This window comes from Epinephelus fuscoguttatus, linkage group LG12, assembly GCF_011397635.1.
Source record: "Epinephelus fuscoguttatus linkage group LG12, E.fuscoguttatus.final_Chr_v1".
NCBI classification, from domain to species: domain Eukaryota; kingdom Metazoa; phylum Chordata; class Actinopteri; order Perciformes; family Serranidae; genus Epinephelus; species Epinephelus fuscoguttatus.
Genome location: NC_064763.1, coordinates 12,312,579 through 12,456,757, shown reverse-complemented (window position 1 = coordinate 12,456,757; position 144,179 = coordinate 12,312,579). Strand labels below are relative to the sequence as shown.

Sequence of the window (144,179 nt, the reverse complement as noted above, 5' to 3'; positions counted from 1 at the left end):
TTTTCACTAATTCTGCTTTCTGAAATAGTGCCCAGGAGTCTCATTAAACATTGTGTATGCCGTAACGAGGCTTGAAAGAGGCGTATGCCACTTCCTGCACAAAAGCTGCGATCTATAGAAACCTTGACCCGTGCTTACAGACATTTTGGAGATGGGACATTGGCGACACAGATGGTGAGGTGGAAGCCTGATTGTAGAAATTTTTGACTTTTGTCCGTACATACAATTACAGCATGGATCCTATGCATAGATTTGTAAATGAGACCCATGGTGAAGTCGTCAGAGATGTTCACACCCTGGAACTTAGTAGTCCTGACCCTCTCCACTGTGCAGCCGTTTATGGACAGCAAGAGTGATCATACGCCATCCTCCTAAAAGTCCACCACTATCTCTTCTGTTTAACGATCATCAATTATCAAAACAGTTGCCAATTAATTTTCTGTCAGATGATTAATCTGTGAATTGTATCAGCTCTAAATGAAAGTAGTTACACCTGTCCCGATGTTTGCTGTGAGAAGAGGTGTGTAATTTTAATGTCGGTCTGTCTCCACAGGGTGTCTGTCAGCGTACGTCCTCACCTCTGAAAACTGGGACGCAGTGGGGCATGCATCCGTGTGGAACGAGAGGAGCGGGGCTGTAACTGGGCAAAACAGCGAGGAGTCGGCGTGCGTTTTCTACCGACACAAGGACAACCCATCAGTGAGTGACACACTGAGCAGAGCAGCGTGTGTTTGTGCTGTTTGATTAATGCCTCAGAAAGCACCTGTTGTAAACTTCAATAATAATCGTTCAGTTTAATGAGTTTGCTCCTGATCGTCTATGTAAATTGTTTGTTTATTTCCTTGTGTAATTCGAGCGCATCGTAATGGCTGTACACAGTTTATTGTGAAGCTACAAACAGACGACACATTAAAGCAAGCCTGAATTAATTGGAGCATCATAAGGAATGCAGATGCTTCTGATGACAATAAGAATTAATCATAGAAACAGTAATAGTTTGTTGAAGCACTTTATATAATACATGAATCCTCTCACATCATGTTGTAATGAAGCTGTTTCAAGAATAAAATGAAACCTCACTTCAGTTACAGAAGTTGAAAAAGTAGTCTGTGACACCCAGAATTAATGAGTTGTAATCTGCCGTCTCCTCCACAAACTGTCAGGACACAGAGTTATAACCGACCAGTCTGGTGTGTGTGGAGGTGTGTGTGGTTATTTTCTATCAGCCTGGTGTCATTTGCACGTGATTTAATCAAGATAAACATAGTTAACGGCTGTGTGTGAAGCGTCAGATTTATCACACATTCCTGTTCTGCTGCCTTCAGACAGCTGCAGGGTTTTAATGAGCGGAAGGAGAAGATTTTCATTCAGTGTGAAGCAGCTGTGAACAACACATACTGCAACACCTGTCAGCTATTAATGTACAGATCACTGATGGACTCAAATTCCCATTATCATAACCTCAATGTTTAATGATGATTTAAAAGCATCTATAGGTTGGAGAGTGTGTGTCTCTGTGTATTTTGTGTATTTTTACCCAACCCTAAGCACCTTGTTGAATCTAACAAGTCAAGAAATTCCTGAAAAATGTATTAGTAAAATTAGAAAAACTATTTTTCTACTGCCTGAGAGAATTTTTGGAAAAGTTTTGAACATACATTATTTCTGCCACTTTAAAATGACAGCTCCATTTTGATAAATGCCTTTTTCCTGGACTCCTCTCTCCTCGTGTCTCTTTTCTGCCTCCTCTGCTTGCATCTCGGGAAGGACTAAGAAGCAAGGAGAGGAGGAGAGGAAAGGAATCAAGGAAGTACAAACTGTGAAATGAGAACATTTTCATGTGTTAGTTTTCACTTTTTAATTTGTCATCCATCTGTATTATCAGTCTTTTCTGTCTTTAAGTGACACCTGTATGTTTCACACAAAGTTAAGCATGTGTTTAATCTATGACAGTTGCGTAAAATATCTCTTGTGTTTCTTTCTTTGAAGGTTTTGGTTTGCCAGGTGACTTGCTACATAGCTGAGGACCAGCTTTTCCAGTGGACAGAAAAGGTACGTTTATACAGCAGAACCATGTCGATGGCTCTGTGATGAAATTGGGTTGTTATGCAGAGAAATTCAGGGCATTTTTCGGGGTGATCACAGTGGTGAAGGTGATGTTGTGTATCTCTGTCTCTCGTAGGTGTTTGACTGTCTGCAGCACAGACAGCTGAATGTGACGGTGCTGTCAGACAGCTCTGTGGCTGAGTACAAGACAGCAGACTATGTGTGCAGTAGCTCTGCTCCCTTCCTGCGCTCTCTCCACACCAGTGCCTTCAGTGGTCAGCCTGTCTGCAGGTCACTGGAGCAACCCAACATAGTTACTGGACTTCCAGCTGCAGGTATTTTCCACACTTCAAATTTCTGTGTTTCAGGCGTCTGAAAACTCACATTAGCCCCTTAAACACTGCCTGTTCACGGCAGGAACATTGTGCTGTTATGCCACCTCCCTGTTCTATAAGACACGATCCCGGAGTGGAGGGACAGAGTTGTCTCACCTTTAAGCTGCCACGTGAGGTAGTAACAGTGCTGAAACGTTGTCTGTATAAACAAGACAGCTGGAAGGATGGTATCATGGGCTTGATGGGTATGACGTTTTGACGTGCTATGTGCGCGATCCACCATGGGTGATTAAAAAAGCAGCTGTTAGCAGTTGGCAGCTAACTCAAAGAAGAAGAAGAACAGCAGCTGAAAATATCTGCAAATTGGGAAAAACAAGGATTATTATTCAACAACTGTCGCCTTGCTGTTCTGTATAAAAAGTACAAGTGCGGAATGAGGGGAGTGTTGTCTCACCTTTAAGGCAGCATAGGAGATAGTAACAGCACCGAAACAAGATTTGTATAAACGGGACAGCTGGCAGGATGGCATCATGGACGGCACAGTTATAACATTTTGATGACATGTTATGCGTGCAACCCACTGCAGGAAATTTTGAAAAGTAGTTGATAGCAGTTAGCAGCTAACTCAAAGCAGAGAAACACCAACTGTAAATGTCCGCAAACTGGGAAAACAATGAGGTCCAGGAGCTCTTTACCCTCTGAGCAGAGGACGAGATCAACCTCCATATAACAGAGACGGTAAATGTTCGTAATTGTCATGTTAATGCCATTGTTACTGTTCATGAAGCGCTGCTGACATGTATGTTATGTCACACAAGAGGCCGACACTGTTGTGTTACATGCCATGCCTCTTTTGCTTCTGTGATGCTGGCATGCTGTCTAAAATCACACATTAGAGCAACATGATGCTGCCGTTGTTTGGTTCTGTGTAAAAATGCAAAGGCAGCATAAAGGAGGGACTTTTTAGCGTCTCTATAGTGCCTTCTCTGTGTAAAAAGGATTATTAATTGGGATCCATCGGCCAGGCTTTTCCTTTTATATTCATTCATTCATTTTCCGTACCTGCTTATCCTGGTCCATTGGGTGAGAGGCAGGGTTCACCCTGGACAGGTCACCAGACTATCACAGGGCTGACACATAGAGACAGACAACCATTCACACTCACATTCACACCTACAAACAATTTAGAGTCACCAATTAACCTGCATGTCTTAGGACTGTGGGAGGAAGCTGGAGCACCTGGAGGAAACCCACACTGACACGGAAAAAACATGCAGGGCCTTTACAAAACCAGACTGTACCCACTCCCACTCTGTCTCAGAGTGTCACTCCATTTGTAGTCACCTTCACAGCTTAATGAAGCTCCCTACATTCAGGTGTAGAGTATAAACACAGCAGCAAGCCTTGGGACACACTTTGCCACTCTGAGAAAGAAAAAGGAGCTGTCGTAACCATGGAGAAAAGTAATAATACTCCCATTATTTGAACTCCCATTTAAAGTTCTTTATTTGTATTTGTATCACATTTATTTGATTCCTGCTGCTGTTTACCAGAATTTTGGTAGTGCATATTATCCTTTTGCCGGTCAAATAAATACATTAATTGATAAATAAGCAACTAAATTAATAAACAAACAAATAAATAATACATAAAGGGGTATAGGGCTGCAACGATTAGTCGACTAATCGATGACTACTCAACTATTAAAATAACTGGTGACTATTTTAGTAGTCGACTAATCTGTTTGAGTCACTTTTCCTTGAAAAGAACTATAAAAGTACCCCAAAATACTCTTATTGCAGCTTCTTACGTTCAAATATTGGCAGCTTTACTCACTCTCCCATGACGGTGAATTAAAAACTCTTTGGCTTGAGTATGAAACAAGACATTAGATGACATCATTTTTGGGTTTGGTGGAGACAGACCGACATTTTTCAACATTTTGACACAATTTTTGATAAAATTATTAGTCGACTAATCGAAACAGTCGACAGATTAGTTGACAATGAAAATAATTGTTAGTTGCAGCTCTAAAGGAGTATAAAATGTATCCCCGGGATGTACTTGTGACATTTCTTGTATTTTACTTTCTTGAACATATTCTTGTTTTTCACTCTGATGTTTTTAAGCTGCTCATTTTGCAACAGTTCGAGTTACACTTTACTGTAAAGAAAACATGACTACTGTTTTATAGAGACCAGAGGTGTATATTTGATCCTCAACGTAGCCTTACATTGACAACATCTTTACGACAACATTAAATGTCTGTCTTAGTTTGTACAGTTTACATTTCTCAGGGTATTCGCTTGGAACTTGATTTGTACGGAGCCTCTTCCATGACAAACACGGTTTTGCATTGCACATGGTCAGTAAGTCGGCATCGGTGCAGGCCTGTGTTGGAGGGTTTTATAATTCTCTTCCAGTCCTCACTGGTTGGTTTGGGACTGCTCTTAATGTGGTGGACACGTGGAAACAGAGTGCAAGTGGATAGAGCTCGAAAAGCCTGCAAACTATACACAGAAGGGCCCTGGACAGCCAGTGGATTTGAACCCAGAATCCTCTTGCTGTGAGGCGGCAGTGCCATGACTGCACCACTGTGATTCCTTGAAAAGTCATGGTAACGTTTTGAGAGTTTGTAGGAACCCTGTTGATAGTAGGGCAGAGTCTGTGCATGATAGAGAGGGGATGTGTTCTGTGGCTGGTTTAAAATGCAGTCTGAAAGAATGTGTGTCCTCCAATAACGTCTGCCAGGAAAATAGAAACTTAATTTTCACCAAGGTTATTAGGCGTGATCTAAAGTACACACCGGCACAGACTGTTGATACTTATGCCAACATGGAGCAAGTTGACAGAAGACTCTGTAGGCTTCATCTTTTCAGTATACACATGGAGCAAAAGTATGACACTGCAGACCTCACTGTGATCACTGCTCACTGTTGATAGTAGGGCAGAGTCTGTGCATTATAGAGAGGGGATGTGTTCTGTGGCTTGTTTAAAATGCAGTCTGAAAGAATGTGTGTCCTCCAATAACGTCTGCCAGGAAAGTAGAAACTTAATTTTCACCGAGGTTATTAGGCGTGATCTAAAGTACACACCGGTACAGACTGTTGATACTTATGCCAACATAGAGCAAGTTGACAGAAGACTCTGTAGGCTTCATCTTTTCAGTATACACATGGAGCAAAAGTATGACACTGCAGACCTCACTGTGATCACTGCTCACTATGAATTTATGAGCTAAAATGCTGCAGTTGCAGAGCAGACATCCTGAAAGTGACATAATGTCACCTGGATGTAAATGGCAGAGTGTAAACACACAGCAGGATATTGGGGGCACCTGTTAACCCCTTGTGTGGACTATAAATCCAGCTTTGGCCGGGTTTGATTCTCTACTTTGCTCAATTGTCCTTGAGCGAGACACTGAATCCCAAATTGCTCCTGGTGTGTGTCTGTGGGGGGAAAAGTCTCTTTGGACAGAAGCATCTGCCAACTGAATGAAATGTAGTGCCATTAGTGGTCCTCTCCACTCTCTGAGCTCACACAGTCCTTTATCCTGATTTGGTCATTTTGGTGCTGGTGCACTTACAGATACTCAAAGTCCTCAGCCGTTCTGATTCATATTCTGGTCGTTGGATAACCTTGCATTCTTCTTCTTTTATGCTGTTTCATCAGTACTGAACCACTGCGAGGTCCACCGCATCGCCACTGTTGTTTACCAGTGTTACAGTGATGTCATCGGCCCTGACTCTGTCACCATGGAGACCTTCAAGCCTGCACTTACAAACCTTGGCAAGTCCATACAGGTGAGCTGCTTTTCTTTTTATATTTAAAGGTCAGAGAACAACTAAAATGTATCTGAAGTCTTTCCATGTTCTCCTCATTGTTAACACTTTGATCTCCTGTTTTCTCTCTCTGTCCCCTCAGTTCGACATGTCTCCGAGCACAGACGTCCTTCGCAAATTTGTCAGAACCACCAACATTCAGAGCAACCTTTATATCTGAAAATGACCATGTGGCACACTCAGTACGCTTACATGCACAGTGAAGTGGAGCTACAGTTACAGCTCAACTAGGCCATTTAACTGGACTACTGTCCTTGTCCCAGTATACAAGCACGGGAGGGGAATCCATTTATTGACTGAAGTATGTCCGACTCCTCTACGATAGGTGGAGATATGTCCCTTTTGAGCTTGTTAGTATTGGACCATTTTCCAGTTGACCTATTACGTCACAGACCGAATAATGGACGAACAAGTTAGCTATGGTTAGCTAGCGGCTAACTGGTTTTGGTCTGTCCAGAAAGTCACAGCTCTGGATGTAGATTGCACCATGTTGTTACCAGCTTCTTCTTCTCTTATGCATTTAATGCCTTCAACTTCTGGGTCAAAGCCCGGGGCAGAAAATGTGGAGCATGCTCAGAGTGCCTCAGCCAGTTTGGGTCTGATTGACTGTATACATGCAGGAGGAATTAAACTCCCAATCACATTATATTGGTGTGTTAATCCGACTTTGCGAAATTCAATTTAGTACTATTTAAGTCGGACTAACATGTTAACATTTATTTTAAAAGTCTGGTTTTAGTCGGACTGACACAAAAAAAATCAATTTTCTCTAGTGTCATGTCAACGTACTGACTGTGCAGTGTAATGTAATTCTATTTTCCTTTGGTAAAATACTGTCATTTTTTAATAAAGAAATTAAGTAAGTAAAGCCTTTGTTTGAATGTTAGTAGTTTAATGTATTACTTAATTAGGGCCCAAGCACAAAAGTGCCAGGGCCCAACATTCTGCCAGGAACCTACTGTTGTTCAATAGAGGGTTTTTTTTCTCCTCCACAGTATGCCATGTTGTTTCTACAGTAGCCCAGAATGGGCAGCGAGTATGTCAATCGTAGGATGGGGAAGGAATGGCCCACCTTAAGGTGGGCCATTCACCGTTGTGAGCATTTAAAATTGTCCAGGGGTGTGTTCGCTGCAGTTACACCTCCCAGAGTTGGCAGCGGGGTTTCTATGAAGTGCTATAAAGTTTGGCTGATTTGGGGCGTTGGTGGCTTAGTGGTAGAGCAGGCGCCCCATGTACAAGGCTGTCGCCGCAGCGGCCCAGGTTCGACTCCAGCCTGTGGCCCTTTGCTGCATGTCACTCCCTCTCTCTCTCCCCCCTTCACGCTCATCTGTCCTATCGATTAAAGGCTTAAAAATGCCCCAAAAAATATCTTTAAAAAAAAAAAAGTTTGGCTGATTAACAACACACATCAAACACACATTAAACATACATTAAACATGGCTTAATAGAGACAATTTCAAACACAAGTACACAAATCAGCTTCACTATAACTCGCAGCATTCACAGACAAACACTTGTCTTTATCTGGACACATTTTCCCCACAAATACAACATGCTAATGTTATTAGCACAAACCTATGGCATTTTACATTGTATAAATTAGCCTAGCAGCTAGTGAACTTTTCCTCTATGCATATTTCAGCCAGGGACAACAGCAACATTTAACAAAGGTAATGTTACAAAATTCTGCTTCATTACAACTCACAAGGTTCACTGACAAAACACCTGTCTTATACCAAACGTGTTTTCCATACAAATACAACATGCTAACGTTATTAGCACAAGCCTATGGCATTTTACATTGTATAAATTAGCCTAGCGACAAGCGGAGATTTCCTCTGCTCATATGAAGCCAGGATAAATCACACACACGATTTAAAATGTTATTTTCCTGGAGGCTTTATTGTCTTTTCAATTTATTGTTTCTTACCTGTAAATTTAAATCTTTGTTTCCACTGAGGGAAATGGTTTCAGCTTACAAAAACAGACAGGAGGTCTGCGTCGCTGCGACATGTAGTTACATTTCTGGGGAGGTGCATGTCAGGCTACGGTGTTGGGTACAGCGCCTTAGGTACTGCGTTGATATGACGCAGAAGTATAAATCCTGAATTACTCTGCCTCTGAGTGGCTTACTCTGACATTCTTACTCTAACCTTAACCAGTCCTCCTCTTGCCTGAACCTAACCAGTCCAACCAACAAAGGCAACGATGGCTGGCAAGTCATAGGGAGACTAGGGTAGGTGGTTCCTTCACCATCCTAGGATTTGCAAAATTGTGAACGGGCAAACACTCACACTTCCTGTCATTAACCGTAGTTGTCCTACACATTTGGCACACAGGCGAAGTTTCAGATCTGCGACCTTATTGCTAGATGCCACTAAATCCTAAACACTGGACCTCCAAGTTTCCGTCACACTATTATCTCTGTCACATTAATCCTTTTACAATGACCCACATGCAGAACATCCCGCCCCTGGTGTTACACTGAAGTTCCCTGATAGCGTCGGTGATATTCAGGAGGCATTTCATCACTTTATATTTTAGCTTTCTCCCACTGATCTCCAGTCAGCTGTGCATATAGTGATGGTATTGTGGCAGCAGTGAATCCAGAGCAGCACAGTGAGGCTGAAACAATGCAATGTGACATTGAAGAGCAGCTCAGAGCCTGAGAGAACACAACAATTTGTCTCATCCTATCCAGCTGACTCTGAGGGGTTTATCCGTCTTTTGAGTCTTCACCAGTTCACTGCTGCTTATGAGAGGAGTATTTAATATTATAATCTGAGCAGTGCTGCAGTGTAGAAATACTCTGTTACAAGTAAAAGTAATGCATCCATGTATATAAAATATTTGCATCAAAATATACATTTTGCACCAAAAGGGAAATAAATCTTTTGCAAAATCTCCCTTTTTCAGATGTTTATTATATTATTGAATTATAATGATGTAAAGCTGCATTAATGTGTGCAACACTTTAATGCTGCAGCTGGTAAATTTGGAGCTTTTTTCTTTAATTTCTCTTTTTTAAATACCATATATACTGCCTGGTAGCATGTGCATTTTATAAAGGGATCAGTAAATTCAAACTGTTATCCAGTTATCATAATTTATGAAATGATTCAATTTTGTATTCTTATCCTAAATAAAGTAAGTTGTTAGATAAATGTAGTGGAGTCTAAAGTTCAATATTTTACTCTCTAGTGAAGTAGAAATATAACAGGAAATGGAACTTATACTTAAGTACAGTACTTGAGTAAATGTCCTTAGTTAATTTCCGGTGTTATTGGGATAATTGATAACTCTACCTGCTGTTGTCAGATTCAGAATTAGAATTATAAATACTTTTTTGATCTCCAGGGACAAATCGTTATTTGTTGCAGTCGCTCAGATGTAAATTGCAGGGAATTATAGAAAAATATATAAAAAATATGAAGTATGTAAAAATATAAAAATGAAATATGCTACAATGTTAACACCAGTATGTAAAATATTTAAAAGTATAATGTGCTGAGTGTTAAGTGTAAAATGTATAAAAAATATGTGCTTAATACTACATTAAAGTGTATAAAGCTTGTGTGTAAAGTTAGAAATATAAAAAATAATAATAATGCATTTTATTTATAGGCGCCTTTCAAAGCACTCAAGGACACCTTACAAGACACAGCTACAAAAAAAAAAATCATAAAATCAAACAATTCCATAATATACAATAAAAGTTAATAAAACGACTGGACAAAATTTGTAATTATAAATAGTAGGTATAAAATCATCAGTATATGTGTAATGCTACATACATCACAATATATACATAAGTACAAATAATAATAAGAAATATATTAGAAAAAAAAAATAAAAAAATATATATATATATATATATATATATATATATATATATATATAATGGTAATAATTATAACATTTTTTTTATTTTATCTTATTTCATTTTATTCTTTTCTTTTTTCTTTGTTATGTTATGTTATGTTATGTTATTCCTCCTCCTGTCCAGATGGGGACATCACTGCGCCAGTGAGCTGTTTGTGAAACGCCGGAAACTAAAAGAAGATTAAATGAGCGAAACTCAAACAAACCTGTTGGTGTTCAGCAACTGTTCACAAACGTTAGCGGGTCATTTCTTTGTTTTATTGTTCAAACATTAAGCGAATATCGTGCGTTATACAGTCCTTAAAACCACCATATTGTTACGTAAATATCAATCTATAACGAGGCCCACTGAACACGAACAAAGTATTTAAAAAAGCAGTGAGATAGCATCCTAGCTAACGAGGCTAACGTCACTAATGAGTGCCACCCGGCGGATGACAGCGACAAGCTGCAGGTGTAAAGCTTCAGTCAGCCGGACGAAGGAGCCCCCAGCCCCCAGAGGAGCCAACAAGGTGCTGGCTGAGAGGAACCCGGCGGTGGTGGCGGTGGGAGCCTGGGTGGAGGGCGGACAAGACTTCCTGGAGCACCCGTCTGTGAGTTTTAATGCTAATGACCAAAGCTAGCTTCGGCTCTGTTGCCAGGCTCTTTAGAAACCGTCACTGGTGGTGACCAAACAACCAGCAGGGTTAACAAAGTCATGTTTTACTATAGTCAACGTTGGTGGAAGAAATATTCAGATCTTTAACTTCAGTAGAAGTAGTAGGAATACCACAGTTTAAAAATACTGTTACCTGTTCTCTAAAGTATTGGCATCAAAACCAAGTTTAAGTGTTAAGTTTAAAGCACTCATTATGCAGAATAGTCCATTTCAATATCATATATATTATAGTACTGTATAATTATTGACGCATTAATGTGTTCATTACTTAAATGTTGGAGCAGGTAAAGGTGGAGCCTGTTTCAGTTACTTTATATACTGCTGTGTAGCGTACAATTCATTAGTTGATTTATATTTTGTCTTAATAATCTAAAACTTTGAATTGCTTTCAAAATGTAGTAAACCCATTATATTTAACACATTAGGGTGGTATCTGTATCATTCTCAAGTTCAGGTCCTCCATCAGAGGCCTGGGAGTTTGAAGGTTCTGCCCAGTATCTTAGCTCTTCCTAGGACTGCACACTTCAGATGTTCTCCGCCCTTGCCCATGTATGACTTGTTCCAGTAGCCCATTTGTCATCAGATTGCCCTGGTTCCCTAGCAAAGGATGCAGACCTTGTTGACCCGGGCAACATCCTAACTCTATCAGGACTGTAATCGCTCTTTCCTGAGGTAGGCATGTATAGCATTAGGAGTCTTGCCTGAGGACCCTTACTGGATGATGTGCGCCCAGGCCGGGATTAAAACCTCGTCCTCCCATGTGAGACTGTACACTAAGCGTAGTGAGGGGGGCTGAGGACTGGTGAGCGTCAGAGCCACTGTCTGGGAATATATCCAGAACATGGCCGCCAAAGATGTGCTGCTAAGTGAATACCTCAGGCAGCAGAAGAGGACGAACCAACATAGAAGGACAAGCCCCTGCATGATATGTACCACCGACAGATTGAAGAAGTGGCCAACATCAAGAAATCCTACCAGTGGCTAGAAAAGGCTGGACTGAAGGACAGCACAGAGGCACTAATCATGGCGGCACGGGATCAGGCACTTGGTACAAGATCAGTAGAAGCAGGGGTCTACCACAGTAGACAGGACCATCAGCACATAACAGCAGGGTGTAAGATGCAGGCAGGAAGAGCGTACATGGAACACCGTAACCAAGTGGCTGGCGTAGCGTACAGGAACATTTGCACTGAGAATGGGCTGGAACTTCCAAGGTCACAATGGAAGACACCTCCTAAGGTGGTTGAGAATGACCGAGCTAAGATCCTGAGGGACTTCCAGATCCAGACTAATGAACCGGTGATGGCTAGCAAACCAGACATTATGTTGATCGACAAACAACAGAATAAGGCAGTGGTGATAGATGACAGCAACATCATGAAGAAGGAACATGAGAAGCTCGAAAATACCAAGGGCTGAAAGAGGAGCTGGAAAAGATGTGGGGAGTAAAGGCAACAGTGGTGCCGGTGGTGATTGGAGCACTCAGGGCTGCGACCCCCAAACTGGGAGAGTGGCTCCAGCACACTCAAGGTATAGCATTTGATGTTTCTGTCCAGAAGAGTGCAGTCCTAGGAACAGCTGAGATACTGGCAGTAAATATCAGATTGATAGTAAATAAGTACATGCATTTTGATAGCTCTAGTCTCTGAAACCTCAAAAAGGAGTAATGTGTCACAGGTGAAAATGCTGGCAGCTTTGATGGGCTGATTCTGCAAGAGTCACATGAATTCAGTGTCCTGATTTTTTCCAGAGTTATCCAAATACTCACCCATGTCTTTGCTCAGGCTCTGGCTTTGCTAACCGAGGAGATCCAGGCAGAGAAGAGGAGGGAGAATGAAGAGAGCCTCCGACGATTTCAGGATGAAGTACGCCATCGTGTGGCACAGCAGGCTCAAGTCAGCAAGAAGAGATGGCAGCCTCAGACGGACTCAGTGGTAAAGATAACATTACTATGACTGACAGTGAAGTACTAATGGGGTGTTTTTTAATTAATTGGTTAAACATTTAGTCTGTAAAGTGTCAGAAAAATATCATCATTTTTCATTTCATTGAATGGCTTCATTCCACCAGCAGTGGACAGTTTGGGGACCTTAGATTTACAATGATGTAAAACAAAGAATCGGAGCAAATCAACCTCTACATGGAGACAGTGAAGCATGACTGAGCCATCGGCTCGCCCATTCTGCTGTGTTCCCTGTCTGATTGACCTCTTCATTGTAAAATGCTGTGTTTATGTCCAGATGAAACCTGACAGGAGAACCCCACAACAGCAGTATCAGGGCTGGACCCAGCATGTGTCTGATGGTGAGACACTGATGTCTGCAGGAGGAGTTGCACAACAGCGAGTGACAGAGAGGAGCTCTCAGGAGGTGAGAGGGCATCATATTATTATTATATAACTGAAGTTTTAGCAAATTAATCTCAGCTTTTGTTAGTGTTTTGATGAGTGCTTCTTCCAGAAAACTTTGAAGTAAATGTTTCAAAGGATTCATTTGGTTCACCACAGTCACACCATAACACAAACAAACTCACTGTTGGAGGCAGTGGTAGACCAGCAGCTCCTGTTTTTGTCACTGGAGTCTAGAGGCTTTAACAAGAACACAAAACTGAACTGAAGCCGTTGATGGTGACACTGCAGGAAAGGTAAAGCATTAAAAAAAAAAGCCCAGTTTCCACCAAACCCTTTCAGTACAGTACCTTTGGAACCAACAGTAACCCTTCAGACATGGTACCTAGACCCTCAGTCTGTTTAGTGTTTCCACCACAGACAGTCCTCTTAAATGTGGGCGGGGTTGTTGTCACTCACTGCTCCGTCCAGCACTCGCTGTATTTCCTCATCAGCGGTGACACAGATGGAAGTCTGCACCTGGTTTATCGTCCACAGAACGAGGCTGCATGCAGACATTTTCAGAAGAAATTAGAACAGGCTGCAGTGAGAGTCTCTCTCCATGGGATATTTAAAAATAGCAGCTTTGTACATTTAGTCCTTCTCAGGCAAGCTCAGGGGTTTAGTGTTGCTGTAGCCCACAGGAACGATGCTACACAACACTTTTTTTCTCCAAGTTAAGTTTAGATTATATGCAGTTCACATGATCCAGTTGAAATGATTATATATTTTTAAAGTCTTGAAGATCCACTCATTACTAGAAGTGTCTGTCATCCAAGAGAGACAATACAAAATTAAAGTAATGCTCAAAGTTGGTCAAAGGTGTGTTGATGGATTCACGTCGTCAACAAGTTAACGTTCCACCTTAAAAGTTGCCGGCAGTCGGCCCAGTGAATGAAGTTATTTTTTCTTAGACTCCAGCTGCTGTGAGAGGCAGCAAAACATCCTTTCATTTTATAGTTAAAGTTTACTAATAAAACTTTCCACAGTTTGAACTAGTGTTGTCATGATACCAAAATCTTTGTTTCGGCACCAATACCAATATGAATTTCGATTATTTTGCGATACTCTTCGGTACTTTTCCTAAGGAAAAGTCCTTTTGGATACAAACCTTTAGAACTATAGATAGTAGGGGTGTAACGGTACCAAAAAAGATCATGGTTCGGTAAGTACCTCAGTACGGACGTCACGGTTTGGTAACTCAAATGTTCCACCAAGTTTGTGTTGTCTTGTGTTGTCTCCCATTGCAAGGCAGACTTTCTCTTGTCTTTTTTCATGTGCGCCAGCTGTGAATGTTGATACAGGTGTTGTCATACACACCACTTGCGCAATCTATGCTCCAATAGGAACAAGAAAGGCGTTTGTGTGCATAATTGAGTAAAATAAATTAACTAAATTAATGAATTGAATCAGTTTCAAAGTACCGGTATTTTCTGAATGCAGTATAGTACCATTTGGAATACTCCAGTACCGCGGTACTATTTTAGTACCAGTATACCGTGCAACACTAGTGTGAACCGTGGTTACATGAGCCTCAAAACCAGACACAACTCAGCCCTGAGCAGAGTGACCGTCCTCTACTGACCAATCAGACTGCAGGGCTCACAACTCCATCTTTTAGTACCAGATCTGTGTGCTAGGTACCCCAACAGAGGGGGGACCAAACATGGGGACAGTAAGGAACGGTTCTGTTGGTACCATCCACAACTTTTCACTGTGGAAATGGGAAAAATGCATACTGAACTGTACTGAATCGTAGCGTACTGCTTGGTGGAAACTGGGCTTAAAATATTCTAAATATATTGTACACTTAAACTAATATAGATCTTCTCAGATAGAACCTTTTTAAGGTGGCTTACATTGGTTTTGCTGCTACCCCTCCACAGCAGTAGATCACGTATATCGGACTCCAGCTTGCTTCTCCAAACTGGGGGTGTATGACTGACATCTACTCTATGTGACATACTGACTGTGGACAAGTACCTCATACAACCCGATTTCAAAGAATCCCTATTACCCCTTTTAAAGATGTATTTGAGATGAGTCAGAAACAGTGTCCTTATTTCATATTTTGTCCACCAGAGAGCACTTGTGAGTATTTCAGCTGTATCATGTCTTGCTCAGTACATGTGTTGGTCACAGTTCTTAAACGGATTCAAATTTATTGCTGCTTTGAACTTTCTTTTTATTATAATTCTTTTTTTTAAATTAGTTTATAAAAACAATATAAATATACATGAATAAAATGCGCAACCAGATCAACATAAAGACCTTTTGAGCGTTAAAAAAAGTAAGTAAAATACACAAGTAAAATTGAATAAATGAATGAAAAATGGTAAAATAAAATAAGAATAGAAAATAAGTAGATGCAAAAGATATCTTAAAGAAATGGAACAAAAAAATGAGCCGTTAAAAATGTGTCAGAGTTTGTGAAATATGAAGAATAAAGTTTCCAATAATGATGAATGATGAATAAACATTTACTGCGGTCTAAATGGAGTCATTTTAGTTACAGAACTTTCTTCTACTTCTCAGAAATCTTTCAAGAAATGTAGAAATCATTGTGAAATCACAGATTAGTAAAACAAAGCATTACCCAGGAAAATGACGAATGAATGTGTTCTGTAAACAGAGATATTGGTTCAAAACAAACAAACAGAGACACTTTAATGTGTTTCTTATGCTTATTCACACATAATCAGGTCTATCTGAGACATACACTATCAATTTTGTCCAGTTCTCTATAAAACTTTCCCTCTGGGTTCTCAAACTAAAAGTCATTCTCTACATTACATAAATATTAAACATACCAAGTCGATCCGTTCGTCAACACGAGGAATTTATTTTCTCAGCCATGTCTTAATGAGGGATTACTTACCCGCCACCAATAATATTCTTAGCAGATATTTGTCTAAGATCTTTTGAACTTTCAAAATCGATATTGGCATTGGCCTCAAAACCCCAGTATTTGTCAGGCTCTTGTGTTTACAGAGGAAGGTCAAAGTCAGCTCAGGGACCCGGCAGACTTTTATCTTCTATCGTCCCTTTGTCGTGTTCATGTCTGTGGTCCTTTTTCTAAAAATCAGCAGTGTGTGTTGTTTTTGGCAGGTGGGATGATTGCATTGTTTCCTTGTGTGAGTGATAGAATAATGTGACAGTGATTAATCTGGACGATGATTTATTTCCATTGTTTTCCAGTCTAGTGGGGGCATGAGGCAGGTCAGACTCAGACTGGCCGCCTGTCGGATGATCTCGCACGGGGAAATGAATTCAGATCTTCCTGGAGGCGAATGGAACATCTCTCCCAGCACACATGTGAGCGTCTGTGTCTCACACTCGTTCCTCTTTTTAAATAACACATTGTTCCTATACGTGTGTGTATTCATGCACAGCCAGCGTGTAATATCACTTCTCTGCACCCAACAGAGAGCCGGATCTCATGTGCTGAGAGCAGAGCAGGAGGAGGAGGATGTTCAGGAGGAAGAAGAAGAAGAAGAGGAGGAAGAGGAGGATCATTATCTCTTTACCAGTCAACACGAATGTCCCCTTGTTCAGCAGAAGGTTAATGATTACCCATGATGCAGCAGTGGCACCTTTCATTTTGGTTCAGTCTGTGTGCCATGCTAATGGCTTCCTAATTGCAAAGCGTTTTTTATAAACTCATCTGGGATGCATGACATGTAGACGTTCACCAACACAGGCTTTAATGCTGATGTTTTTATGCCTCTGTGCCGGTGAGATCTGTGGCTGGAGGCAGAGTCCTGTATGGGTCCATTTTTTAAAAACCCATTAGCTCACCTGGTAGAGCAGACGCCCCATGTGCAAAAGCCCTGTCCTTGCTGCAGTGGCGGTGGGCTCGATTCCAACCACCCGGCCCCCTGCTGCATGTCAGCCCCATTCTCTGTCCCCCCTTTCACGCTAATAATCTGTCCTATCGATTAAAGGCTAGAAAGTCCTAAAAGATATATAAAAAAGATAAGTAAAATAAAAAAACCCACACTCATTTATACCCCTAAAGCTCGGTACCAGACCCGACCCATTACCTGTCATCATGTCTAAGTCAAAGCTGCAACCGCCTGCACCCGTGATTAAACCCCCCCCAGGCTCCAGCCTCTCACATTAAGCTGGTTCTCCGTTCTTGAATTGGACGTCTTTTTGACTGGATGGTGAAAACATTCAATCACTGCCAGGTTAGGAAACATTTTAGCATGCTCCTTCCACCACCATCAAACCTCCAAAGGATCCTCCTTGGGTGTCTTGAACTCCATGTAGGCTGCCACCTCATCCTCGGGCTGCAAAGTTTCATGGCTGGAGTCCTCCACGTCGGTGACCAGTGTGACCACGGGGTCAAAGGTTACACTTGTGTCATTGACTTTCAAAATTAAAGGAACTGTGGGTTGATAATAGTGATTTAGATGTTAAAATATTACATACATACTGCACATCTTTTTACTTTGTTTTATTCTGGGAAGAAAAAAAATATATATATATATATATATATATATATATATATATATATATATATATATATATATATATATATATATATATATATATGCTCCTGTCACACAGCATTTGTACCTGCGGGTACCCGACACGGTTCAGGACTCTGGCCAGAGGCATTATGTCTTCAGGTTGTGTGTACGTATGTCAGTCCTGTTCTTGGGAATGTGATATCTCAAGAGCACCTTGAGGGAATTTTTTTCAGATTTGACACAAACGTCCACCTAGACTCAACAATGAACTTATCAGATTTTGGTGATCAAAAGTCACTCTGACCTCACAAAACATGTTTTTTTTGCTGTAACTCAAGAAGTTGATTCTGACAAAATTTCACACAAATGTCTAACAGGATAAAATGATGAAGTGATGACATTAGCTATCCAAAAGGTCAAAGGTCGGCTTCACTCTGACATGATATTTTTTTTTCTGTCCATTATTTAACATCATATCTCAGGAAAAGAAAGGAGAGACACTTGATCAGATAATGAATAAATGATACAAATCTTGAAACTGTGCTAATTGTGTAGATCATCTGTGCTGCTGGGAGGAAGATGTGTGTGAAGTATGTTTTCACAGACATGCATGGAAACTGTAACTACAACTTGACTGGTTCGTGGAGGCGTACAGACACGAGGCTGTAATTCCAGTTCTTCTTTTTTTCACTTGCTCAGTTGGACAAGTGTGTCAGAAATAATGACCTTTTGTGGTCTCACTTTGCCACTTGTTGACAACCACCTTTTTGGAAACACATAAAACCTTCAGAGTTCAGCGGTGGGATATCTACCGACAAATTTTGTGTAGTACAAAAGAAAACGTGACCGTCTCTTAAGCTTGTGTTAACCACAGACCTTATTTCAGGCGTCTGACACCCAGAGGTGCACAAATGCTAACTCATTTTTCAGTTCTAGTACTCATCCCTGCATCCCTGCATGAATCTGTTAGTTCCCACTCAAGGCGTACAACTTAAACTTTACATAAAGGCTCAATAATTTCCTGAAACAGCTGGCAGTGTAGTTGTATTTCACGGTATACACAGTGAAGGACATTTTTCAGCCTTGGGTTGGATGTTTTACAGAATATTTACAGCAGCAGGACAGTGCACGTTGGATTTACCCGAAATAAACTATAGTGTGTGCCTTTGTAGAATGAACATGTCACAGTGCAACAGTCCCGTGCTCACTTATGTGTTTGGATGGAGCTCCAAGGCACAGAGAGGAATATGTTAGACAATACTTCTTTGTCGAGTTCTTTAATGGGATTTGTTGACAATAAGGGAATTATAGAATATCACCAAACATCTTCCATAACATCTGTATTGAAAAAGTGGTGAGCTTGAAGATATATAAAACATATATTGTTAGATAAAACTCTGTTCTGTCTGTGTTTCAGGTGAGCGGACCTGTGTCGTGGGATGCTGACAAATCACAGCCTGATCCTGATTTCAAGTCCAGCCTCCGAGTCTCACAGGCCCTGTGGCCTCTGACTAACCAAGAGGAACTGAAAAGACAGGTAGACACAATCAGACGTGTATGAAGCTTTGACTCTACGTGTACCAACCCTGCCCTGTCAGACCAGATGTTACAGACAGCACGTCTCTCTCTGCAGCGTCAGTCTCAGTTCCTGATGCACCGCCGTCTGTACATGAACATGGAGAGAGAGCAAGTGAAGGAGAACAAGCAGAACAGGAAACACCTGAAGAGGACAGCAAGGTGACAAGACCGCAGTATTTTCTCCGGCATCATTTGAATGATTGATGTCTTTAGAGCATCAAACAATCTGTAGCTTTTAAAGATGGCTGTTAAATGTTTCTGTGAATGAGTTCAAGTCATTTATAACATGCAACAGTAATGACAAGTATTCACAACTGAAAAAAAATTATAACATTGCCATATTTTACAAAAATATGGCTGAATACTTTGCTTCTGTATTCAACATTCAGAATAATTAAGAGATTAACATATGAGTGTAAATTACATGTGATTCCTAAGCCTTGGTCTCAGTGAAACTCTCCTCTCAACTGTCCCTGTCGTCACTGAAGGATCAAAGCGGAGAAAGAACAGAGCCGTCTGGAGGAAGAGAGAAAGCTGGAGAGAGTTCGGCAGCTGGCGGAGGCCCGACAGAAGCTGGAGGAGAGAGAGCTGCTGATTCTGGAGCGGCTGAAGCTGGAGGAGGAGGAGAGAGTGGTGGAGCTGCAGAGGAGGAGGATGAGAAGAGAGGAAAAAGGGAAAGTAGCTGTGAGGTAATTAGTGATGATCCAGCTGACAAAATTAACGGGGAACTCCCTGATTTTACATATTGAAGTCTGTTTACTTGACTCGGAGTGTACTACTGCAGAAGTGAAAAATGTTGTATAAAGCCTCTCTGGGTGAAGTTTGATGAATTGACTCAAATATGTCACGTGAGTCTGTATCAGCTGGAGCTGAAGACTACAAGTTTAAAAGTGAGAAAAAAATCTGGGGGTGTAGAGTTAGAAAGAAGTGAGCTGACCAGACTTCTGTAGCTGCTCCTCATCAAGGCTACATGATCTGCTACATGCGTAACACAATTCCCGGGAGTGAGAGCTGTTGGTGGTTAAGGTGCATCGTGGGTAATGTAGACACCAGCTTTTGTCAAGGAAGAAGGTTGTGTTGAATTAAAAGGACTACGAGTGTGTCTCAAATTCTCAAATCGCATACTTCTGTCAGTACACTTCAGTGTAGTACACTTTGTACACTACGTACTAGTTGCGTGGTGCACTAATTTCAACAGATAACTGGTAGTTCTAGTTCCATGAGCTCTTTGTGACACTACAGAGGATAAACACACGTAGTTCAGTACAGCGATCTGTGGACAACCTGGACTAAATGCACACTAAACTACACATGCACCCTAAAATATGTGACTACCTTCCTCAATCTGGAGCTGCTCTGATGAACATGCTGACTGTCGCTCTTGGCAGGTACATTGAGGCTCTGAGAGCTCAGATGAAAGAGCGACTGTCTCAGGAGAAGCTGGAGCCGCCTCCTCTCTGCTGCTGTGCGTCCTCGTTCTGGGACTCTCACCCCGACACCTGTGCTAACAACTGTGTCTTCCATAACAATCCCAGAGGTACTCGCTGTACACACCTGCCTCACACACTGCCACTGAGCTTCAGAGGAACTATACATGAAATCAGTCAAAACACTGACAGTTATTTGTCTTCTTCACAGCGTACGCCAAGGCGTTACATTCAACACTGTTGAGTTTGGAGGTACAGTAAACGAAGATGATGATGAAGTAGACTCCTTGCTGTCCAACATTTTGGGTAATACGGATGAGAAGATTGATGTGTGTCAAATCAGACGGAGGTGTTTGCCATCTGGCACCAAGAAATAAACATTACATGTACGTAAGGTTTGAAGAAAATCTAAAATGTAAACCTAAACTTTATCTGGTTTGATGTGGATGACTGTGATATCAGGTTGGTTGCTGTCTGGCACAGAGAGAGGTCCAGGATGTGTTTAGCCTCCAGGCTGAAATATCTCAACAAATATGGATGTATATTTTCTACAAGCACCCATGTTTTCCACAAGATGAATCCAACTGACTTTTATGATCCCTGACTTTTCATCTAGTGCTACCACAGGACCCAGTATATGTGATGGATTGGGGCAATATTTTGTACAGACATTTATGGCTCCAAGATGATGTATCCTGAAGACTTTGGTGATACCTGGCGGTGCCATCATGAGGTCATAATTTCACTTTTTACCTGTAAAACTAATGACTACAGATACTTAAAGAATCTCTCACATTAACTTTAAGATAAATGCAGACGGTTTCACCAACATTCCTGCTTTAGTCACATTAAACATACATTTCTTTATGCTGATTTAAACTTGTCTACTGGTTGGAGAGTGATTAATTAAAATTGTTTGATTACATTTTTTTTGAAACTGTATATTATTTTACAATAATACACAAAATATACAAACTTTTATACACACAAAAGTATAATAATAATATCAATGTACAGCATAAAATTAATAAAGAAAAAGCAAAAAGAAGGGGGATTAGAATAAAATCTATAAAGGAAAGATTAGGAAAAAAGGGCAGAGATGGATGTCATCTTAATAAACCCTTATCAGAGAATTTCATAGAATTAAAATAGGCTATGAAAGATTGCCAAATTTTGTTTTTTAATAGAATTTAATTTTCTCTCAGTCCAGGCCCTTCATTATATCATTAGATTTGAATGTGTCGGTGCAGCTCTCTTTTCCAGTTAGAAAAGATCCATATTCGTGCTAGAAGGCTGACAAATGACACCATGATGTGCTCCACACTGATCTTTACTATGTTTGGGTCTATAACTCCTAAAAAAACAACCATCAGAGGATCTGAGTCAGTAGGTTTTGTATAATTCTCAGTAATGTCTGAGAAATTATGCTCCAGTAGTTTAATATCCTTGGGCAACTCCAGAACATATGAGCCAATGATGCTGTTGCAGGTCCACAGTGTTCACATGAAGGATCGACTTTTGGAAATATTCTACTGAGTTTTTGTTTATTTACATTTTAAAGGAATATGTCACCCATAAAAGCTCATGGCATGTTACCTTGACGCCATGAAGAACACTTTGTTTTTCCCTCACACCTCCATGGTGAACAAAGAATCCAGAGTCAGAGAAAATTGATGATTAATTGAAGTCATAGGGGCCTAAGTTCAAAATCAGCAAAACTATATCACAATGTTCTGTTTACAAACTTTCATACAACTATATAATCCATATTTTAGTTTATTTGTAGCTCAGGTAGTAGAGCAGCTTGTCCACTAGTCAGAAGAACGGTGGTTTGATCCCTGGCTCCTCCAGTCTGCATGTTGAAGTATCCCTGGACAAGATACTGAACCCCAAATTGCTCCCGATGGCTGCTCCATCGGTGTGTGAATTGTTACTGAGTAGCAGGTGGCACCATGTGTGGTAGCCTCGGCCACCAGTGTATGAATGTGTGTGAATTGCAGTGCAAGTGCAGTCCATTTACCATCTAGCTGTATGCACTGTACTTCTCAAACTCATGCATTTTTGCTAAAACCTTAATATTTTAAACACTTACACATGAACAGTCTCGTGCATGAGTGGGATGAGAAGCACTGAGTTTAAACCCAGGCATCAGGTGCTTCTCGTCTGTACAAGAGACTGCTCATGTGTAAGTGTTTTAGTCGTTGGGTTTTAGCAATAGTGGATTTGTTTGGGAAGCACTTAAAAACAAAGTTGTCTTTGAGTTTAAGCATAACATGGGGTGAGTAATTAGTTTACAAATGATGATTTTGTGGGGTTCGTTTTCCTTTAAGCAGTATTTTGTCATTGCTTTGCATTTGCTCCGAGTATTTTGTCTGCTGTCAGATTGGAGCAGCAGCATGCTGACGTTGTGCCAGAAACACACGTGGTTCTTAGATGTCAATTCTCAGCATGAAGACTGGATTGTTAAATGTATTTAAAATTTTATAAAACCTCACAGGAATTTACTTTTAGTTTATTTATTGATAATTAAGAAACAACAATCAGCTTTATTGGCCAAGTGTGTGTGCACATGCATGGAATCCAACTCCAGATTTGTGCTGCTCTCCATGCACATACATAGAATGGACATACAGCTCAAACAAGGACAACGGAGCTGAACAAGATGAACCTCAACAGCTGTCTACTATAAATATTGTTGTGCAGAAATATGCAGGCCTGTGTAATCTCCACAAAGCTATGATGGTTAAATCATCAGTACAAACCTGAGAATGTGCTTTTTGAGGATTGGCTGTTGGTTGTAAGGGATTTTAAAGAATCTACAGGTCACGTCAACATTCTTTAACTCTTTCATCTTTTTAATTAGATGTCACTTGAATTCATTCTTTATAGGAACAGAAGCCATATACCCTTTTAATATTTAATCAGTAGCAGTAATTGAAACTGTAGATATCAGCAACTGCTTTTTGACCAGTGAGAATTCCAAGCCAACTGATTCATAATGTAATTTTGACTAGCAGCATTTTTAATTAAAGAGATGTACAGTTTATTTCTCACTTGTCAAAAAGTTAATTCTTGATATCATCAGATAATTTCTGACTTGTGGGAATGTTTATTATAGTTATCTGTAACTTAATTAAAACTATTCAACCTTTACTGTTGACTTGTGTTCAAACTTAATTACAGACATACACAGTTGTAACACGTTATAATTCCAAGTTGGCAAATCCACAGTGTCATTTTGACTCATAGCAAGTGAGTAATGAACAAAACATTAAAACCACTGACAGGTGACATGAACAACATTGATCATCTTGTTACAGTGCAATGTTCTTTTGGGAAACCGTTCTGACATTCATGTGGTTGCCACCCCCACCCCACCCCCATTGGCGGCACCACTCCCCAGTAGCTGTAGCCCCCCAGCAGGACAATGCACCACGCCACACCACAAAAACTGCTCAGGAGTGGTCTGAGGAACGTGCCAAAGAGCTCAAGGCGTTGACCTGGCCTTCAAATTCCTTGGATCCCGATGTGATCAAACATCTGTGGGACGTGCTGTTACCCCACCTCACAACCCACAGGACCCAAAAGATCTGAAGCCAAGGCGTTGGTGCCAGACACTATAGGACACCCCCCAGAGATCCTGTATTCATGCCTCAGGTCCAAGGAGGACACACTGTGGATCGGGGGTACCTCTGGGGTACCAGCTTGTCCCTCAGATGTTTGATCAGATTGTGATCTGGGGTATTTGAAGGCCAGGTCAACACCTTGATTCCTGAGCAGTTTTTGTGGTGTGGCATGGTGCATTGTCCTGCTGGGGGGGCACTGCCATCCATAAGTGCAATTGCCATAAGAGGGTACTTGGTCTGCGACGGTGTTTGGGTGGTGGAGCATGTCAAGTAGCATCCACATGAATGCCAGGACCCAAGGTTTCCCAATGTAATATTGCACTGTAACAAGATGATCAATGTTGTTCATGTCACCTGTCAGTGGTTTTAATGTTTTGGCTGATCGGTGTATATCGCTGTTATTACTTTCACTTTGTACTGTGTACTGTTATTGCAGCTGTAGATATCATTACTCACTTGCTATTAATCAAAATGACACTATGGATGTGCCAACTTGGAATTATAACACATCAAAACTGCGTATGTTTGTAATTAAGTTTGAACAGAAGTCAGTAGTAAAGGTTGAATAGTTTTAATTCGAGAGAGAGACACGTTTTTATTTTATTTTATTTTTATTTATTTTATTTTGTTATTTCATTTTGTTATTTGATTTAATTGAATTTTTTGTCATTTCATTATTTTATTGTATTGTATTTTATTTTATGTTATTTTATTTTGTTTTTTTAATATAATTTCTTTGTTATTTTGTTATTTCATTCTATTGTATCATATTTTATTTTAATTTAATTTATTGTATTTGATTTCATTTGACGTTATTTCCTTGTTATCTTATTTAATTTTATGTTATTTTATTTTGTTTAATTTTATGTTATGCAATTTTATTTTGTGTCATTTTGTTATTTCATGCTATTTTATTTTATCGTTTTTTATTTTATTTCATTTTATTTTAGATTTCATTTGAGACACTTGCATTATGTTTTCTAATCAAACACCATCAAGTTAATCATGTTGCGACCGGCCCTCTCTGAATAACAGCCGCTTCCACCTCAGCAGCTTCCTGTTTGACGTCAGAGCAAGCGATCACGTGGCCGACGGGAGGCTCCGTCTGGAAAATCTAATGGAATAACAAATCACGGCTAATAATAATCTGTGTTTTTAATAATACCGGCCGCCTGTTTGTACCGGTTTGTGTGTAAGAGGTGTCCCGGGGAGGCTGGCTCTGTGGACCCGCAGGATATAAACTGTGAGCGGCTCAGTATGGAGCCCTGCTGGACGTTAACGGACTCCATCTGCACCCACCGGGCTGTTCCGCTGCTGCTTTATTATTTTAGTTAGCAGCTGGTTTCTGATGTGAACCGGTGGCTTTATCTGACCAGGTTTAAAAGCTCCGTTGTGTCTTAACGTGAGGTAGTCTAAACCCAATGTTTTGTCCCGGGATAGCGACTCTTTGACACGCTTTCTGTGGTTACAACCCCGTTATACAACTGAAGTTATTCCGCCTCAAACAGTCCAGGACCAGCAGTGACTCCAGCAGACTCCGGGGACATGCCTGGGATCTGACTGTTTCAGTGTTAAAGTTTGACACAGTGTTCATCGAAACATGAAGTCGTCTCTGGCTCCCGGGATCCGGCTCATCACCGCCTTCTCTAGAGATAGCTGGTAAGTTTCCATCGTCGTCCATTCCCATTGTTCTCCAGACTTAATAACATCCTCAGCACAACCACAGCTCTACATGTGTTCCTGTTATCTCCTCTGCTGTCAATGATTGTCTTAACCTCATCAATAAACACACACACTCGATCTGTACTGGGCTCACTAATTCCGGTGATTCACTTTATAATGGCCTCTTTTTCTATATCTTACTGCCTGTTACACACTCATTACCACTGCGTGTGTTCAGTGGGATGTGTGCACAGGGTACATTTTGGCTCGGATGTGAGAATCAAGTGTTAGACCAAAGGCTTCCTGCCCTGTCGACACAGATTTGACCTTTAATGAATCAATACAGTCCTGGACAAATGAAGAATTTAAGGAATGTGAAGCATCTCATATGACTTAACACTGTTAATTATTTATTTATTTTTGCTGATATGGGCAGTTTTGCAGTTTAGTAAGAAAGTTACATCCCACCAGAAGAAAAAAGACCTAAATAAAAAAATGAGAAAAAGTAGGACTAATTACATCCAGATAATTATTCTGTATCTTCTAAGTATGACTTACTATAGTCAGAATAATGAGACAGGGTCATAATTATAAGATAATCTGAGCAGGACTGCAACTAATAATTTCTTTCTTTTAGGGATCGACTGATATGTTTTTTTCACAGCCAATGCCGATACATATTAACAGAGATAGCGATAGCCGATATTTACAACCAATACACGTCTGCTGTAAAAATCCCAGTTGACAGAGAATAAAAAAAAAAAAAAACACTGACAAAGCACTGTAATGGTAAGGACTGAACAGTAGCAGGCTATTATAACAGCACTCATAAAAACGGTAACTGAGGAAACGCTATCATGAGTAAGAAAACACCATAGGCAGTATAAAAACTCAGAATAAAGAACGAAATTTTAGATCTTTCAATAAAGAGGTTAAGTAGATAAGTTAAAAATAAATAAATGAGTAACAAAGTTGAAGAAAATGCCAGCTAAATAAAAACAGATTAATAAAAATTATTAAATAAATACACAATAATCATAAATACAAAATTTAAAAAAGAAAATGAAAAACAGTAAAAAATAATAAAATAAAATAAAGAAGAGCTCAATTAAAAGCGAGGCTAAAAAAGGTAGGTCTTGAGTTTGCTTTTAAGAGCCTAGAGTGGTACGTGCAGGCAGTGAGAAGCACGCCAGGGGCAAAACAGCGCAACTAAGGAAAACAAAACTGTATATCGGCATATCAGTGGAAAAAAATCACTGATATTGATAACCCTAAAAACTCATAATATCGGCCCCAATAATTGGCCAGGCTGATTATCTGTCGACCCCTACTTTCTATATCTTACTACCTGTGACAAACTCATCACCGCTGCCTGTTTTCATTGGGATGTGTGCACCAGGCACATTTGGGTTCTGATGTGAGAATCAAGAGCTACACCGAACTCCATTAAAAAAAAAAGGCATTTCTGAGCTAACTGCCTTGGTGACACACATTTGACCTTTAACGAATCAATGCAGTAGTGGACAAATGAAGAATTCAAGGAACTTGGAAAAATACTATTGTCACCCTATTTTAATAACATCTCAGTTTCTAAAATCACTTCACGGTGAGGGGATTTTATATTACCTTTTTTGCTGATTTTGCATCAATCAAGACCCCCGACAGTTCAGTGAGAAAGTTCATTCCCACCAGGAAGAAGAGATAAATTAATGAGAAATTAAAAAATAGGACTAATTAAGTCCAAATAATCACTTTGTATCTTGTATCAATGTCATATTAAGTCAGAACAATAAGACAGAATCAGGAGCCACACCAAACTCCATTCAGAAAGTTGTCATTTCTGGGCTACCTGCCTTGTTGACACAGATTTGACCTTTAACGAAACAATAACGGTCATTGACTTAGGAAGAATTTAAGGAATTTGGAAAAAGACTAGGGTCACCCTACTTTACGAGTATCTCTGTTCCTAATATCACTTTACACTGTGAGGATAATTCGTCACTTTATTTATTTAGGCCACGCCAAAATTTTAGGGTCATAATTGTGAGACATTTTGAGCAGGACTGCATCTAATAACTAGTTTCAGTGTCAGTAAATGTTTAGAACTGAAAAATGGTTGTCATATTTTCCCAGAGGCCAAAGGGGAATGTCTTCAAATAGCATTTTTCGTGAGAGCAACAGTCCCGTATCCAAATATTTTTTTATTTACTATAATGTAAGACAGGAAAAAAACATAAAATCCACACATTTGAGACGCTGAAACCTACAAATAACTGACTGTGAAGATTATTATTGTTTCTTTAACATGAGCACCTGACTTACTGTCGTACCTGCGCTCTGACACATTTACCAACTTGTTATTCATTTCTCAGTATTTACAGCAGCCTGTTACAGCAACATACTTTAAAAGCTTCCGAGTAATGAACGGTGCGTGTTAATTGAAACTCGTCTGTCACAGTGCCACGCCAGGTTTGTAGTGTACATGATGAAAACACAACAGAGATCTGAACATGGCTGACGCTGTGTGGACTCACTGCACATCCAACCTGTCTGTTAGGTACACCTGTGCAATCTAATGCAAACAAACAGCCCGGCAGTAAATCCTGTCTGTGTGGAGTTTGTAATGTTCATAAGAGAAGTGAGGTGGAGTAAAAGTACTTCTCCTTCTGAAATGTAGTTCAGCTGAAGTATAAAGTCATAATAACATGTCAGTACTCAAGTGAAGTATCTCAAAATCAGACAGAAGTTTGTTACTTGTGAATGTACTTAGTTACTTTCCACCACTGGTGTCACATATATCCAAACTTGATGTTTTTAAATAGTTTATATGCATTAAAAATAATATTTACTTGACTGATATTTGATTTCCATCAATAAGAAGTTTTGTTGAGGTTTTAAGCATATTAAGATTTCTCATTTTTGTTTTCTTACAGTCATTTTTATTTATGTCAAAGTTGGTGAGTTGGTGTGATTCATTTAAAGATTGACAAGCAAAAATCTTTTTTATTTGTTGTTCTGTTTTTGCAACACACAAATAAAGAAGATTCTTAAGGGCCAGTATTTTAATTAGTTACACCGTCATTATAACTGCCTCTTGTCTTATCAGAAAGAATTTGACTACCAAATCTTTCTATCTCTCTGTTGCAGGTATCGCGGTTTCATTCTTTTCCTCACCTTCCTCTTCTACACAGCCTACCATCTGTCACGGAAACCTATCAGCATTGTTAAGGTAACCAGGGACAACCCCATTTCTTTTTGTCACAGTTTTTGCAGGCACTTGTCAAGTTTGGGTCAAATGCTGCCTGTAAATTATGATCTCTGGAGCTCCTTCATACGAGTTAGTATCACAATAGTATCACACTGAGTGTGCTTTACATTCCCTCTAATTATTCTGTACCTGTTTTTAAACTGTCTGATATCTATACTTTGTTTGATTTCTTCACCCAACATGGGGAATCTTAGCTTCAAGTCTTCCCCTCTCCTCATTAAACAACACAACAGGATTAAAAAGGGGAACAATGAACATATAAAAACATCTAAATATCTTCTACAGAAAGTTAGAGAAAATCTTAGCACCCACCCAAGCCATTGCTCTCCGTCTCTCACAGTTTGATTAAAAGATTGAAAGCGCATATTCCTGAAGTAAAGGTAGAGTAACCACAGAGGTGAGAGAACTAAACAATTGCTTTCTTTTATTTAATGTTTATTTGTATAGGGACAAGTATGTTGCATATGTAAATGCCACACACCACAGCATATAAAGATACAAAAGTCGAGCTACAGATAGTCCAATTTTAGTCAGACTAAGCTGTTTACATGCATTTAAAAGTCCGGTTTCAGTCGGACTAAGCCAGTAATTTGAATTTCTCAAGCTGCATGTAAACGTACTGTCTGAAGTAGCTGTCCGTTAGTCACTCACTCTACAGTGGGAAACAGCACTTAAAAATGAAGCTCTGTGCTGGAAATTCACTGTACTTAAAAATAAAGAATGTTTTTTAAAAACTAAATGTGTTTGCAAGTCACTTGCGGTCCATTCAGAATGGACCTGCAACACACTTTTGGAGCGTGACTCACTAGTTGGGAACCAGTGCTTTAGATAATTTGATCAAAAACAATGGATGGATGGATCGATAGATAGATAGATAGATAGATAGAATTTATTTATTTAACCTTTAATGTAACCAGACAAACCTGGCCCAGACAGGCAGCAGCATCAGTTCAGACAGCATAGAACAAAAATACAGAATAAAAATATACAGCTCTAAAACAAACAACACAAAACACTCAATGACATTACTACTATTACTTTAAACAGAGCCAGCCGACCCAAGCATACAGGATACAGTGATGTGTAATAATACTAATATCTAAACATTTGTGGTGCTGAGAGTTAAGGCCGAGTGGTTTCACCTTTTTCCTTCCATGTGTTTCTGTCTGATTCTCAGAGTGAGCTGCACAGAAACTGTTCCTCAGTCATTCGACCAGCAGACTTAAACATTACCAATAATGAGACGTGGTGTGACTGGGCACCTTTTGGTAAGTAAATATCACACAACAAACACAACACTGGCACTTACAGATCATTTAATGTCGACAAAACAGAAATGAACACATTACAGCTGAAAGGTCAAAGACTGTCTGTGCTTAGTATTGGTCGCTGAGAGTAAAAGTTGTGAACCTCAACATGTAGGCACGATATGGATATTAAGGTACAGGTTCTGTTCTCCCATCATCACAAGGTTAATTTAGCAGTGTGAGTCCCTGGCTCAGTCACGCATTTCAACAAACACAAGTGGTTGTGTTGGTGGGTGGGAAGCTGTCGAGGGCTCTTGATGCTGCACAACTCTTACTAGTTGATATAACGTGCAGAATTCTGATGAGGAGTGGGATAGGATTTGTAAGAACGTTAAAACAGTGTCGAAGACCGTGAGGGTACGCCTCATTCAATTTAAGATTGGGCATCGCTTCTACTGGACTCACTCCAGATTGTTTTCCACTTGAGCCAAGAGACACGCCAAACTGCTGGTGATGCAAGTCCAAGAACAGTCACCTAATTCATGTTTTATGGTTCTGTTCAAGAATTTTGGGCCAGGATATATGATAACCTCTGTGAGATTTCAGAGACACAAATTTCGCTCAGCCCCAAATGACTTGTTACGCCTCCATGCTGGTGATTGCCGTGGCTGAAGACATAATGTTTTCAGGTTGTTTGTCCATCCCTGCGTCATCTGTCCATCCCATTCTTACGAACGTGATATCTCAAGAATGCCATGAAGGAGTTTGGCACAAACGTTGACTTGGATGCAGCAGTGAACTGATTTGTTTTGGTGGTCGAAGGTCAAGGTCACTGTGACCTCGTCCATCTCATTTTTTTGAACGCAATATCTCACCCTGAGGGAATTTCTTTAAATTTTGACACAAACATCCACTTTTTGAGTCAAGGATGAACTGATTAGACTTTGGTGGTTGATGGTCAAAGGTCACTCTTACCTCACAAGACATGTTTTTGGCCATAATGCAAGAATTGGTATGGTACATATGGTAATTATCTCATAATTTCACACAAATGTCTAACAGGATAAAATAATGAAGTGGTGACATTTTATACCCAAAAGGTCAAAGGTCAACTTCACTGTGACATCATAATGTTTTGCAAAAACACTTTTCTGGTCATTGTTTAGAGTCATATCTCAGGAACAGAAGGGGAGACATTTGGTCAGATACTGAATTGGTGACTCTAATCTTGAAACTTAGCTGATTGTATAGCTCTTCTGAGCTGCCAGGTTGACACTGTGTGTGAAGCATCCATGTTTTTACCGACATGGATAGAAACTGGAACTGCAACTTGACTGGCTCACAGAGGCATAAAACAGCAAGGCGTAATTCTAGATTTAAGTGATGGATTAGTGTTAATGGGAAGAGACAAACACATTGCAAGTCTGGGCAAAACTAATGTTATGATAGGCAGACAGATTCTTCTGAATCTGAGGGTGCCCTCAGTTCGAGGATGAGCTGTTGAGGTGGCAGCAAACGATGTCCTATAAACTGCTGGGGCAAATACTGGCGTGCCTGACATGGGCTACACTCTGTGGGATTTGTATGTTTGTCTGTGCATTGACAAAAATATGTATTTGTTATGTACTTCCTTGTTTTGCATATGATGGAGTGTATTTTTGTTGACAACTAGGCCAATTGTGTATGTGGTGATGATGAGTTTAGGGTGGGGGGTTCATTTATATTTTGTGATGCATAATGTCATGTACTTTGTCTATAATTATTTAAAGAAAAACATCCATAATTCTAAACGATGACATAGAGGAAGCTAACTGATTAATCTGTCGTCTCTCCAGACCAGGACAACTACCAGACTCTGTTTGGGGTCTTGGATAACTCCTTCCTGGTTGCCTACGCCATCGGCATGTTTTTCAGGTTTGTATGTTCTGTTGCCTGCAGATTTGGCTATGTTTTGTCTCTGAATGTGTGTATGTGTGTGTCATGTTGAGTCATAATCATGTCTTGTGTTCACAGTGGGATATTTGGCGAGCGCCTGCCTCTTCGGTACTACCTGAGTTTTGGGATGCTGACAAGCGGATTGTTCACATGTCTTTTTGGCCTCGGTTACTACTGGGGCATCCACTCATTAGGGTACTATGCCTTCATCCAGGTAAAGACACACTATCACTAGGGCCCCTTTTACACATGCAGATAGTATAGGGTCCTGTGTGAATGGGAGCAGGGATCAATATTCAGGGAAATCTATACGACCAATTTTCAACCTCATGACCTGGTAACATTTCAGAAAAAATTCTGGTACAACTGTGTTGTGAATGAAAGCAGTAACATTGCAGGACAAGCACCTAAAGGCTTACACTCCATTTGATGAAAGACACTTGTACGTGGAGCGAGCGAACCAATCACAAGACTTGTGACTTGTCACAAGACAAGTCTGATGACATGTTTGAATCACATGAAGCAAATGTGTGTTTTCTGCTTTAAGTAGATAACAAAAAACATCACTTGTCTCACCATCTTGTTGAATATTAAATGCATTACAAGAACACTGCCACCTGGAGTTGACAGTGGTTCAGTGAATGTCTGCTGTCAGTCAGCCTGGTGAAGGCAATTCGGCTGACCACTGCTGATGACAGACGGCTGCCTCTGTGGACAAAAACTCCAAATGCAGGTTGGAGTTGGTGTAGGTATAAAAGAAGTATCTCCACAGTGACGTCACACTTTGCACCACATTGCACAACAAAATATGACGTTGTCCGTGACGTCCTGAACGAAAAGTTTCGGGCAACACTGTTTTCTCACGGAAATACATAATTTCTGTTGAGACTTTCATTAAGAGTGTCAAGTGCTCTACCACAGATCAAGTTTTATGGCGGTTTGTTCATAGACACATATGAATTATTCACATGTGTAAGTAAAGAGTTATAGATTAAGAAATGCACATTTTTATATTTCTCTGCAGACCTGTTCATATCACTGGGTTTAAAAACATTGATAGTGTAAACAAAACTCAATTTAGGGCTGTACCCAACTCAGAATAAGGAAAGAATTATTAGACTATATGAAGCTGTCGTGTAAAAGCTGTTCCCTTATTGGAGGGGGCATTGTGTATAGCTGATGATTCTTCTCTGTTTATTTATTTTCTTTCTGAAGCTACTGTAAGTATTGGTTTTTAACTGTAACTGACAGATCATCTATTTCTTCCAATTATTAGTGTTTTGAGAGAGGGGGAGGTAAAATAAGATTGTTTTCTTTCCCTGCTCCTCTTCGGTCGTGCAATGTGCATTAGGGTTGCTGTGATCGTGAATCTGATTGCTGTGCATGGACATAAGCGGAACAAAAAAAAGAAAGAAGAATCAGTTTCGCTTTTGGGTGGGTTTTTTTTACATATAAAGGTTTAAATTTTGAACAGGGCCCAGCTGGACATTTAGTGTGACAGTGGCATTCATTTAATATAGTAAACAAGCTAACGGCACTAACGATGGTTCGGTAATGTGCAACAACATTTTTTTGCCCACACCAGATATCAAAGAAAAGCCAGAGACAGTGTCATATTAAATATCTGTGAGCTGTAAATTCCCCACTTCTAAGCAGAACAGAGACGATAATGTTTCCTCGCAGCCTTATGGTGCAAAGTTTCTCTTCCTCTGTGCCGCTGTATCACGTTCACAGCTGTCAGTATCAAAGAGCAGCATCTATGCCAAGAACACTCACTCTGCAACAAAATCTGGGGACCAAAACATCTCCAGAAACACACTGCAAAAAAACCAAAAGACTGCTTAACTTGAAACAGTTGACTGAGGGGTCTCCGACTGATGATTTGAATTGACTCTCAAAGGGCAGCTCTAACTCAGTGATCATCAGAAGAAACTAAAGGTTGTTGATTATTTGTTGCTTTCTTTTGGAGTTTAATTCGGTACATGTACTGGTTTTGGCACATCTAGCTTAGCATAAAGACTAGAAGCAGGGGAAACAGCCAGCCTGGCTCTGTCCAACACCTCTAAAACTTACTTTTATCTTGTTTGTTTGAGCCGCACACAAACAGAAACGTAAAAACAACAGTTTGTGGTTTCAGGGGAAGTTACTTGGTAGCTGGGCAGCATGTACAGCTTCACAGTTTTTGTACTATCATGCCTCAGCAGAGACCAACAGCTGTGCTCACTGACCATATCTGGTAAGCCACACCATAGCTGGAGATGCTGCACAGAAGTTCTGCCTGACTGGATAAGCTAAAGTTTGTCACAAATTAACTACAGCACATAATTTCCCTTAAAGCTGTTTTAAAATTGTTGTTTTTCTGTTTCTGTTTGTGCATGGATCCTTCTGAAAGAGAGCAAATATTTCCCCAAAAACCTGCTGAACTAAAACTAGTCCTTTAAACACTGTTAGTTTGTGTGCATCCTTCTGCCCTCCCGTCTTTGTTAAAGTTTGAAATGTACCTTCAAACCTTTTACAGAATCATAAAGCTTTGAGCAGCTCTAACCAACCTCTCGTCCAGTTTCCGAGGCAGAACTACAAAATCACATTAGGAGAGAAAGAGGGAAGCACAAAGATAAGATGTTATTGCTGACTCGTTCATCTACACCAACACACTCACACAGCCAGGTTTCATTAGTCGCTGAACTCTGTAGTAAATGTGCGTTGGTTCCTCATTGCCTCAGTGCATGTGAAGGCACTTGTCAGAAGAGATGTGTTTCACTTCAGTCTTTTTCAGAAGTCCCTTTGGCCAATAATAACCCCACACACACCCTGCATGATCAGATTTTAGCTGTATAAGAGTTGGTTTACCTCAGAAACAAGTGAAGACACCAGTTTTGGACACAAGCTATTTTCCCTTTCCGTGTTTTAAGGCTGCAGCCTTTATTATATAGATTTTTTTGCCAGTTTACTCACTTAGTCTCTAAAATGTTGGAAAACTGTGAAAGATGCAGATGAGAGTTGTTTATCTTATCCAAAAACTAAATGTATTGACTGGAAACAGAGATTTTTATGACGACAAAAACCACTTAGATTCTTTCTTTCTTTCAGATTTTTGAAGTTTTTTTTCTGTAGATCAATTTCAGTGCTGTTAAAGCTGCACTTGACTGATCCAAAAGTCTGCTGTAACGGTGCATGTGCACTTTAGTAAGTTAGAATCTACTCTGTAATGTAATTGTGAAGTGTCAGATGAGACTCACACCATCACATGACCGTCTCCGGGAGTCACATTCCCAACCCATAGGAAACTATAATTAGAATTGGTACTCATGCTATAAATATTAAATCAACGTTATACTCATTTAAATTAAAATGAGATTATGAGGTGTAAAACAGTCCTCTTTGAAATAATAGAGCTCAAAATACAATACATAAATCCTGAAAAGGAGATTTCTTAAAGACGGAAGTTGCATTATGTTTATTGTACTGATTAATAATCCTTTTACCCCATTACAGGTGTGATCACTGTGAGCTCTGTGGGTGGGTACACACCTTATTTATCATATGTTCCATTTGAAAAAGCAGAGATCTCACAGTGGCTCAGTCAGGCTTTCCTCACACACACATCACATGACTCACAGCTGCATCATATGACTGCAGGAGTGTGTCTGGGCTTGTGTTGGTTTGGTGTGGGAATGTTAAGGTGTAGGAATGGTGTACTCACTGGTCTCCTCTCAGTCTCCTCATTATGTAGAGTTCGCAGGGTCGTACCAGACTTAAGAGGCTTTAATGCATTAAGTTAACACCGGCTGTTTGCTTCATTCTGCAGGTCATGAACGGGCTGATGCAGACCACCGGTTGGCCAGCAGTGGTGGCTTGTGTCGGCAACTGGTTCGGAAAGGGGAAGTGAGTACTGAGCGATGTGCAGCGGGGACGCAGTCCTGCTGACGATGCAGCATTGGATGCTTTTTTTGAAATTGGCTGACTCACACATGCACATTTGTCACGTTTTGACAGCACAGTGAGACTCAGGCTTTGATTTATCTCAGACCGCAAACAGCAAATCCTGTATTTCATAAATCTAAACTGCCCCTCATAGATACACCGTTCAGACAGCAGAGAGGACTGCTCTGTATTTTTTGAATGTTGTTCCTTGCTTTTAGTTTCCAGAAAGTCCTCTTTACAAAAGCTTTTATTTTGTATAAAGAGTTTATTGTGGGGACAGTTCGGAATGATTCCATTGGTACCATCCATAACTTTTAACTGTGGAAACAGAAAAAAAAGCGTATGGTACTGATCTGAACCAAACGGTACTGCTCTGTGGAAACGGGGCTAAAGTGTGTGCAGATTTAAACAGGAACATGTTTCTGTTTCAGTATCAAGTGCAAAATAATGTCTGTAACAAGCTGGAATTAACAGGCAACATCAGTCCTCACGTTAGAAACAGAAGTTTGGCCTCATGTTGGGACTGGATTAGATAAATACCACATTAACTTTGAGACCTTACTCCTCACTCTTAAGGCCATCCACAACCTAGCTCCTCTGTACCTCTCCGAACTCCTCCACATCCACACCCCCACCCTGTCCCGCTAGCCTGCCTGACCACCATGCGGTCTAGAGCCTTCAGCCGCTCTGCCCCTCGCCTCTGGAATTCCCTCCCACCACCCCTAAGGTGACCCTGAGTGTCTTGAAAGGCGCCTGTAAATAAAACTTATTATTGTTAGAATATTGGAATGAAAGAAATGTTTTTTCTAAAATGTTAAACTACTTATTTAACGTGACTGACTACTGATAAAGCCCTGCAGGGATGACACTTTTTTTTAGGCCAAACCAGAAGTTTACATCGCCCTTGTTCCCTCGACAAATAGCCCGGGGGTATTATTGCAGAAAAAAAGCTGTGTGGCAAACAAACCTTTATGATTCTTGCACATTTTGTTCAGCAAGATAATCTTCACAAATGAGCACAATTTGTGGGATTTTTAAGGCATACGTGCAACCGCAAGATATGACAAATTTATATATGTCAGCACGTCATCTGTATCGGCCGATATCGGCTTTAAGATGAACTAAAAAGATCAGCTAAGGTGCCTTTTCTTAATTTGGACAATGAATGAATATTACATACCCTGAAAATAATTTTATTTCATCTGCTGGTGGGTCATCACGATAACAGCACGCATGCATAATATGATGTTAAATAGATGTTGCAGCAGTGTGAAGAGAAAAGAGAAGTGCTCATGGCCTGTTGTGTGCTTGTGTTTTGATCAACAGGCGTGGCTTTATCATGGGTGTGTGGAACTCCCACACCTCAGTGGGAAACATCTTGGGCTCCCTCATCGCAGGAGCCTTCGTGTCCACGGCATGGGGAATGTCCTTCATCGTCCCTGGACTCATCATCGCCTCCACGGGCGTCCTCTGTTTCTTCTTCCTGGTTGAGAGTGAGTTTCTGTTCATCAGAGAAACACATACACACACACAAAGCACACAAAGCACACAAAGCACCAAGCATCAGACAGTTTGATGTTGGATCAGTTTGGATCACAAATTTGCTCTTGTGAAAACTATGGCGCCTGAACGACTGGTGTAAATCCAAAGAGTTCATTTATCTGGAGTGTGTTTCTCTGAGCAAATCACAGACACGCCTGCACTTACAGGATCGTGCTCGACCTCATGTTTGTAATGCAAAGTCCTTTCAGCTGCTGTAAGTTTAAAGGTTGATGTTTAACTGACCTACAGCTCATTCAGAGTGAGCCTTTAGCTCTGTCTGGCCTCCCAGCTGCTTTTTGTATCGCTGATTGATGTATGGATTTTATTTTATTTTTTTCTAGGGCTGTCGTAGTTCATGGTTTAATAACAAGTTAATGCAAACTCCTATAAAAATCTTAAAAAAATTTAAAAAAATCAGACGCACAATTAACAAGACTTTAATTGAGACTTGTTTAGTCTGGCTTCACACAAAGACAATATGAAATATGTCATATTTACATGTCGTATCTTGCTGTCATTCAGATGACACCTCCTGTCAAACCTGAATGTTGCTTTAAAGTCCTCAGCTGTATCTTCTCCTCTCCTTTATTCAGAACCTGAAGACGTCAACTGCACTCCTCCTCAGCACCACGTGAGTTAAAGCAGAAACATTTATCTCTCTAGTTCACCTGTAACAAGACGGATTCATCACACGTGTGTGTGTGTATGTGTGTGTGTGTGTGTGTGTGTGTGTGTGTGTGTCAGAGCGGACAGGAGAATGGCGAGACGGAGCCCGTGGTGCACAACCCGTCCCATATTGACAGAACCGACAACGGTGCCATCACCAGAGAGCCTGTGGAGCCTATAGAGGAGCACACGGAGGCCATCAGCTTCTGTGGGGCTCTCAGTATACCTGTGAGTGGAGACAACTGTTTTATACCATCATGTATACACCGATCAGCCGTAACAATAAAACCACTGACTGGTGAAGTGAACAACATTGATCATTTCATTACAGTGCAATGTTTTGCAGGGAAACCTTTGGTCCTGGTGTTCATGTGGATGCCTACGCACTCCACCCACCTAAATATTGTTACAGACCAAGTACCCCCACTTATTGCAGCAGCACCCCCGATGACAGTAGCCTCCCAGCAAGGCAGTTCCATGCCACACCACAAAAACTGCGCAGGAATGTTCCAAGGAACGTGACAAAGAGCTTTAGGCATCAATCTAGCTTTTACATTCCCCAGATCTCGATCTGATCGAGCATCTGTGGGACAAACTGGTACCCCAAAGGTCCTTTGTCCGGGCCTCGACAGGTCAGGGCCAAGTCTGATCTATGGTGGAGACAGGACCTCTGGGGGTGTCCTGTGTTGTCTGGCACCAAGGCGTTGTCGACGGATCCTTTGAGTCCTGTGGGTTGCAAGGTGAGGTACGGGCATGCCCAGTGGATGTTTGATCAGATTGGGATCTGGGGAATTTGGAGGCCAGGTTGACACCTTGAGCTCTTAGTCACGTCTCCTAGGCCATTCCTGAGCAGTTTTGTGGTGTGACATGGTGCATTGTGCTGCTGGGGGGTAGAAGATCATTGCGCTGTAACAAAATGATCAATGTTACTCAATTCACCAGCCAGCAGTTTTAATATAAATATTCTTTAACCATCAGATGTCTTTCTTGTTTGGTTTGAAGGTGCTGAATTATTAGTATGGTATCTCACCATAATGATAATGTATCTTATATTCATTTTATGTTTGTGTGGTTTAAAAGACGTCAAGCTATTATGAGCAGGATTTAAAAATTCTTTATTGTAGCAACCTCTAGTGGCGGCATCAGGAATCACGCGTTCAAATTAGTATAATTAAGTTTTTCAGAATAAAATGTATACAACTTGATAACTGGTCTTACCACATAAGAAGATAGACCCACAGTTCCTTTAATGCTGATTAGACAAAAAAGATTTACAAAATTCAGCTTAATAAGGTTTTTTTAAATTCAATCTCAGCTTTTTTAATTCTGTCTGAACACTAAACGCATCGACAGTTTATTGAAAACAAGAGCACCAACACTTTTCTCTGAAGATTACTGCTATATTTAACCATCTATCCATCAATCCATCCATCCATCACTTTTCCTCTGCTTATCCGGGGCCGGGTCGCGGGGCTGCATGTTTAGCAGAGCACCCCAGACGTCCCTCTCCCCAGCAACACTTTCCAGTTCCTCCTGGGATATGTAATCCCTCCAGCGTGGTCTGGGTCTGCCCCGGGGCCTCCTACCAGTGGGACGTTCCCAAGACACCTCTAACAGAAGGCGCCCAGGAGGATCCTGATCAGATACTTGAACCACCTCAACTGACCCCTTTCGACGCGAAGGAGCAGCGGCTCTACTACGAGCTCCCTCTGGATGTCTGAGCTCCTCACCCTATCTCTAAGGCTAAGCCCAGACACCCCACGGAGGAAACTAATTTTGGCCGCTTGTATCCACAATCTCATTCTTTCGGTCACTACCCAGAGCTCATGACCATAGGTGAGGGTTGGGATGTAGATGACCCATCAACAATTATATATATTTGTACTATAACAGGGGTGTGCCACAGTGAAAGGAAATTATGACACAGTTATTAAATATAGCAGTAATCTTCAGCAGAAGTGCCACATTGAACAGCGACTGCTACGTATAATCAAGGGAGGCGATGGGCATTTTTCGCAGCAGATATTTTGACATGTTACAGCAAGAAAAGCGCAGGAGTAAATAATAAAATAAATGATGGCTGAATTTCAACTACCTGCTTCAGTTTCTGGGCCCTGGTATTGTGCATGTTCGCTCACTGTCACAGTGACCACCTTTACCTGCACAAAATAATACATTTTTTGCCTTTATTCCAAATAAGACAATTTTCCTACTTAGCTGTTAACATGTCCACTAAAAAAGAATATATTTCCATCTACATGCAGCTGTGCATACACTGATTAACGTGACCTAACATGTCGTTTATCACGTCAAAATACGGAAAAGTGGAACAGCTATCACCTGTGCCATTTTGCTTCTTTGCATCAACATAGGATTTTCTCAGAGTTTCCTACAGGTGGCAGACTTGTTCAACCGTGTAAACACAGCCTCCCTCTGTCATTCCTTCACCCACCCTCTAGAAAAGGTTCACGTTAAGAATATAATACACATATGCTTCCACACACATACACATATAAATACACTTACATCACCCGTATCAAATTCTGCCATATTTGGAATATAACATGTTAATGTAACCAGTGTCACGGCTTACTTATCATAAATGTTAATGTAACACCTGTGCTTCTCTGAATACAACAAGTCAAAATGTCTGCTGTGAGAAGGGTCTGATATTAGATCATTTGGGTTTTACTGAGGTAAAGCTCCTGCACAGCTGCTCTGTAATGAGACAAAATGAAACACATTTTTATTTCCCGTAATGAGAGGTAATGTCAAAAAAGTATTGTTTTTATATCAATATTGAATTTCAGGTATCAGCATTTGATATATGATCCCCTGTCATGTCAGACTGTGGCATTTTACAGGATTGTTTTCATTTGCTTTTCTCATCTCCCTGGCTGTGTGTCCCAGATGGCTGATTATGAATTACAGCTCTGTCATAATGAAAACATTTGGAGGTGATGAACGCCTCCCGCAGAGTTCACATGGTGTTTTTATGTCTCACACAGGGAGTGGTGGAGTTCTCTCTCTGCCTGCTGTTCGCCAAGCTGGTCAGCTACACGTTCCTCTACTGGCTTCCTCTCTACATCTCAAATGTTGGTCAGTATTAAACACACATTCATGATTTTTTTGTTTTTGTTTTAGAATATCACACATGTGGTTTTGTTTGATCCACATCATTTAAAGTCTTTCTTTAAATGTTTGTTTTGTTTTTAATTCACAGCACATTTTCAGGCCAAAGAGGCGGGAGACTTGTCGACACTATTTGATGTGGGAGGAATTGTGGGTAAGCTTCAGCCTCGACCAATCAAAATTTGATTTGCCAGGGTATTTATGAGGGAAGAAAGTTGAGGTGGGCATATTGTGATCCATGAGACTAGATATTGTCTTAGAGTTTGATATCTTAATTTCATAAGTGATATGATTAGACACGAATTCCCGCTGGGCTGCGCAATGGACGCAACGCGAATGATGCAAATACGCGAATTGAGTGGCGTAAATGAAGCAAGTAGCACAATTTCACATCATACACTTTTTCACTAGTTTTTATTATTATTCAACACCATTCAAGTAAAAACTTTCAGAAATTTTTCAATACTTTAAGACTTAACTGTTTCGATACAGTGGTTTACAAAATATGCAACACAAATCAAAACATAATCCTCAAATACAGAGTTCAGGAAAATAGTTTCCGGGCATTTCTGATCATCATGTATGAAGACATTTTGCAAATAACTTGAGTTCATTCTTCCCTCCATCGGTGTGAGGCGTAACCTTTAGATATTTACATCTATGAATAAAGTGTTCGCCCAGCAGAATCAAATTGTTTATTACAAACTCCAAATTTTTCAGCTTTAATCGACATCACATTTAAAGTGTTTATCAATATATCTTTAGATTGAAGCCAACTCTGAAACACAAGCCCAAATTCCTTTTCAGGCTGAAGAAAATATGTTCAACCATCTCAACATACTTTTTCACCAGAGTTGAAAAATCGAAACTTCGTGCCGCGATAGTCAACCAGCATTGAGACGTATTATGCCTAAGATGGTGGAAGTTCATTCATCAATTCAGTGATTTCACTCATGTATGATGTGGATTATTCGTGCGTATGAAGCAAGTCAACACAAAATATTCTAGCGTTCAAATGCGTTTGGTGTGAACACAACAGAACATAACCTGAGCAGACAGATCAATTCAATCCAAGCTTGATTGCTCATCCGTAATAACTCCTAAATATAGTGTTTTAATTAAAAAAAATATTGCACTTTTTGGGAAAAACAAGGTTTGAAATTGCACCACTTGAAAGTTTTAATTTAATTCTTCAAGGGAAACTGAAACCACATACATTCAGATAGATGGTTTTCAAAGTAAAATATCAGTCGGGTACAATAATTAAATATAAAATCAGTGCTGTAAATTCAGTGGTATTTAAATTTGAGCATAAAGTTTTCAGTAATGGTTCAGTTGCACAATTAGGCATTCAGTTGCTTTGCTCCTTGAAATTTAAGAAGGTTCTATATTTGTTTCGACTGTCTTCAGCTTAATCTTGTCGCTTGTTGATAATCAATATATCTAACACCTGAGTGGATCAAAGCAGACTCTGTCAGCTCTGATCATGTGAAGGAAGAAGGAAAATGTCTAATTAACCTCATGTCTGTTAGTCTGTCTGTCCCTGGATCCTGCTTTACGTTTATTAGTTATTATCAGTCTTTCAACATGTTGTCTCCCTCCCCAACATCATTTTGTAACTAAAAACATGAAGTTAAAATAGTCTAACAGATGAATATCATCACAGTGCTGCAGGAGGACAAACACTCTGACTGCAATGTTCTGTGTGTCTGCAGGAGGCATACTGGCAGGCCTTGTGTCTGACTACACGGGAGGGAGAGCAACAACTTGCTGCGTCATGCTGCTCGCTGCTGGTCCAATGGTGAGTGTCATCCAGTGAATCTTTATTGACAGCACTGTTGTTGACACATTTGCAAGGTCACCCGTTTTTACAAGTGGCTCTGTGGCTTCATTCCAAAGGTTAGCCTGTATGTGTTGAAAGGATGAGGCCAACAACATGTTATTCCATAACTTCTGCACCTCCTCTTGTTGTCAAGCTTCAGAAAATCGAGCCCATGATGGCCAATCACAGGTCATTTCAGAGAGAGGGCGTTCTTATTGGTTGTTCTACAAACGCAGATGCTCGTGCACATCACAGATGTTTAATTTTTTGGCAATTTAATGGCAGAGAATCCTGCAGAGAAAATTGCTGTTCCAGCACTGACAACACCTGTCTAAACTGCAAAGCAACCCAAAAAAAGAAGATTATTTATATAAAAGAGAGTCAGACAAAAAATGCAATAAAAAGTGTCTGTGAAGACTTTCAGCGATTAAAAGAAAATGTTGCTAAAAGTTTAGCTTTTTGCTAACCAGAGCTAAAGGCTAACAGCTGCAGCTAATTAAAGTCTATGCAGCTAGCTAGAGCCTCGAATCACTGTATGTCATCACAAACAGATTTACAGGCCAGACGTTCAGTCAGGCCCGCCATCTATGGGGGGGTCAAATGGTATAGATGACCCCGACCCAAGGCCAAGGGGGGCCCATGAAAAGGTCTATGGTTGATCCTTAAATGAAGTACAACAATTTACTTACTGACTAAAATCACTGACAATACAAGTTAAATGTATTTTCATGATAAATAAATGTAATTTTATAATTAAAACATATTTCAACGTGCCATCTGATACTCCCACCCCCTGCAGGTACTGTGAAATATTGCGGTCCATCTGACATGGGTCAGGTGTGTGAGACGCAGAACTCACGAGTGCCGCTAATGTAAACGTGTCAGTCAGAATGTCCTGCCAAAACTCCAGGGCTCCCTCCTTCAAGAAAAGTCAGGGTACAGACAGAAAGAGAAAATGAAAGGAGCAGAGAGGTGATAGTCAAATGTCTGGAAAAAGAAAAGAAAAGAAAAATGTGAAGAAGCAGCAGGTGTGACAGGCGGAGCTGAAGATAAGACGCGAGGCAGACTCATTTTTAGCAAATAAAACCTGCTCTATCAGGCTCAGTTTTAAGGCTACAGCAAAGAGACAGTTATCAAATTAAACTTAAGACCTAAGGTATCCATTAGCACCAACCATGTCATGCTATCTTGTTGGAAAGGGGGCCAAATAAAGCTCCAAAGTTATGCTAAAATTGTCGAGGGATTTTTCAAATTGGTGTATTTAAATGTTTCTGCATACTGTGGTCCCTGAACATCCTTGAAATTGCATAAGTTGAGTATAACTGAAAAACTGAGAGTTGACAGCCATATACTCTTTACACTGTTTCAGTCACTGACACTGTCATGTCATTATATGCTATGTTATAGAAGGGTGCCAGTGATTATGTGAGTTATCATGTCCAGTGTGTTTCCATTCATACACCTGCCACATATCCTGTTCTGCTTTTGCGTCCTAACGCTGCCTTGAAGCAGCAGGGATAAGGAGCTGGCCTCCAGATTGTTTTTCCCTCATCGTGGTGATCGGCACATCTGGGTGTTGTTAGTATATGTTGGATGTGTTTCCATTCACATCTCCTACAACTGCAGAGCAACACCAGCACACTGTCCTGTTCTTATGCATAACTCTTTCTGGTGCTGACTGGCAATTTAATTTGCGCTCGTCTTAGTGACTTGGTCACACACCATTCTGTTTGTTGTGTTAACTTCAACATTTGTTTATTGTGTTTCATATCATAGGCCCACAAATATTTATCCATATCTCATAATTATCAGACTTTGATCCTCTGCCTGACCCTCCCTGTGTCCAAGGAGATTTAATGTCACTATATCATCATGCTATTATTAATACAAGCAGTAACCACTGTATGTGAACACATGAATGTATCAGACCTGCAGCACTGGATTTTAAATGACCTGTAACAAACTGGAGCTTCTGTGAAACAATATGAGCCTCATCCATTATGTAATATATTACATTTTGAAAGTAACGTACCCAACACTGAGCTCAGGACAGAAAAGGATGTGCTGCAGGAGGAGGGTGGATTCTCAAATTCTGAAGTTTTTTTCCCTCTCCCAGAAAACTGCCTATCCCAGCTTTAACTGATATTTGTGGCCACTGGGGGGCAGCATAGGACTTCACCACCTACAGTGTATTTTGTCAGTGGCCACTGTGGTCATTAATTATTATTATTAAGAGGTAGAAGTGTTGGACACAATAATAAAAACACCTTTATCATCTGGTGCTGTGAATGTCTCAAAGGCTGTATTACAGTTGAGTGAAACATTTTATAAGACAAAAATGTATTTTGAGAAACAAAATATCATTGAAACTGGTGCAGTGTGTGTGTATGTGTCATGCACCATATTAACAGTCGACTGATGTAATTTCCAGCACAGATTTATCTTAATGAGTTGTGATAAGGGGAACGTTAAGTTGAATGTGTGATGCTGGAGTCAAATTCTGTGTGTGTAACTGTTAAAGCTTACTCTGATGTCTGCTGATCGTTTTTTTGTTTATGTTCCAGCTTTTCCTCTATAATTACATTGGACAACGCAGCATGGGTACTACAGTCGGTAAGACTTCTTTACTATATTTCTTGTTTCATTTCTCAGAAGGTTTTGGGTTTTTTCCAGCTAGAATGAGCCAAAGTATAAAAAAATTTTTTATACTTTACCTTTTTATTTCTTTGGGTTTTGTTTTTACAAAACAAGGCAGACAAACCCAGAGACAACAGGCAGGAACATCATAGGTGAAGGTGAAATGCTTAACGTCTTACCTTTATGTCCAAGATCGTCCTTTAAGGTCAGAAAGGTCCTTATGATCCTTGAATATGATTCATAGAGAGCTTGGGGCCGGTTGCACAAAGCACCTTAAGTTTGCTCCTTAAGTATGACACTTAAGGTTTAGTTTTTCTTTTGCTGAGGAAATAACTTAGTGTGTTGCACAGAATCTCTTAAAAGGTTTCTGTAGTCAAGGAAAGACGTTCAGACATTCACTGCACTGAAAGAGATTTTACAACAGTGTAATTCTGCTGTTTCCATGGAGACCATTTGTTTGCTTGAACAGGCGCTCGTGATAACCTACGCTACCTGTTGTCGCACCTAAGTATCGTCTCACACAGTCGGCCTGATAGTAAAGAAAAAATGGCAGAAGATAAGAGGACACAAAAACAAAATGGCGGGAGGAAGAAAAATCAGACTTCTAGAGGGGTTCAATGAAAGAAAGACTAAACTGAAAAATAAATTTGCTCCGAAAATGTAACAGCCAACGTGAAGCAACCAGTGTAGGAGGAAACTGCGACGTGTGGACGGGAAGTTCAGGTGACTACAACAACATGTCGGCTGGAACATGAACAGACACAGTGACTCAAATAATAGTTAAAGTGATAAAAATAGGACAAGAATAACCCGATGACATCACACACGCCGTGAAAGACGACCAGGGATAATTGGTGAGTACCAGCATGTAGTGTGTACCAGGCATAAGCAAGTCCTGAGTCTGAAATATGTCTGTCAGTGAGTCCTCCTCCACCTATTTAGACTCCACCGTAGACAACGGCAGCATTTCTCCGACCACGTAACAAGCCACAAGCTCCGTGGCTTCTTTCAGACTGATAGGTTTAACGTTATCTCCGTTATTAGAACCAAACGACAGCCGTTGCTGTTTCGGAGCTGAAGGACCAGCGTTCTAAAAGTAATGGAAGTAACTGATGTCTTGTTTGAAAATGTACTTAAGTATTTGATTACTCAAACACCAAACTAACGCGTTAGGTTACTCGTTACTGCAAAAAGTAATCAAAGTACTCTACTCGTTATACCCAACTCTGGAGGTACCTCATGATTTTTTCCTTACTTTGGTCAATAAGGTGCAATGGTTTAACAAACTTTAAGCAACACCTGAAATATAAGACCAAGATAAGGAGAAAAACTTAAGGAGAAGACTTAAGTATGTTTTGTGCTACAGATTTTATTTAAAGGAAGTCGTAACTCGGAAAATCTTCACTTAAGGTGCTTTGTGCAACCAGCCCCTGCATATTTTTAAGGAGGGAGATCTCTTCCACTCATTCAGAAGCTACAGGTCTATTCTGTATGTCTTAATGCTGAGGGAAATAAAACAAAATTTACCAAACAAAATAAACACATAAATAAAAGATCACTTCAAAGTCGATAAAATTTCAATTTTTTCCAATATTGTTTTTTTCAGTGGCACTGGGATAAAAGATTGTGATTTTTAAGAAAAGATTTTAGGAAAACGACATACTCACATCAGGGTTTTTGTAGTGTTTCACTTATATGGAAATGCAAAGAGTAACCAGTTAGTTAGTCTGTGATGTTTGGAGCAGTCAGAGTCAGATCATGATCAACCTGTGAGAGTTTATTCACATACAGCGTAGTAAAAAAACAAAGAGGAGTGGATTCTTTATTTATTTAATCATTTTTCCATATGTAGCTATGCTGCTGGTGTGTGGAGGCCTGGTGAACGGACCGTATGCCCTTATCACTACTGCTGTATCAGCTGACCTGGTAAGACCTGAGGCATTATGGGAAACATCCCAGCTGTCTGTTCGTTATTGTTGATAATGGCTTTGCAGCAGGAACACCTGTGACCCCCACAGCAGTGACAATATTAGACGTGGTGTACATCCATGTTCATCAGCTGAGACAGCTCAGAGTGGCCCCTCTGTCTCCTGATATTTCAACAGTATAACCATTGACTTCATCTTCTTGTCAAGCAAAATCCTAAATGATTGAGTTGGGTTTTTTCCCACCTGGACCTTTATGCTCTGCCATTTCTCCTCTAACCTGTGTCACCTGTGACAGGCTGTTATGATCCCACAACTATCACACATTCACATATATGGAGTTTTTTCACGTAGGTTTACATTACCAAAGGTTTATGACAAAATCACTTGAGACACGGCGAGAGAGGAGAGGGAGAGACGCTGTGCTGCTGCCAGAAGAGCCGCTGAATGAGTTCCCTCTGAGCAGTAAGTCACTACAAGAGTCTGAGAATCCGGGGCTGCTCATAAAACATTCAGGACGCTACAGTTTATTCCACACTACTAAAGCTGCTCCCCTTTGTGGAACCACTGTGGAGTTGGTAATGATTTTGCTTTCAGCCATGCTTGTTGTTGCCATGGGTTACAGTATGACATCAGTATGTCAACAAGACGAAACATCCTGAGTATCACGATTTGAATTTTTCATGTCATATCAAAAATTACACCAGTATTATCGTGAACAAGATGATATGGCACACCCCCAGTGTAGGGCCACTGACCAAGCGTCGGTATTTGCTGCGTTGGGAGTGAGTGTGTTGGGACAGATACATACCCACAATATACACATGTGCACCATCATTTCATACTACTGATTCATTTCTGTTTTGTTTTTTTTTCATGTAGTGTGCTTGGTCAGTCAGTATCATTATCACTGTCATTTTATCATCATCAAACCCAATCTTTTCTTTCACATCTCATCTTTGATCAGGAAATTCCTGTAATGTTTTTTTCTGTGTATTAAAGCAAATGTGTAATTTATACAGTAATGGAAATAATCATTATGTCAAATCCTCTTGGAAGTGTAAAAGATAATGCATTGTGGGGGAATCCAGATCTTCTAAAAAGACAGGTTTATGCTGTTTTTTCATACAAGTATAATATATTTAAATGATACTTCTGAGAAAATGACCTCTCTCTCCGTCAGTGACTCTGCCTGAGGGGTGACCTCAGCATTGTCAGGCTAATAGGGGGTCCCAGGTCTTATAGAAGGATGTCACGGACCCCTTTTGTGAGGACCTTAGCTTCTCTAGTTGCAGAAGGTGTAAGACTTCCTGTATCCATCTATTGTGAGTTGGAGTAGCATCTTTGCATTTGGAAAGAATTGTGCGCCTGGCCAACAAAGTGGTGAAGGCAATGCCACACCTTGTAATATTAGGCAAGTTTTCCGTTGGGGGGGAGACCAAAAAGAGCAGTGAGGGGGTTCAGTTCTGAATTTGTGTTAAGGGGCTGTTCGAGAGTTTTGAATATATCTGATGCACATATGCAAATGATCAGCCGGGGACTGTCTGCAACGGTTACATGCATCACTGTGGTTAGAATAAATTTTAGCTAATTTAGCACTGGTGAGGTGGGCTCTATGGAGCACTTTACACTGCAGGAGGCCATGCCGGGCACATATGGATGAAGAATGGACCAGTTTTAAAATGCTTCTCCACTGGTTGTCAGTTATCACTGTCCCTAAATCCTGCTCCCACAAATCCTTTAGCGATATAGTGAGGACTGGATTCAGGAAGCCAATTTTGGTACAGATGGTGGATATCAGTCCTTTTTGATCAGGATAGAGGAAAATTAATTGGTCTTTTTCTGCTTCAGGAGGGTGGTACGGGAAATGTGGAAATGCCTCACTTGGAGGAATCGAAAAAAGTGGCTGTTGGGCAAATTGTACTTGACAGAAACATGAATGAAAAAGTCTCTCTGTCATACAGGTCGTTAAGTGTTTTGAGGCCTTTAGTTGACCATATATGAAAAGTGGGATCAGAGCAGGAGTGAGGAAATGAGTAATTGTTCAATATCGGAGCATGGATCGAAGCCTTAAGTAGACTGTGTTGTTTCCTGAATTGAAGCCAGATCTTAATTGTGTTAGTGACGACCGGGTTTGATGCTGATATGTTTATACTTCAGTAACATTTTGAATGTAGGTCTTGTAACAGTATTTCTACACTGTAGTGTTACTACTTTTACTGCAGCAGAAGTAAAAACATCTCTCATCACTGTGTCTTCGTTGCAACAGGGAACACATGAGTGTCTGAGAGGAAACTCCAGGGCGTTGTCAACGGTGACGGCAATTATTGACGGCACAGGTTCAGTAGGTATGTATGGAATTATTTTACATTTCTCTTCTGAAGCTACTCTAATCTTTACTTGTAATTTTAATAATGATTAAATTAGTGTTATCAGCAGCTTTGTAGTTCCCCTCAGCTGTGCAATGGATTTAAGCCTCTTTTGGCTCATTGTTTTGGTTTTATGACCCACAAACGCTGGTCTCAGCCTTATTTCCAGGTTTTCAGCCCTGTTAAACTCACTGTACAGGACCTGCCCAGCGCTAAACATCACACAGACACAGTTATCATCAAGCTGCTTAATAACGTGAAGCATTAGAGACACATATATTTTCCTCAGCAGGTGGTGGAGATCAAAAACAGAGCTGAAAGGAGAATGAAAATTTGACAACACAGCTCCAAATAGATGATAATGTCTGCTCAATGTGTTTGCCATATCAGCTTTAAACGGTGATAATATGTTGGTGCTTTGTTTACAGTTTGTTCTGCTGCCGCTAAGTGACCAAAAAAAATCCATGATGACGGCTTATGTATCAAATAGTTTGTAGTTAAAGAATAACTGTACAATTATCACTTTCCTTTTAGATGGTAAATAAATACAGTAATAACAGAAGAAATTCTAACTGCATCGAGAGCAACTGATAGTTTAGACCCTTTTAGAGGATAATGTGGAGGATATATTTGCCTAGAATTGAAATTAAAATGGAAAATAAGCTATTATTATAGTTCAGTAGTCAGGTTTAGGCCAATAAAGCATTTTTCCCAGCTAAAAAATGCATTTAAAAGTATTTTGGATGCACAGCGTTTTTTTCGGCTGAAATGCTTTGGTTGGTTTGGTTGCTATGATACAGAATATCTGTGGACGTAAACATGTCGGCACAGGGTAGAATACTCGCTTTAGATGAAGGGAAAGCTGAGGCATACAGGGAGAGAGGTCTGTGTGGTTTCATGAGAGGAAACTTGACATATATACAGTATAAGAATAGATTTCTACTCCGTTGTTGTTCAGCACTTGTACATATAAAATGTGACGGTTTGTCTTCGCAGTATTTGTCCCTCCCCCACTGTGACTGGATGGTTGACAGTCAGACATTCACTATGTTTACATGACATTAGAGAAATTCAATTTATTGTGTCAGTCCAACTAAAATTAGACCTTTAAAATACATGTAAACATGTTAGCCAGACTGAAGTCATACTCAATCAAATTTCTCAAAGTGGGACTAACACACCCAGATAATGTGACTCCTGCATGTATACAGTCAATTTAGACCCAAACTGGCCGAGGCGCTCTGAGCATGCTCCACAGTTTCTGCCCCGGGCTTTGACCCAGAAGTCCGATAGCACTAAATGTGTAAGAGAAGAAGAAGCCGGTAACAACATGAAGAAATCTACATCCAGAGCCGTGACTTTTTGGAAGGACAAAATGTACAGAGCTGTAAAGTTGTCCACCATGGTACCAGTTAGCTACTAGCTAACTGTAGCTAACTTGTTTGTCCATTGTTTGGTCTGTGACGTAATAGGTCAACAGGAAAAAGGTCCAATACTAACAAGCTGAAAGGGTGCATATCTCCACCTATCATAGAGGAGTCGGACATACTTGGGTCAATAAATGGATTCCCCTCCCGTGCTTGTGTACTGGGACAAGGACAGTAGTCCAGTTAAATGTTCTCATCCAGCTGTAACTGTAGGGTTTTCATGTGCTGATGCTCATGTGTTCTCTGCAGGAGCGGCGGTGGGTCCTCTGTTAGCCGGTGTGATCTCTCCCACTGGCTGGAACAACGTCTTCTACATGCTCATCTCTGCCGATGTCTTAGCCTGCCTGGTCAGAAACAACTCAATATCTTTATTCTCTAAACACAGCAGGTTTCAGACATCAGGATCCTTTTGCCATCACTGCTCTCAGTCATGTTTTGGATAATGATGTTTCTGTAGCTTTGTAACAAGGCCCGGACTGACACATTTGTTTGTCTTCAGTTTTTGTCCAGGCTTGTTTATAAAGAAGCTCAGGGTTGGTGTGGACGTAATCCTCGAGTCAGAGGGTGAGTATCAACACCCGCTGTGGTCATAAAGAAACTGGTATTATTTTTAGATTTGGGGAAGTCCCTTGAGTTTAATAGAAATCCGATGGCCCGTCCATGTTTTTTTTTTTAAGGCTTTGTTTGAGGATTATGATACGTCAGTTACTTCTGTATGTACTATAACCTGTAGTTTGAAATCTACGCTCCTTGCGGTGCCATTAATGCTGACCATTTCAAGATACAACCACCACAGCAGGATCAATAAATGCTTTTGTCAGGCAAAAAACAAACTGCTGTAACTCACCCATTAAGCATAATTTGAATCCACAGATCCATATTATCCAAACAGAAATGCTGCTGACACAGTTCTCACACACTGACAGTCCAGATGATATAAATCCAGCGAAAATATTTAGTCCAAACACATTATTACATCCATAGATATCCAAGAACTGCTGTTGCATTGTTTCAAGTGTTAATATTCCTCCACATATTATCCATAAATTCTGCCGTTTGTATGTTACTATGCTGACTCCAGATATTAAATGGAAGTGAGCTCCTGACCTTTTCATTGATACCTCACTTGAGCCAATAGGAGCTTCCAGTGCTGTTTCTATGGCCTTAATAGTCAATGAGGGCCTGTGATGAAACCCTGTGGATTTCTCACACTTCCTGGTTTACAGCCAATCAGTAGCCAGCGATCGGTGCTATGGCTTTTGGGTCTTGTAGTCAGTGACACTCTGGAGCTCCACAGGAGGTTTGAACTCCTAAAGCCCAGTTCGCACCAAAGATTCGTGACGAGACGAAACTGTTTTAGAATATTGCAGAGAAAAGTTGCAGTGTTGTGAACTGGCCAGTCTTCGCTTGACTCAAGCCGGCTGATGGTGTCACCTGCAACTCAGCTGGTCAAATTGACGGCAGCTGGTTTTAGAACGTAAAGCACGTTACCTGTTTCTGCAGTCAATCAGGTTGTAGTGTCAAAATGACCGCAGAAGGCGTGTTTGCTTGCTGCAGCAGGTGCTCCATCCCCACCGAGCCCCTTGTTTCCATCCTCATGGTGTGCTGGTGTTAGACAGGGGGTGTTGCTGCTGCTGGCTGTATGTGCTTATGCCCCGCCCACACATACACACATTCTCATTGACTGATTAACTGGAGCTGGTTATTTATATTACTGTGGCGTATTGGTTATGAATACAGTCCATCTGATGCTTGTTTTGTTTCATCACTGTAGCCAGTATCTCACTATCACTATCCTCATTCAGATTTTAAGAAGCTACAAATTATATTCAGTCACAAAATATTCAGACGAAGCATTGGATGCGCATTATGGGTGAATTTTACAGGACATATAAGAGGTTTTAACTGCCTATGTTTTTAACAGGATAGCAAACTGAAAAACAGTAAAATCAGAGGATAGTATCAAACTGAAATAGGCTGAGTCTCTGTCTGTCAGCTTCACACCTGGTGGGTGTTTTGCCGAGTACCTTAGGAAGTGCTGTGTTAAGTGCGAGCTCTCGAGATTTGTACACACCGTGTGGTTTGTTGAGAAGGGACCCTTAGAAACTGTTACACAACTGAACGGCATGTTGGGTACAGCTCATTCTCATTTAACAACAGATGAAGAAGTGGAGACTAGAGATGTGACACTGTCGCAGTGCAGAAACTACAAGCACGCTAACTTCCATTTCAAGGGGACTTTTGACATGTTTTTTATCCCGTACATGGAGAAAAACAGAAATATGAAAGCTGTAATTTGTCGTTTTGTGGGGAGCAAAGTGCTGATGAGACTGATCGACTGTTGTTCATCAAAAAATAGTTACACTACGTAACTCCCATTTTACACTGCCTCCATCATCGCCAACCTAATCGGGACATGGCATGTTAATTAGTGATCTTTAAGAATGTTGGTTTGTTGATTTTTTTGTAGCGGAGCCAGACTAGTTGTTTCCTGTATTTATGCTAAGCTAAGCTAACAGCCTCTCAACTCATCAAACTCTCTGCAAGTCAGCAAATAATATTTTTCTTAAAATGTCAAACTATTCCCTTACATACTGAATAAAATATGGACACTGGGCAAGGTTAATGTGTTTGATGGTATTATAAATGTCTTAATATTCATTCTCCAACCAACTGTAACTTTTTACTAATTCAACTTCTTATTCCAGGTTCAAAGAAATCTGAAACACTCACACTATCAAGCTGGGACCCAACGAAGAAAAGAGGGACCCAATGCTGAAACTGACCTCAGCGGACAACCGGTGGACAACCTCACTCCATTTAAGCTGAATGGAAACCAGTGGAGCCACCAGTGAAAATTCAGGGCACTAAACTGACGATCAAAGCCTTCCTCTTATTGTAAAACAGAGAGAAATATGTCTTTATGGAGACAACGCCTTTTTTATTATGACTAATCTGCTCAAATTGTTTGTTTTATTATTCTTTTATCATTAAACGTGTACATACTGCGCATTTTCTTAATTTCTGTCTCCTTAGTTACTCTATCCTCACAACACCCACCATTCCAGGTCAAATATCTCATTTGACAGTTTGGTGGCATTTGCAGCGGCCTTTAGTACTGGTTGTGTCATGTAAGAGCAGAGATTTAAGTCAAATAGGCTTTGTTCATGCAGCCCAATGTCACAAATTTGCTTCTTAGATGCTTCATTCAGATAAAGGAAAAAAATAAAAAATAAATAAACCTGTAACTGGGAAAAAATGGAAGATACCTCAGGAAGATTGATGTAATAATCTTTACAAAAAGCTTTTGATTTACTGGTCCATCTACGTCCCAACCCTCACCTATGTATCAAAAGATTGCAGATACAATTGGCCGAAATGAGTTTCCTCTGTAAGGTGTCTGGGCTCAGCCTTAGAGATAGGGGGAGGAGCTCAGACATCTGGAGGGAGCTCGGAGCAGAGCCGCTGCTCCTTCGCGTCAAAAGGGGTCAATTGAGGTGGTTCGGGCATCAGATCAGGATCCTCCTGGGTGCCTCCTGCTTAAGGTGTCTTGGGCATGTCCCACTGGTAGGAGGCCCGGGGGCAGATCTGCCCCCGAGCCTCCTACCAGTGGGACAGTGGGACCCAGAACACACTGGAGGGATTACATATCTCATCCTGGCCTGGGAACACCTCGGGGTCCTCCAGGAGGAGCTGGAAAGCGTTGCTGAGGAGAGGGATGTCTGGTTTGCTTTGCTCAGCCTGCTGCCCCCACGACATAGCCCAGATAAGCAAATGAAAATGGAGGGATGTTTTCTGTAGTGTATAATCCCCTGATCTAAGAATTGTTGTGTTTAGTACCTTAGAACGAGCTGCTTATATCAACATACAGAGTAGGTCCTCTTCCACTGAGTCCACTATGTTGTTGCTACAGTAGCCCACAACAGACAAATCAAACACTGGCACAGGGCCATTTGTGTTTTTATGTCACCCACCATAGCTCCCCTACACACTTTTAGTTGATTGCAATCTGCAACCTCACCACTAGATGTCACCGAACCCTCACAGTATACCTTTAAAAGAAAGAAAGCCAAACACACACACACACACAATGCACATGGCCATCCTCTGTTTAATGACAGCAAGTAAAAGTTAAAAAGCGTCCCTGGAATTAAGAGGTAAAGACAAATGATTCCCTGAGACTCAGAGGATCGTAACATGGCAGCCTCAGTTACATCAATTAAAACTTCACTTTATAAAGTACCTGCTGTTACAGTATACAACGTAATTATAGTGGTTCGTTTACGTAGCTCAGAGTTTTAAAACCACTGCAAAACGTTTCTCTAAAATAAGATATACAATGGACACTCGAAACAGCAATTACATTTTTTAAAAAGGGTCACAGAAGAACCAAACAGACAAGAGTAGTCAGACCTCAATTTGTCAGAAAGGCAGTTTTTTCCTTTTTTTGAGAGTTTGTATTAAACAGCGCAAAAAGCTACGGCAGGAAGTAAGTAAACAGAAGCCCCGGCAGCTGAGTTAGACCAGCAGAGGTCAACATCTTCTCTCATCTCCTCACAACCAGATTAATTTTTTGTTATCATCAACACGTAAACACCAAAACAAACAATGAACAGATCCTACTAGTTTTACTACTATTCTGAATTTGATACAGGTCATGTCAACAACTTATTACGCTTCAACATTCACAATTAGGCCTTTTCCAAAATGACATGTATACAGCACATTTGAATCATGCGTCTGAGTTTACACCTCACAACACTTTGCAAGTCTGGGGTCGAGATGGATGCCCAAAAGAGAAGCCTACATTTCTGGCCAGAGGAAAGAAACACTCGAAGGACTTGGATACCTACAGGTTTTTGGATATAGATATTACCACTATTTAACGTCGACCTTTCCCACGAGAGTATACACAGCTGCATGTAAACTGGAATGTTAGTGGAATATTCATTTTCATTTGTAAACAGCTTAGTATTTTCTTTTTTAGAATAAGGGTAAAAAAAAATTAGTGCATGTAAATGTACTCAGTGTCGCACTGGATGACATGTTCCTTTATTAGCACAAGCATGGCTTCAGTAATTTTTTTGTAAATCTGCACTCACATCGTTCGTTCTCTGGAGGAAATACTCACTAGTGCACCAAATGTGTATTAATCCGCCACTGAAAATAGTCCCCAACAAATTCAGAGTTTACTCCTGTTTGAGAAGTCATTGCTTAAACCTACAGTGCCCAGCTGTGTTAGGAGATTACTGAGCAATTTTTAAAAGTGAAAATATATATTAGATATATAAAGAAGGATCTGGTAGTTTTGGGGGCTGAGAGCTATAGACAAGGCAGAAAATTTAAAGTGTTAAAGGTCCAGTGTGTAGGATTAAGGAGGATATACTGGAAGTAATGGAATATAATATTTATAACTGTTTTCATTAGTGCAGGGGTGTAAGTTTCAACATTTGGGGGGACACATATGAAACAGTAGCCTGGTGAGACCATCCTGCTCAATGTTCTATTTCGCTCTCTGAATCAGTCTGGACTTGATGTTGCCCCAAACACTTTCAGTGGGTGGGAATGTCATCAACAAAACACAGGGGAACATCTTCGTCATCACTAATGGAGCCAGTAGATAAATCAAACTTGTGCCAAATCCAGTCAGAAAAACATTGAAACCGTCTTATCCACTGAGAAACCTTACGAGTGCGTACTCTTGTTCTTGGTTCATTTTTGTTATTGACTCTATTTCTGCAATAACTTCCAGGGGTCACTTACATTAGAGTTGGTGTTTGTTACTTAAGGAGCCGCCATTACTGTTCTGCAGACTGTGGCCTGCATTTTACAGTATCAGCTACAACACAGCGCCTGATTGGCTGAGAGGGACATGTCCCCTGTCACCCCCCCTTAAATCTATGCCTATGTATTAGTGTATAATAATCTGAAACTAAGAATCATTGACAAACCAAACACTGGCTCTACATAGGGCCATTCAGGTTTTCACATTTCCTGTCATTCACCATACACGCTTGGCACACGGAAGAAGTTTCGGTTAATTGCAATTTGCAACCTCACCACTAGGTGCCACTACATCCCCACACACTAGACCTTTAAGAGGCGGGCTATCACATTGTTGCTACTACTCTGCTTCATCAGGACTGTGACTGAGCCTCATCCAATTCAAAGTGGTGGAAAAAACACAAGAACAAAAACAGAAATACAGAAATCTCTCTTGTGAAAAAACAACCAAAAACAGTTTTAACTTTGTCAGAAAATTGTGTTTTCAGGGGCCTTTTAAGTGTCTTATAACTCCGGTTTATTACATCTTGGTTCTTATTTTTGTAGTTTTTACCATGTTTATGGCTGATGTGTGGGAACATCATGCAGCATCACTAAGAAGAGGTGGAGAAACATGAGCAGGGGATCAGACAGGTTGCAAAACCCCCCCCCCCCCAGGGTTTAAACTTAGTGTGGAGGAGAAAACAAAGGCAGACAGCAAACTCATTAAGCACACTGTCCTTTGTAAACATCCATCACAGTTTTCAGACAGACGTAGCTCCATTGTCACCTACTAAACTCACATAGTTCTCTGGTGCACTGAGGAATTCATAGCAACACTTGAGGTCACTTCTGGTGACTGCAGAGTGATTATCTGCATAAGCTGATCGTGTGTCTTCCACTGTGGATCATTGTTGTTATCATAGCTGATAGATGTGATGGCCAAAACTGCAATAATACGACCCAAGCTGTAATAAAACATTAATTCAAAAGTTTTTTTTTCTTCCATGAACAGCTGTATGAAATCCTTTAGTTTTTTGGTATGTTTATTTAGACAGGCTTGCTGTACACAATGTAGGATTGAATCAAATTCACTAACACTAACGAAACTATGAACATAAAAACTTACAACAACAGCAACAGCTGAGACGATCGCAGCCCAGCGTAAAGACGGCAGAAAAAAAGGCAACAGCTTGGAACAAACTCTTAACGAACCTGAATCCTTCAACATTCAAACAGATTATCTGAAGCATATTGAGCGTGAAATTCCCCACCAGTGTTTGTGATCTCTGTCAGGAGTGTGTTCCTTCTGAAAAGAAAAGAGTCACATGAAGACAAATCAAACAGCTCGAGGCTGCCCTAACAGTTGTGTGGTGTGCGTGTGTGTTGTGTTGTGTGGTGTGTGTGTTTGCAGTCCTCTGCTGTTTTGTCTCATGAGTCCGTCTACGGTTTAGCCTGCAGTTGTAACCCTGTTCCTAACAGGGGTCATTGTGTTACTCGGTCACGTCTTCAGTGTAAATCCTTCTCATAACAAAACAATCTTCATATGATACAGTTCACGTTTCTCAGTGATGATACGCAGTGGGATTCCATCGGTACCAGGACCTGAAAGACCAGACGGAGGATTACAGGATTATTTATTCAGACAAATAAAAGTTACTCTTTAGATTACACTTTCTCATCCACTTACTGTCCAGTGAAAACCACATATCTCCAATTCTGGTGACACTGAATGTGATTTTTTTTTTCTGATAAACTGAAGGATGAAGTGTTTCTTCAGGGTTCCTGCAGCTGCTTGAGAAGCCTTAAAAGTCTTAAACTACTTGAATTAAGTGGTCTAAAAATACCTGCCTTATTTGGTATTAAAATATCTTCAATCAGTCTTATAAAAGACTTTGTATGCCCTGATTCTTTTTCTTTTTTTGTCGTTTTTTGGTTTGCTTTTTGTGCTTTGTTGTATTTTAGGTAGCCTTGTGTAACATCCTGGCCAAGGAACTACAGATGAAGCCTTTTGGCTAATTCTGACATTTTAATTTATTTTAATGTTTTAATAAAATTTATTTGATTCATTCATTCATTCATTTATTTCTTCTTATTATTATTATTATTTATAATAATGATAACAATAAAATGGAATTAATTATCATTATTATTATTATTTTTCTGAAATTGTGTTGTAAAACCTCAAAATAACTGTTAACATCTATTAAAAATAAATAAATAAAATAATTTGCTTAATGCCTAACATTAATGTCATGCGGATCAGGACAGCTGAACCAAAACCAAACATATACATTGATTAAAACAAATAACAAACCTTTTTCAAACCAAACCGATACTTATCTAATATGCTGATTGTTTTCTAGGGCTGTACCCGACCCAGAATTATATCAGTCGTATCCACTGTTCGTTACAAATATTCGGTTTTTTTCCAATGTAAAGTTTTAAAGTTTTATCAGGCTTAGCGGGACGCTCAGTGTGACAGCAGTGAACGACGGATTGGAAATGTGCAACAATATTTTTTTGCCAACACTGGACACCAAATAAAACTCAGAGACTGTGTCGTAAGTGTCTGTGAGCTGTAAATTCACCACTTTTCAGCAGAAGAAAGAAGATAATGTTATCGTGGAGCCTTATGATGCAAAGTTTCTCCTCCTCTGCGCTGCTGCATTGTGTCTGCAGCTGTCTATACCAAAGAGTAGTGTGAAAGTTAAGAGTGCTCACCCTGCAGCAAAATCTGGGGTCTCATTTATAAACGAGGCCCAAAAGAAGCATACGCCACTTTTCACGCAAGAGATGGTGAGGTGGAAGCCTGATTGTAGAAATTGTTATATTGTTTTAAATACTTTTTGGTGTATACCATTTTTGGCTTTTGTCCGTACATACATTTTTTGTATGGATCCTACGGACTGTTTTATAAATGAGACCCCTGGTGACCAAAGGTCCCTAGAAGCACACAGCAAACTGACTGGCAAAAAAAAAAAAGCCTGCTCAACTTTGAGGAATCTCAGTCTACTGAGAGGTCTCTGAATCTCTTACGTTCAGGGGGCGGCCTTGTTGTTTTCCATGTGTTCCACTCTCATAAATGTAAAAAAAAAGATTCAACATCTGAAGTAGATCATCTCACTTTTTAACCTGTCCCTAACCCTGAGTAATTCATGTCAGTTCATGTTTTGTTATCTTCAGTTTTGGTTATTGTAAAATTGGTCTAATAAAGTCTCAAATCCAACTAAGCTGTAGGAACCCTGTTTCTTCATGTGTTGAGAAAATTCTCTTCCTTCTAAATAAACTCTTTAAAAACCCTTTAAGATCAGCTGGAAAATGCATTGTCACAAAGCTGAAAACAGGCTGCTTCTCTGACTTTTTACAGATGCGTGGTTCTCTCAGGACAGCCACACTACAAACATATGATGATCTTATAGATTATGATGCAGCGCTGTAGATCAAAACAACCAACAGGATGTAAAGGGGTTAAAATGAGCTCAGCATTAAACATCTACAGCAAAAAAAAAAAGCACCATACACATTAATGCAGCTGGAGTATTAAACCAGAAACATCACATATGATAGGAAAACACTGACAAACATTTCCCTCAGTTTCCACTCTTTAAACTAAGCTAAGTGTCTCCTGGTTGCAGCTTCATTTTACCTGTTTGTACAATAAATATGAAGTTACCTCAGCAGCTACCTTAGTGTAGCTTAGACACTGGAAACACATGGGAACAGCTAGCCTGGCTCTTTCCAATGCAAACACATCTGAAAGGCTCCATGTGAGAAAAATCAGTGTGCAGGGTGTTTAGATGTTCTTACCCTGGCGTGCTGTAGGAGGCTGGGTTGACCTGAGACGTTAAAGAGACGGAGGCTGCGGACAGGCTGTTGGGAGAAGCTTCACGGCTCACACTGTTCGGAGACGAATTTGATGAAACTGGAAGGAAAAGGTCAAAAACATTAATGAGCATGCAGAAACCAACATACATGGATCATAAACAGCACCAACTGTTTTTGGTTCAAGTGAAAATTAGTCCTGGATAGTAGAATAAGACATCAAGAACAAACTTTATCAACAGGTGAATGTAGGAAACAGTACTTGCCTCCGCCTGAAGCCAGAGGGCTGTAGGATCTGGATGATGAAGCCTGAAACAGAACGAAAATAAATAAGACAAAGAAAAAACTTCACTTTAAGACTGTAAAATATATGTTTGCTTTATAACCAACAATTTATATTTTTAACCACTAATGGAAGACGTACTCAGTACTTGTGTAAAAGTAACAACACCACAGTGTTGATGTTCTGCATTCGGAAGTCTAATCGAGTAAACGTACAAAATCATTTGTTTTAAAATACACTTAAAGTACAAAAAGTAAATGTAGCCCGCTCATGATGCAGGATGGCCAATATCAGTTATTTTAAAATTACTTCAGTTCAAAGCCTGGTCCCAGTTAAACGCCCAGTCTATTTTACTAGCCTAGTGTCGTTACACGTTTTGACAAATAAAGGCCTGTCTCTATTAGAGGCCTGGTCTGGTCGCCAGGCAGTTCTCTTCTATGGAAGTTCTTAGGTTGTTTAAGACCAGGTTGTTGGCTCCCCACTTGAGCTAACGTTAGTCAGCTGCTTCGATCGCACATACAGATAGAAATGTTTTAACTTTTGTTAGTATGGAGATGCTACACATCGTCAGCTCAATTCAATCGTTAAGTTCATTTTACTGAAACCATGAGCACCAGAGAATAACTCATTCAGATTTACCAGCATGGTAAACAAGACAGACGGAGAAAAAAAAGGGGTGACTTCCTCCCTCTAAGGCTGTCATAAAGTCACAATAGTTCTAGTTTTCGATTGCCCGGTAGGTTATTCATATTTCACTCTTCCATAAGAGTCCTCTTTGTTATCAAAAATAATCCAAGTTATGAATTTAACCCCCAGTATCTTTTACTAGCCAGGTGTGGCTACACATTTTGACAAATCAACGCCTGTCTCATTTAGAGGCCTGGGGTCTGTATATACGTATGGACAAAATCCAGAATTGGACAAAAGCCCCTTTTCCACTAACATTTCCAAGAACCTTTATTTGCAGGAGTTAAATATCCTGTGTACATGTTTACATGTTCATGCTGCTGAACACATGTATTGATAAAGTATTGGCTTCTTACTCGCTAAGGGTTAAGGTCACTTACAGTAATGAGTGTAGCTGCCATCAACTCGAGTCATTTTCAAGTTATCTTCACTTTGTTTCCAAGTGCTGCTCGGCTGTTCACCGGTTACCATGTCATGTAGGCGTGTGTGTGTGTGTATGTGGAGGAGTCCAGCGCCGGCACAAAAGAACCGATACCGTTAGCGCTTATCAATACTACAGTCTTTAATAATTTAGCCCCGGGGCTAATTTAGTACCAGGTTTCGGTACCGATCCTTAATCAAAACACAAACAAAGTGGAGTTTGTAGAAATGAAATAAGGTTTGCAGCGGCTGCCCCTGCCAGGAAGTGCGGAAAGCATCAAATGTGTTTTCCACCAATCAGCGTTCTTCAGCACACAGCCCCGCCCCTCAAGAATTATGGGTAATCTGAAAAGTCCTACCCCCCTACTAGGTACTTTTTTCAAGGAAAGTTTGGGGTTGAGGGAAAGTTTTTTCCCTGGGTAATTTTGGTGGAAACACGCCAAGGTTTTTCAAAATCCCGGGTAAATGAGAAAAGTTCCTGCGGTGGTAAAGGGGCTAATGTCTATGGTCAGGTTTCCACCCCATCTATGTCGCCAATTTCCTGTCTCCTAAGCATGGGTCAAAGTTTCTCCCATCAAGTCTGTTTTTATAGATCACAACTTTTGCGTGGGAAGTGGCATGCACCTCTTTCAGACCTTGTTTTGTGTGTACACAATGTTTATAATGAGAATCCATGTCTGGTTGCCTAGCAGTTCTTTTTTGAAGACGTTATTTGGATGTATAAAACCGGGTTGTTGGCTACTCACCTGAGCTAACGTTAGTTACTTGTTAGTTACTTGAGCTAACGTCTGTGTCTTAATATTCTTGTTGTGCTTTGTGATGGTGATTTCAAAATGCCTGATGAAGATCTCTGTTAGATCGAAACGCTGCACAATTAAAACCACTGGGAGCTTTGAATACAGTGTGCAGGTCTGGTTCTGCTTCGCTATGATCCTATCTGGCAACCTCGGCTTTAGCCAGAGATGCTGAACAGAAGTGCTGGGCGGATTGATACACCGTTGTTTGTCAAGAAACAGTACATAACTAGGCACTCCTCCTTAAACCACAACTTAACACTTCAGTTTGTGCACAAATTAATCACAATATAATGTGTTAATATAATGTTAGTATCATGTGTTGATAGATGTGTTTTTAAGCTTTGGATGGAGCCATGCTAGCTGTTTCCACCTGATTTCAGTCTTTATGCTAAGCTAAGCTAAACACATCCTGATTCCAGCTCTGCATATAACAGACGAACATGAGAGCTACATCAATCTTTTCATCTCAGTCTCATAAAGGAAGAGAATGACCGTATCTCAAAAATGACACTGAAATATCAGACCCACTGATGTGAGATATTTGAGCAGGTTGTTTCAAGAGATCATCGACACACACGAACATTAAGTGTCATATGAGAACAGTATAGCGTTTCGTGTTTGTAAGTGAAAGAGATGGATGTTAACTAACCATTCTGGAGCTGTAGTTGTGGGATTTGACTGATAAACTGGCCACTGGGCAGTAGATCCTCTTCTCCTTCTGACGCCGATTACAGAACCAAACTCGAACCACCTCCTTCTCCATGGATAGCTGCTCCGAGATCAGAGTTATCTCCTCGGAGTTGGGCTTGGGGTTCTGAAAAGCAACACACAACACAATAAATGCTATAATCTAGAAAGCACTCACTACATAAAAGTTAATTATTGATTTAGCCTTAAACTCACATCATGGAAACGTTTCTCCAGAGTCATCTTGATGTTCGTCTCAATGCTTGTCCTCTTTTTCCGTTTGCGTCCGTAGCCCTCCATCAGTGGTGGCAGAGAGGTGGGGTTGGTCATCGAGTCAGAAGGTGAGCTCTCTGATGTAAAACAAAAATATAACAGAGATCCACAATAATAAAATCAGTTAAGTTACAGTTAAAACCCTTATTTTTTGGCAGATTTTGTGTAGCAGCATTAGTTATAAAGAGGCTCAGAAGTCTATGCAAATTTGATTTCTGCTAAACTCTCCAAAGTAAAAAAAAAAACCCTTTTCTTAAAAATTCCTCTCAAAGAGATGATTTCATTGAATATTTGCATTTTTTTCTGGCGCCTTTTTTTTTTTATATCAAGCCAGAATAATCAGCAGTACTGATTTAAAAAAATAAAAATTGGTGGTCACTGTGTCATACCTGCGTCACTCAGCCATTTCTCCAGCAGAGGTTTGAGCTTGCACATATTTTTGAAGCTGAGGTTGAGAGCTTCGAAGCGAGAGATTGTGGTCTGGCTGAAATCATTCCCGTACAGTTTTCCCATCGCGAGGCCCACATCTCCCTGTGACAACACACAAACACACATGAACTAAATCACCCTCTCACGCAAAAGTTAGAAAATACATGTAAGCACAAAATATATCTGATCAGTTTGACAAAAAAGTGGATGGAGTTTGCCTGAGGTGAACCTTGAGTTAAGGTTTTAAGTCAAACTGCTGTTTCCGAGATCATGAATAAAAGCTCATGCTCGTATTTGATCAGATATCATCAGCTATCAGAGCCATTTTAGTCTTGGGATCCTGGGGCCAGTTGCACAAAATGCCTTAAGTTAAGATTTTCCTTAAAGTCCTAGTTAAGGTTTCTTCAAAATAAGATTGGTTGCATAAAACATCCTTAAAACCCCTAGACCATTGCACAAAAGACCTCAGCAACCACAACAAGGTAAGAAAAAAAACTTAAGGTACCTCTGACTCTATCTTAACTGCAACATGATCGAGTTATTGGTGATTAATGAAAAAATTACCCCAGAAGAGTGCTCTGTAACCAGGAGGACCTAATGGATATGCTTTTGATTTTACACTGAATTAATTTTCGTTGCTTCTTCCTACAGTTGTTTTCTGTTCTCTGGTAATTCGGGATCAAATTTACTTTGTAGTTTGTGTTTTCCATGATTGTATTCCTCCAGAAGTTTAGTCTCTTCCTGCTCTGACCAGTATAGTTTTACTTGTCTTCTTTTCTTCTGACCTTTTTTCACTATCTAACTATGAGCCAGCTTTGTGAGACGATAACAGGCATCACAAGCCTGAGTCCAAGCAAACAAACGATCTCTTTAGAAACTTTTACCGCTGTAAAGTCTCTTTCAACTCACTAGTGGCACTCACTAAAGTAATCACTGAGATCAGGGAACACAGTGACATTGCTACAAGTCCAATAGGGCAACAAACAAGACGATCAAGATGATCAAGATGATCACACAGACTGAAAACAAGACGCCAACAGTAATAACCAACATTATATTTAGGTTTTTATTTTGAAGGAATTTCATTTCTTTTATTTAGAAGGAATACTCAGTTGTCTGCACACAACTAAAGCACCCAGGTAGCCAAAATGACCTGGCCCAGCATTGGCCTGCACTCAGCACGCTGGAAGAAATAAGTCAAGCTGCATCCGGTTGCTAAATTCGGGTAAGACTCAGGATGAATGACGCCCAATAATCAGGCCAAATAAACTGGCCCAATTCCTGTTGCCGACACTGCCATCGCTGGGCCATTATCAAAGGTTAACTAGCCAAGCAACGGCCCAAACTTGGCACCTGGAAGAAAGAAGCCAGACAGCATTCAGTTGCCGAACTCAGCTGGGACTTGAAATGAATGATGCCCAAGAATCGGGCCAAATAAACTGTCCTGATTCTAGCTGCCGACACTGCCATCCCTGGGTGAGCATAGTCAATCAAAGTTGATGCAGGGAGTCTGTAAACTGTGACCGATGTTAACACTGGCCAGTTTGGGTTATATTTTTCCCAATAACCTTTGAAAATAAAGTTTTTAAACCACCCGGGTTATTATTCTGATAGACAGGATGGCCAAAACGAATGAGACTCAAGCTGTAATAACGCTCAAGTACCAGATCTTGCAGGGTTCCAGCACAAACCATAAATACAACCTAAAGGAAGCAACCTGAGAAATACAGGAGACAAAAAACTTTAAATCTTCTCCACAACATTTAATATTCATAACTCAACAAACAACAGTTTTTAGGGCCTCTTAAGAAATGCAGCAGGGTTCTTCCTCTGGATTACCTGAGTGAATCCTAGCTTGATGCGCCTTTGTTTGAAAGCTTTGGCGAACTGCTCCAGTTCCTCCAGATCACTGGGCTCCTCCTGTGATGGTATTGACATGTGTTTGGGCATCTGCAAGTGGGACATGTCCATGTGGTTCTCCATAGACGGTCCTGCCAGACCTGAGCGACTCATCGCCTGGATCAGAGAGACATCACAGAAAAATCTTCAGTTTCCAGGCGATGTAAAAACAACAACAGCAGGTTTTTACTGTCCTGTACCAAAACAATGACTATGATGGATCTGATGGTGTCCTCAGCCTTTGGTCTTTGCTAACAATGGTGGCGACTTCAGTATGAATTCATCAGCAGCTCACTTCTGTCCTGGCTCGTGGTGCCACGTACACCAAGCTAGCTGCACTCACATAAAAAGCAGAATTGTACTGTTTGAAAGTTTGTTATTGGTGCACTTTAATGTACAGGTACTAGCGAGAACATTTTGTGCCATTTTTGCCAACAGTACCATTTTGTACTCTGATTGTACCTTTAACTGAATTAACATATTTTTTGGGCACCTGGTGGCAGCAGAAACAAGCTGTAAATGCAGCACTGATCTATAAGTCAGTGGTTCCAAACTAGTAGGTCGCGGGTCCGTTCTAAATGGACTGCAAGTGACTCGCAAATGTGTGTATTTGTAATTTAATTACATGTAATGCCTGGTACACACTACAAGACATTTCTGTCACTTCCAACAGTCACTTTGTCAGATTAGGTGATTGTGGAGTCATAAAATCATGCTGTGACTTGGCTGACAGACATGACAGACTACACGATGGTCCACACCAATCATCCCCGGTTGTCTTTCACAGCGTGTGTGATGTCATCATGTTATTCTTGTCCTATTTTTATTACTTTTACTATTATTTCAGTCACTGTGTCTGTTCATGTGCTAGCCGAAATGTTGTTGTTGTAATGGAAAAAGTGCTACCAGATGGGCGGAGCTACATTTGCAGAACCGTACGCAAACATGCAAGTCACTGAATCCTCCACAAGTTCCTGCAAATGTTTCACAATAAAAGCCTATATTTAGAAAATGAAGGGATTCTCTCAACTGAAGTTTTAACGGGCTTTTAATTTCAAACAGATACAGGAAGTGTTGAGTTTGAAATGATGGCACGAGGCATTTACTTTATCAAGGCAAACGGGAGCGGATAAAAAGTAAAAATATAAAAATACAGAGGGAATAATGAATAACGGCCCGTTTCTAATGTAGTCTGTTTCAAATGAAGCTGGTAGCCTCTGCAGTTGTGGTGAGTAAAAGCCACTATTTTTTAATTTTCTTACTTTATGTCCCGTCTCCATTATAAAGAAATAACATTCTTTGCTAGCTTGATGCTAATGGCAGTACTCAGCGGGTTGATCAAGTGCCTGCTGTTTCTTTTTTACTCTGTGTGGTAACGTTCCTACAGGAAATATCTAAAAGGCTGGGTTGTTATTGCCGTACAGTTGTTTATGGCAGCAGATTGCTCTGTGTTCCTATTGGTCAAAGTAATCGGAGCAGTCATGAAAGACACAAAAGAAAATCAAACATGCTAGACTTTCTGTTGGAACATCGTGAGGCATCCCAGATGTGGTGTCGGTTGTCATCTACTATGACAAACTACATGTGATGAAACGATGGATTATTGTGTATGACACTCATTGTCGTTCACAATCCATGCCGACACCGTACATCACTGTGTCGGGCTTGAATCAGGCATAACTCGTTACATGTGAGTAGTTACTCCCCAACACTGTGAACATGTTAGCAAACAGCTGCTTATTTCCACATCCAGCAACTACAGAGCAACCTCTGCCTATGTCTGTCTACAGTTTAGTACAGTTGATGAGAGCAGTAAAATAGTTAAACAGTAGAGTTGCAGGATATAAATCAAATGTCACATATGTAGGCACTATGACATAATTTTGTGCTTTATACTTTGTGCTGAGGACAGAGAGTGTTGTGGATGTACCTGTGGAGTCAGAGCCAGTCCAGGCTGATGCTGAAGGAGACTAGTTTGACTCTGACAGGGAAGAGACAGCAGATTCTGCTGCAGAAGGGCTGCAAAGACAAACACCACGTGTTGATCAATTATATGTTTGTGTCAGTACAACTGTGAGAAGCTGCTGCTGAGGGTCAAGGGACAGATGCAACATGTACTGTTCAGCCAGTGAATTCTTTACTAGGATGAAGAAGGCATTGCCCGCCCTAAACTTCCTCTGATTGGCTGATACCTGTTGCCATCATTGATTGGATTGGTCAAGAGTAGGCATGACGGGTGAGATTGGTTAGAGTCAGCCAATCAAGGCAGAGAAGGGGCGGGTCAGGCGTCCGCTATTCTAGGTGGGAAGTAACCCCGCAAACTGTCTAGTCTACATTTGAGTTTATGAACGAATTAAACTTTAGTGAGCTTCAGAGGTTTATTTCTTTATCTTAAACAGATGCAGACGCACTGGGCACATGGATAACCTTTTCTTTGTCAAGGTAAGTCCCCTAAAATCACAAATTCTTGTTTTTATCCTGTTAGCTTAAACAGCAAAGAGAGACAGGCTAGCTGCGCTCACTCTTGACGCTAAGCTAGGCTAACCATGTCCTAGCTCCAGCTCTATATTTAAACCCACAGACAATGGTGAAAATAGTTTTGTAAACTAATATTTGTAAGGAAAAAATTATGCTTTTTTAAGATGCTGGAATTTCCTTAAAGACAACAGGTCTACTCTAACAATAAATATATTTCTGCACAAAGATTTTGTTGCCTTTTAATGGATTCAGACATTTCTAGTTGTTATTGCTAAGCTAAACTAAGCTAAGCTAACAGGCTGGTGTCCACAGATTTATATTTACCGTACAGACACAGGAGTGGATCTTCTCATCTAAGGGACTGTTCATTATTTATAAGTTGCAGAATTTTTGTGCACAATCCTCTATATGCCAGTGTCACACCGTCTTTGCATTCATGTGTAGTTGCTGTGTTTTTGTGTTTTTATGGTTCATTTCCAGCACACATTATATTTTCTAGTATATTTACTTTGTAGTAATCTTATTTTGTGATTTATATTGCTTGTTTTAGAGCTTTACATTTTTATTCTGTATTTTTTTGCTCTGTGTTGTCTGTCTGTAACTTATGTTGCTTCCTGTCGTGGCTAGGGCACTCTTAAAAAAGAGATTTTAAATCTCAATAGGGTTTTCTGGTTAAATAAATATTAAAATCATTTTTAAAAAGTAAGGGGGGAGCGGTGGTGTGAAAAGAGGGGAACATGTCAAATACTTTTTTAACCACTGTGGGGTAGGGCTGCAATGGTATGAGATTTACACCAATTATTACACCATGTATCACAGCCAGAAACTGTGAACACAGAAATTATTGTTGGATTTTAAAACTTCTGATGGTCCTTGGACACATAATGTGCAACAAATGCTTCCGTCAGAAAAAAGAAACAAAACATAACCAAATCGTATATTTTATCTTAATCATTTTTTTCTACGTCTCATTTAAAATTTCGGGCAAAAATAAACCATTTGCACAAACAAGAGTGAAAAACCATGGCTTGTTTTGGACTTCAGGAATTCAACTTTCAAACATCAAAGGGTAAGTTTTAAAGAGCTATTGTCTAAATTATGATGGAGTGGGTCATGCATTGAATAATAAAAACAAAGTCACACCCCACCTAACACCCTCCCTTACTCTCAGCAAGAAATCTGATATACTATCCAAAACATCAGTCTCCCGTGTCAGACTTTGTTCTCTCCGGGCACTTCCTCCCACAGTCCAAAGACATGCAGATTGGGGACTAGGTTAATTGATAACTCTAAATTGTCCATAGGTGTGAATGGTTGTGTGTCAGCCCTGCGATAGTCTGGCGACCTGTCCAGGGTGTACCCTGCCTCTTGCCCGATGTAGCTGGGATAGGCTCCAGCCCCCCCGCGACCCTCAAGAGGATGAAGCGGTTAGAAGATGAATGAATGAATGATGGAGTGGGTCATGCATTGAATAATAAAAACAAAGTCACACCCCACCTAACACCCTCCCTTACTCTCAGCAAGAAGTCTGATATACTATCCAAAACATCAGTCTAATAAAGAAAGACTTTGTATTAGAGTACTGCTGAAATAAAACCAAAATGGCGCCTTAAATCCCTGAAAATAAGTCCCCCTATGCTGATTTTCTGTGTTGTCTCAGTTTTAGGACTTTACCTTGGTGGCTGGTGGGACTCTGGGAGAGCAGGAAGGGGGAGGGAGACGACAAGTGAGACGGTGGCATCAGTACCAGCTGCTGCATGGGGTGGAGAGAGGTGAGCTCCTGCAGAGAAGACACAAAACACAACACCAGTATGAGTCATGAGTCGCCTGTAAACACAGACTAAGCTTCAGGGTTTGAAGTGAATGTACAAAAAAACTTGACTTACTACTAGTTCTGAGCTACTACTTATATATATAGGTATATTTTGATTTCATGCTACTTTACTTGTACTACTGACGACATTTCAGAAGTTAATATATTATGTTTTCTGCCATTACATTTATCAAACAACTATAGCTGCTATTTTTCATACGAAACATATGATAATTGTCAAGGTTATTTATTTATGTATTTATTGTCAAATGAACAACAATTACAAAAGCAGTTAAAAAACTTGGGTCACAGACTCCCTCCAACTATGCAATTTAAGTATGTGGCCTATAAAAAAATAATAATAGTAATACTTAAATCACACAGGTAGGAACAAAAAGCGAACCTAAATATTACAATATAGGGACATAAAGAAGTTCAAATAGGAAGATAAAATATGAAGTACGAGATATGAATCAGTAGTTTCAAGAAGACACAGTAACAGGAATATGCTGTGGTAAAATAAATATGCTTAGCAAGGCAGTAAATAAATACACAGAGGTACAGTTTAAAGTTTTACTTTAAAGAGAAGTAAAGTGATATTAAATATAAAGTGATAGCTTATAAAATATAATGATTTGCAATAGATTAAACTTCCCGAAGCTATTTAAACTAGTTAAAGCTGGTAACAGTATGAATTATTCTTATTGTTATTCTCTTTGTCTATAAAAAGTGTTGTCAAATCACAATTTCTTAAATACAAATGTGACCAAATGTCAAACCAGCAGTCTAAAATATAAAGAAATATTCAGTTTACGATGATGTACAACATTTTTCCTTGATAAATGATCTATTCAGTCACTGAAATATTTGGCAATTATATTCTGTCAGTTGACTAATCAATTATTTCACTTAGTGTTTCAGCAAATTGCCTTTTTCTTCAGCACTCCTGTTGGTGAGTAAACTGATCTTAATGTGTAAAAATCCCCCGAGTTCCTCTTAAATATTTAAAATGCATAATTTGTGCTCATAGAGGACCCCATCGTTTTTTTTTAAATGGCCAATTGAGTCCTCATTACTTTTTTTGGGGTATATTTTATTTTAGTTTTTCAGAATATACAAACCACATAGTCACAAATTGACAGTACACAAACACCAATTTCACATTACGAACATTTAAAAAAACAAAATAATAACAATGCAAATAAAAATGTAACTAATAAAATTAAATCCTCACTACAAAAACATAGGGTGGGGGGATTTGAGATATCAGGTTTTCTTATCCACAATTACACGGTCTCTTATAAAAACATGCAGACAGTCACATGGGATGGGAGATTTTCCATGTAATTTATAAAAGGTTGCTGTGTTTTATAGAAAGAGTCCTCGTCACTTCTTAAAAGCATGATTTGTTAAAAACATTCTGAAAAATAGCTCACACCAAGAAATGTAAAACCATTGAGAAGAATGCCTTGAGGATTGTTTATTTACACAACAAGAAAGCATACAATGCAATATATACACATGTGCATTGTCCAAAAAAAGTCATGTAAGCAAAAAAAAAACCCAACAACAAAGAAAATCCCACACCCCTCAGGGAACCTCCACACCTAGCTCTGCAGCCTACTGCTGAAAACAAGCCTGAACTGATCAGTCGCTTAGTTTTTTGTTTTGTTTTGTTTGTTTGTTTGTTTGTTTGTTATTTTATTTTTTTATTCTCTCTCTGTGAGCATGACATATGAGCAATTAAAGTCCAGGGGTTTACAAATAAATGAGAATGAATTAATGAGTCATTGGCATGACAACACATAGGTTGGTTCCCTAAACAAAAGAGGACTGAAGAGTAAATCATGCTGATGTGTGTCTGCACTGTTCTTTTTTTTTAGATTTCTACAATACAAATGAAAAAGAAACAATCAAAACAAATTATATATATTCTTTATACCAGAAAGTCCAAAACATATATTTATATACACACACTCACCCTTTTAACTCTGTTTCATTTTTTTTAACCATCTTATCTTACTATATAATAACGAAAACTCTGTCTGTCTGTGTGTCTGTTCCACGTTTTTCTCCTCACTGACTTGGTCAATCCATGTGAAATTTGGCACAGTGGTAGAGGGTCATGGGAGGATGCAAATGAAACAATATTACATCATTTGGCCAAAGGGGGGCGCTATAGCAACCGATTGAAATTGCTAACTTTGAATGGGCATATCTCATGCCCTGTATGTCGTAGAGACATGAAACTGCACAGAGATGCCTCTCCTCATGAGGAACAAATTTGCCTCAAGAACCCATAACTTCCAGTTATATAGATTTTCTGCCTTTTTTTTTTTTTAAGATATTTTTTGAGGCTTTTTTGCCTTTAATGTATAGGACAGACAAGCCTGAGGGGGGAGAGAGAGAGGGAGTGACATGCAGCAAAGGGCCACAGGCTGGAGTCAAACCTTGGCCGCTGCGGCAACAGCCTTGTACATGGGGCGCCTGCTCTACCACTAAGCCACCGGTGCCCCAGATTTTCTGCCATTTTGAATTTTTTGAAAAACACTTCAAATCGATCTCTTCCTAGGAAGTTTGACCGGTCTGCATGAAACTGGGTGAACATAATCTAGGGACCAATATCTAAAGTTCCCTCTTGGCAAAAGTTGGAAAACTTACTAAAACTGAGCTTCTATAAGGCAATGAATATTGCGGAGGGCGTGGCTCATCACATAAAGGTGTATAACATCTCAGGGGTTTCACCAATCACCACGCAACTTTGTAGGCATATGACCACACATAATCCGAGGGGACCCCTCCATTATTGACCCCATCAAACAAAATGGGGGCGCTAGAGATCTCTACGATAGGTGGAGATATGCCCCTTTTCAGCTTGGACCTTTTTCCGGTTGATATATTACATTACACACCAAACAATCGCCATTCTGTGTTTTCCTCCCCAGTATTTAACTCTTTCAGCTGACACAGCATGAGCTGTGTCTCCTTGTCTGTCCAAAAAGTCACGGATCTGGATGTAGATTTCTCCATCTTGTTACGGGCTTCTTCTTCTGTTACACATTTAATGCTATTGGACTTCTGGGTCAAAGCCCAGAGTGGCAACTGGGGAGCATGCTCAGAGCGCCTTGGCCAGTTTGGGTCTGATTGACTGTATACATGCAGGAGTCACATTATCTAGGTGTGTCCGACTTTGAGAAATTCGATGTAGTACTATTTCAGTTGGACTAACATGTTTACATGTATTTTAAAAGTCTGGTTTTAGTCGGACTGACACAATAAATTGATTTTCTCTGATGTCATGTCAACATACTGATTGTAAACAACTTCTGGAAGCATCTTATTTGTAATTTATCCATTAATTGTGCAGTTTTAAAGTCCACCAAATCTCTAGATTTGAGAGCATGTGAGTTACTAAGTAATTTGTTGGTCAGTTCTTGATAATCAGCTCTGCTTACGATTCCCATAGCTCGCTTCTGTGGCATACAAATTGGATTTGTGATTGTTTTGTATTTCCCCAAAGCTCCACACAGTAGGTCATGTATGAAACTATAAAAGAATGAGATGATATATTTAATGAAGTTGCAATAGACTTTGACATTTTTGTCTTTACATGATTTATATGTGGTGTCTGCCTTAATATTACAACCCTCAAAAATTAATTTTCATAATCATTTTTGGTTTCAACATGATCATAAGTTGGACCTGTTTATTTTTTAATGTTCAAACATTGTGAATCTGGTTTTATTTAAATGGGTGCTTCACGTGTTTGGGATCTACGTCAGGAGTTTACTTCTGGTGGCCACTATGCTGTTGTTGTTGGAGCTGTCTGTGTTTGTGTACATGTGTTGAAAAGCACAATAAAAAGTTGTTGATTTTACCCCAGACAGTTGACCTCCGTGCACTGGAGAGCTCTGTGTCAGGTGACATGTCTTCAGTGGGGCAGCTGGATGAGTTGAGTCGTTGATCTCCTCTGTCTTTATCTACGATGTCGAAAGCAAAACAGTATTATGAACAGATTAAATCATGTAAAAAAGAAGAAAGATGGGAAACATCTGTGTCAGGGGCAAATGAGTGCATGTTTACATCTGTGTAAGTGTCTGTGTATAGAGACAGAGCACACACACACACACACACACACACACACACACACACACACACACACACAGTGGTGAACATTCGCTCCAGGACCTGTTTGGTCACTAAACATGATACAAAGACTGATAGACTCTCTCCCTCCCCCCTGGGCAAGCCAGTATGCAAATATCGCTCCCCATCCTCACACCACCCACCCGCACCTAACCCCTGAAAGCCATGTCACTGTCTGAAAACACAAGCACTGCAAGAAATGTCCTCCACTTGCCAAAAACAGTGTTTGTAGAAGTATCCAAATAGCTGCAAACTATTTGAGATGTTCTAAAAAAGATGTCAGTCTTTATTGACATCTGTGGAGTGAGCAGGTAGTTTATCCCCAGGATGTTAGCCGTCTAAAAGTCAGTTGAGCCTCGGGTAAAAGTTCAGCACCATTCTCGTGGCTCGGGGCTATTTATATTTCAACTGAGCTACGTTATTAAGGATACAGAAAGTCTTAATGATAATTAAATTTTCATTATTATTATCAAATCCCATGAAAACAATGTATTCAAGTATTATCTGTGTCCAAAGCCTGATGTGTCTTATTCATTTGTGCCATCATCGACCAACAACATGAATTAAAAACATGAATATTTTGAGTCAGTCTCATATACACCGTCCTGCTGATGTAAATACAAGAGAACCACATGTGTATTAATCCACCGCTGAAAACAGTCCTGAACAAATACACTGTTTACTCCTGTTTGAGTAACGTTTACTAAACTACAGTGCCCAGATGTGATCTTATAACTTTGCTTGACTGTTTTACCACCTCAGGCCCCTTAACACCAGGCGTGGGGGCAAAAATCGATACAGCACAGCATCGGAAATTTCTTTTTGGTTAGTTTTGTATTATATAAATGATTATTATCCCATGGTTTGGGTGAATACCCAATTCTGATTGGCTGCAGGGTGTCCATTAAAAACTGGTAAGGAACACTTACTAAATAGTTCCAGTGAAACTGTGTGTTCACTGTTCTGAATGAATACGCCAGAGACTTAATCGCAATCTGTTAACAATACATTTACATTACTGAGAGTAACATTCGTAACCTCCAGCTCCTTGTGCTCTGAACATCCTCTGGCCAACCTGCTACTTCAGGCTGCGGCCAACAGTATTGTTACACATGGCGTATTGCAGGGCTGGGTGATATGTCCTTATATCACAATACTTTTGGGCTATATCACGATACACGATATATAGCTCGATATATTTATACCTCCTCAAAAGCACTTCATCAATGCTAAGACTGAGAAACAAAAAGTTGTTGGGATGAGTCTGACAATTGTTTGAGTGTTTGTTTTTTCCAGAAAATATTAATACAATGAGATTTTTGATCCATAATCATCAATAATGTGGATAATGTAATGACTAAGTGGGTTAAGGCAAGCGTTAAAACAAACAGAAAAGTCTGGTAGATGGATATACACTGAACAAAAATATAAACGCACCACTTTTGTTTTTGCTCTCATTTTTCATGAGCTGAACTCAAAGATCTTAAACATTTTCTATACACACAAAAGACCATTTCCTCACAAATATTGTTCACAAATCTGTCTAAATCTGTGTTAGTGAGCACTTCTCCTTTGCCGCAATAATCCATCCCACCTCACAGGTGTGGCATATCAAGATGCTGATTAGACAGCATGAATATTGCACAGGTGTGCCTTAGGCTGGCCACAATAAAAGGCCACTCTGAAATGTGCAGTTTTATCACACCGCACAATGCCACAGATGTCGCAAGTTTTGAGGGAGCGTGCAATTGGCATGCTGATTGCAGGAATGTCCACCAGAGCTGTTGCCTGTGAATTGAATGTTCATTTCTCTACCATAAGCCATCTCCAAAGGCGTTTCAGACAGTTTGGCAGTACATCCAACCGGCCTCACAACCACAGACCACACCAGCCCAGGACCTCCACATCCAGCATGTTCACCTCCAAGATCGTCTGAGACCAGCCACCCGGACAGCTGCTGCAACAATCGGTTTGCATAACCAAAGAATTTCTGCACAAACTGTCAGAAACCGTCTCAGGGAAGCTCATCTGCATGCTCGTCGTCCGGTCTTGGGGGTGAACATGCTGGATGTGGAGGCCTTGGGCTGGTGTGGTTACACGTAGTCTGCGGTTGTGAGGCCGGTTGGATGTACTGCCAATTTGTTTGAAACGCCTTTGGAGACGGCTTATGGTAGAGAAATGAACATTCAATTCACAGGCAACAGCTCTGGTGGACATTCCTGCAGTCAGCATGCCAATTGCACGCTCCCTCAAAACTTGTGACATCTGTGGCATTGTGCTGTGTGATAAAACTGAACATTTCAGAGTGACCTTTTATTGTGGCCAGCCTAAGGCACACCTGTGCAATAATCATGCTGTCTAATCAGCATCTTGATATGCCACACCTGTGAGGTGGGATGGATTATCTCGGCAAAGGAGAAGTGCTCACTAACACAGATTTAGACAGATTTGTGAACAATATTTGTGAGGAAATGGTCTTTAGTGTGGATAGAAAATGTTTTAGATCTTTGAGTTCAGCTCATGAAAAATGGGAGCAAAAACAAAAGTGGTGCGTTTATATTTTTGTTCAGTGTATTTATATCGCTTTACTGTAATGCAGCATTTAAAATGAGGGGAAAACACCATTTATATCTGATCACGAAACAATGATATCCAAAATCTAAGTCGATATTTAGTCTCATATCTCAGTAACGATATAATATCTTTATATTGCCCAGCCCTAGCGTATCGGTTGGTCATGAAACTCTTGATATTGATTTGGGGACAGTGACATGGCTGATAGCTCGCCAGTCTTGTTGCTAAACATACTGCCAAATTATATTTACTGTTTGTCAACTGTATGCAGTGTTATTGACTTTGAAACTTGCTAGCATAATGTTAGCTTTCTGGCTAATAGCTTCTGCAAGAACCTTACAGGGCGGCAGTGATTGTTCCAGGTGTTAGGTAAACCCTCACATGTTACCATGGAAACCGAGTTATGGCTTGTGAAAAAACTTCAGATTTTGATGCAAAAAAGCAAATAAATATCAATGAATATTCTTACTTTTTATTTCTTTGGTAAGTGACCATGTGTAAGCACAATAATGCCCTTGGAGGTGTCCATTATCACATTTTAACAGCCTTCACGGCGCACATTCATGCCTTATCATCAGTGGTTAAAAAGTATCCCTGACATATGGCCTACTAGAATAATAAAATCAATTGCTTTGTCAGTCCACTAGATACATTTGGCTTAATAAAGATTGATTTAAGTGAGATGAACGGACTAAAGACTTTATCATTTCAAAAATCGCAATAACATTGTATTGTTATAATATCGTATCAGGGAGCATTTGGTGATTCTGAGCCCTAGGACAGCTGGCAGGATCATGGATGGGATGGGTGTGACATTCTGATGATGTGTTATGCGTGCAACCCACCGCGGGAGATTTACTTACATATGAAATGCGTATAATTTCTTGGATTTCTTGGATTATGCTCTTATGTTTGGTCCTGATTTACTGAAGTCCGTTTTACACTGCGGTTTATAAAGTAGTCTATTGGTATTTCTCAAGCGGCAACTGCCGAGGCTGAAAAATGAAGCCAACATGGATAAGCCAAAACCTGCAGTTCCTCTATTGGCCACGTGAGGCTGGCTCCAAAAAAGAGTCAATCCCCATAGACCCCCACGTTAAAATGTCCAAGTTTACAGTAGAAATAAACAGTTTTGGTCTCTATAGTTTATTTCAACATTAATGAAAGCTGTATGGGGGTTGAATGTTTATATAACCCACCTGTTTACATTTTATTAAGGCTTGAAGTTTAAGTTAAGTTCATATTTAAGGGCAGAGTCGCTTGTGTGACAGGATGTCTGTGAGGCGTGACTGCAGTCTATGAGTCAGATTCCCCCCTCACTCCTCCACAGCTCCATCCTCTCGTCCAAATATGGTCTCTAATGGCTCCATATAGCTTTTAGAAATAAACAGAGTAGTGAAATAAAAATATTAACTTGTGAATCTGTACAATTAATAGTTTTCTGTATTCCTCGCACGTGGGAGAAGTTGTCCTTGGAGGCTTTCTCCTAGAAACCCCCTTTATGACAGAAATCTATTAATTTTAATCCAAACCACAATTTTTTTTCATAACCTTAACCAAGATCCCTTTCTGGGAGAAAGACCTCGATTAAAATGTTTCCAACTGTGCATACCTCTCTCACAACAGTGTTGCTTCTTGCTGTAAAACTTTCAGAAATATTCTTTAAAGGTGGAAGTAGGCAGCATTTTATTAGTCAAATGATGTGCTGAATGCGTCATTTAACACGTGTTATGTCTATCTCCGACTGGGGCTTTGGAGTTTGTCGAGCCACCTCAGATAAAGAGAGCCTGGCTCTGTTGACCTGTCTTCATGGTCCAGCCCTCTGAACCCTTTTGGTTTGCTTTAGTTTTTGCTTTCTCTTGATGCTCCTGCTCAACATTTACAGGCATTATCGGTTATTTTAGAAAGAAACAAAGGCTTAAAATCTAGAAACAGCAAAGTACTGTAACGTTTAATATTTGTGTCAAAGATTAGGAAGTGAATTTGATCCATGTCTGCCCTTGAAATACATCATGAAAGAGTGCACATGAAAACAGCTCCACTGTCAGTGCTGGATCCAAACATTAGGGTCTCAGCATGCTGACTAACAGGAATAGGTCACAACATGTTTATCAAAACAACCCAAATCCTCCTGATGAAATCCTCATTCATGGGAATTAGAACACAGGAAGTGCAGTGAGTTATTAAAAAACTATGTTACTCACTTGTCGATTGAAGTTGATTCCATTTTGATCTAAATGTCAGGAGAGAGAAAGAGATTTTAAAATGTCGCTCTGTGTCTCACTGTGATGTTCAGCTGCTTCAGAGTGACACACAGAACAAATCAAATCACATAAACAGGTCTGTTAGCACTCAATGTGTGTGTGAGACATGGCTTCAGTGTTGTGGTCGGATAATTTGTTTACTTATACAATTATTTCACCACTAAATTATTTATCACAGCTATAGTAACATAATTTCTAAATTAGTATACCTTCATTTGACTTTATTTCACATAACATCAAACAGGAGAAAACTATTTCTGAATAATAAAGGTGACTTTTATGGCTTTTCTTTATTTTTAGGGTGTAAAATGTGACAGTAAAACAACTTATAACTTAAAATATGTGACAGTTATAATATGAAACATGTTGACAGTTGAATCTTAAAACCAAAATTACATAGGTGCAAAGTAAACCAAAGCATTGTGCCACATTAATACACCTAAACACAACAAAAACAGATTAATACCCTGTGTAGATGTACTCCACAAATAAGAAAACAGAATGATGAAAACTAAAGCTCGACTAGAAACTGAATGTAATGAATGAGTTCTAAAAAAAACTGACAACAAGCTGTCTCTGAAGTCAGGTCTGTGGTGAACACAAACTGAAGAGACTTTAATATTTTGTTCCTCAACATAAAAGACACCAGTAAAAACCCCACTTGTGTATTTTGAAGCTTTTATGTTTCTTAAAAAAAAGAGGGTTGCTAACAAGTGGCTAAATATGACTTTACAGCCTTGTTGTGGCGGCAACGGTAAGGGGATAATTTAGATTTCTTTGAAGTGGAGTTGTTTGGGGAAGATGGCATACCTCCAGTTTTTTATTATGTGACTTTGGCGTTCATATTGGATTCACCAAATCACACTGTAACACAAACTGGCTGACTGATCAAAGCAGTGGTAGACCAGCAGCTCCATGTTCAACGAGGTAAAATTGCTGATTTTCTCAATGGAGTGTGGCTTTGACGAGAGCATAGATGGGGAACTGAAGTCGTTAACAGCTTCCCCAAGGGAATGGGCTGTCTGGCGTCAAGGTAAAGTGGTGAAAATACTCTAAATTTAGCATACTCTTACCTTCCACAGCAGTTCATTGCTTAGCTTCTATGTCGGACACCGCAACCCCACCTCACAATATCCGAACTATCCCTTTAATCCTGCGACTGTGGTGTAGTTTGTGTATAGCCTAATGTTAACTTTTCACCACTGGCAATTGCATTTAGGCTTCAATAATCATAAGAGTGGTGTTCATTTGTGAAGATTATCTCTCTGAACAAAACATGCAAGTATCATCATCATCAAGATTTGTTTGCCACAAAGCTTATTTTTGGCAGTAATCCAAAATCCAGTTGAAAAATCCCATTGGCTTTTTGACGAGGGAACCAGGGTGACGCTAACTTCTGCTTCGGCTTGCAATGAAGGCTGTACCTGGAGCACTCTATTGAAGGTGCCTATTTTTGTCTTTCCTGATACTGATTTCAATACCTAAACTTGCGCTCTGGCCTACACTGAGTACCGATCTAATACCATTGCATGAAAAAAACATAAAAAAAAACAAAACAAAAAACAGTGGTGTACAATTATCACTGAAACTAAATCCTTGCATACACGTTACCTGTTGCCTTTTTGCTGGTGGGACTTCCGGTGTAAAATACTGCCAGTATTGCTGACATCCTGCTAATGGCTAACGTTACACTAATTACAGAAAAGTAATTCATTTCCGCTGCTCTAAAACAGTAGTCGCCATCGGCTGCACAGTGAGACTTGTGCCCCTTCTCCCCCAAAATTAGCGTGTGCATGTTTTTTTTTAAACACAGGTAAAACCGCTAAATATAGGTGATAAACAACTTTCCTGTTGCCAGGAGACCAGAGCTGTGTATGCAGCTCTGCAGCAGACGAGTATGCCTGTCTGTGTATTTGTGATGTTTTTTGGTGTGTCATGTTCGACATCAGGGACAGGCTGAAAAACAGTTTGGTAAAAAGCAGAATGGAGCATGGAGGCCTGTGAAAATGTTACGGTGGTTACCCCTTTTTTATATCTTACTTATTCAGTCTCTCTGTCAAACAAAGTGCAGAGAAATTTGGAACTTTGTTTAAGTGCTGCTTGGGTGGAGACAGATGTTTTTTTTGTGGCAGCATGCCATTGCATCTCGTCTGTGAAGGGACTAAAATTAGTGCGCTCACCCAGGTGTTGACTTTCCATCGCTGCTCGCAGCTGGAGCTGATAAATGTCCGTGGCTACTGCAGAGTTATTTGACCTAGGTGTGAAGTCGAGTTTAACCTTTCCTATTACATTAAAGATCCAGATGTTAGTGGCTGTTTTTTGTGTATGTGTGCAGTGGAAAAGGGGCTTTGCTGTGAAAGCAACAGTATTGAAGAAGAACTGATTTCTGGTAAACATTTGATCCAGGTATACTCAGGCACTTGCTTGTATCAGATCCAGCATTTTAGGCAGTATTGGAGGTGCTGGTATCAGTAGCAAACAACTTTGTGTAGCCTAGTATGCAGTGTAGGCTATTCAATGCACCGGCTGCTGACTGTATCTGTGTACACAAAAACACACATCTGACACATCTTTTCAAGAAGTGCAGTTTTCCTCCTGCAGTGTGCGGCCGTCGTTATTGAGTGAGATGACGAGGAGCGGGCTGCCGGAGGAGGAGGGTTCAAAGGTGTGCTGGATAAGCTTGCATCATTTGAATGTCAAATGGGACTATTTGGGATCGTGCGTGTGTGTGAGAGAGAGAGGCTGTGAGCTGCTGAGACACTCAATGCAAATACACCTGTAATAACCCCCACTACCACCACACACACACACACACACACACACAGACACACACACACACACACACTCCCCCACCCCCCTCACCTCACCACCACCCGCCCCGTCACTGCCCCCCAGCACAACCAGCTTCACAGCCAAACTTCCAGTATGGAAATGACCAAGACATGCAAATCAGTTCTGAGCGCAGGAAGCCTGTGTTAGAGCTCTGTCTGTACACACACTGGGAACGGTGGTTGCACTCAAAATATTCTCCATTTTAACCAGTTGTTTTGTCTCTGACTTTATCTGTTAGTCCGAAAAGTGTGCGATTAAGTTATTATAAACTGCACTGCAAACAAGTGGAGTGATGTCATCCCTTTGGCAAAATAATGTGTTTGACTTCAGTTAGTCTCGAGGGCTGAATGTGACTTTTCTATAACATAGCGTCAGTCACAGAGGAAGCTGTGTCCCAGTCCCATACTACAGCCGAATATTAGTACTGTAGAGATAACCTTGTTACTTTATTCATCCCCGGAGAGAATTATTTTGTGTACACACACAAAACCACACTGAGCAAGAACAGTGTGAAGAATCAAATATTAGATACCACAAGCATTGACATAAGAGTTAAAAGTAATGAGTAAAAGTAGCCTTATAAACGTGCATGCACTCAATGTGCAGAAATGGATGCAAATATGAGTAAGCGCTCGAGCAAAAAGTAGGCCTATTGCCTTTTGCCAGAATTACAGAGGATGTACCCACTTTAATGAGTAATATACTGCATATGCTATTATACTAATTGCCATATTGTGCAAACAGACATCAAAAACTGGGATGCTAGAATGCCACAACTGTTTGAAACATGTCTGGTGTCATTCTATATTTTACCTTATTGTCAACAAATCTCAAACACCAAAACCAATGATCTGTCAGCTTGTCTCTCGATAATGTCTGACTTCCTGTTTGTGGCTCTCAGACAGTTGGTTCTTAGTTGATCTAAAAAACTAGCCACAAAAATACAGTTTCATTTGAAAAAAAAAAAAAAAGAAAATTAAAATTTAGTCTCTATAGTTTTTATCAAAGAAACAAGAGGAAATAGTGTATTTGTAGGGTTGGGAATCACAAGAGGATCCACGATTCGATATTATCACGATACAATATTATTACGATTTCAAATAAGTTGCGATATGCTGAATATTGCAGTAAAATAAATTGCAATAAATTACTTTTTTTCAACTGTAAATTTTGTCCCCAAAGGAAAACCTCGTCAACATCTGTTTAATCTAACAAGATAAAGTTTTCAGCCTGTTCATCTCACTTCAGCCATTTTGTTTGGAGAAAAATGTGTCTAGTGGACTGAAAAACTTAACTGTACATTAACTGTACATGTTTCTTATGTTAACTCTTGATCTTCTCTTGTTTTATTCTATTGATGTGTATATTGTAGTTAACATTTTTACACTTAGAGCCTCAGCAGTGACAATATATATTTTATTGTTAATATTTTTAATATCTCAAGTGTAGTGTTAAACACTGTAGCATAATGAACATTTTGTTTTTATTTTAATGCAAATTTTAATTTCTATTTTATTGTATTGTATTGCTGTATATTTACATACTTTTATTTTATACTCTTAATCTTACTTCGTATAATTGTTTATTCTTTACATCAGAGTGACTGTAATGAATCACAATTTCTCCTCATGGATCAATTAAGTGTTTCTGATTCTTATTCTGAAAAAGCAATTGATTCTATTATTCTATTAGGCTACCTAAAGTTTAATTTTGTAATATTAACAATTTATACAATTAAAAAATCAATACTTGGCACTTTGTGACGATAGGATATTGCCACACAAAAATATTGCAGCACTAGGCTGTATTGATTTCTTCCCCAGCCCCCTGTGTTTGGAACTACTTTCAGCTGTGGATTAATCCACATTTGTTGCTGTAGTGAGTGTGTAAACTGCAGTGTGTGTTCACTGATGTGTCTTAATGTTTTTTTGACAACAGTGGAGCTCGACTGCACAAAGAAATAAGTTACAGTGCATCAGACTTTGATACGATACTTGTTTTCAGGATCAATTCACCGTTGGCTTCAGTCGTTTTGTAATATTTGTTGACAATAGTGCATCATGGGAGCTGTAGTGTACATCAACAGCTGCCTCAAATATATAGCAGATTTTTTGTTACATATAACAGCTTCTTTAAATGTGCTTAATTTTGTCATTTTTCTAGTGTAAAAAAGTGTAAAAAAGAGTTTTAGCTCATACAGTGTTAAGTTTAGGCACTTAATATTTGAAACTAAACACAAAAATGGCCTGTTTTTTTTTTAATTAATCAGTAAACTAGGGTAAGTGTTGCTGTCTCCATTGACAACAAGAAATCAACAAACAAAAACAAGCTGACTGCTTACTCTGACCCTGATCCTAACTTGAGTATTCATTTGTGTTAGCTTCTTGGACGTTGTGCAAAAAGCTACGCAAAAATGCAAATAAAAAAATGTAAATTCTCAGGTCTTTATAAAGATGTGGAGCAGCACTCGCATGTTCATTTGTTTTTTGTTGTCAGATATGTGATATAAATCTCGCTATACAATCCTGATTCCCAGAAATGATTTGCATTTATTTGAGAAATGTTAATGCTATTTTGATCCTGCTTTTTTATTAATATGAGATGAAACATTTTTAATAATGATGTGCACAGTGGTGCAGTGGTTAGCGTTGTTGGCTCACAACAGTGTTCTGGGTTCGAATTGGCTTGGGCCCTTCTGTGTGGTTTTGCATGTTCTTCCCACGCCACTGTGGGTTTTCTGTGAGTTCTCCGACTTCCTCCCACAATCCAAAGACATGCAAGTTAATTGGGGATTCTATATTGGGTGTAGGAGTGAATGTCAGCGAGAATGGTTGTCTGTCACTGCTGGCACTTTCCAACTGCACAAAAAACGTACTAACACCGGCCCTTTTACTGTAAAGAAAAATGTTACAATCAGCATTCATTTCCAGTAGAAATGACTCTGCAGTAGTCACGGGTATTTATCAGATCTGATCATAAAAATCTGTATCATTCCTAAGGGCCTGATCTCTGCCTGAACTTTTCTCAAAGCACTAAAAGGAGCGAGGAATGATCGTAGTTCTTAGAACACCATTTTGAGGGACGTTTTTAGCTCGTATTTCAGAGTATTTTCAGAGTTATTCCGCAGGCACAAAGTGAAACTTGGGTATTGTTGTATATAGTATTTGGTTGAACACAGCAGGCTGCTCTCACAAATTTTTTATATGTTTTCCTACAAAATGCAGTGTACCCAAGTTTGAACATATCTCACATATTTTGAAAGGCTGCGATCACGAGACGAATGCGCTATCGGTAGTAAACAAGGAAGCAGTCCTGATTGCTTGTAGGGAGGCAGGTTGGTGGTCAAAAGTTAACCACTAAAATAACGTCTAAAATAAATAAATTGCCTCTGAAATGTGGGGCACATTGAACCTTGCAGATTATCTGTAAATTATGATCAAATTTCAGCTGAGATGAGAGGCATGTTGCTCCGTGCAGTATGAATGTAAACCTGCACATTATCTGACAAAGTATCTTGTATAATAAATGACTGATTGGCTGACTGATTGATTTAGCATTCCTATTGGTGGCGCAAATGGAAACAGAAAAAAGGCTCTTGAAGGTATATAGATTTTGGGGGAGCTCCCTAGTTGACAGTTCCTCCCAGGGAGTCCCCAAAAATGTCATGTCATCGTTGGAGGGCCTGGTTTCCCTTTGGGACCACCCATTCCACCGGACCCAGTGCAGCCCCACTGCCTGCACTGGGTCCATAATTACGCCCCTGGTTGATGGTGGGCTCATAAAGCTGAGGATTTTGACCTCAAAGCTTTAGAGTTTGTATCCAAAGTCTTGTATGTAGTTAAAAGAAGAATTACTTTATTCCTTTGGTGTTTTGTACGATGGATGTTGCCCAATGTCAAGTCTCCTTTTGACCATGTGGTGAGACGAGATGCTATACGCCAGCTAGTTTAGCCACAAAATCTGTCAAGACTGGCAAGCTGAGCACATCTGCATGCTGAGCGAGGAGACATGTCTTTCAAACATACCAGGGGCAGTAAAAAAAGACAAGAGAGAAAAGAACAGGAGGAGAGGGGAGCAAAATTAAATCTCTTTGGCTTTGTGTGTGTAGGGCCCGTGGACACTACATAACACCACTACTGTCAACCCAGACACCATATGACATCCAGAAAAACCATTTCCACTGAACACAATCAAGGCAGCAGGTTTAGGTTTACTGCCAAAATGCAAATACAGTTTCTAGGGGACGAGGTTGCGCAAAGTGAGCAGGTGCAGATACACAGCTGTAAATATAAACACTACAGTTTGAAAACGCCAGTGAAACCTTTCACTTTGTCAGGCGAAGGGCGACTGTGGCTCCGAAGGTAGGGCAGGTTGTTCACTGATTGGAAGACTGGCGGTTCAATCCTGGCTGTTTCATCGATGTGAGAGTGTGTTAAAAACTCAGTAGCCGGTGGCGCCTTGTATGGTTGCTTTGGCCACCAGTGTATGAATGTGAATGTGACTGCATGAAAAGCACTTTGAGTGGTCAGAAGACTAGAAACGTGCAAGAGTTAGAATTACAAAAATTATCTGACCTGTAGTGTATATCTCTCTACCACAGACTATATATAAAGATAGACGATGTGACAGCTCCGTAAAAGCAAAGCCAAAACATCTGGATCACCCCCTGGTGGCTGGCTGCAGTACAGGTCATAAACCCCGCCCCTGCCATATTAGCAGATGCGATATGGACCAAACTAAAAACTCAAAGTACACGTCAAATAAATTTTTCCCAAAGATGGGTTCTGTCATTTTAGGTAGTTCTTATCACGCTGATGTTTGTTCGAGTGTTCGTTTCTCTGCTAAATTTGGTTTCAATTAGTTATTTGATGCTATTAAAAGGGGTTTGATGTTATGATTGACAGCTACGTGGGCCAATTGGTGTGCTTGTGATCAATGGCACTGCTCACAATTGGTCAGACAGGTGTATAAGCAGGAACATGACACCCCGGAGATTGCTACTGCACAGATTCTGGCTCCAGATGACACCACTGGCGCAAAATGGCAGTGACCATATGCAAGATATTTTGGCTCAACACCAGCTCGTAACATGTTGCAGCTTGGTCAGTGGACTTTCATGTCTACATATGGCACGCTAGATATCCTGGGTGCATCTGTTGTTGTTATGGGACGCCATGCCAATTTACGCCTGTTACATACATTTCCATTTTCACAGGAAATGTACAGTTTCTGCTCATTAATGCATACAGCCTTTTTCAAAATAAACTTACATCAGTAAAACACCTCATATTTATATTTATTTAATTGTGCAACAAACGCACGTGGTTAGGTTAAAAAACCTCATCATGGTTTGACTCAACATTCATAAGAGAAGCGAACACCAGCCTCCTGGGTGAAAGTCTGGGCTGTCCTGCCAACCCTATAGGAACTTTCCTGGGCCTTAAATTACATTGTTGTCTGGTGACATTTCAAACTGATGCCGTCTGGTGGCGTAACATACTGCCACAAAAAGATGCCTATTTTTTGTCGTTGTCTGAATCAGTGACCAAGCAGCAGTATTTGACAACTTTGGAATGAGAACAGGGTATAAGGCTCCATTTTTTTTTGCCTGTATTACAAGACAGCTTGAAAATGAAAGGAAAGGGCCACAGGCTGAAGTAGAACCCAGGCCACTGTGAGGACTTAGCCTAGATGGAGGTTGTTCCGATATTTTGGCTGCATTTTTGTACTGTCGGGGTTGGTGGAGATGCGGCATCTATCATCGCCCATCTTTATATATAAAGAGTCGATGCTCTCCACGCAGAAAGGTTTGGTTTTATTTGTTCAGGTTTGTCTCTAAGGGTGTTTTCAGACCTAGAGTCGTCTCCTTTGGTCTGAATCAGGGACTCATGTTGTTCGAAATTTGTATACTTGCCCAGTGTCGGTTCATGTTCTCACAGCAACATTTACAAGTGGACCAGATCAAATGCTTCCTGCGAAAAACGCTGCTCTTGATTGGTCAGAATTTCCTTGTGGGAAAAATCCAGGAAATAAACCAAACGTTGAAGAAGAGTACACTTGCAAGATAAATGTGACACTTTCTAATGTCACAATGGAGGGACAACTATGCAAGTCAACTAGCCAACTAGAAAACAATGTTTTGATGCATTGGATGTGCTGAATGTGCATATTAAGGCAGTACAGGAGGAGGTGCACATTAATAATCCTCCAGGACTGTAACATGCTCATGTTTAATCCAAACAATGGAACACCTTCTCACCACAAACGAACCGCACCAGAGTTCATTTGTAACCGGACCGAGACCACCTCTTCAAGAAGGTCTCGGTCTGGTTGTTTTGGTGCACAACTGAGTGTGATTGCTGTGTTCACACCCGCCCAAACGAACCGCACTGAGGGGACAAATGAACTTGAGTTTGACTGAACTGAACCAAACAGGGCAGGTGTGAATGCACCCTTAGATTTTTTCCAGTACAGTTGATGTCAATGGAATTAAGTTTGTGGTGGTGTGAAAAAATTCAGCAAAAAGTGGATTTTAGTGTATGTAGTGTACTGACCACTTCTTCAAAAGAAAAAAAACTGTCCATGGATTATCACTTTATCAGGAACACGTTACTGCTGATTATTTTTAATCTTATTTTTTGGTGCAGGGAGCACCACACGCTATTATTACATTCACCTCCGTTGTATTTCAGTGGAGGCAGAAATCTCAGAGGCAGATATCTCAAAACCTGGACACATAAAACCAAAACTACCTGCATGGAGAGATGCTACATGATGCAAGTGAGAAAATATATTATATATGTTTATATTTTAATGTGGATGAACTGACATTATTACAGTCAGACCTCCCAATGACTGATGATGAGAGTTGCATGAAAGTTTCTTCCGAATGGCAGCGCAGTTGCAGCACATTTGATCATATACCGACAGAAAAGAGTCGTGCTGATCATGTATATCGACAAAAGACACATGACGTGTAGCACTTCTATGAAATGGAGCCATTCACTTCTCTCACGCAGCCATTGTCTAAATAAAAGTTCCACTTTTTCTGTTGCTGCTGGTTCCTGGTTTTGTTTTGTGGCTGGTCGGTTAGCGTACTTGGCCCCCAGGCAGCCAGCATTTCTCTGCAAACAGCCTCAGGTGCATCCTGGTATAGCAACCAACTGCCACAGTACACACACACACACACACACACACACACACACACTCACACTCACACACTCACACTAAAACATGGCTCCCTTTGAAACAGGAGCAGGTCAAAATGCTGCTTGTATTTGTATGAGGAACAATTTGTTGGTTATAACGTGCTCTTTGTACTGAAGTTGGATTGAGCTACTGTGGAAAATTGTACTTAAATAATATTGTAGTTTTTAAAACCTGATGTAAATAACAGCACCACAGATCGTTGAACAGTGATAAAACACAAAACCAAGAAGTAAAATGTAGACAATGAAAAGCAGAATTCAAAATGTTCTGTCAACAAATATCCTCTCAGATAATTCCTGATTTTTCCAGACACCGTTTATACATTAAAACTTAAGAACAAGCAACCCGCTCCCTATTAATACTCTGCATATTGAGGCTGATAAAACATGACAAATCAAATGAAGTATTTCAGTGAAAGGTCAACAAACAAACTCTCCCTGCAGACGTGCAGCATCATTAGCAGAGGCAGAATAAACAGCACATTTTCCTGAGTCACATCTGCTGAACTTCTCTCTCTGTGTATGTATGTATGTGTGTGTGTGTTAAGATGGTTCAGCTGTGTTTACGTGCACCATGAGGAAAGGTGAAATATATCTTACCTGCCTGTTCGGCTGGAGCCTCCGACTGCTCCACCGTGTCTGCGCTCATCTTAATATCTGTAATGATAAATATGGCTGATTTTCCTACAGGATTGTAACTTCACCAGGACAATGAAGCACTCGGGCCACCCAGGAAAATGATCTTGACTTTATTCTAATGCGCCCTCCCCTCCACACCGGTAGCTGTAATATTCATAAGCAAGGCAGATATTCCTGTAACGCACCCATCATCTAACTAAGGAGCACAAAAACCTTTAATTCAACCCCTAAAATTATAATTAAGGTAATAAATAAAGTCATTGATGAGGAGGAGTGACTCACCTCAGAGAGACTAACAGGTTGTGCCGCTCTGGCTGCCGTCTGTCCTCCCTGATGACTCAAAATGAAGCAAGTATTGGGATAAAAAGTTTTGGAAATCCACAGCTGCTCATCAGCATTTTCCTAAGTGGAGAAACGTTCACCTCTGCAGTACACCCTGCGCTGCCTGATAGGCTGATTTGCATATGTCTCAGTGCGTCCTATCCAGCTTCAGGCTGTTTGCATAAAACAACAATGGGGTTACTGCAAATTACAGCGTGCGTGTGTGTGTGTGTGTGTGTGTGTGTGTGTGTGTGTGTCCATACAAAAAGGCTGAAAGGAGTCATCTTCAGAGTGCTTTGGATAACGAGATGATGTATTATTCCCACCACCTGAGAGAGCTCAGTTTGTGTCAGTGATGGAGGGGGACTATAGGTCAAAATCATTAAATAATTATATTAAATTTTACTTTAATATACTTTTTCAATAATTGGTCATGTACTGTCTCATAGTTTGGACAAGATGAGCCTTAATTTTGACTACTCTTGTAAATCTAGCTTAAAAAGTCAACATTTTTGACTTTATATCTTGAGTTTTTGACCCACTATCTCAAAGTTTTAATTTAAAGGTCCCATAAAGAAAATCTGATTTCAATGTCTCTTTTAATATAAAGCAGTTATAGGTGTTATATAAATACTGTGAAAGTCTCACAACAGAAAACCAAAGAGAAATGAATGCAGTGCGTATTCAGAAACTGTGCCTTTAAACGAGCCGTCAGGATTTCCATGAAGTTGTGATGTCACAGCTATATATAGACTGTTTCAAACTTGAACACATTATGAATGGGTCCATCTAAGAGAGCTCAGTTTGTGTTAGTGATAGGGGCAGGATTTTAATTTAAAATTGTACTTTCTTGGGGCGTCGGTGGCTTAGTGGTAGAGCAGGTGCCCCATGTACAAGGCTGTTGCTCCAGCAGCCCAGGTTCGAATCCAGCTTGTGGCCCTTTGCTGCATGTCATCATCCTCCCTCCCTCCCTTTCTCTCTCTCTCTCTCTCTCTCCCCCTTTCACGCTTACCTGTCCCATCCATTAAAGGCAAAATGGCCCAAAAAAATATCTAAAAAATTTTTACTTTCTCATAATTTGGTTAAAATCAGCCTAAATTTCAACTTCTCTGTAATAAATCTAGCATAAAAGGCAATTTTTTTTTACTTTCTATCTTGAGTTTTTGACCCACTGTCTCAAAGTTTTAATTTAAATGTCCCATATTGTTAAAAAAAATCAGATTTCCATGATTTTAAGTTAAAATCATTCAATAATAAGCCACAATTTAACATGTATGTTCTTTTATACACAGGACTGTGTTGAAATAATTGATTCATCTGATTCAAATTGATGATAACGTTTTTATAAAATCTGAGATGAATCTTTTAATATTCACTTTTCCCCACGGATGTGTGAAGCTTTCCCCATTACTCTCGCTAAATTATTAACAAACATAGCATTGAGAAGCTCGAGCATTACCGGCTCTTTTATCTGTAAAGGTTAGCTTACCTGTATACAATTGGATGTAATTTATTATCATGCTGCAGCAGCCGCTCCTCCCGCTGTCTGTGCGTCTGCGCCGCTTTTATGTACGCAAACAGGCACACAAACACGGAGTAGAGATGTAATGTCAACATGTTCTAGCAGGGTGTCAGCAGGTCCTTAAAAAGTCTTAAATTCATATTCAATGGGTCTTAAATATTTTCGGTCACATTCCATGAAAATTCCTCCAGCCTGACAGACCCACCGACAGTTTACAATCATGGAACAGACCGAAGAATCGCAATGATAAAGCATTTATGACAGTGATGAGATTTTGTTTTCTTTTTACATTAAACACATTGAAGGTAAACTCACCTAATTGGTGTTGTCTTTCCTTACTGTTATACTATACATATATATATATATACATACATACATACATACATATATATAGGTTTGGTCTTAAATTTCATATAAGGTGGTTTTAAAAAGGTCTTAATAAGACTGTAGACACCCTGATTAGTAGAAACCCAAAGTACAAGTCAGAACCTGAAAAATGAGCAGAATATGGAACCTTTAACATGACTATTTTCATTTTTGCTATTCCTAATGAGCCAAATTTGGAAAGGCTTTGTCACAAAAGCCTGAAAAAAATCAAGATGGATTATTTAGTTATTCTGTTTTTTCCAGGTCCACATAGTGACAGTTCAGTCAGTGATTTGTGAACCGTGTTGAAGGCCTTCTCAGTGATGGTTTGAATTGTTGTGAATGATGCTGCAGCTGTTTTTTTTGTTTTTTGTTTTTTGTTTTTAAATATTTGGACTTTGTTTGAAATGTGTTCACTGCTCTCTGCTCCTGGCTTGTATGACTTTATGGTGTCTAGTCAGCTTATGCAAGCTGGGCATAGAAATTAAATTCAGTTATTTATTTCTAAAATTTCTTTTCTTTTTTTTTTTTTCATGGCATGAGTAAGCTTCCATCAAGTAGTACCGACATTCAGCACCTCAGACGTCCTGTCCCGTAGGTGGCTCTCTCACCATGTTCCAGTGGTTTGCACTGAGCTCTCCTACTTTGCTCCCTGGACCTGGAACGATCTGCAGAGCAACTTACATCTTGATAATCTTGTTCACTTGGGAAAACAATTTAAAACCATGTCAAAAGAACTGTGGTGGTTAAATACAAATGAATAAAACCTTGCTCACTTATAATGACGTTAAACAATAACCAAGTGTATTTGCTAAATGTTTGAATGGTCAGTGGTCACTGCAGTGGTCAGCCGTTTAAGAGCCATCTTCATGTATAAGCCTGGGTTTGGATGCTGTGCTTGTATAAAAGCCGCCACAGTGGACCCTAGTGAGTCATGCCAGACACTGCCACCCACTGGCCAGGTGTAGTAAGTGAACCATAAATGCACTGTGTGATTTTACCAAGTAGGACATGCTCCTGGATCAGCATACCACATCACATTCCTGGACCAACGTTGCAATCAACCAATCACAGCTCTCTGACATCATCAGTGTGCTGCTCCTGCCTTTGTGCTTCTTCAGAGCTAAGCTAGTTTTCCAAATTGAAGTTAGTACAATTGAACAAAATCCTCAGCAACACTGAACAAAAACCTTATAAGCTACTGCAGGGTTAGCAAGTTAGCTTCCTAACTAGGTAGGCTATGCTAACAAGTAAGCTTTAGTTGCAACTACCTGTGATTAACACATATTCCCTCCTTTTTTATAGCCTATTAAAATCTCTTTTTGGGAGCAGAGGGAGGGAAGGGTTGAAAGATTGCAGGCCAGGACCACGCTGTCATGTTGACCCTGGATATTTTGTTTCTGTTGAACCCAGGACAATCCTTGTTTATCCTGGATAGATTTGTTATTTTGATGTAGGACCATCATCATCGTAAGGCTGATTCTAAATAATTTGTTTAAGTTGACACAGCGTAGCAGTGATGGTCCAGATCAACATCAGCGACTCTATCCAGGATTAACATGTTGACAATGATCCTTAATCGATATAAACAAATTATCCAGGGTCAACATGGCAGTGATGTTTCTGTGTCAACACAAGTGCTGCAATCTTGCAGAATAAAACAAAACAAAACAAAAAAAGTTTGACATAGGCAATGGAAAAGAAGTGAAAATGTATCCATCACAGGTCTTAGCAACCTTTGCTCTTTATGTTAGTGAACAATATTATAGCCTTTTTTATAGCAGGTTTACTCATAAGCATAGCCAACCTACTTAGCAAGCTAGCTCGCTAACTCTGCAGTAGCTCATAAGGGTGCTGAGGATTTTGTTTAATTGTACTAACTTCAGTTTGGAAAACTAGCTTAGCTCTGAAGAAGCACAGGAGCAGCACACTGATGATGTCAGAGGGCTGTGTTTGGATGATTGCAAGGTTGATCCAGGAACGTGATGTGGTATGCTGTTCCAGGAGTATGTCCTACTTGGCAAAGTCACATCATGCAAACACAAATCTCTCAAAGTCAAGATGGCCGACGGAACACAAGAAATGTTGTGCAGCTCAGGAATATCTTACCAATCCGTCTATAAGAGGAGACCCTGCAGGTAAATAAAATTTGGTAACAGCAAGTAACATCTGAGGAGTAATACAGCTGTTAAAATGATTTTATGTTTGGAGGAAATTACAAGTAACCATCTGTCCACTAAACTGGACATCATGCATCTCTTGCTATATTTCAACTACAAATAATACTATTGCTGCTTCCTTGAAAATACTTTGTCTGCAGTGACTGATAAGTTGATTTAAGTTTGTATTCTTGTAGAAAATTCTCATGGAAAAAATGGAACCTTGGTTGAAATAGTCATAATTCATGCATGAAAGGGTTAAATTAGAAATACAAATGGTAAAAATTGAGGAAAATACTTTTCTGTCTGTGGTTGATTACAGTGACATATTGTATATGCATGCAGCCTCCTCCATTTTACTTAGCTTTGATTCAGTGTACCATGCATCTCTGCATTTTATTACAAATGCAAATTCCAAGAATCATCACTGCATTCTTAATGATTTGGTGGGTTGGACGTCACTGACCACTCAAAGACAGCAGCACTGGTATATTTTTTATCTATAAAACAATATTGGGCAAACTTACAGCCGACCTCTGCACCCTTTTGTGTGTCAGTTCTGGTAGTTACCAGCTATGCTCCTCCAGGTGGTTGCTTTTTAATGTACTCTGGTTTTTAACAGATGTGGGTAAACTGCATTCTCCTACTCTGCACCATGGGCGTAGAACAATCTACAAAAAGATCTAAAATAAACACTTATATCCGTTGACAAATTTTAATGGTATAAAGAATGTGGTGATAGAGATGTGCTTGTTTTTCTTTAGATGCCACTATGTTTGAATGGTTATGTTTTATTGTGGATTTTTGTATTATATTTTGTAGATGTTGCATTTTAATGTGTTTTGTGTCTTGTAAAAGATGTTTTAAATCTCAATGGGACTTCCTGTTTAAATAAAGGTAAATAACAAATCAAATAATAAAGTAGAGGAGCTATATTTGCTGCCTGTGCCAGCATCTCCTCTGTGAGTCTGTTGTTTGTCCAGTAGGTGGCGGTAAAAGCCGTTCTGCTGTCCGACAAACGCGAAACTGTTAAAATCAAGCGAAGAAGAAATGGAGCCATTCGATTGGTTATTGCTAGGGGACAGGCAGCCTCAGAGCAAGCGCGACCGCTACATCTTCAATTTAGGGCAAAAACAAACCGTTTTGCCGTTTTTCACCAGAACTTCTGCCTTAGCTCAGCTGCTGCCGGACTAAATCTGGTCTTTTATGGTGGTTTAACCAGCCGAGACGACGCCAACGGTGTGTGAGGACACATAAATGTAGTCTAATCGTTTGTTTGTCAGGTGTGACAGACGAAGCCGAGTCTCAGTGAAGGTAAGTGAGCCACCCTGCTAATGACAGCAAGCTAGCTAGCATCACGATTACATGTAGATATTTTCTGGTTATTTACTTCGACACCGCTGATTTATGTTACTAGCATAAAGATAGCTGTTGTCATGGCCGCTCCCGGACAGGTGAGTTAGCTGTCAGTGTGTGTGCTGATGCTGGGCCTTGTGTTGGCACATGCTAACGGTAGTTCTGTATTAACTCTGCTTTTCTTAAGAAACCATACAAATTATCTTTTACAATAGATTATGCATATTACCGTTCATTACCGTCACATTGATGTTTTTCTTCTTTTACTTTAACAATGGCTGTTGCGACAGGGATAGAAACACTGTGATTCAGCCACCAAATGTTTAATTCGATTAAAATTTGAAATAATTTTGGCCCCAAAAGAAGAAAAAATAGATGACTCAAACTTCCACAGTGTCACATGTCAGGGGACGATACTGTTGGAGCATTATTCACAAAAAAATAACAGTTAAAACTACAAGTACAGTTCATGAGACATGATATAGATATGACATGGGACACCCTGATATGCTGTCTAAAGCTTGAGAACAGGGGCCCAGACACAAAGCAAATAGTATTTAAAATATTTTTACTAACATGTTGTCTAGATTTAAGAAAAAGAAAGTGCATGTATCACACAGTAACACCTACAACCTACAAAACTCCTTGTCCCAAGACGTTTATTCCATCAGTCTAAATGTTATTAAATTTAAAATCACATGTAGGGATGCATGATAATATCGGTATGTCAATGCTATCAGCCAATATTGGCTTTTAAATTAACTATCAGAATCAGCCACCATGCTTTTTCTACTTTTGCACAATGAATAAATATTACATACACTGAAAAGTGAATTTCATGTCTCCATCTGCTGGTGGGCTGTCACAATAAGAGTATGCATGTATGATATGATGTTAATACCGCCACAGAAAAAGTGGATATATTGATATCAGTAGAGTTATGACATATCAGATACCGGTAAAAGATTCAGTATCATGCATTCCTGATCACATGCAAAAAATCTTGGTGTATACTTTGTTTCTGGTTTAAAATTTGATGGACAAATTGACTCTGTCGTTAGCACTGGCTTTTACCATCTTAGGTCACTTGCAAAATTAAAACCTGTCCTGCCCAACAAAGATTTAGAGATTTTAGCCCATGCTTTTATTTCCACTATTGTAGCAATCAGTCATCCCTATCCCACCTGCAGCTTGAAGAAGAGGAGAAGAAGATATATTTTATTAATCCCTGAGGGGAAATGCAATTTTTTAGCTCTGTTGTCATACACACACACACACACACACACACACACACACACACACGCACAAACAGGACTTATACATACATTAAATGGAGAGATGTCTGGTTTGGTTTGGTGCCTTGCTCAAGGTGTAGTGTAACACATTCACTGGAGTCTGTACGTAGTAGCACAGTGGCACATTTGTGTTGTTTGACGCTCTACTACAGTGACTAAGGGCGCATTCACACCAGGACAGTCCAGGGGACTTGGTTTGATTCGGCGGGGAATGCCGGAAAATTTCACACCTTCATTTGGTTCGGTTCACTTTCACACTGCACTTTTTAAAGTGGACTAAACCGCCTGGACAACGTCACGCAGTTACAACAGCTGCTTGTTTGGGGGCGGTATTGCCTAAAACGAGCACAGACCAGGAAGAAAAAAAGCATGAGGAAGAAGAAAAACCCGGCTCATCGATTGGTCTGGACAGAAAATGGAAATCCATCCCTTTCAACCGTCTTGGTCACCACAAAACCAATGGAGCAATAGTCCTCTAGCCATATATCAATAAGCGCCTGCACCTCCTCACTACTCCTTGTCTGCCCACCAGACATTTTACAACTTTTTCTTTTTTTACCTCTGCTTCTCCCGGTTCCCGCTGTTGGCTTTGTTTTTGTTTTTGTTTTTTTTTTCAACCCAGAATGCACCGCACTCTACGTCACTTCCTCTCTTTGGTTCGCTGGATAGTCCATTTGCATTTCCCACTGTAAGCGAACCGCACCAGGGTTCACTTGCAAGTGAACAGAGACCCCCAGTTTTCAAGCAGACCAGGGTTTGCTTGTTTGGTCTGAGTGTTTACACCACTCCAAACAAACGTGGAACCGCACCACGGTTCACTTGCTTGTGAACCGAGACCTGCAGTTTTCAAGCGGACCAGGGTTTGCTCGTTTGGTCCACACCAGAGTTTGAATGAGCGTTCACACCACTCCAAACGAACCAAACTATCCGTAGAAGCGGACCAAATAGTGCCAGTGTGAATGCGTCCTAAGAGGCAAAACAGAAATATCAGGTATGTCAAACTGTGAACCTGGAAGCTTAAAGCTCAGTTTATAACAATGCTTTTCTTTTTAGACCACCGGCTACAACTTCTTTGATTCGTCCCTGAGATCAAGAACTTCAAACTGGCTGAGATGGATGAACAAAGCGTTGAGGTATGTATCACACGCCGCAGGCCAGGCTAACAGCTGGATGATGAGGCCTGATAAGAGCGCTGTGCCGGCTGCAGAGGCAGGAACAGAGAAGCCAAGGGTCAGGCATTGTTTTGGACAACAGATTGGGGCCTAATACACTCAATACGTTGACTCCATCTGTGTTGACCTTTTACAAATGGAGCAGATGACTGAAGGCTGCTGTTTTTACTGCGGGCAAAGATAAAGCGCAACTTAACAATGTCATATAAAATATATTTATATCGAGACCACCAAAAAGCATTTACTGGGTGCTGCCTGGTATGGCAGGAAAGCATTTAGTGATTTAACGACTGATAGCATCACTTATATTGTAGCGTATAGCTTTGCCAGAGGTAATTTCTCCCTGTAATCAGAACAGATCATGATAACAGAGGTCATTAGTTTTGATAAGTGCAGTATATATTATCAGTTTATTATGCTCATTATTTGTAAGGGAGACCAGCAGAGAGTCACAGAAGAGAATTTAGATGCACAGCAACACACAGTCAGTCACACACAAGCAAATGTAAACCAGGGAAGGGGCATGAGAACTTAAGCACTCCATTTGGACGTCAGTATTCGTCACTTCTATCTTTGATAATCTGCCCAGACCCATATTGCAAAAATGATAAATCTGTGCAGCCCCAGATAATGTTTAACCTTTTCAGTCAGACATCACTTGAGCTAAATGACATTAACATTAAAACTTGATTATTTTTTGCGAGTCATATCCTCATCGCAATAGTCAACAAGGTTATCGCATATTGCATGTTCTCCTGATATCATGCAGCCCTATCAGGCATAAAAGTGATGTTTGGAAGTATTTCAATAAAATAAACAAAATGAACGTGCAGTCCAAGCTGCAACATCAAACTTGAGTATCATAACTAATCTCTAAAGGCTGAGGAATGCAGAAAAGCGTGTTCACTGAAACCATGCCGACATTTTTGCTTAGGTGTGCATTTTGAAAATGACTTAAAAGGCCTATCCCTAATACAAACAGTGTCTTAAACAATCACGGACATCTCTCAAGAGGCCCAAAATTTAAAATTAAAGTGCATCCAACAGAATGAGACTTTAAAGTTGTATTGTCCTTTATATTATATTATATTATATTATATTATATTATGTTATATTTATATTATATTATTCCCTAAGTTCAGTATTTACTCGTGGGGTGTCAAAAGGTGACTAACGGTGAGGTACGGTGAGGTATGAACAAAACACAGAAAGTGCTTACGCAATGGAATGTGCTGCATGAGATCTCCGTAGTCTCACACGGACATGATGGTAGCTTGCAAAAGGTGTTTTTTTGTTTTTTGTTTTTTGTTTTTTTTTGTCCTAAAGAGAAAAACACGTTTTATTCTGATATGAGACACATTTAGTTTTAGTTTTTGTGCCATTTGTTCCACACAAAGTTCAAAAGTAAGATCGCTACCTAACCACATTTCCAGATATTTACATGATTGAACATCTTCAATTTCACACCATTTTTGTGTAAGGATGGCAGGAAGATGTAAAATAGAATTATGGGCTTTTTAGAATAAAATATATTTTTCTTTATTACCATTCAGTACAAGTTTTGGATTAAAGGCAGACTGTAATTTAGACATGGCTTGAGTTAGAAAAGAGATGTGCACACTGTGTCATCTGATAAAAAATGATTTTATAAATCTGCTTTACTCTACACTTATTAAGCGCAGATGTACAATCCAACATAACTCATTAAAACAGCTTTACAGTTAACCTGTTAACCTCTGTGAATTGCATGATGTTTGGTTTTTGTCTGTGGCTGTAGTTAGTGTAGCACTGAGTCTCGACGTCTCCCCTGTCCCCATGCAGAGCATCGCAGAGGTGTTTCGCTGTTTCATCTGCATGGAGAAACTGAGGGATGCTCGTCTGTGCCCACACTGCTCCAAACTCTGCTGCTTCAGCTGCATACGAGTAAGTGTGTTTCCATCGGCAGTGTCTGGAAAATGTTCCCCTCACAGCAGCACCGCTCTGCGTTCTGATATTAGTTGTGAATTCTGGTGTCACACACAAAATCTTGTCATCATGAATACACACATACAAGGGCTTCTATTTCTCAGAATCATTTCTGGCAGAACAAACAGATACGAGCTTAATTTTGGGGGTTAAAGCAAAGACGTGCACAATTTTATAGCCTGAACATATGCGGTAGCACACTTATGTAAAATGGGGAGGGTCACAAGAGACAGTTAAAAAAACAAAAATGGTCCAAATTGAAACATCAGAGACAAAGATGTGTCGACTGTTTAGTTTGTAGTATGAGGCAGGTTCCAAAACACTGAAGACTACTTTTCCCACAATGTGCAGCATAATAGTGTCACTGCCTGATAAATGCCCACATCTTTCAAATGTTATACATAGAGAGTAAATAGCGCAGTCATTGGGGACTATTTTCAGCAGTGGATTTGTACAAATTTGATGCTCAAATGAATATTAATGACAACATTAGCAAATTAACTGTAGGCCTTTTCCACTGGCACTTTTGGCCAAGCCAAGTCAAACTATGCCGGGCCAATTCACCTATCCATTGTCAGTTTAAACGTGCCGAGACCTGAGGCCCCCCCTTTAATAAGCATGTGTTGGGAGACTCTCCTCACCTTCTTCTGCTGGAGACCAGAGAGACAGGCGTTTTTAAAAGTCTCTGTCTGTTTAGCTCTCAGCACTTTTATTTTCTAATTAAATCTCTGTGTTTTGAAGTTTAGTTTCTCTCCTGCTTCCCTGTTTTTAAACTAGATATCAAATTTGTCCACACTAAAAAATAATTTGGATGTGCATCATTGACTCTTGCTGATGATACTTTCAGGTAAGAAGTGTCCAAAAAGCTCAGACGCCAGTGAATACCTGAGATATCATGAGGGGGGTTTCCAACACTGGACTGAAAACTTCTTCAGGCCTGCCAGCTAGATTTTATGAGCTCTGTCCAAAAGGGAGTCATCATTTGGGAGCAATAATGATCCGGGACCAGTCCCATTTTTATGTCTTAATCTTGGCATTAGACAAGCTCTTTGACTAAATTTCAAGTGTATATACTAGGGCTGGGCGGTATATGAATTTTTTTTACAATATATCAGTATATATGAACCAGCTCAGTGGCCTAGTGGTAGAGTGTCCGCCGAGTGAGACTGGGAGGTCATGGGTTCGATCCCTGGCCGGGTCATACCAAAGACTATAAAAATGGGACCCATTGCCTCCCTGCTTGGCACTCAGCATCAGGGGTTGGAATTGGGGGGTTAGATCACCACATGATTCCCGAGCGCGGCACCGCTGCTGCTCACCGCTCCCTCAGGGGATGGGTCAAATGCAGAGAACAAATTTCACACACTCAGGTGTGTGACAATCAGTGGAACTTTAAACTTTAAACTTTAAACTATTTTCAAGCAAGTTATCAGTGTGTTGTGAGACTCTCTTCACCTCTGTCTGCAGGAGACCAGAGAGAAAGGTGTTTTTAAAAGTCTCTGTGTTCAGCTCTCAGTACGTCTGTAGCTTCTAACTGAATCTCTATGGTTTGGAGTTTAGTTTCTCACCTGCGTCCTGTTTTCACTTTAGATATCTGCTGTATTTTACTGTTTCATGTTCGCTATCAGCCGTATTAGAAGCTGTGAGAAGTTACTGCTTGAAAACTCAACATTTCCTTATTTTGCTGCTGCATAATAAAAGTTTTTACATTACAAAATAACAGGGGACTTTTATTTTTAAGACTCCGTAGGAATTAAAATGTGTTTATTCCCGAATTAGCGAAACTTTATTAGCAGCTTTTCTTCAATTAAGACAAGTCTAATAATACGGCAGGGAGGAAGAGTATATATAGTATATAGAGTAAGTATATCCCTTCCCATGCTTTCATTCCTGATGTAGGCCTATATTAATTTATTATAGATGTATGACACTAACCGTCTTGGAGCATCCTGTATCAAATGTTAATTGAACATTGAGTATTGGCAGCTGCATCCTGAGAAGAATTGTGTATTTAGCAATGGCAGCATGTTTGCACTGATTGTATTTAGATGCAGTAATGATTAAACTGTTATGTCCTGTTTGACAGCGGTGGTTGACGGAGCAGAGAGCCCAGTGTCCACACTGTCGGTAAGCGCCTGCCAACACACATCTGCAACTCTCTGTACTGTCTGCCAGTGTACAAACTTTAAATTAAATATGCAGTATCGGGGAAGCTACTTGGAAAATGTAGTGAGCTAATCAACCAGTTACTCTACATCAAAATAAAGTTTCACTACAGAGAAACGTTGCAAGCTAAGCTATGAGAAAATGGCAAAAGTAACTTGGTAATTGCGAAGCTACTCTTACTTTTTATTTTATGTCAAATCAGCATTTAAATTAAAACTGTCTTCTTTTCTTTCTTTTTGTTGTATTTGAAGACCTTGTGACAGTCGGTCTATTGCTCCCTCTCTGTTTCACTCCATATCCTACTTAATGCATTTTTCTGTCACGGCCTCTTTCAGTTGGCTGTCTGACTCTGTCACTAATTCAAAAACTGAATTCCAAAGTATATTTTTCAGTCAATAAAATCATAATACATAAAAGACAGTTACATAAACAATAAAAAATAACAGAGCTAAATAAAAACTCTTCTTTATTCATTAGAACATAAACATGTCCTGCAGATAACACATGACATCTGTATGTTTCTGTCTCCTCTCTCCTGTCTTCTCTGTCTCTCAGCTCTTTTCTCAGCATTTGTTGTGTCTATTTCTCTGGTGTCCACCACAAATCCACTAAATATATACAGTCTATGGGCGAGACACATGAGAGACGCATCAATAAGTGCAGTGTAGCCAACTGGAGGCAATCAGAGTAGGGCGGGTCTGATTAGAACGTGATTTCATACTGAAGTGCTTCCCTTGTCTACATGCCTCAGTGTGGCGCTGGTGTCAGTCTCGTTACTTATCCTCAGTTTTATTAACCTTACATTTATCCAGACCTCCACTGAAAAAAAGTCCGCTGCACTTCAGAGCTTTTCCTCAGAAAAATAGCCTGTAACTTTTGTTGACGCTACTGTGCTGTTAATTAATCAGCTTCACTGCTGAAATGCTGTTTGTCTCAGAAGGTAGTGATGTCATCATCACGCTACTGAGAAATGTAGTTAAGTTAGTGAGTGAAATTATTTTTTGTAGAAATGCAACCAGCATAGGAGAAGGTAAGGTATTACAATCTGTGTGTTTGTGTACACAGGGCGCCACTCCAGCTGAGGGAGCTGGTCAACTGTCGCTGGGCAGAGGAGGTCACCCAGCAGCTGGACACCCTGCAGCTCTGCAGCCTTACCAAGCACGAGGATAACGACAAGGACAAGTGAGCTACTCCTCCGCTCCCTGTCTCCTTCTCCACCCATGTTTTTGTTTTTATTGAAAGATTTCTTGTGATTTCAAAAATTATTACTTTCTGGTATATTAAACCTTTCCTGGGATTTCTGACCTAAAGTGTGATCTGAATTTAACCACAAAACTGAGGATAAAAATCATTTTCACCTTATTTTCCTACACATTAGTCAGTTTATGTGGTCGTAGGACAACTGTTTCTTTTAAAAGTAAACTATCTTTAACGTAGAACAACACGCTGGGAGTTGTCTGATCCTCTGCCTAAAATAAAAACGATGCATGCAAGGTGCACATATCGACCTGCTGCTGTGTGATGCCTGCAGGTATTTACTAAACTCAAAGGAAAGAATATAAAAAGTTGAGGGCAACAAAGAGAACATAAGTATTGATGTTTCTGCAAAGCTCTGGATTTACATTCAGTGACATTTGGACAACTTTATCAGTTAGACTCAGCTTGTGATCTGCTCTGCTGTAATCATTAGAAGTTGTATTAAAAATGACGTTTCAAACTGCGTTAGATGGAAAACTTTAGGGCAAAGTGAAAGAGAATCTACCCAACATGCATGAAAAGTGTTTTGTGATTTTTGGAGATGAAATGAAAAGCATAGAAATTGTATTTACTGTATGGCCCCATCTCTGTGCACAGATGCAGAGATTAATCTGACGTTGAGACATTGTCCTGCATAGGAAGTCTGTATTACTTACAGCAATATGTTTTTAATCAAGGAGTGGCTTTGTTGCTTGTTCTTTGGCATGAGATTTGCTTGGGTGGGCTAAGACCTTGAGAAAGCACCTGGCTCACCCCAAAAGTGTCAAAGTTGTTAACCTGAAAACAATATTTAAACCCACAGCTGGTCTGTAGACTGCACTCTAAAACCTGCAGCTGAAAAGTTGATCTAGTTATGTTTCCATAACAGCATTTCAAAGTCAGAGTATATCCACGAGTTACGTGGAATTTTTATACGGTAACTTATTTTTTAACCTGGACCCTATTTTCCCATGTTGTTGTGTCTAAGTCACCGATGAGAGCAACAGTATTTGAAGTTGATCCAGTATTGAGCGAGAGCGCTGCAGCCAGTAGCTGCGAAACAGGCAGCAAGTAACCAGTGGGGAAATGTGCCACCTCAATGTACGTCCCCTAGAAGTGTTTGTTTTTGTCACTGACAGGCTCAGATTGTTACTCTAAGTGTCTGACAACATTATGGAAAGGATCCCTTCAGATATAGAGCATTTTGTTAAAGAGTAAGATACTTTTTGTTTAACCAGAAACAGCCCCAAAATCACCATCACCAAACCCACCAGACTCCATTTAAATAATCCGTAATTTTATCATTGTAAAACAGACTTCATTCAAAGTCAACAGAAACAAAAGAAAACTCACAAAAATCATCTTGGTTTATCTGTCCACTGTTCCAACAATCACCAACTCTGGTGTGATTGAAATAAACCTTTAATTCACCCTGATAGATGGGAAAATATACTGCCTCTGTACACGCTAATATTACTGTTAATTTACATGGAGTCTGGTGGGTTTGGCAGCTGCAATATCAGGGCTGTTTCTGGTTTCACAAAAAGGTTTATCTCTGTAGGGATCCTTTCCATAATGTTGTCATACTCTTAAAGGGCTTTCAGACCTAGAGTTGTCTCCTTTGGTCTGAATCAGGGACTCATGTTGTTCCAAAGTTGTATAATTGCCTAGAGTTGGTTCATGTTCTCACGGCAGCATTTACAAGCAGACCAGATCAAATGCCTTGTGTGAGAAAGCTGCTCTTGATTGGTCAGAATTTCCATGTGTGAAAAATCCAGGAAGTAAAGCAAATGTTGTAGAAGAGTACACTTGCAAGATAAATGTGACACTTTCTAATGTCACAGTGGAGGGACAACTACGCAGGTTGATTTTAGCGCTGCTCATCGTGGACTATATTGCTGTCATTGTTCATTTTAGTCAAACCATACAGTTTGAAAACGAGGCGCGGCTCCAACTAGAAAACAATGTTTTGATGCATTGGATGTGCTGAATGTGCATATTAAGGCAGCACAGGAGGAGGTGCACATTAATAATCCTCCAGGACTGTAACATGCTCATGTTTAACCCAAACTATGTGTCATGTGACTGCAGTTGGTTCAGATCCAGGTTGGAACACATTCTCACCACAAACCAACCGCACCAGAGTTCATTTGTAACCAGACCAAGACCACCTCTTCAAGAAGGTCTCGGTCTGGTTGTTTTGGTGCACACCTGAGCGTGATTGCTGTGTTCACACCTGCCCAAACGAACCGCTCTGAGGGGGCAAATGAACTTGAGTTTGATTGCACCAAACCAAACAGGGCAGGTGTGAATGCACCCTTAGAAAAACAATCTGACCCTGTTAGTGGCAAAAACAAACACTTTTAGTGGACTTAAATTGACAAAACGAACATGCCCAGAGTGATTACATGGCAGCCTGTTTGGCACCTGGCAGCTGCAGTCCTCTTTGCTCAGCGCTGGACAAATTTCAGAAATTGTTGTACACACACACACACACACACACACACATACACGCTAAAACCCCTATATTCCTGCAGGTATTTTCCCAGGATACAGTAGCAGATTTTAGCCAAAATTCCCAGAAAACACTGGGAACCCCAATCCCCAGTGTTTCACTCAGATGTTCTTGTCCCTCCTGCCTCTCCTTTACCACGCTCATTATCGTCATCCTCTGCCACCTGCATTTATAATGTCTGTTAGTTTCATAAACCTTGTAGAAACACTGAAGTAAAACAGGCAAACATTTCTGAGTGATACCAAGTTGAAAAAAATGTTCCCAAGAAAGCTTCTTCTCTGTCTCTTTGTATAACACGCTGGTGTTGTTGGATTATCTCTCTGCAGATGTGAGAACCACCATGAGAAGCTGAGTGTTTTCTGTTGGACCTGTAAGAAATGCATCTGTCATCAGTGCGCTCTGTGGGGAGGCATGGTAACGTTTCCCTTCTTTTATTTTTAGAATATAGTTTGCAAGCAAAGGCACAAACACCGTGAATAATCACTTCCAATTAAAACTTTTTCAGCGAGTCAAAGTTGGGCTGCAACTCATGATTATTTTCATCATCGATAAATCAATCAATTAACATCTTTGTCTGTAAAATGTCAGAAAATACTAACAAATGCCTATCACAGCTTCTAACGCCCAAGGTGGTATCTGTATATAACTTGCTTTGTCAGCACTCCGAGATCCCAAAATACTCAGTTTACAGTGACATTTTTGACACTAGAAAAACTGGAACCAGAGAACAATTGGTGTTTTTGTTGTGTCCAGCATGGTGGCCACACCTTCAAGCCTTTGGTGGAGATCTACGAGCAGCACGTGACCAAGGTGAAGGAGGAGGTCGCAAAGCTCCGCCGACGCCTCATGGAGCTCATCAGTCTGGTGCAGGAAGTGGTAAGGACTGCTTGTTGCTTTTAAGCTTCCTGCAGACTGTGAGGTTTCAGTAGTCTTATAAGTTTAGTGCAGCCTCACTGTGCAACATGGATCTAATAAACTTGGGTACGACATCAAGTCTTATGTTTGCAGACTGTACGATGACAGCACCTACGATGCGATAGCCTCCCATAGTGAGTGCGCAAGGATGTTGCACGGGTCATTACTTCTCCAAATGTGAAGCACAACATAGAGGGTCACTTTATTAAATAACCATAAGTTTTGTGAGCACCTTGGTGTCTCACCTGGCAGCTGCAACTCCACCTCTATTTCCTTCCATGCTTTGTCCTTCCTTACTTGATCATGGTAAGAGCTGGAGGACACATCATACAGGCGCAACACCACAAGGTTTTCCTCTTTGCTGCAGTTGCACACATTTGGTTTTCTTCCTCTAGTATTTTTATTGAGCCAAAGATGAAATTACATTTAACATGTTGTAGCGTCAGCACAATATCGTGATATTTTTATGTGGCAATATTGTATTGTTGAACAGTGCCAAGTATTGATTTTGTATCAATAAATAATTAATATCACAAATACAAATCAAACTTTAGGTAGCCTACCAGAATAATATAATAAATTGCTTTTTCAGTCCACACGTTTTGTTGCAAAAAAAAAAAATGTCTGTAGTGAGATGAACAGACTGAAAAATTTATCTTATTAGATAAAACAGATGTTGATCCTGTGGGGACATAATTACAGTTGAAAAAAGGTAATATACAGAAAAGTGTATTTCTGTGTGTGTTTTTATGTCGGTGGGTTTCTGTATCATTTTCCAAATCCATTCAGATTATTGCATAATAATTCTTAAGTGTTTCTTCAGGTCTGGACCGTTCCTAAAATCCTTTTGTACCTGTGAGAAAATGTGTGAGAAAATCCTAAGTGTGAGAAAACTGCCAAATGTGACAAGTTGTTTTAACTCACTCGTACGAGCCACTTCAGAACAAATCTGCTGGTATGAGCTGTTCTTTGATGAGGCCCACCGTCTCATCAGCTTCAGACAGAGTTCTGCTCAGTGCAGGAAGAAAGCACAGAGAGTGTGTAGTTTTATATGTTGCCATAACAGGGGTGTAACACCACAAGTCACGGTTTGGTACGTACCTTGGTGTGGGGGTCACGGTTCGGTACGGGTTCGGTACAACGGGACAACAGCAACAAAAAGTCACCTGTATTACACTAGCTTTTTTTTTCATTTACTTTGAACAGACACCAATTGACTCTAAAACTTAAAACCATCTCCTGTTATAAAAGTAAAAAAATAAACAGAATAAAACACCACTACTCCTGCAAGCTTGTAAATGGCAGGGACCATAGACTGGCTGATGTGCACATGGGATGGGACACTGTAGCATGGCTCAAGTGCTTTCAATAAATACTTGAAGCCGGGCTCCTCTACTATGGCATATGGGCGCATAGATGTGGATATGTATATGCCAGTTGCTTTGTTGATGTTTTTGGCCCTGTCTGTGTTCATGTCAAGAGGCTGTTTAAAAGCAGTGGGGATAAGTTGTTGCACACAAGTTGTTTTTTTCCTCGCACCAGTGATAGACATATCAGGGTGATGCTGTCTTATATGCATTAACATGTTTGATGTGTTTCAGTGTTTCCCCTACCATTATGTTAGCCCCCCCCCCTCCCCCATTCATTCATTCATGCATTCATTGTGCAGTTTCAAAGACCACCAAATCTCTAAATGTGAGAGCCTGTGAGTTTTATAATAATCTGTTGGTTGGTTCTTGGTAATCAGTTCTGTTATTGGTTCTTATAGCTCTCTTATGATGCATTAAGATGGAGATAAACAGTCACTGAATTAGTAGGGGACCAGAAAACATAAAAATAACTTTTTAAAACAAGATTAAATTTGTTCCATTTTAAAGTTATTTTACAGAAATCTTTAAAAGTTCAGGAAGTTTGGATGTAGGGTGTTTTTTGAATCCACTAGATGGCAGTAAGATGTTGATATTTGAGTTGATGTCTGAAGCTGAAGTGTGTGTGTTTCTGTTTCTGTGTGTGTGTCTGTGTGTGTGTGTGCACTCTGTCATGGGGTCAGGAGAGGAACGTGGAGGCTGTCAGGGGAGCGAAAGACGAGAGGGTCAGAGAGATCCGAAACGCAGTGGAAATGATGATCGCTCGTCTGGACAACCAGCTCAAGAACAAACTCATCACCCTCATGGGTAAGACTCCTCCTGTGCACACTGTTGTCACACTGCAGCTGTGTTGATTCTGACTTTATAAGACACTCCTACAAGCTGACAAGTACTCTTATGCAGGGTACAGTGGTATTTATCAGTTGTTAAAATCTTAACGTTGAGTTTTATTAATCAAGAATTTAAGTTTAAAGGATGAAACACAGGTCATTTTGAATTCAAATCTGTTTTTTGTCATTTAGTCTCAATTTCAGTAAACCCTTTTCAAACATACACCTCATTACTTAAATGTTGCAGTTACTGTACACGTTGGTCTCACGTCTGAACAAGTGTCACTCTGACATAGAAGTCACAATGTCATTCTTAGTCTAAATTGAATGTTGTCACATTAAAGTAACGGCTGCAGCAGCACAATAAACAGAGACATTATGAGTTAGCGTCTTGAAGGAGATCATTAGAAAAAATGTATCACATTCTTTATTAACTTATGACGAAAATTAAAATCAGTTTAATAAACTAGGGAGCACTGAAAGAGCCGTAGTAATAATAATAATATACTAACTATATTACCTTAGATCCGTGTCAACTGAGGTTGTCAGTATAAAGGTCTCAGTATAAAGTAGACACTAAACAATAAATGGTAAAATGGTCGTTAATGGAGACTTGAACGTTTGAAATGTGTGACAGTTACCAACACTAAGATAAGATAAGAGAACTTTATTATTCTGAGGAAAACTGTTGCACAGCAGCTGCAGTAAAAGAAGAAGAAATATAAAGATTAATTAATTCATTATCCATCACTGCTTGGGCGAGAGGCGGGGTTCACCCTGGACAGGTCGCCAGACTATCACAGGGCTGACACATAGAGACAGACAACCATTCACACTCACACATTCACATCTACGGACAATTTAGAGTTATCAATTAACCTGCATGTCTTTGGACTGTGGGAGGAAGCTGGAGTACCTGGAGGAAACTCAAAGGAGTTACTGCGGCAGCATGCAGCTCTTTATGTAAACATCCTGTCAGTCTGGTGAATAAAGCTATAAGGGACATCAATGTTAAGTTTTAGTTGTTGGGCATCGTCGCTAATGGCTGACAGTCATTAAGCACTGAGCATGACGTCGTGATTTAAAAGCCCCCCCTCATGCACACAAACCAACCCTGGGGTGCAGGATTGCACTGCACTTATGGCATCAATGTGTGATTGATTGGCGTGCACATTGATTTTACCAGCGCAGCTGAATGTGGACATCAGGGTATGTACTTGAGGTGCCTTAGAACTGATAGATTTGTATTTTAAAGAGTGTCAGCCAGGAAGCGCAAAAATTAAGAATGGGTTTATTCTAATGATCATAACAGCTCCTTGCACCTGATTTACAGAAGGAAAACAGCCTATTTAATCTCATGCTTTTTCTAAAAAAAAAAAATAATAAATAAAAAAAAAATAAAAAAAATTCACAGGTATATTGTGCCGTAACGCTACTACACCACTGTCACCAGTATTTAAAATATTTTTTATTATCACATGATATGCTTAATGAGATAGCTGTTAAGATATAGGGAGAAAAAGTAAGGAAGGATGGGCTGTGATTGGGCGCAAAAGTGCAAAAAATAAAAACAGCAATTAACATCCAACATGCATACAAATAAAAAGTATGAAAGAGAGTTTCTAAAAAAAAATGATAGTACCTTCATAGGAGTAACCCAGACGAAGACCCCTCACACAACATTATCGTCCACAGAGATGTTTCACTGTGATCATCATCGTGTGCCAATTTGTTAGACATTGCTCAAAACTAGTCTTTATTTGTCACATGCATAACAGTTTCACTGGAGCAGTCTTGGGCAATGAAAGTCTTGTTCTCAGGCCTCCAACAATCAGTGCTGCCAACTCTTTTCCAGTGAAAGTAGCACTAGCTCCGAAAGTAAGTCGCAGAAAATCACCAGATGATGTCATACGCTCACTGACATATTGTTGACATCGTTGTACATTAACGGAAGTATTCAAACTTTGCTGAATAAGTTTCAATAGAAAAATCCTCAGCGAAACATTTGAATGGCGTGAGAGCTATTGGCACTTTTACTTTAGTGCACTTATTTGTCATGCTTTTTAATCCAGAGAAAGAGAGTGTTAACGTAACCACTGCAAGCAACGTCTCCTTCCCTCCTGCCTGTCACGCACCAACCGCACAAAGTAGAGAGAAGAGAGGGGGGAAAGACCCCTGCGCTGTTGGTGGAAGAGCTGCAGACTGATTATTCTGAGCAGCATGCATGGGAATTTATTACAATATAATGTATTTTTCTATTTTTCCCTGATGGTCTGAATTAGTCATTGAATTTGTCGCTAGTTGCTTGTCAGAAATAAAGTCGCTTAGAGGGTCTGAGAAGTCGCTAAATCATTAGCAACACTCCTACTACAGTATATACAAAAGCACATAGATAAAGTTAAAATGAGAATCTGAGACATAAGACGTAAAACATAAAATAGTGCACAAGTCACCTCTGTCTAAAGGACAAAAAATAAAATCACTTCAACAGCTTTATGATGCCAACAATGTTACGTAATCCACGTCTTAAGAGATCTCTTGTTGATGCAAGACACCTTAACGGGCACACTGTGTCTAAAGGTTGAGACCTTCACCTAACAAAATATGCAGACTCCCCGCTGAAAGCCGTGAGAGGCACCTTTTATAGCTACAGAGCAATATACATCTGAAATATTTATCTGCGCTGAGTAGATGCATGCACTCACTCAGCGCCCACAACCTGCACACCCAACCACTCACACTCAGCAGCCTCCATCAGGGCTGACATTCAGCACAAGTACACTGAAAATAGAAATGCGTTCCTCCCCACCAGGCCAGAAGACGTCCTTGACCCAGGAGACGGAGCTGCTGGAGTCTCTCCTGCAGGAGGTGGAGCATCAGGTTGGTTTTCTGCAGCAGCTCAGAGCCTCCATTCATTTAGCTGTGCTATATGTTGTTGTTATTGGTATAAGCTGTACGGTTCAACACTGTGCTAAATCTGTAAGCCTGTGGTGTGTTATGTAGCACTGTTTGATTGTTTTAAATCATAAAAGTTATCTTAAATACCCCCCAATCTATATTTTAGTAGTAAAACAGCGGTGTTTTAACTCTTTTAATAACAAATTAATGTATTTCTGGGAGGAAGAAGAACTTAAAGCTGACGGATTCAGTGTGAACATAGAAGCTATGTAACATATTGGCTGTGTGAGTCGCTAAAAATCTACAGTGCCCAGCAGAGATTATTCAGTCTTAATGTTTTAAAAAACTAAAGTATACATTTATGACTTGTTTTTAAGGCCTTATATCTTTAGTAGGAACCAATAAAAATGGGGCCGAGAGCCACAGACAGTGTAGGGAAGCCGATAAGAATTGAGGGTCAGACTAATGCGCTGTTGGTTTTGGTCTTTTCATGGGAAAATACTGCAAAGGCATCAACGTGTAATCACCCTTTAAAATACTACATTTAAAGCTTACACAGAAATGCATTACTAACAATCAGAGTTGATTTAAAAGGGCTCTTATTATGCCTGTCCTTATTTTCTGTCATATTTATAATATAATGTCAGATGTTTATATTGTTTTTCTTCTTTCAAGATAAGCTGACGTTATCGCTTTTCTTTATATGGTCATCTGCTCCAGGCATGCTACTGCAATTGTTCACATTAAAGACACTGCTACATGTAGCTACATGCTAATGTAGAGGGAAACTTGTAACCTTGGTTGCTGATGTCAATTTATCTCTGATTTCAGATAGGGCGGAGCAATATGACAACTATATGATATATCGATATATTTTCAAGCATGATGTAAATTTAGACAACACCGTTTATATTGAAATCGTTTCAAGTTGCTTTACATGACACATACCGGTGTTGATCTCTCCTCTCTGCACAGCTCCGCCCCCTCACTCACTCACCCTGCTATTTATTTAATGTGATGTTTCATGTACATTTTGTGCAGCTGTATATATTCCAACCAGAATAACATTCATGTACAAGTTCTTGAACATGTAGCCCATTTCATTGAAAATACAGAGATATATATTATGTATTGCCAGTCAGCCTGAAAATCCCGAGATATGAATTTAAGTCCATATTGCCCAGCCCTAATTTCGGATAATTTTCCTGCTGCTAATTTTCCTGTGGCTTTAACTGGTGATTTTTCATGGTAAAAAGTTCCACTATTCTCTGTTGCAGTCACTCCTGGCTGCAGTGACAATGCAGAGAAGCTGAGATAAGAAGTGGAAAAGCTAACCAATCAGAGTAAACTAGGCTTTTTTCAGAGGGGGTGCTTAAAGAGACAGGCTGCTTTTCCGTATTTTAAAATGAATTAAATACACTGTAGTCATGTGTGAGTATTAATTCTGCAGTTGTTAAGAAAGAAATATGACAGACTGCCAATTTCAAATTTAAAACCTTAAGCCAGTTAAGAATATGTTTAAAAGTAAGTGACCCCAGAATGGAGCCTTGTGGGACTCCATGTGGAATTTTATCAAACAATATGAGGAAAATGAAGTGTTTTTGAACAATTAAGCATTTAAACATGTTCTTATAAAAATCCAACATATAAGTATGAACCTGAAAATGAGGATAATGGGTCCCCTTTAATGTTTCCAAACCAAAAAATTAAATCCTAACCAAAATGTTAACACTGTTCTTTTTTCTTCCATTACTGGGGTAAGTACATGTTTACAGAACTAATACTAGTTGCGCTGCACGGGATCATTCATTGCCTATAAAGATACTTAGTGAATTTATTTTGGTGGATGAGATCCACTCAGCTGTTCCTGACAGAAACTTAAGTATGTTTCCTTAATTAAGGGCCAAAAACAATGTGCCATCATTGTTTCAGCTTCACATTGAGGGCCTCATCGTGATTATTTTTGTTTTGTGTGTTGAACAGCTTCACTCCTGCAGTAAGAGTGAACTGATCTCCAAGAGCCCAGAGATCCTGCTCATGTTCCAGCAGGTTCATCGGAAACCCATGCAGTCCTTCGTCACCACGCCGGTCCCTCCAGACTTCACCAGGTAATCCGCTCAGCTGTAGGAAAGGTCACAGTAGTGTCACAAAATATCACGTTCTTATTATTGTCCATTAAATCTTTTAACTAGAATTATTTATTCGATAATCATTTGGACTGTAGGATGTCCAAAATAGTTAAAATGCTCATTTTGCTCCAAACCCAAAGATACTAAAACACAGGCAGCAGATACTCACATTTTAAAATCTTGACATTGAGAACGTTTGGCATTTTTCCTTGATAAATGACTGAAATTATTAATAGACATATTAGATCAGATTCAACTTTATAGCTTTTGCACATCATACAAACATGGAGACAACAAAATGCAGTTTAGAATCTAACCACAAGTGCAGAAAACAGTAAGATGCAAAGTAATGCACAGTACACACAGAATAAACAATAATGTGTTGAATAAATACAGCATGTATAAAATTGTGTTTGAGTGTATCAAGATGTAATAAGTAATTTTTAAAGTGAATTTTTACATTACAGACATAACTAGCTCCTTATGATCAGCTGTTTTTAACCTTTCATAAAGAAGCTTCATGTCTGGATTCCATGTTTATACTTATCTATCAAAAATAGAAAGGATGCTGCTTTGAGTGTTCAGTGATGTTTAATGTATTTAAGCCTGTGTGACTATGGATGACTGATAATACAGAAGAGAGCAGCCAGACAGTGTGAGTAAACTACAGCTTTATTCAGTGTGTATTCTGTATTGTGTGCTTTCAGCGAGCTGGTTCCTGCCTATGACTCCAGCACTTTCGTTCTGGTCAACTTCAGGTAAATCCTCCCCTTATTTAGCCATCACTGTTACTGCGGACAAAAAATGGACCTCAGAGCTGTTGAGAGTTTTGTCAGCTGTGTGTGCGTATTATATGTACATCTTTTTTAATACTTCTACTACTACTGTACCCTTTAACCTAACCACTACTACTGTCCACACACCTTGTCACCTCGACCTGGTTCGACTCCCAACTATTCTGTAGTTCAATGCATTTGGGCATCAAGATATTTCAAGCTACTTTCACCAGAGACTGTAAAAAATAATAGACGTAGCTACAGTGACATCACCCATTGGTTTATGGACTCACGTTTTGAGGCCTTGAGTTTGGCAATTCAGCCATTGCCATCTTGGAGCCATCTCTTTTGGAGCCAGAAGTGACCGTGTTTGGATGAGGTGGAGGACCGAGGAGTGAATCCATTCTTCTTCTTTTTTTTTTTTTATTGATGCCTTTTATGTTTAGGTAAAGGTTCGATTTGTTCAATCAAAGAATTTTGGAAGTTATTTCATTTCATTTTTTAATTTAACAAGCAGTTTGTTGTATTTCAGCAGGATACTGAATATCTTTTATGTTTTTTATTGTGTTGTTGTTGGCTGTAACTTTTTGTTATGCTGCTGTCTCAGCCAGGTCTCTCTTGAAAAAGACCTTGCTGATCTCAACAGGACTTACCTGGTTAAATATGGGTTGAATAAATACTGAGTGCATTTTAATATCTGTGTATCACAAGTAATATTGTAATCACGATATTTAACAATGTTTTGACATTAAATATTTCCATTATAGTGCATCCCTACTTTGTTCCATTTTACATTACGAGACAGTAATATTTGATGCCAGTTGGCACACAGTGTAGCTGGCAGCTGTGTCCACTGTTGCTGTTATTGTGACACAAACTTCTGCAGGTTGCAAACTTTCTCTTTATTCAAAAATATGTATCTGAAATGAATGAAGTAGATCACCATGAGGTGAAATAACTGGGAGGAGAAAGTCAGTGGTTGAGGAGCGCTGAGCTTTGTCCACTGAAGGGTCCCAGTGGTCCCAGATAATACATTATAAGAGCAAAGTTTATTGGATGTAAATATTTGCCAAGTTGTGTCCATATGTGTGTGTTTGATATGTTTGTGTTTTTGTGTGTTTGTAGCACCCTGAGGCAGCGAGCTGACCCGGTCTACAGCCCTCCTCTACAGATATCTGGACTCTGCTGGAGACTCAAAGTTTACCCAGTGAGTTCCCCTTACACTGATGATTTCTATTAAAGCCTGGCTACAGTGTGCAGAATGAGCTTTAGCATTCACATTACGATGTGTTGCTTTTCAGTGTTTGGTCACAAACAGTTTCTATAGCTCAGTAATGATAATCCCAGTTGTGACTGACTTAGAGCAGCACAGTGGTGAGCATAACATGATTGTTGTTTTTTTTTTTTTATGTTCTTTTTGAGCTTTTATTTTCTGTACATGCTGTCTTTGCACTATAACACCTAAACAAAAAAAAAGATGTGGGAGAAAATATACTATAAGCATGAACAGCAAAGTCAGATGGGAGAACTTCAGATATCAGGATGTGTGAAGCTGCGTTCACATCACAGGTCTTGATGCTCAGTTCCAATTTTCTTCCCCAAGATCCGATCTTTCTGCCTAAATGGTTAAATGAAAAATGGGCTTTTCTAGTTTTCTGACCATTTAAAGCGCTTTTACGCTACATGTCACATTCACCCATTCACACACATGTTCACACACTTGCAGCTGAGGCTACCATACAAGGTGCCGCCTGCTACTCAGTAACCATTCACATGCACTCTCACACCGATGGAACAGCCATCGGGAGCAATTTGGGGTTCAGTATCTTGCCCGAGGATGCTTTGACACGTGGACTGGAGGAGCCAGGGAGGACGCGCTCCGCTTCTGAGTCACAGCTGCTCCAGACTGTTCACATTCATGTTTGAAGTGTGAACAGATCTCTGCCCTGAAACACCTCATATGCAACCAATAATGTCACACATGTGCGCGTTTAAAAAACATCAAAAAACAACACTTTTGCAAATCAGACATTTGAGGACAAGATGAATGACACACCAGTGAATTCATCTCCCAAATGATGGCCATATTAGGAATGTCAGATGACATCAGTCTACATAATAATCAGCCATATGCATTTGTTTGGGAAAGTGGCCCTTCGGAGCACTGGGTGTTTGTTTTTGGTCAACTAGCTCTATTAGCAGCTATTGCTGGGACTTCTGTAGAGAGACGTGTTGGTGAGGTTGGGAGTGGTGGGGCCGTGATTTTGAGGGTTTCATGGAGCAGCAGCACCTCCAAATTCTTAAGGTGTCCAGGGCTATGTTCCAGCTTTTCAGCAGACCGCTCCGATGGATGGTTGGGAAAAACACTAATGACTTCAGATATACAGATATGACCATTCTCATTGCGGTCAAATAGCCAGTGATTGGATATGTATCAGATTTTGAACCACATATGAAGGTGCCCCCAAGTTTTCTGTGTCCACACTACTCAGAAAAAATTAAACCTGTGTCACATGAGGGCAAAATCAAATAGGATTTGGGCCATGTTTGTTTTTTATGTGAACGTAGCTTAACGAAAATATCTGTGAAAATATCTATCTGAGTATCTGTATAAAACAGGGAATATTAGAAATGAAGATCTGTTAATATGAGCCTGATTTTTTTTTTTTTTTTTTGGAAAAAGGACTAGTTCTCTCCTTTTATCAGACCACTACAGTGCTTAGTTCCTTCTCTACATAATGATGGTTGTTTAGAGTAGTTCTGAAAAACCAGGGGAAAAAAATAGCACAGAGTCTTAAAAACGTTCCAAATCCAGTGCATGTGTGTCTGTGTGTTAGTAACTGTTGTAATGTGTTTCCTCAGGATGGAAACGGTGTGGTCCGTGGAAACTACCTGTCTGTGTTCTTGGAGCTGTCTGCTGGACTCCCTGAAACATCAAAGTATGAATTATTTCTTTGAGAAAATCTCCTTTAAATCGCTCTCTATGATCTTTGTCTGTAAAGTGAAGTCTGAGGTGAGAATGAATTTTCAGATTTAGAGCGCTGCTTTTGGAGTTCTAGTCTTTTCCAGCATAATGTTGTTTGTTTTATTGTGATAATGATGACATTGGCATTGAGCAGTTTGTGATCATGACAGAAAGAAATTTTGCCAAAAAGATCAATGAAGAGATAATGATTAACAGACGGTCAGTACGTTTACATGACATTAGAGAAAATCAATTTATTGCGTTGGTCCGACTAAAACTGGACTTTTAAAATACATGTAAACATTTTAGTCTGACTGAAATTGCACTCGATCGAATTTCTCAAAGTGGGACTAACACACCCAGATAATGTGACTCCTGCATGTATACAGTCAATCAGACCCAAACTGGCCGAGGAGCTCTGAGCACGCTCCACAGTTTTCACCCTGGAGTTTAACCAATAGCATTAAATGCGTGACAGAAGAAGAAGCCGGTAACAACATGGAGAAATCTACATCCAGAGTCGTGACTCTTTGGACAGACCAAATGTACAGAGCTGTAAAGTTGTCCACCATGGTACCAGTTAGCTGCTAGCTAACTGTAGCTAACGTGTTTGGTCTGTGACGTAATAGGTCAGCTGGAAAAAGGTCCAATACTAACAAACTGAATGGGGGCACATCTCCACCTATCGTAGAGGAGTTGGACATACTAGGGTCAATAAATCAATTCCCCTCCCGTGCTTGTATACTGGGACAAGGACAGTAGTCCAGTTGAATGTCCTAGTCGAGCTGTAACTGTAGCTCCACTAAACTGTGCGTGTAACTGTACTGAAAGAATTCATCCTCCTAGCAAGTATTAACAAGAGATATCTGTCTCTGTGCCGTAGAGCTTTATTGCTCCAAAAAGTATTACAAACACATGTTCAGTCGTTACCTTTTAATACACACACTGCAGTTTACTGGGAATCGATCCCACAGAAGCGATTCTGCTGCTGGAAAAACTCCCTGGAGCGTCAAATGTGTATTAATCCTCGGATGAAAATGGTTCCCAAATGCACCATCTACTCCTGTATGAGTAACGTTGGCTAAAAACTACAGTGACAGGCTTGTTCAGGAAATCATTTAGCCTTTTTTCAAATGATAGTGCGCATGCGGAGTGCCAGAGTAGGGAAGTCAAGACAGTATTTAAAGGATAGACACATTTTTGTTTTTTATATATTGCCTGCGTCATTATTTAAGATGCAGCGTATCTGCTTGCATTTTAAATGAACTGAGATGAAAACGTTTGTAACATGTATGAAAAGAGGGATCAGTAGGTCTGTAGGGATTAACTGGTTGTACCATAACTGTAACTGTAAGCAGGGTTGGAAATGATCACCAGCCACCAGTCAAATGCTGGTCAGATATACAAGTGGCTGCAAGATTTGCTTGATTCACCAGCCAAACACAACAATGGTAATCTGTTCAGTGACTGGTAGATTTTGGAGTCTACCAGCAACAGTGGCAGGTGGACAAAAAAGTTAATTTCCAACACAGACTGGAAGCATTGTGCAAACTATGAGATCTATTGTGTCCAGATTCCTGCATTGTTGCCTTTTGAAAACAAATCTGGTGAGTCACGTTTGTGAGTGCAGCTGTATCTCCTCTTGTGAGCGTCATAATGTGTGCGTGTGCCAGTTTGAGCGTGTGAGAGAGAGTCAACCACTAACCTGAAGCATTGAGAAGAAGAGTTGTGAAAATGTCAGAGGTGACTTAAAATCCAGCCTCACGTGCCTACGAAGTGCCTTAAATCGGCAGTGTTGGAGCATTTAGGATATCTACAAATTCCAACAACATGTTCTAGCGTCTTCGAGACAATCGTCCACCTCTGTATGTTCAACTTAAGGGGAAAAAACACATAACTAGCTGATATACTAAGCTAGACCAAAACAAAACCACTTCACCCCTGGAGTAGTTCACAATGTGTCACTATTTACTTCAGTAATCTTGCCAGGATCATCATCATATTACCAACTGTGTAGGACTTAAGGAGGGGCTGTCACTCTCTGTCTGTGTAGCCTATGTTCTGGAGAGCATATTTACATTAAACCGTTATGAAAGATTATTAAGTACCTAAATGTTACACTGTTTAAAGCTAACTGGACGTAGATGGAAGTAATTAGGGGTGTGATGATCCATTGATCTGGATCGATATCTCGATTCAGTGATCAACGATCCAGTATTATCAGTACAAAGTGAAAACATTGATTCGTATCGTCGTCATTAGGATACGCTTTTATTTTGAAATTCTCTGTTACCGTCAAACAGCAGCAGCCAAGAGAAAGATGCTGAGGATTAAGTTACTTACTCTGGAACAAATCAGCAGTGTGGAAATATTTTCGATTATGGAGAAAGGGTCAACAGACGGAGCACATGCCGTCTGTGAACAATGTCCTTATGAGGTAAAACATGGGCATCTCACTCCGCTAACTTCCTGCTGCAACATTAGCTGCTTTGTTTAAAAATGTTCAGCTGAAAAAACGAGCAAGCAGGCTGAAATTCAAATGAGCTGTTCTGTCAGGAGATGCAGTGACTTAAACCAACGGTGAGTTAGAAAAGTGTGAACATTTCATTTAATTTGTTGAGCCATGTAGAGGAATAAAATTCTGCTAGCTGCTAGGCTAATTTATGCAGTGTAAACATGCTTAAGCTAATAATGAGTGAGAAACCTGAAACTTGACAGTTATTACTGAGCTGAGTTTGATGCTTTTGTTTAAGAATGTTGTAGTTTTATGGCTGTTTGGAGAAGTTTTCCTTCAGGACTTTAAGTCAGATTGTCCTGAAGTTTTATGAAACAGATTATGGTTTGTATTAAAATGAAAGAAATCTTCCAGAGAGGTCTTTCTATCAGAAAGCCCTGAAAGTTAACTTATCCCATGTGATGTTTAAAAAGTAAGAAATGTAAACTTTACTGCACTTATTATTTATGTGTTGTTTTTATCTTTTATGGCCATAGGTGACAAAGAAAGGTGCAGCAGCTTCTTCTGTATCTGATTGTTTTAAACAGGCAGATAATATCGTCTCATATTCATCGCAGGCCCCTGAATCACATCGAATCAAAATTGTATCGTGGCGGACTTTGTAATATCGGCAAATATTGTATCCTGTCCAAAGAATTTATACAATATCATATCGTGATGAAACTGGTGATTTACACCCCTAGAAATAGTAGTAATATTATTATTATTATTATTATTATTATTATGAAAAGTAGTGAAACTGCTATATTTCCTCAGTTATCAAGATATCAAAACCTCATATTGTAGGAAGTCAGTCTTCAGTAAAAGCAAACAGTGAATGAGCTCAAACATTTACAGTTTGTTCTTTTTTCATGACAGAGAAAAGATTACAAACTCCTTGATTCCTTTTCACCACATTTCTTGTCGTGTATTTCCTGTGTAGCAGTGTAATGTCTTGGTTTCGGTGTAGGTATGAGTACCGTGTTGAGATGGTCCATCAGGCCTCCAGTGACCCGACCAAGAACATCATCCGGGAGTTTGCCTCTGACTTTGAGGTTGGTGAGTGCTGGGGCTACAACCGCTTCTTCAGACTGGACCTTCTGGCCAGCGAGGGCTACCTGAACATGCAGACCGACACACTGGTCCTCCGGTGGGCGTGCGCGTGCACACACACACACACACACACACACACATTATCATCATTCTGTGAGCATGCTCACCTGCACCAGTCTGATATCATAGAAACGAACAGTGTAACAGAGAGTTTTTAATGTGTATGTGCTGCACAGCTACCAGGTCCGCTCACCCACCTTCTTCCAGAAGTGCAGAGATCAGTACTGGTACATCAGCCAACTGGAGTCGGCCCAGAGCGGCTACATCCAGCAGATCAACAACCTGAAGGAGGTACTTAACTACCTCCTTGATTACTCTTCCTCTCTGCCCTGAGTGAGAAACTGAGTGATCAAGCTGCGACCACTGTATCAGTCTCCTGGACTGATTGATATTTCTGATTTCAGAGGTTGGCCATCGAACTGTTTCGCCGTCAGACATCACGGAGCTCCTCGCCCCCCGACCTGAGGCTCGCTGCAGGCACCACAGCCTCTGAGAGAGACCCCCGCTCGGTGAAGAGCGACGACGACATCCAGACCACTCTGACCAACACTAAAAAGGGTGAAGAAGAAGAGAGGACACAGCACGATGACTCTAATGTAAGGGTGAAGTATACTGCACCAGATCTCTTACTGTTTACTTGTTTTACTGGGTTGCCTGGTTAATTGAAGTTGTATGTGCACATGGGGGAAAATAAATTATTGTGCTGCAGAGGCCATAAAGTGGTTTCACAGAGCATGTCATTTATTTATCCAATCTTTTAAACATAGGGACATCCTGGTCAAGTCCTTCTGGTTCCTCTTTTCCACCGAACTATCTCTGGTTCCTGAGCCAGTTATGTTCAGGATTCTTCAAGCGATCTAGCTAACCACTGTGCGTTTACATTAGTTTTGAGCAGAACTATTGTAATTAACGATGCGATTGCAGTGGAAGGCTTTGCAAAACGCACAATCGTAGCAAGGAGGCAGATGGCATTGATTACCTGCCAGATTTTGTTGTGGGGTTTCTCTTTTGTTTGTTTTTTTCTGTCCAAAACCAAATATCGAAAAAGGGAAAAACACCAGCACTCTCAAATGTCCTTTTGGTAAGTTTAATAAACCAGCTTGGATGACAGTACCAGTACACAGACGTTTCGACAGAAAGTCTTCCTCAGTGTGTAGCTATGGTTACTGAAGTAGTGTTTAAGTACGCTCGAAGCAATCAGAGCAGGTGTCTTATGCACATTGTTTACTGTTGTTCACAGTGCCTTTTTGTATGAACAGAGTATATTATCCATATGTTTATCTGTTTTCTGTGCATCTACTGCTGTTAGCCGTGACATACTTTCTTAAGATTGTTTTTTGTTTATTCTTTGCCTGTGAGTTGGTGCTATATTTTATGGCGGAAGTGTTAAGTGTTTTTCACACACCTGCTCTGATTGCTTCAAGCGTAACCATAGCTACACACTGAGGAAGACTTTCTGTCGAAACGTCTGTGTACTGGTACTGCTATCCAAGCTGGTTTATTAAACTTACCAAAAGGACATTTGAGAGTGCTGGTGTTTTTCCCTTTTTCACTGTGTTTGGCTGTGCACCTTACAAGTGTATTTATTTTGAGAGTGCTTGTTTTTTCCTACGTGATTTCAAAACCAAATATCGACCAACTCCTCATGATAAGACGTAGAAGACTGTTATGTGCAAGACTCCATCCTCTGTTTCCAACCTGTAGAATACAACCCGCCCACTGATTTTGTCACACACTTCAGGTCAAGGAAATCCTGCTTTTTTGTGTGTGTTTGTTTGTTTTTTGGTTCCAGCTGGGAAACCACTTTAACGGTTGAGATCCAATTTATTTTTGGTTGAATGCGGATCAAAATTTGTGCAGGAACCTGGCAGAAAAGTTGAACTCCTTTTACTGCTAATACAGTCTGATCCCATATTTAATGTATATCTTGGAGATTGTAACATACTGTACTCTCTATCAATGTATCCATCAAAGCTTTGCATTAATGGTCCTTTAAAGCAGTGTTTCCCAACTCGTCCAGCCACGGGGTCCTGAATTCTAGCTAGTTTGCGGCAGGAGACAGCACTTCAAAATAAAAGCTCTGTGCCAGAAATTCACTGTACCTAAAAAAACAAGTGTATTTTTTACAAACCTGACAGGTTTGCGAGTCACTTGCGGGCAATTTAAAATGGACCTGCGACCCACTTTTGGACCACGACCCACTTGTTGGTAACCACTGGTTGGTAACCAAGTGTAGAGTGGCTGTAGACAGAGGTTGGGGACATGATTTGTATGGTCTCCAAAAATAGAAATGGAGACATTTACTCATAGTTTTAAGAAAGTTTTCCTTTCTTCATCTCGTCATTAAAGGGTCCTGATCTCAGTTGCAAATCTGTGAGACAGAAGTAGCTCCAGTGTTTTAATTGAGCACAGTGACATGTTCTAATGAAAGGTTTAACCAAATTGCTCATCCTAATCAACAAACAATGGGATTGTTTTTGGCTGACATTGATTGATTGAAAAAACAGTCGTTTGCAGACCCTCATCCTATGAATTGGCTCCAAACATCCCCAGTGCTCAAGAAATTTAAACAGTCTTTAAAGAGTAAGTCCATATTAGATTTTGGAAAGAGGAAAATAGTAGCTGCACTGGCTAAAAGGCCAAAAGCTCTGTTGAACCTCTGACTGATGCAGGGTGTGGTCTGTTGTAATCGCGACCCCTCCCAACTGTGATGTAGCTTGGTACTATAGTGTCACAGTGCATCACTGCAGCATAGGTTGTGAACAAAGCATGTTACAACCACTGGTTGGCGTGCTTATTATTGGACTGGGAGAAGTCACTCTTAATGAAATCTGGCTTTGTCTACCACTACATCCCGAGCTTAGCTTCACTGTGTTGTTCAGGAGCTGTCGGACGGAGACTTAGAGGTGGACTGTCTGACGGAGGAGGAGGTGAACCCGCTGGACGGCAGCAGCACCTCGGGGAGCTCCACAGCCACCAGCAACACTGAGGAGAATGACATAGATGAGGAGACCATGTGAGTAGAGCTTCTCTCCATCTCTTAATGTAACATATCATTGAAGTTCAAGAAATCATACATGCATGACATAACTCTTTACAAAGAATAATGTATAACAGTGGTTAGAACGTGAAATCCTCAGTTTTCTTGCCAAGCTGTGGCAGAGGGGGAGGAAATAAAATGTTCTGAAATGTTAATTTAACATTTGCATACTTAGCCAATTATTGTGTTTGTTGTTATTGTTGTTGATGTATACATTTATAGGTCGGGAGAGAATGATGTAGACTTCATTGGGAACCTGGAGACAGAAGAAGGAGAGCTTCCTGATGACTTGGCTGGAGCCACAGGTATAATTCAGACACTTTATATATCTAATAGGCATGTAACGATATATGGAATTTGGGGTGTCACGATAAAATAAATTCTCGATACCGTCGTGGGAATGCCACGGTAGTTATATAGCTGCATTCTCCTACAGAGCCAGTAATATGACTGTGCGACTACAATCCCCATAATCCTTTGCATGCAACTGCACGCACAGGTGAGAGCAGACTCGTGCAGCTCAGCCTCTCAGCCTCCGACTCTGACCCGTGCGTGACCGGAAGAAACAGCATATAAAAGTAAGGAGATTGATTGTTCTTCTCTATTGATTTTCTCCGCGACCATTCATCATAGCGAGAAGCCACATGTATCACGTGAAACAGCGGAATCGTGGCTGTCCGACAAGACCAAGCACTTGTCGGTAGTCCAATGTTTTTACAGCGAAAAAAAAATGATAAAGTTACACTAAAATAATGTATAACAAAGCTTTCATACAGCTTTGCACACACATTACTCTTGGATGGATTACTCGCGAATACAGGGTCGCACAGAAATGCCACGCATATCACATGAAAACGCAGGACCAGAGCTTTCCTCTCCTCATCTCCTGTTCTGAGAAAGTGTTAGGGTCTCCTTGATGTCAAGATTGTCAACCTGGCGTGAACAAACCGAGTGAATGTGTGTTTTTGAGTTTTTCTATGACTTTCAGGGAAATCGCTGGGCTTTATCTATTTTGGTTTTCTTTTACACACATCTCTACCCACCTCTCTCTCTCTCTCTCTCTCTCTCTCTCTCTTTCTCTCAAGTTCAAGTTCAAGTTCAAGCTGCTTTATTGGCATGACTGCATTCAAAACAATGTTGCCAAAGCATATTAACACAAATATAACGAGCATAAACAATAACAATACATTTATAATAATTGCAATTAAAAAACAAACAAACAAACATGGAGAGCATGGGTGGCTATGGCAGGGTAAAAGTCATAAAGAAATGAATTTATACAACAGATTAATTATCAGTATATAAACAATTATCAATCATCATGTGTGATGTGAAGTTGATGGCAGGCTGTTACATATTTTGCCGCCAGTACACAACAGTCCTCCCTCTCTCCCAGTAGGACCGTAAGTTTCTCTAAGTTATTCAAGTGCAAGAACTCTGGGAATATCTTTATTATTTTTGCAAAATACTCTTCTCTAATGCATTGATATTTGTCACATTGAGTTAAGAAGTGCAGCTCAGTCTCTACTGTTCCCTGGTCACAGTGAGAACACAACCTCTCCTCTCTGGGCAGCCAGCTCTGTTTGCGGCCGACTTCTACTGCCAGGTTGTGCTCACTCAGTCTGTACTTAGTCATCGTTTTCCTCATATTCCTATCAGGCACTGTGCTCAGGTAGGTTGCCACAGAGTACTGTCTGTTGAGGGCTTTACGTTTCCATTTTGCTCTGGGATTTTATTAGTTCTGTCCAATATTCTCTGTATTTTTCTTTTCTTTTGTCATAATTTGGTTGGGTCTAATTTCGGGGACATGTGTCCTGATGCTGAGGTGGTTGTGATGTAGTGACCTGAGTGGTTGAAGGTTCGGTCAGACTCTGGACAAGCAGGTAGAGGGAACTCCCTTGTGGGTTCAGCTCCTGGTAGCATAAGGCTTTATAGGAAAGTGAGAGTGGGTCACTTGTTTTAATGTGGTTCCAGAAATTTAGGGCTCGTTTTTTAATATTTACCAGTAGAGGATATTGGCCTAGTTCAGCTCTGCATGCAGAGTTTGGAGTTCTTCTCTGCATCTGGAGGAGACTTCTGCAGAACTCTGCATGCAGGATTTCAATTGGATGTTTGTCCCATTTTGTCCAGTCTTGCTGTGTTTGTGCACCCCACACCTCGCTGCCATACAATGCAATGGGTTCGATGATTGATTTGAATATTTTGAGCCATGTTTTTATTGGTAGTTCAGTGTTTATTGATCTCTTGATGGCATAGTAAGCCCTTTTTGCTTTGTCTTTTAGATCATTCACAGCCATGTTAAAATTCCCTGTGTTTGAAATGTTTAGTCCTAAATATGTATAATGGTTTGTTTGTTCAATAAAGTTTTTCCCAATTTTGAAACAGTTATTGTTTCTCTGTAATCTGCATCTTTTTTGAAAAATAAGCACTTTGGTTTTGGGTTGGTTAACTGTCAGGGCCCAGGTTTGGCAGTATTTTTCCAGTTCTGATAAGTGTAGCTGTAGCCCTCTTTGTTGGAGACAACAGGACCAGGTCATCAGCATAGAGGAGACACTTTATTACAGTCTCTTGTAATTTCAGTCCAGGGTCCAGGAGACTTTTCTATTTGTTTTGCCAATTCATTGATATATATGTTAAATAGGGTGGGGCTGAGGTTACAGCCCTGCCTTTCTCCACGTCTCTGGAAGAAAGATTCTGTTTTCTTGGTTCCAATCTTAATTGAGCATTTTCCATTAGTATACATTGATTTTATCAGGTCATATACTTTTCCTCCAATACCACTTTCAATTAATTTAAAGAAAAGGCCTTTGTGCCAGATTGAGTCAAAGGCTTTTTGAAAATCCACAAAATAAGCATAAATTTTGTCATTATTTTTGTGCACATAACTATCAATTAAAGTGTGCAGTGTGAAAATATGGTCTGTGGTTCTGAATTTAGGGAGGAATCCAATTTGGCTTTTACTTAATGGCTGATGTTCTGTAATGAAGTCTATGATTCGTGAATTTAGTATACTACATAAAACCTTTCCCAGACATGAATTTATGCAGATCCCACGGTAATTCTGAAGGTCTGTCTTGTCTCCACTTTTAAATATGGGGGTTATCAGTCCTTCACTCCACGACTCAGGAAAATAGCCAACTCTGAGTACTAAATTGAAGAGTTTCAAAATGGCTGATCTGAATTTGGAGTCTGTGTGTTGAAGCATCTCATTTAGAATGCCATCAGGTCCACTGGCTTTTTTACACTTTAGGGTTTTCAGTTTCAGTTTCAGTTTCTTTTAGTTCTCAATGTTTGTTTATATTGTTTGAGCAGGTCACTATAGTGTATACGTAGCTCCTGATTTTCTGGAGCCCTGTGCTTTTGGTTAGATAGTTGTCTTAGTTTTTTCCTCATATTTTTGCATTCTGAGTCAAACCATTTTTCTTGTTGTCCCCTTTTTTGTTTTGGTTTTGGGAAGGGTAAGTTAGATTGTTGTGCCACATGATAAAATATATTGTTGATGTGAGTTGTTATATTGTATAATTTACTGGGATTTGGGCATGGTTGGTTAGAGTGTGTTCTTTTTAGATATAGTCTGATCTGGTTATGGTCTGAAAAGGGGGTTTGTTGCCTAACTGTGAATGCTCTAAAAGAGAAAGGGTCCAAATCTTTTAGTGCATAATCTCCTGTGCTACTGCCAAGAGAAGAACTGTAGGTGTAACGGCCAAAGGAGTCCCCTCTTACCCGACCATTGACTATGTACAGACTGAGGGCCCGGCAGAGCTGCAGTAGTTCTCTCTCTCTCTCTCTCTCTCTCTCTCTCTCTCTCTCTCTCTCTCTCTCTCTCTCTCTCTCTCTCTCTCTCTCTCTCTCTCTCTCTCTCTCTCTCTCTCTGGGTCTGGTTGTTCTAAGTTCTGTATATTTGATGAATATTAAGACTACTCTATCCTCATAATTTGATGTCATTCAGATGACTTTCTAGTAATAGTACTACACTACTTTTGTTCAGAGTAGGTTAAAAAATACTGAATGTTTCCATTTTCATATTCTGTCACTATAGTTTTAATTGACATGACTTTGTTATGGCACTTTAATGTCTGCCTGCCTAGCAGTAATAGCGGGGAAATGAAAGTACATGTTCAACTGTGTGTTGATTTGTTTATGATACGCTTCCAAGTTAAAAACAACATGCTGTACAGTGTACATGCACTATTTTTGAATATTTTTTATATAATATATATATATATTATATATATATATAATATATATAATATATATATAATATATATAATATATTTTTTCCCTCTCGTATAAATATCGTGATATATATCGTATTGTGGACTCTTTATCGTGATAATATTGTATCGTGAGTTTCTGGTATCATTACATCCCTAATATCATGTTCATTCATGTTGTATATTTTTTGGAGACATTGACAAAACTACAAACTTTGACTACGGTTTGAGCAGCACTGGTGCAAACATAGATTACATGACATTACTATAGATTATTTCTCAGTTAATCATTTGGTCTGTGAAATCAGAAATATGTTCTCTTGAAGATTTTGCAAAACCCAGAGATATCCAGACAGAGAAAAGCTACAAATCCTGACATTTGTGAAGCTGTAGCCATCAAATATTTAATGTCCTTCCTCAAATAAAGCCCTCACTCTCTCTTCAGTTGATGCAAATAAAAGCTTCAGCCACTACTTTACGGAGTCAAATCTATTTGTGTTGTTTGGCAGATGTACAAGCAGAACATAGTGATACGATAGTGGGCCTCAGAGCAGCTCCTTCGCTGTGTTTGACTGTGTTGGTGTTGAAAGGCATGGAGAGCATGAGTCATTGTTGGTGCACTGTAACACCTTGCAGCGTGCCGATATAGAAGCACTTGGTGTCTGTATGTGCACATGTGTGGGGGTTGTGTGTGTGTGTATGTCAGAGTCGAATTCAGCACAACGTTGCTGCACATTCTGTACGTCCCACAGTGTCGTGATTTTTGTTTATTATCAGTTTTGCTCTGATGCTATTTTAACAATAAAGTTTAGCCTCGTACAGCCAACCTACAGTTTTAAGTTTTGATACAGAAGTTTGTTTGTTTTTTTTCTGGAAAGACCTGCGCTGAAAAATAATAAGAATATAGGCTGACTATCCCAGCTGACATTGGGCGAGCGGTAAAATGATAATCAGGACTATTTTGATCAACATTGTGATCACAATTATTTATTGATTGTGGGGATAAAATTTATTTTATTGCACCGCCACATTTAAATAGAGATAAAGATCACTGCTTTCACGTCCATATTTTTCTACATTCCTTCTAACGTACAGATCTTTGCATCAAAGTAAGACTGGTCCTTGATCACAGTTTATCTCCTAGAGACATGATAATTTCCCCCAAAGTTTTATCAACAGATTACTGCTTTCAGTTTTACATTGTGCTGCATTCCTGCTACTTAAAAGTGAAGTGTGTAAGATTTCAGCAGGATTTAAGCCTAGTTCACATTACATGATTTTCACCCTGATTTTGCGTTGCAGAGACTATCGTAATCTTTTGAGTGTTCATACCTGGCGACGTGTGTTGCTGTCATCGGGAGTCTCACCAGCTGCGTTACAACCTGTGTGTGCACACCACAAGATTTCTCCACCGAGCCCTCGCTGACAGAGCCCCAGATAACACGGTGACGTCACCAAACTACGTTTGGAGACGACACATCGTAAAGGCATGGATATTCTTCCCAGTGTTGAATCAGATCTGCCTTCAGGGCCTGGGTCCAAACACAACGTGCTCCCCGTGATCCTGTGGACGCCGCCATTGTTGTTGTTGCTTGCCAGCTTGACTCAGCGTTGCCTGATCTTGGGAGAGAAACAAGTAACCAGGGCTATGGAAACAAGCCCAAAAGAAGAATATATAGAGGAAGGTGATGTATAGAGAGCAAGCCCAAATAAGCAACTCCACTTTAGAAATCAGCCCAAAAAAACGTAGCCCAGGACTGTAAGCAACCTTAAAAAAAAACAAGCCCAAAGTCACAGTTAATGTGCGGACCTGGCAACCCTGCAGCTTGTCCTCCTCACATTTCTTCCGTCCTCCTGCGTGCTGATGTGGGACGTATCCCACCTCTCATTGGCTGATGCTCTTTGTCAGTCGTGTCACAGTTTTCTAGCATGCCAGATATCCAGTCCCAGTCACTGGCGAGGGGGCGACTTGCTCGTAGGCTTGTTCACACATGAGGACTCGTTGTGGCAGACTATCTTCCAACTCACCTCCGACCCAAGGTGGCTCTCAAGATCCTCTGCGACGTCAAAATTGTGATGAAAATCATGTAATGTGAACTAGGCTTAAGTGGCACCTAGCAGTGAGGTTTGCAGATTGCAGCCAGCTAAAACTTCTCATGACTACAGTCCCTTCAGTATATTGTTCAGGAGTTTTTTATCGGGAGCAGAATCTCTCCTTCTCCGAAACAAATGGACCAGACGAGTAAAATTGCTAAAAACTGAATGAAGCAGTTTCATTTCAGTTTCACAAATCAGTGCATCTCTGACACTGTGCGGCATCCTTGAGATGGCCGGCTCAATCATAACACCCTATTGTGAGCCCATCCCTTTTCTCTCATAAGTTTATCTGTGCTTATGATTTTCTGATCCAAAACAAGAAGTCTGAAATACTTCAACTAATGATGATCCGTTTTGAGGGAGGTTTTTGCCTTCTGCTCCAGACATTTGATTTTTATTTTGCACGTCTGTTTCTGTTATATGTTACTCTTCTACAGCAGCCTCTACAGTTGCCATATCTGTAGGAAGCTCTTCATCTGATACACAGCAGAGTTTTCTTCGAGAGGAGCACACTTTTTAACCGCTAATATCGCTGTCAATCTGTCCATTTAATTGTGGGAGGCCAAAATCATGATCGGTTCAATATTCGATAAATTGTGCAGCCCTATCTCTCGTGCAACACCGTCTTCACCGCCACTGCCTTTTATATGAAAGACATTACTCCTTTTGCTTTAGATTATTACAAGCTATAAGCCTGAAGAAAATATCTGAACCATGTAAACTCTGTCTTCTGCAGGTGGATCCAGTTCCAGTGTGCGTTCCTTACACCGCAGTGCTGCTGCCAGTCGCAGTGCCAGTGGTAGCGGAGTTGGTGCTGCTGGTGCTGTTGGTCCAGGCAGCAGCAGCCTCCTGGAGATCGACCCCGTCATCCTGATCCAGCTGCTGGATCTGAAAGAGCGCAGCAGCGTGGAGTCTCTGTGGGGCCTCCAGCCTCGGCCTCCTGTGTCTCTGCTGCACAGCCAAGGTCTGTAAACACACTGTGCACTCTCACAAATCACAGCAAATCAATCCAGCTTAAATGAGAATCAATTCTGTGACCCACAGCAGAATCCCTCTGGATGATCACAGCTCTACAGCAGCCACAGCCGACAGAGGTTCATCTTTTGAAGGGACACTGTAACATTACATTTGATAAAAGATTAATACATTTCTCATTTCATTTTTTCTTCTGTGATTAAAACTATCTCTGATATTAGTGATGGCTACTTTCCAGTGTGGCGAGTGTTTTAAACCCGGTCTAGATGTGGCTAAGATGAAATGAAATCACCCTCTCTGAAACTGAAGCGGCCACAGAGACAGATTGTTTGAATATAAAGTGTCAGCATTTTTTTTTTTTTTTTTAAAGGATTTATTTTATTCACTTCTCAATTCCACTCCTCTGCTTCTTGCTCTTCTTCCAGCTCATCCTCACTCCAGGAAAGACCGAGAGCGGCGGCCTCAGGTGGTGCGTCGATCGGCTCCAGACTCGGGGGTCCTGATCCGCCTCAAGGCTCAGATGGCTGAGGTTCGCAGCAAGATGTCTGATGTCAAGAGTCAAGTGCTGGAGGCTCGGGGGACTGGAGAGCCCAGGCCTGGGCCCTCGGGGGGCTTCAGTGTGGAGGAGGTGCCCTCTCACCACGCTGACTCAGAGTTGACAGCTTGTCGTAAGCCCGGTGAGCTGGACCTGCTGGGGAGAGCAGCCGCAGCTCGGTCCAGGCCCTGCCGCCCTGGTGAGGAATGATACACTGCTGATTTGGAAATCAAAAATATGTATAAATAACTTTGTTTTTTGTCAGACTGTGTGAGTCACTGAAATCAAACTTAACACAAAAGCTCTGTGAAACCTGCCTTACTGTTGCAACTGAAATAAGGTAACTGGCCGATCTTCTCTTTCAAATAATGATGGTTTGTTTTCTGTCAAAGCGAAAATTGAAGGTCAGTATTTGCTGCTCCTGTCAATTTTGACACATTTTGCATATTACAGGAGTTTATAACAGAAGTCAGCTCTCAGTTCAGACTAATTTCTCACAGTGTAAAAATAAGTCCCAGGTGGCTTTGGAGGCTAGTTTAAAGCAGGTGTTCCCATCTGGTACAGCCACAGAGTAGAGTTGGGCGATCTTGTCCATATCCTATCGTCCTATCACCATCTAGTGAAATCGCCGATGAACGATGTCATCGCACGGGGGGTGGTGTGGGGGTGGGGGGGCGTCATTACGCGTCGCCACTGAAACGTTCACTTATAGCCTCTCTTTGGCGTTTGAGCAGCTTTATAAAACTCTTGAACATGTAATGGCTCCTTAATTAGCAAGTTGACTTTACATAGACGGCATATCTTTTCAATTTCTCCTGACATTGTGTTGTTTGGTTTGTTCACCGCTCGGCCCGAACATACTTGGGCGGAACATAGGCGGAACGGACTCCGCGGAGGTCCGTGCGGACTCAAAGCGGACGTCCGCAAGCCCTGTGCACGCAAAGCTCAGATTTTACGACCGTGCGCACCGGTGACTGCTCGGCATGTATTTTTCACATCGCGGGGATTTTCACAGACATTTTTACAGGAAACTACAGCCTCGTTCAGCCTCGATCTCGTCAGCATGCTCCACACACGCTCTGTCTCCCCACCCACACATCGCGATTGCATCGTCATTTGAAAAAGACATCGTGAAACAACCCTTCTATCGCCCATCAGCACAACCCTACCACAGAGTCCACATTTCTCCTAAGTCGTAGCTTAAAGGGATAGTGCACCCAAAAATGAAAATTCAGCCATTATCTACTCACCCATATGCCGAGGGAGGCTCAGGTGAAGTTTTAGAGTCCTCACATTACTTGAAGAGATCCCAGGGGAGAGGGGGTAGCAACACAACTCCACCTAATGGAGGTTTACAGCGCCCCAGATTCAAACATCCAAAAACACATAATGGAAACCACAAAATATCTCCATGCTGCTCGTCTGTAGTGATCCAAGTGTCCTGAAGCCCCGACATAAAAAGTTGTTTGGAAAAACGTCAACCAGCTGTGTCATCACAGTGTGAACAGATGAACGTTGTTTGACTTCCCCCGCAGATCCGCTTCCGTCTGGTGATGCCACATAACTGGTTCAGTATCAGCAAAGTTTTCCTTTATATTCATTGTGTTCTGTGGCGATCAGCAGTGATGTGGTGGTTCACTTTTACACTGTGATCTGTAGCCTATAGTTCGGCTTTAGCTTCTACCTGTCTTCGTCTTTTTAACCTGTTGTTGCTGCTGAGTCAGTTTGACATCCTGGATGTATCCTTAAAACACAGACTGTAGACCCCTCTGTCTGCTTCTCTCTGGAATCACTCTTTCATTTTTCCGAAAATATGATCATATTTCTTCAGGAAGTGCAGTTAGTTACAGTGTGGGCTCCATGCTTACTCTGACAGCTTGGTGCACCATCACAAAGAGGCGAGGCTTAGCGAAAGGTCAATTATATTTAATATATCATATCTCAGGAACAGAAGGGGAGACATTTGGTCAGATACTGAGTTGGTCACTCTAATCTTGAAAGTGTGCTGATTGTATAGATCTGCTGTGCTGTTGGGAGGAAGATGTGTGTGAAGCATCCATGTTTTCACATGGATGTAATGTAAGATAAACTTGACTGGTTCGTGGAGACATACAACCACAAAGCAGCAATTCTAGTTTTGTGATGATTGTGATGTGATTCTGCAGTTTCTAGGGTCTACAGATCTGAGATAATTTTATCTATGTTTGCTCTGTGTGCAGCCAGGAAATCTCTGTCTCCTGTCCTGGACAGCAGCAGCAGCAGCTCTCTGGTGGTGAAGAGGAGGAGTCCAGAGGAGATGGAGAAGGACTTAAGAGGAGCCGATGTGGCCACAGAGCTCAGCCTGCATCTTAAAGAGGTGCTGGGAGGTGCAGAAGGTCAGGAGTTAGTTAATCAAATTCTGCATATGTAGTGAGCTTGTTTGCAAACAGTTTACTTGTCCAGAAAGTCTGCAGCAGCGTTCATTGTAAGTCATGATGATGTTTCTGCTTCTAGTTTTCTAACTGTGTATGAGACAAATCAATTCAAAGTGCTCTTTGTAACTCTGAAGAAAGATGGTCGATTGTTGGGTCTTAGGTTGTCAAATACCAACGCTTTGGGTTTGTGGTTCAGACCAACACCCAAAGTGTCTGCATTTAAAGACCTGGGGATGAGACTCAACAATCAACTATCTTTCTCCAGAGTTAAATACAGCATCTTTAGGCTGGTAGGTCTCAACACCCGCTTGCACTGAAAAACAACACAAAACTACTCCATTGTTTCTCAGCCATGTAACTCTGCTCCTGTCTCTGCTCCAGGAGTACCGAAGGCTGACAGCACCCAGGGCCCTCTTGTGTCTCTCGGCAGCTCCTCGTCAGAGCAGCCCTCCACCTCCAAGCAGCAGTACTTGTCGGAGCAGCAGCTGTACGGGCCCTCGGGGTCCAGGGACGACATCTTCTCCTTGGGAGGACCAAGCTACATGACTGCCAGCAAAAACTGCGGCAGTAGGACCCTGGGGTGTGTTTCAAAGCCTCAGCACGCACAGTTTGTTACTCACGACAACAGAGAACTTCTCTTGTCTCTATTTGTCTTCTCTGTCTCTCATAAAGACTTCCATTTTGTTCTATCTACAGGGCGGCCATGTTGGAGTGTGAATCTGAAAACTCAGGAAACTCCCATCATTCCCTACTGGAGGGACCCTCTGCACAGCCACAGTCAAATGAGGGTATGTCTACCCGTGTTCATGTGTTTGTGTTTGTTTAGCATGTGCAGCAGGAATGATCAGTTAGCTCAGCACAAAGACTGGAAACAAGGGGAAACAGCTAGCCTGGCTCCGTCCAACAAAAATGAACTCAACCTACCAGTACCTCTGAAGCTCCCTAACTAACACGTTATATCTTGTTTGTTTAATATTTACAAACACTTAATTTGCTGTTTTATGATCCCAGTTATGTACTTGACTTTTTCTTGGCTGGGACCTGTTTTTTCCTGAAGTGTCCGTTCGTTGCCCAGAGCCAAGAAGTAGTCAAGCACAAGCTAAGCCAACTGGCTGCTGGCTAACACCTTATATCAAATGGACAGAGATTAGAGCTGTATTGATTTTCTCATCTAGCTCTGTGCATGAAAGCAAATAATTGTTTCTCCCAAAATGTCAAACTTTTGCTTTAAGTTGCTCATCTTGCGGCTTCTTGACCTCTACTGACACATTTCATATCTTATATTATCTGGATTTTATGCAGTCTTATGTGTGTTCAAATGAAATAATTAAATTTAAAGTACGCATTTGTTTTGGGGAAAAGAGAATCTGAGAGGAAGCTGTAAATCTGTGTTGTGTAGGACATGAGTCCACTGAGGATAGTTGAGTGCCAAACTATTGCCAAGGTTTTTTGGTTCTAAATCTGTTATTCTGTTTTGTGCTTAAACTTAAATTGCTAAAACACGTTTAAATAAAATGCACAGGTCTGATGGCCTCATCCCGTCTCGTCTTCTTGCCCCGTTCATAGATCAGTCGCCGTCTGTCCTGGTGGCAGCAACAAGCAGTGACAGTGATACTGAGGACGAGGCTCTGCAGAGCAACAACTCTCACTATGACAACCAGACTCCTCCCTGCACAGGTAACCAACACACACAGCGTCCATGACAATGCACACGCACACACAGCAGTGGCCAAAGCCCCTCTGATATTTTGGGCTGTCCCAGACAAAACATGACACATGTCAGACAAACATGGTGAAATCTTGGAGTGTTCTGTGACACTCATTTAAAACCAGGTCACATTTAACCACCTGGAAAATGTGAAGTCAAGTGATGGGTGCTACTCTTGTGATCAACTTGCATCTGGAGTTGCTGAGCAACCATAACCACCTCAGTGTCATGGCCTACTTATCAGACATCCTGAGTTAGGAGCTGATCTTCTTCCAGCTGTTGTCTAGTGTGTATTAACCCTTTAATATTGTCTGCAAATAAAGCTCTGGCTTATCATAGACTTATAGACTGACTTTGTTCCAAAAGTTGAACTTTGAACTTGTTTATTCACGGCGCAGCTGTTGAGCCCTGAGAAACAGGTGTGCTGTGACACCGTCGCTCGGGCTTTTGAGCGCACATTTCACATGTCTACATTGGAAACAATGAATTTGAGGGTGCAAAATAATGCTGCATGTGTACGGGCCCTTAGAGCTTCAGCGTCTTAAGGCCTTTGAACACTGAGTGCGTTTTTTTGTTTTTTTTGTTTGTTTTTTTTTTTTGGTCCAAAATTGTCACATGTCTAAAAATATATGTGACCTCACATTGTTGTCCGTCACATGATTGATTATAGTTTCTTTCACCAACACTACAGCATCAGCAATTTGTCTTGTGATAACAGAAACCTTACGTTTCACCCAAAGAGGTGAAATGATGTAATAGCAGGTGTTTTACATGTCTTGTATCAACCACCTTACAACATGTGGATTTTTGTCCATGAGTTCTTCCTCCTCTTCCTTCCTCCAGGAGAGCAGCTTCTGTCTGATGACATGAGTCTGCCTGCTGACAGGTGATTCCCTCTGAAACCCACTGCTTTATCCTGAAATGGCCACACGGCGATGCAATAATGTCCCGGAGACGACACACACATCGCTCGTTACACACATCTATAGAGTAGAAACTGCTCGTTATGCATGAAGCCGAAATGAAGACGATGCAAAGACTCGCCTGCTTGTCCAGAAACAGATTTCTCTTTGTGTCTTGAATATTTTCAGATTTGGAAACACTGGTAATGACGGCCAGTAATTGGGGTGGTTGTGGTGGTGGGTGACCACGTAACATGAGTGTCATTAATTTTATGTGAACACAGTGGAGCTGTAAGAACTAAAACTGGGCTTTCACCATATTTTTTGACCTCGTGTTTTAACCCTGATGCGTTTCTTGGTCGTCATTTTAAAGGGATAAATGTACTTTCAGTTCTTTCATGGTCAGTTTAGTAAACACTTGAGAGGAAAACACGACAGCCACAGCTGTTTGTGCACTGACTGAATCTCTAAAAATCTTTATGGCATAAAAACTGTTGATGTACTTTTATTTTGCAAACCTGAACCATCACATTTTACCTGAGCTACAGGGCATTTAGTCACTTTACTTCACTTTATTCAGCACAAGCCTGCACACCTTCTCCGTGTATAAATGCTTTTGTAAATCAAGTCTACAAGATATTTGCAGGAGCCTGAGGAGAAACTGTACATAATCTGCAGCCTGTCATAAGAGCTTAGTGTTTTATAACGGCTTGCTGTTGATGTTTAGTTCAGCCTGTCTGAGCTTTAGTCTCCACACCTACTCGACTTCCTTCACCCGTGTCCCTGCACCTCCGAGCGTCGGTGCCAAACAGACTTTATTCACTCCTCAAACACTGACTTCTAGTGACACCGCAGCTTTTTATTTTCCTGAGGTGAACCTCGTTTAGAGCTCGTTTCTGGTAATTTATGTAAATGTCTCTTAATAACAGCGGCAGCAGCAACCACCATGTCTGTCTTTTTGTGACATTTGCAAAGGTTGAATGATCACTGAATCACACGGCTTATGAAACTGCTGCCGCTGCTCTGATGATGTCTGTGGGCTGAAACTTTGAAACATGCTGCAGATCTGACTCCGTAACAACGACAGCAACGGCTGCTCGGACATCACTGACTAAAGTGGAGCATGCTCCATGGCTTCCACCCACAGAGAGCTGCCTCACTACAGTTTATACACAACTTACAATGCAGCCATTGTTTTCATTTAAAGGAGCAGTTTGACATTTTTGGGAAATATCTGCTTTCTGTTGGAGAGTTTGATGAGAATTCAGTTGCTTAGCTTAGCTTAGCATAAAGACTGCTATCAAAGAGTAGTACTCTCTTCAGTTGGAAACGTAGAGATAAGTTGCACCTCAGTCAGTGACGCCAAAACAGCCATCAAACAAAGTACCTGAAATTTAACAGCTGACATTTTGACTTGTCGTTGCAGGAAAATCACAGGCGTTACTAATAACATTAATGATGCCTCTGTTCTATTGAAGTGTCCACTATGGACGCTATGAGTCCCGTCTTCATCCCTCCTTCGCAGTTTTACACAGAACCAAATAATGGCGGCATTGTGTCGCTCCAGGGTGTGATTTTAAGAGAGCATGCCGGCATCATGGAATCTAAAGAGGTGTGACATGTAACAACAACGCTGGCCTCTAGTGTGACATATATTATAAATGTCAGCAGCGTTTTATACATGATAACAGTGACACAACATGGCAGTAACAATTATCTACCGTCTGTTATATGGCGGCTTATCTTGTCTTCTGCTCGGAGGGTAAGGAGCTCCTGGACCTCATTGTTGGAAATTTTTGGATGCTGCTAGTCTTATTTGAATTAGCTGCTAACTGCTACTGCCACTTTTTAAATCTCCCACAGTGGGTTGAACACGTCATCAAAATGTCACACCTCTGCTGCCCATGATCTTGCCCTGCTAGCTGACATCAGACATTGTTTCAGTGCTGTTAATACTTCCAATGCTGGCTTAAAGGCAACACAACTCTGCTACCGCTACTTTTTAAATCTCCCACAGTGGGTTGAACATGTCATCAAAACGTCACACCTCTGCTGCCCATGATCTTGCCCTGCTAGCTGACATCAGACATTGTTTCAGTGCTGTTAATACTTAACGATGCCAGCTTAAAGGCAACATAACTCTGACCCCCCCACACCCCTCCCCTCGCCGCATTCTGTGGTTGTACCTTTTATACAGAACGGCAAATCAGTATTACGGTGTGACATTCCCTCCTTGAAGAGGCAGTGTGAAAGGGGCTGGTGTGACACTGATGCAGCTAAATGGAACTCAGCCATCATTAATGTTATTACACACACCTGTGCTTTTCTTGCTGTGATAAGTCAACATGTCCAATATCTGGTTTGTATTTAGTGCTAAAAACAGAGCAAAGCCATCTTTTTAAAGGGATAGTTCACCCAAATGACTTCCCTGTGGTGGTATCTATCGATGCAGATAGTTTTTATTTGTCCAGGTTTGGAGATTTCTGCCTCCACACCAGTACAGCAGAGATGAATGTTGGATTTAAATGATTGGTTTCATTATTGATGATTAATATACTAATTATTTTGTCATTTAGTTGTAAGGAGTGATTTTTCTCATTAATATTCTCAAATATCGTCTTTTGTCTGATCAACTGTCCATAACACAGTTATTCAATTAACTGTAATAGAAAAGTTTGAATATATTCACATTTCAGAAACTGGATTTGGACATTTTTTGCCTTTAAAAAAAAGATTTTATTGTCAATATCCGTTTGGAGATACTTGGGACCCTCTTCAATATTTCCACTAGTAAAACTTGTTGACAGTGTGTCTGTGGATTGCCCAAAGTAGCAGTGTCATTGTGACATTGTGGGATGTTTTTTGTTGTGGGAGTACCACAAATTAAATTTAGTCTGGCTTTATTGTGTTGGTGAGGAGGCAGAAATTTCAAAGACAAATATCTCCAAACTTTCACAAATGAAAGTAAAAACATCTGCAGAGTTATAAACCACAAGACGTCCGATTGAAAATGTTTTGTGTTAATTGGGCGAACAGACTTCAGGTTGAAACTGTGGTGCACTGAAGGTCCTTTTTTGTAATTCTCAGAGAACTTGACAGCAAAGGTTTAAAAATCTGTGTAGTTATGTAATGTGTGCTTTGTGCTGCACTGATGGCTCACTGCTTCACTGGCTTTTCTTCATGGATATATTATTTTTCACCTCAGTACTCCCAGCAAACACAGCAAACACATGTTAGATGCTGCTGCAAAGCTGGGAGAAAACACAGTGTTTAAGTGGAACAGCGTCACACTGACTCGCTGTGTCACATTGTAGAACAGAAGTATGACATGTCAGCAGTTTATCAGACCTTTCTACACTTTGTGAGACTGTTGATTGACTAAGATCGACAGTGAACCCTCGATCCACATTTTATTTTCAAGGTCACTTAAAGGGTAAGTTAAGTGTTTTTCAACCTTGAACCTATTTCCCCATGTTTTTGTGTTTGAGTAACAAATGGGCACAACAATATTTGAAATAAATTCACTATGGAGCAAGGGAAACAGGCTGCAATTTAACATTAAGGGGCAATTGTGCACCGTCAGTTTATGTCCATGAAAACTCTTTGTTTTTGTCACTGACATGCTCAGATAGTAATTCTAAATCCCTGTTTCCACCAAAATACTTTTGGTCTAGTACCTTTGTAACTAACAGTAACGCTCAGATAGTCCTCTTAAATGTGGTGCTCCATCCAGCACTCGCTGTATTTCCTCATCAGTGGTGACACAGATGGAAGTCTGCACCTGGTTTATCGTCCACAGAACGAGGCTGCACGCCAACATTTTCAGAACAAAATAGAACAGGCTGCATTGAGAGTCTCTCCATGGGATATTTAAAAATAGCAGCTTTGTGCATTTAGTCCTTCTCAGGCAAGCTCAGGGGTTTAGTGTTGCTGGAGCCCACAGGAATGACGCTCTGTGATGCTTTCTTTTTTTCTCCGGTTAAGAATTAGAATATTACAAGCAAAGGGCTGGTGTGTTTCCCCTCATCACCTCTGTTTGCTGCATGTTACACACATTTCTCCCACTGCTGGGGAGACCGAAGCAAACACTGCCAACCAAGTCGCCTCGCAGCCCCCCTCCTCTCTATGTCTCGTTTTCCATCCCTCTCTCGGGCGCGTTCTGTCTTTCCCCTGGTTCCCCTGTTTGCTCCCTTGTTCCTGTTACATCACTTCTTTCTCTCTCAGTCGCAGTCCTCCCCTCTTTCACTCATTGTTCAGTCCATTAAAACTCCTGCCGTTTATGCACAAGAACTGCCAGTTTCATAAAAAAAAAAAAAACACATTAAATGGCGAGAATTTAACCCAATTCAGGTTTAGGGGAATTGTGAGAAATTACAACCCAGCCCTATTCAGAGATAGACCTTTTTGTTAAAGAGTAAGATCCCTGTTTTTAATTATTTAACCATAAACAGCCCCAAAATCACCACCACCAAACCCACCAGACTACATTTAAATAATAAGAATTTTATCATCATAAGACACAGTTGATTCACAGTCAACTAAAACAAAATAAAACTCAAAGAAACCATCTTGGTTCATCTTTCCACTGTTCCAACTATCTCCAACTCTGGTTTGGTTGAAATTAACCCTTAATTCACCCAGTTAGATGTGAAAACATGTTGCCTCTATACACACTAAAATTACTGTTTACTGAAATGGAGTCTGGTGGGTTTGGTGATGGTGATTTCTGGGATGTTTCTGGTGAACAAAAAGGATCTTAGCCTTAAACAAAAAGCTCTATCACTGTAGGGATCATTTCCATAATGTTGTCAGACACTTAGAATAACAATCTGAGCCTGTCAGTGACAAAAACACTTTAATTGGAGGAACATTGACGGCGCAAACATGCCCAGAGTAGTTACACTGCTGCTGGCTGCAGGGATCTCGCTCAATACTGGACAAGTGTTAAAAACTGTCATTTCCATTTGTCACTTAAACACAGAAACATAGGAAAATAGGATCCAGGTCAAAAAACAGTGAACGTACCCTTTAAAGTTTGCATCAAAGAAATTACATTGCACATTTCTGTAGTCATTAGTTTACGTTGTAAATATCTTAAAGTGTACTCAGTTGCGGAACTCGCTGTACGTGTGCCTGAAAGTGCATGACTTTACTGGCTGGACCGAAGGAGGAAAAACGTCTTGTTCGCATTCATGACAAGACAAACAGAAATTGTTCACTAGAATGAAGTCGATGTTAAGATGTGTTCACCTCTAAAACTCCAGTCCTGTTAATCATGTAATTTTTGTTCCTGTTGCGTTACACATTGTACATGATGGAGGCTCTCACCGTTTATTAACCTTCTCTCTTATTTGTGCTTGTTGTGTCAACAGCTGCTTTATTATTTTGAATGTTCCCAGAATGCACTGTGCATTATTTGATGTGTACATTTCCTTATTGTGTAATAAATAAAATGTTTTACGATCCTGGAAATGACCACATTGTTGTGTCTTCTGTCTCCCACTACTTTGAGTTTCTGAACTCAGATGATGCTTCATCATGGCGAATATAAAACATTTAAATGTACAATTAAGATTTTTACAAAACAGGGTTCCTTGACTCAGTTTGCCTCAAACTTCGTTTCAGATCTCAGCAATTAAAACTGTGAGTGAAGTGTTTTTCAGAAAGAAATGCCAGACAAAATACAATTTGAATGTTATTATACTTTTAAGTATCTTTTAACAGAATATAAGATTATACAGGTATTTAAAGGTGCTTTATACAATATCCAGACCGTTAATAAAGCAGCAAGCTTTTTGATATTTAACAATATAGTGGTATATTGGCATCCTGAGCAGAGAACATGTAACCCGCATTGTGTTATCCATCTGAGCGTTCATTTTCCCACCCTTTACTTTGGGGCCAGC

The 144,179-nt window shown here is 40.3% G+C and overlaps 5 protein-coding genes and 1 long non-coding RNA gene across 6 annotated transcripts in view; 5 read left to right on the top strand and 1 right to left on the bottom strand.

Annotated features, from left to right (window-relative positions):
- psmg1 (proteasome (prosome, macropain) assembly chaperone 1) overlaps positions 1–7,091 on the top strand; it is a 12,574-nt gene extending 5,483 nt beyond the window's left edge. Inside the window, exons 3-7 of the mRNA XM_049591700.1 lie at positions 554–699; positions 1,990–2,052; positions 2,183–2,381; positions 6,054–6,184; positions 6,306–7,091. Coding sequence (XP_049447657.1) covers positions 554–699; positions 1,990–2,052; positions 2,183–2,381; positions 6,054–6,184; positions 6,306–6,383 — 617 coding nt within the window. The 3' untranslated portion in view covers positions 6,384–7,091. The remainder of the gene's footprint in view (positions 1–553; positions 700–1,989; positions 2,053–2,182; positions 2,382–6,053; positions 6,185–6,305) is intronic.
- A 3,190-nt stretch (positions 7,092–10,281) lies between these two features.
- Positions 10,282–21,697, top strand: ccdc15 (coiled-coil domain containing 15). Its single transcript, XM_049591699.1, has 10 exons — positions 10,282–10,698; positions 12,548–12,697; positions 13,004–13,132; positions 16,348–16,464; positions 16,576–16,710; positions 19,042–19,161; positions 19,258–19,361; positions 19,691–19,891; positions 20,591–20,739; positions 20,841–21,697. The coding sequence occupies exons 1-10, from the start codon at positions 10,522–10,524 to the stop codon at positions 20,888–20,890; spliced, it is 1,332 nt and encodes a 443-aa protein (XP_049447656.1). The 5' UTR covers positions 10,282–10,521; the 3' UTR covers positions 20,891–21,697.
- A 3,629-nt stretch (positions 21,698–25,326) lies between these two features.
- slc37a2 (solute carrier family 37 member 2) lies at positions 25,327–54,819 on the top strand. Its single transcript, XM_049591698.1, has 18 exons — positions 25,327–25,914; positions 29,065–29,146; positions 30,363–30,453; positions 32,268–32,346; positions 32,446–32,581; positions 36,176–36,252; positions 37,618–37,784; positions 38,427–38,464; positions 38,578–38,727; positions 41,508–41,598; positions 41,723–41,785; positions 43,347–43,432; positions 46,018–46,066; positions 47,943–48,016; positions 50,285–50,363; positions 52,061–52,158; positions 52,311–52,375; positions 54,520–54,819. The coding sequence occupies exons 1-18, from the start codon at positions 25,856–25,858 to the stop codon at positions 54,533–54,535; spliced, it is 1,500 nt and encodes a 499-aa protein (XP_049447655.1). The 5' UTR covers positions 25,327–25,855; the 3' UTR covers positions 54,536–54,819.
- Positions 54,820–55,913: 1,094 nt separating this feature from the next.
- On the bottom strand, positions 55,914–91,252 carry pou2f3 (POU class 2 homeobox 3). The gene is made up of 13 exons (XM_049592594.1): positions 91,111–91,252; positions 90,790–90,846; positions 80,090–80,118; positions 75,044–75,145; positions 71,027–71,132; positions 68,805–68,893; positions 66,815–66,991; positions 64,936–65,077; positions 64,490–64,623; positions 64,236–64,400; positions 61,666–61,708; positions 61,385–61,499; positions 55,914–59,179 (listed from the first exon to the last, which is right to left on the bottom strand). Exons 2-13 carry the CDS (start codon positions 90,836–90,838, stop codon positions 59,140–59,142), a joined length of 1,191 nt encoding a protein of 396 aa, XP_049448551.1. The 5' UTR covers positions 90,839–90,846; positions 91,111–91,252; the 3' UTR covers positions 55,914–59,139.
- LOC125898712 (uncharacterized) lies at positions 68,941–94,011 on the top strand. Its single transcript, XR_007450643.1, has 3 exons — positions 68,941–69,316; positions 71,013–71,124; positions 93,585–94,011. It is a non-coding gene; the product is annotated as an uncharacterized LOC125898712 (long non-coding RNA).
- A 2,275-nt stretch (positions 94,012–96,286) lies between these two features.
- On the top strand, positions 96,287–143,737 carry trim37 (tripartite motif containing 37). Its single transcript, XM_049592003.1, has 25 exons — positions 96,287–96,510; positions 98,901–98,980; positions 100,841–100,942; positions 103,071–103,111; positions 104,216–104,332; positions 107,228–107,315; positions 107,655–107,777; positions 109,867–109,990; positions 112,826–112,893; positions 114,895–115,019; positions 115,748–115,798; positions 116,942–117,023; positions 118,679–118,755; positions 122,246–122,425; positions 122,565–122,679; positions 122,793–122,984; positions 125,271–125,404; positions 125,651–125,733; positions 132,476–132,703; positions 133,140–133,448; positions 135,469–135,624; positions 136,045–136,243; positions 136,360–136,451; positions 137,230–137,340; positions 138,215–143,737. Exons 2-25 carry the CDS (start codon positions 98,960–98,962, stop codon positions 138,259–138,261), a joined length of 2,865 nt encoding a protein of 954 aa, XP_049447960.1. The 5' UTR covers positions 96,287–96,510; positions 98,901–98,959; the 3' UTR covers positions 138,262–143,737.
- Positions 143,738–144,179: the final 442 nt, after the last annotated feature.

Bases quoted from the DNA above. Each gene is read 5' to 3' on its own strand.
- slc37a2 (XM_049591698.1), top strand. From the start codon at position 25,856: ATGAAGTCGTCTCTGGCTCCCGGGATCCGGCTCATCACCGCCTTCTCT. The intron at 32,347-32,445 runs GTTTGTATGTTC...TTGTGTTCACAG, and splicing joins GCCATCGGCATGTTTTTCAG to TGGGATATTTGGCGAGCGCC. The intron at 38,728-41,507 runs GTGAGTGGAGAC...TGTCTCACACAG, and splicing joins GTGGGGCTCTCAGTATACCT to GGAGTGGTGGAGTTCTCTCT.
- trim37 (XM_049592003.1), top strand. From the start codon at position 98,960: ATGGATGAACAAAGCGTTGAG. The intron at 115,799-116,941 runs GTAAATCCTCCC...GTGTGTTTGTAG, and splicing joins TTCGTTCTGGTCAACTTCAG to CACCCTGAGGCAGCGAGCTG. The intron at 133,449-135,468 runs GTGAGGAATGAT...CTCTGTGTGCAG, and splicing joins GTCCAGGCCCTGCCGCCCTG to CCAGGAAATCTCTGTCTCCT.
- ccdc15 (XM_049591699.1), top strand. From the start codon at position 10,522: ATGAGTGCCACCCGGCGGATGACAGCGACAAGCTGCAGGTGTAAAGCT. The intron at 16,711-19,041 runs GTTAATGATTAC...TCTGTGTTTCAG, and splicing joins GTCCCCTTGTTCAGCAGAAG to GTGAGCGGACCTGTGTCGTG. The intron at 19,162-19,257 runs GTAGACACAATC...CTCTCTCTGCAG, and splicing joins AAGAGGAACTGAAAAGACAG to CGTCAGTCTCAGTTCCTGAT.
- pou2f3 (XM_049592594.1), bottom strand. From the start codon at position 90,838: ATGAGCGCAGACACGGTGGAGCAGTCGGAGGCTCCAGCCGAACAGGCA. The intron at 66,992-68,804 runs GTACATCCACAA...TCTCTGATCCAG, and splicing joins GACTGGCTCTGACTCCACAG to GCGATGAGTCGCTCAGGTCT. The intron at 59,180-61,384 runs GTAAGAACATCT...CTGGTCTTTCAG, and splicing joins GCCTCCTACAGCACGCCAGG to GTCCTGGTACCGATGGAATC.